The sequence below is a fragment of the Cyprinodon tularosa genome, unplaced genomic scaffold (assembly GCF_016077235.1).
Source record: "Cyprinodon tularosa strain WSP-4 unplaced genomic scaffold, ASM1607723v1 ctg547, whole genome shotgun sequence".
Classification (NCBI taxonomy): Eukaryota; Metazoa; Chordata; class Actinopteri; order Cyprinodontiformes; family Cyprinodontidae; genus Cyprinodon; species Cyprinodon tularosa.
The window spans coordinates 9189-153367 of NW_024039282.1; the positions used below are offsets into that span (position 1 = coordinate 9189).

Sequence of the window (144179 nt, forward strand, 5' to 3'; positions counted from 1 at the left end):
AATAAGAAGCTGTAACTGAGCTTCAGCTGTATTGTGATGAAAATTTTTTTTTTTATTAACTAACTGCATGTTTCTCTGACATTTGTCAGAGAAAGTGCAAACTAAAGGTCCCATGTCAGTTCTGAAAGATCTAGGTTTTGATAAACTCTTATTGGCACTGAAGGCAGAGATTGTACTCTCTTAATTTATTTAAAAGCAGCACAACTCTGAAGGTTATTTTGTTTCATTGCTATTTGTGTACTGTAGGTGTGAATTTGGAGTTGTAGATAGAGTTACATTCCAATTTTTGTATTCGTAGAATAAAAAAATTACAATTACAAGTACAATTTTTTTTTTTTTAACACCTGTTTAAATTCTAAGTACAAGTACACAGCTTCTGTTCTAGAAGTTGCACATCAAAAATCTCTAACATTCTCAGTTTTGCTTCAAGTGGTTCAGAACTATTGTTGCAAAATTATTTGTGCATTGTAACTTTGGTGTTTTGTAACTGTAGATTTTTTTAATCTTTCACAATTACAAAAAAAAGTTACACCTCTTCAAATTCTTGAGTACAAGTACACAAATTGTGTTCTGTGAGTTGAGTGTCTTTCATTCAGTTTTACTACAGCTGATCTAAAACAAATGGTGTAAAACAAATTCAAACTTGTGTATTAAAATCTTTAAAAAAAACTGGAATATTTTCCTTAACACAAATACAAGTCAATGAATACAACTGCACAAATCTGCTTCTGTGAGTCACAAATTGAACTTTACAAGTTATGCCTTCATTTTTACTTTTGTCACGCCGGAAAAAATTATGTGACTTGTGGGTAGTACCCTTGATCGGACAACAGGGGGCACTTTTTTTGGTATTTTTAATTCTACAAATAAAAAAAAATTGAACGTAACTCTCTCTACATCTTCAAATGCACATATATATATACACTATATTGCCAAAAGTATTTGCTCACCCATCCAAATTATTGGAATCAGGTGTTCCAATCACTTCCATGGCCACAGGTGTATAAATTCAAGCACCTAGGCATGCAGACTGTTTTTACAAACATTTGTGAAAGAATGGGTCGCTCTCAGGAGCTCAGTGAATTCCAGCGTGGAACTGTGATAGGATGCCACCTGTGCAACAAATCCAGTCGTGAAATTTCCTCGCTCCTAAATATTCCACAGTCAACTGTCAGCTGTATTATAAGAAAATGGAAGTGTTTGGGAACGACAGCAACTCAGCCACGAAGTGGTAGGCCACGTAAACTGACGGAGCGGGGTCAGCGGATGCTGACGCGCATAGTGCGAAGAGGTCGCCAACTTTCTGCAGAGTCAATCACTACAGACCTCCAAACTTCATGTGGCCTTCAGATTAGCTCAAGAACAGTGCGCAGAGAGCTTCATGGAATGGGTTTCCATGGTCGAGCAGCTGCATCCAAGCCATACATCACCAAGTGCAATGCAAAGCGTCGGATGCGGTGGTGTAAAGCACGCCGCCACTGGACTCTAGAGCAGTGGAGACGCGTTCTCTGGAGTGACGAATCGCGCTTCTCCATCTGGCAATCTGATGGACGGGTCTGGGTTTGGCGGTTGCCAGGAGAACGGTACTTGTCTGACTGCATTGTGCCAAGTGTAAAGTTTGTTGGAGGGGGGATTATGGTGTGGGGTTGTTTTTCAGGAGCTGGGCTTGGCCCCTTAGTTCCAGTGAAAGGAACTCTGAATGCTTCAGCATACCAAGACATTTTGGACAATTCCATGCTCCCAACTTTGTGGGAACAGTTTGGAGCTGGCCCCTTCCTCTTCCAACATGACTGTGCACCAGTGCACAAAGCAAGGTCCATAAAGACATGGATGACAGAGTCTGGTGTGGATGAACTTGACTGGCCTGCACAGAGTCCTGACCTCAACCCGATAGAACACCTTTGGGATGAATTAGAGCGGAGACTGAGAGCCAGGCCTTCTCGTCCAACATCAGTGTGCAACCTCACAAATGCGCTTCTGGAAGAATGGTCAAAAATTCCCATAAACACACTCCTAAACCTTGTGGACAGCCTTCCCAGAAGAGTTGAAGCTGTTCTAGCTGCAAAGGGTGGACCGACGTCATATTGAACCCTATGGATTAGGAACGGGATGTCACTTAAGCTCATATGTGAGTCAAGGCAGGTGAGCAAATACTTTTGGCAATATAGTGTATGTGTATATATATATATATGTGTATATATATATATATATATATATATGTGTATATATATATATAGATATATATATATGTGTATATATATATAGATATATATATATGTGTATATATATATATATATATATATATATATATATATATATATATATATATATATATATATATATATATATATATATATATAATGCACAAGTAGCTATTCTACTCTGACTGTAAGATTAATCACCAGCTATTGCTTGTGAGCATCATGCTACATGGTTTACCCATCATTAATAAGGCATATGAGGCATTCACCAGGAAGGCTTTGGCCAGTTAGACGGGATGTTTCATCACCGTATCGCTCATATTGTTGCTAAGACTTAGCCCATTGTGGTAAACATCATCACTCACATAGCCAATGTGTTGTAAACACTGTAATCATAGCCTTCTACTGAAATATCAAAAAACTGTTATGTCATATAACTGTTATTGAATAAAAAAATATTGCGATATATTGATACCAAATTATTGTCCTGCCCTGATAGGAATGCAGGATGAATATATGGATTCTTACATGTTTCTCTCCTTCGATCCTCTTATCAGCTTGCTGCACAGCCTCCAAGTATTTAAAATACAACTCCATCAGTCGATCAACCTGGAGATAAAATGACGAGTGTGACGGAGGGAAGGTGACAGAAGATTAGAACCACAGATCAGAATAAATAATTAACAGGAAGAAAAAAAATCAAAACTGCATAATATACTTAAAATAATATCACAATAACTACAGTTGTGCTTAGACTGTAAAAAGCTGGATGATTACATAGAGTCAAACTATGTGGGGACAAAACTAAAATTCCTGCTTTTGAATGTTTGGCCTTCTATGTCAAACCTTCTATCAGGAAACTTGGACCAGGTTTAGGCTTTGGTTTTATAGTAGATAAAAAATAGTCTCTTTTACCCTCTTACTTCTCTAGCAAATTTCTAAAGTCATGTGATGAAGGCCTGCTAGTTGAGCCACCCAGAAGGCAGGACCTTCTGCGCAGTGGCCAAGGACTTTTAGAAAGAAACTGAAAATTATGACTAACTTTAATTCACTGCTGAGTTTTACTGATGTTTTATTTGCCTAGTTTTAATCTGTCGTTTGTGATCTATGAAAGTTCAGACATACATGTTTTACCTACAAACTCTGCTGTCTAAGAAAAAAAAATGAAAAGAGAAGGTTCTCCATTTTGCTTTCAAATCTTAGGGCTCAGTGGGGCGCCCACAATGAACAGAAACCATAATGCTACACGTTTGTTCCTTTCAACACTTTAAACAGATGATTCAAGGCTTAAATTAATAGTTAAAAAATAAATATTTTCATAATGTTCCTGCCAAATTTTAACAGAAAAAAACAACACCAACAAATTGGTACACATCTATTAATCCCCATAAGTATAGAGGACCAATCCTCCCATAATTAAAAATAAATACAGAAATGAATAAATGCTCAATAAATAAATAAGCATACAATTAATTGCCTCAAAAAATACAATAAATAAATGTAGGTAGAAATCAGATTATACAGTGAGACATAAATGTATATACGGTATCTCTTTTAATTAGCTTCTTTATTTATTCGCTTTTGTTATAATTACCTTATTTATTTATTGTCCGTTATAATCTTCAACTTTATTTTTTATTATCTGTATTATTCTTCTTATTTTTTTTTTCCTTATTTATTTCTGCCTGTCGTATTTACATTTCTGTATGCATTTCTGCCCCATTATACAAATAAGGAGGGGTGTGTCTTATAGAGTCAACTTCTGCTGATTGGTTGGCGGCTCATCTTCTTAACTCACAGAGTATTAAGTTAAAAGAACTCAAAAATGTATTTAATAAAATTACTGCAAACTGTTTACAGATATTAGAAGGGAATCCTAAAGGAATGTGAAGAATTTCATATAACAATGAATAAATAACTATTTCAGAGAAAAACAATTTAAAAAAATCTAAATTCATCATGCAAATATTATCATTAATGACATGTATGATTGTTCTGTGTATAATTTAGTCCACAGAGTCCATAAAACAGCAACATAACCAGTTCCTTTCTTACCTCCGATTCCACATTAGAAAGTATATTTAAGCTATGTAAAATAAACATCTATAGATTCAAAACAGCATTGGCAGGAAGAGGAGGAAAAACTCACCTTTTCACAGTCGTTTTCTGTGAACTTGTTGAGGAGTCTGGTTCTCTGCTGGGACTTGAGGTTCCTCAGCATGGAAGCGATGACGGAGGAGACGTGTTCTGAGGAGGAGTTCAAATTAAAGCTGTAACTCACAAGCCAGGGTTTCTAGTCCTTGCAGAGAAATGTGGATATATAAATAAATATGTCTATGCACACTGTAAATTAGATAGAAAGGAGCTAAAAACCCAGTAGGACTTAAACTTTTATCCAAACATAAAATTTCTGACCCAAAAGAACAAGTTAAACCACAGTTCATCTCAGCAAAGCCCTCAGAAGCAGCAACCTGATTAACATTTGATCATTTAAAATAACAGCATAAGCCAGCTTGAAGGAAAATGAAAAGAAACCGTAAATTAAATTTTGAAATGGGTTTTTTATTTCAGAGCATGCTGGTGCATGTGTAACAGTTTTGGCCGAGGCTGAATGAAGTTTCCTGCAGTGATAGAAATTTGCTCTTTGCAGCTTTGGGGCCATTTAGTGAGCAGAAGATCAGCAGACATGTTAATTGACTAAATTAGCAACACAAACATAATGAAACCCCTTGTTACTCATGCTTTGTAAGAAGGATCGCATTCACATCCCTTACTCACAGGCTCAGAGAGCAGGTGGAAATCATAACACAATATTTCTCCAAGATATTGGATAAAAATGCAGTGTACACAGGGGTGGGGGGTGTGGAGGGGGCGGGCACATTATGACATTGTTAAAACCTCTAGATATATACAAAGCGAAGGAAGAAAAATGTAATTGGACTTTATCAACAAGAGGTCAATATTCTCTCTCAATGAGGCTTTGCAGTTGCTAAGCAACAGGAGAGCAGGAATCAATCCCATTCCTGCATTTTAAAAAAGGGGTCTTGTTTGCTGTCGGCTTCCTTTGTGCAATCCCCCTATGACCCACGGTGTCTTTACTCACAAGGCATGAGAGCTGAGAAAACTAAAGACTGTAACACCTGCCACCGTCAGTAGTTTCAGAAGGCACGTAAATCCATCAACCGCATGAGCAGAAAGCCCAGAAAGTGCACTAAAACAACATACAACACAGCGATCAGGCAGATTGAAAAGCACAGACCTAAGAAATCAAACAAAAAAAAGACATCAGGAAAAGGTCCTATAATGGACCACTGCAGCTAAAGGCATCAGCAGAAGCCTCCAACTTTATGAAATAAGCCATCTAAAACCTAATGACGTTAAAGAGCCAGAAAAGGCTGATTTATATCCCACAGTAGCAAGCATTAACAAACTGGCATATACTACGCTTGAAAGGCGATGTACCAGTCCTAATCAATAGGAAAGTTTTATCTGAAAGAAGAAAGTTTGCTCTTTCCTCATCAACAGAGCAGGATTTTTTTGCCAGCGTATTTCAATGTAGCGGGCTGCTACATTCAAATTTGTCCTTTCTACACTGTAATACCCTACAGCTCTTTCCAGCGCATTTTAGCACAAACACTGGTTACACTGAAATGAATAAAAATAAACTGAATTTGGCCAACAAACTTACTTCCAATGAGCTTAACTGCCATAGAAACTGTGTTTTTTAAACCAATTTACCTCATTTTTTGCACATATAAATAAGAAAAGGCGAACCCCGGGCCCTTCAGGCTCTGTCATTGACTAAACCTAGTCGTTTGCAGGCAGGTGAACATTTGCACTACTGACATGCACTTTTTTCCTGTCCAGTAAACGTAGTAAACCCTGCATTTTCATTTCATGGCTCCAGACGGAACAGAGCAATGTCTCTGGGTCAATCTGACAGTTTGCATATTAAGGAGACAAATGAACATCGCCTCCAACATGGAGAAAAGATTGAAAGAAAATGTGGAGCAATGAAATCAAATAAGAAAGTTGATATAGGTGTTGCAAAGAACGCGTTTCTAAAATGCCCTTTATGAGGGGGTCAAAAAACAGCATAAGTTTGGTTCCTTTAGCATTTAAACTGCAAACAGCCAAGAGCAAATACTGTGAATTTAACTAACATTTCGATTTCAGCATTAATTGGAGAGATTACATTCATTCCAGCCACTTATCCATGAAAAATTAATCATTAAACAGATGTTTAATGACAGCTTACCAGATGTCAATTTACTGGGACATCTGGTATTTATGCAATGTGTAAATAGGTCACAATTTAGTAATCATTCGAACAAAAATCAAATCACATTACATTGACAGATTTTGCAGCTCGGTCAAACATTTGATTGCTTAAAAAGAAAAATGGAGTTTAAACAGTTTATTACCCCAACCAATAAATGCATCATAGTGCAATATTTTTTTGGCATTCGAGGAAACAAATGGTATTTTAGCCAAATGTCCTCTCATGCTACATAAAGGGTGTCTTAATTCATATCAAGGTAGGTTTGTATCTAAAGTACTGTATACCCCTGAAAGATTTTTTTTTGCTAAAATAAACTTTATAATTGGATGTCTTGTAGTGCTGTCTATGTGGACATTATTCTGGCAAGGTACTGCACATTTGTTTCAATCCAGAATCTGTCTACAACTCTCCATTTGGCGCCCTCCTCAGGTTTAAAAGGGGTTACTGCATCAGATTTTTTACGATTTGTTTATATATATATATATATATATATATATATATATATATATTATATATATTATGATGCAACTCAGAGAACCAAAGGTTAGCAGGTCTGACCTCGGCTGTTGCTTAATGCCGATTTACTCCTACACACAGCGGCTTGATTAAGGATGGGAGATAAATTAAATATTTTTTTTATAACGGAAAATGAAAATATTTTAAAATAACCATTTTCATTATGTCATTTAATAAAAAAAACAAATGAAAATGTATCAGAATAAAAAGCAGTGTGCATCTTTTAAGTCTAAAATAATGATTTAACATTATGTTTGCAAATGGGTCACAAGACAAAAAAATGAATTGTTGTTTTTCGAAAGCATCCGGTTCTGATATTCATGACAGTGCCCATTAAAACCACTGTATGTTGGGAGGAGGAGAAGAAATCTAATATCCAACCTAAAACTAACTAAATCTGGGTTCAGGCATCTCTGAATTCCCGAACCCAGTTCAGTGGAGACAAGCAGCTTAGGTTGCTTGTCTCCATAGAAACTTTCTCTCTTTTCCGAGTTTCCTCTGCCTCTGGTAAAGCTGGAGGAGAGATCTCCCTTGCCTCGTACTCAGTCACAAAACCATCAACACTGTGATCGCCCTGCTTGCCATGGTAGTGTCGCTTTAATTCCAAGAGCGAATGTTCAGTTGACAGCCTCCAGAGGCCAGGACAAACCGTGCTACTTTAAAAATCACACAGGACACCAACATGATCCACAAAGCAAAGCTGTTGTTACAATACCGCTGGTCAGCCTGCTTGATGGAACATGTCAAGCTTCACAAGTTCTTCCTGCTGCAAAATTGCATCGAAAACAGCTTTGAAACTAGCTATGTTGGCCAGATTGCAGGGCAAGCAAAGTTTCCTTTGACCGCCTTTAATCAGTGGTAAACAGATAAAATATTCCACTGTCAGATGTTTTTCCTACTTTTATTCTTTTATTTCTCAAAACTAAAAATCCTTGTTTATTCATTCATGGATGGATTGATGGACAGAGACGGATACATATAAATATATGCTTCAATGCATCTTCTGTTAAAATCAAACCTGCTGTATAAGAGAAACTGAAGCACTTTTTGATATTGTTCTTAGGAAAAAGTCATGGAATCAGTGAAAATCCGGAATTCGGACATAAACCCCAGAAATCGGTCTCAGCTCCACTCTCTTAATATTTAAATTTGTATCCTGCTAACAATGTTTAATCTTGAGGACAAGGACATGTCACACATTATAAGTGTTCTGCTCCCCTGATAAATTAACCAACAAGACAAGGAAAAATGCAATTTGGTTGCAAATCAGGTTCGTCTGGTGAAAGGTTCCCTTGTTTTACTGTAGAACACGTTCTTTCTTGTACAAAGAGACAAGCAGGCTGACTGCCATTTCCAAAAGGACACTACTTTATCAGCTTGATCCAACTGGTAATTGATGTCACCACCTCCGTGCCCTGCTCAGAAGGCTATTGATCGCTGGCTCTGGAACGTTCTCTCCAGACGTTAAAACCCTACAGAAACTGCTCCTTAGAGATTTGTGAAGCCGTGGAAGCATGATTGGGTTGTGGATTCAAAAGAGGGAGGCAAAGCTAAATAAAACATATTCTTCATCTGGTTGAAGCTGACACCTGGTCAATAGTTACTTAAAAATGTTCCTTCACAATGAGATATTTAATAATGATATAAAAGACTGAAGAAAACATTGTTTATCATAGACAATCACCTGTTTCGCAGCAGATAATGCAAAGCCAAAAATCAGGATTTCCAAATCAACTCCAAAAAAAGTGGGGGGGTTGAATCCTTACCAGCAGGACCACATTTTCCAGTTTGAACAGTAAACATAAAACCTGACAAACTCATAAGATTTTTTTAAATGGTTTGGATAAAAGAAATTTAGATTAAAGGTTAATTTACCCATGTTGGTTAGGTACAGCAATAAGACTGATATTAACTCCCCACCTAAAGGGGGTGGTAAAGGCGAACAGATGGATAAAAACGTCTCTCAGAGAGCCACCAATCACGAAGGCTAGATAACACTTACAGCCCTGCAGGAGTGACCTTTTCTTCATTAATCCTAAGGGCGATCACAACTACCAATAAAACAAATTTGTGGCTTGAATTAAAAGATAACATCAAACAAAGGGGTTTTAATGGTCTTTCTCCATCAGATTTAAAGGACCTAATAAAACAACACTCATCCTTAAGAACACTAAGGGGCAAATAACCGATTGGTTTCAGTTTTTCAGAGGTCCAATCTGAGAAGTAGAGGTGATCGTGCCAGAGCTGCTCTGAACTGTTAAGGTCCTTTTAAATGTTAAAAGGACCTTAACAGTTATGTTCTCATTTTTTTGCATTGCAGCACTTTAATGCAACTTATTCCTTTTCAAAGTGTGACATAAAGGAAGTTGACATTTACAAATACATTTAAAGTCGTAGGGAAATGGCTGCTCCTACCGTTGCATTTCCGAATTCTCCCGAGTGGTGCACGACTTTACACGAGTGAATAAAGTGAATTTGATTGGTCGTTTATCAAGGGGGCAGGATTGTTGTGGCGGAAGGTTCGCAAACAAGTTTAGTTAGCAGCTTAGTGCTAGTAGGTTCCCAATGGGAAATTCCATTGGGACCAAGTAGCGCTAATTTGGTGACTTAGAAACAACACTGTCAAGGAACGCTATGGACAGAGGAAACATGAAAGATGAAGAGTTTTGTGTCAGAGGTCATGGATGAGTCTCCTCCGTCATACATTTTTTATTTAGAGGAGGACAACAGGGACGAAATGTTGTGGAAGAGGACGCCATGGCAGCAGAAGCTTGGTTTGGCGTAGAAGGCTTACAGCCGTACATGTTTGGCCAAATTTAGGTATAGAGGCTGACGTATAACTAACAGGCATGAATAAGATAACGGAATAAAAACCCCACAGATTATAAGATAGGACATTTTTTAAATGGAACTTTTCTAACTTTTCCAACAATATGGTCTGATAAAGAGTAAATTTATATACATGTTTAAGCCAGAATGATTTGACATTTAAATAAGTCTTCCCAACAACTTTAAAAAAACTTGGACTGAAATGCTTTTTTTAATGAAAATCTGATTTGAAATGGCCAAACAGTGGAAGGCTATACATTTTTTCATGCAGATGATGAAAATATTAAACTGCTGCAGGCTCTGCTGGTTTGCAACTATAATCTCCCACTAATGTAAACTGTATAACAAGGTGAAGCAAATTATGTTGCATATTTTCAGTCTAAACTGTAAATGTGTTTCTATTAAACACTTAACAACACGAGCAACCATTAACTTTAGTGGAGTTTATTCTAAAAATCTAAAGAGAAAACTTGATTCCTGCAGGAGCTGACAGTTTAGTCCTGATGACAGAGGAGCAAACGTTCCAACCGACTGCTCTCTAGCCTGGGGAAAGCAATCAGCCTCCCACTCTCACAGAACAGTCCTGTATAGAGTCTGCATTCACTGCCTGAAAAAGCTAGTTTAAAAAATGGGCTCTGAGGACCTGGGAGACCGTTTAAACTTAAACTTAAAGTGTTATTCCAGTTTTCAGTAATGCTAACCTTATCCTGCTAATTAAAACTACAGCAATGCATCATATGTTGTTTATTTTGCTCTGGGAATCAAATATTGACAAAAAAACAATTACGGAAACCTTGAAAATGTAAATTATTTGAATTTGATATTTTTGCTAAATAAGGTTTTTGATTAAGCAATAAAGGGGTTAAAAATAATCTAACAAAGAGACATGAAGTCTGCAGGTGAGATATTTATAGTTTATGGCTGCAAAGAAAATGATGCAGACTCCCAATACCATTCAGCCAATGCAGAATTTGATTAGAATAAAAACCAAACTCAGAACCATAAGGAGAAACAAGCCAAGCCAACTATTTTAGACCTGTTTACAGGTGCTGGTCATAAAATTAGAATATCATGAAAAAGTAGATTGATTTCAGTAATTCCATTTAAAAAGTGAAACTTGTATATTATATTCATACATTACATACAAACTCATATATTTCAGATGTTTATTTTGTTTAATTTTGATGATTACAAATGACAACAAATGAAAATCTCAAATTCATCATATCAGAAAATTAGAATATTGTGAAAAGGTTCAAAATTGATGGCCCCTGGTGCCACACTCTAATCAGCTAATTAACTCAAACCACCTGCAAAAGCCTTTAAATGGTCTTTCAGTCTAGTTCTATAGGCTACACAATCATGGGGAAGACTGCTGACTTGACAGTTGTCCAAAAGACGACCATCGACACCTTGCACAAGGAGGGCAAGACACAAAAGGTCATCGCTAAAGAGGCTGGCTGTTCACAGAGCTCAGTGTCCAAGCACATTAATAGAGAGGCGAAGGGAAGGAAAAGATGTGGTCGAAAAAAGTGTACAAGCAAGAGAGATAACCGCACCCTGGAGAGGATTGTGAAACAAAACCCATTCAAAAATGTGGGGGAGATTCACAAAGAGTGGACTGCAGCTGGAGTGAGTGCTTCAAGAACCACCACACACAGACGTATGAAAGACATGGGTTTCTGCTGTCGCATTCCTTGTGTCAAGCCACTCTTGAACCACAGACAGCGTCAGAAGCGTCTTGCCTGGGCTAAAGAGAAACAGGACTGGACTGCTGGTGAGTGGTCCAAAGTCATGTTCTCTGATGAAAGTAAATTTTGCATTTCCTTTGGAAATCAAGGTCCCAGAGTCTGGAGGAAAAGAAGAGAGGCACTTCATCCACGTTGCTTGAAGTCCAGTGTAAAGTTTCCACAGTCAGTGATGGTTTGGGGTGCCATGTCATCTGCTGGTGTTGGTCCATTGTGTTTTCTGAGGTCCAGGGTCAACGCAGCCACATACCAGGAAGTTTTAGAGCACTTCATGCTTCCTGCAGCTGACCAACTTTTTGGAGATGCAGATTTCATTTTCCAACAGGACTTGGCACCTGCACACAGTGCCAAAGCTACCAGTACCTGGTTGAAGGACCATGGTATCCCTGTTCTTAATTGGCCAGCAAACTCTCCTGACCTTAACCCCATAGAAAATCTATGGGGTATTGTGAAGAAGAAGATGCAATACACCAGACCCAACAATTCAGAAGAGCTAAAAGCCACTATTAGAGCAACCTGGGCTATCATAACACCTGAGCAGTGCCACAGACTGATCGACTCCATGCCACGCCGCATTGCTGCAGTAATACAGGCCAAAGGAGGCCCAACTAAATACTGAGTGCTGTACATGCTCATACTTTTCATGTTCATACTTTTCAGTTGGCCAACATTTCTATAAATCCTTTGTTTTTATTGGTCTTCAGTAATATTCTAATTTTCTGATATGATGAATTTGAGATTTTCATTTGTTGTCATTTGTAATCATCAAAATTAAACAAAATAAACATCTGAAATATATGAGTTTGTATGTAATGTATGAATATAATATACAAGTTTCACTTTTTAAATGGAATTACTGAAATCAATCTACTTTTTCATGATATTCTAATTTTATGACCAGCACCTGTAAATGGCAGTGAAAGCTGGGTGTCCAAACACATTTGTTGATATCATATTAAAATTTGGTGAATCTTTAACTTTTATTAGTGGGAAAAACCAAGTGAAGTGTAAGTGCAATTTTGGCTTCTGTGTCCTCTATATGCATTTAGAAGCACAAAATAAAAATACTTGATAATAACAATAGTAAGTGAACTCTATTAATCTCACACTGAAGAAAATTACCTGCATTTAACCCCTACCCTTGGGAAGCAGTGGGCTGCCAGTGTGGGGGTTAAAGGGCAGATTATACTTCTGCAACTGCACACATCAAATGTCGCTTGGGTCTGGTCGCAAATCAGTTTTTCTGGTATGCTTCTGCACCGTTGGTCTGGAATTTCTAGGGACTCACAGCAGTTTCCCGCCAAAGTGCAAGGGGGTGCCTATTCGAGAACTTCGGGGGAAGGTCAGGAGAACTTCGGCAGCGCTGGCGGGAGTGATAATCTTCCAAAACAACAATGGCGTGTCTGCAAGATATCACTGTCACAAAGATGGATCTAGAGTTGCTAAAAATCGAAGAGGAACAGGTTCTGATAATGGACTTGGCAAAAAGACAGCTTAACCTTTTGTCGTAGTTGTCCATTGTAGTTGTTCCTCGGTTTTTAAAAATGGCACGCCCCAGCACCGAATCGAGAAGGATGACCACACAGACAGGCGGAAAGGCATACCAAGGACCAATCACAGCTGCTTTTTGTCTGCGCACTTTCCGCTAGAGGTCTGCGTGGGTTTGCGACCATCTGACGCATTGTCGGGATTTATTTGAGGTTGCAGACGACGGTTGCAGAACCTCTGCGCGGGGGGCATGGTCGGTTAAAGAAGACTGATGATTGCAGAGGCAATGCGTCAAAAGTATAAATTGGCCTTACGGGTTTTGCTCAAGAACCCAGAGTGGAGGCTGTGGGGATCAAACCGGGTACCTGCAACCTTTTTAGAGCACTGCTCTAAACCCTTGGCCAACACTCCCCTAAAACTGATAGTGTTGATTGATAAACTATATGGTGTTACTACTCCCTTCATGATGTGATTCTGAATACAAAAACCGACCCTTAAGTTTTATTACAGCAGGCCTAAGATTCTGGGTTTACCCCCCAGCTACACGTCAGATTCAAAAACCAATAAAGAAATCAGAAATTACTTTCCAACATAAACTGCTGCTTTAACAACTGTGAAACTGTTCATATTTGACAGCTAATATTTTAAGTTTGTAAAGTGTGTCATCATGCTCTCCTTCAGAAACCAACAGGGGAAGGAGGAAACAACAGAGTTTAGGTTGTGTGTTGAGAGATCTGCTTTGTTGTGTCTTTACTGAAACCTGAATCAGCTTTCTGGACCAGACCTGATCTAGCAAAGAAAAAAAGTACTTGGCTCTTTGAAGAGAAAAATAATGCAAACACAATTTGTTTTAAACAGTCTGAGAAAAATAAAAATGCTTCAGTATCTTTAACACAGTTTCCATTCCTCTAATAGTTTTATAACCTTAAACATTTGTTAGAAAGCAAAAGTTTATTGGAAATTTATTCCATCCTGAGTAACGCAACCGTACATTAATAAAACGCTTTGAGCTAATAAACTCTTGCCAGCGACTTACCCACTGAGTAATACATTTCTCCTAAGCGTTCTGCACGTTGCTTCCTTCACTACAGTTTTAACCATTTTAAAATTAAACACATAAATATGCCACAGCATATCCACATCCATGGAGATGAAACCTGATGAAACCTCACAGCAGGAAAGACTAAGCTTGAACAACATGGTAATAAGATGCCTCTTTACACAGAGATCTCACTACAAAGCTTCCCTTTAAAACAAAGTTATAATAGGATTACATGATAGCAGTCTGTCAACAAAGATCACAATCAAATGTGCTTCATGTAGAATGTTATTGATCCCAATCTGTGGTAATAGCAATCAGTGCTGGAAGGGATGATTAAGTGAGAAATGCATTTAATCAGCATTTGATTGAACTCTGTGATTTTTTTTTTGTTATTGTTTAATTCAGGTTACCATGTTTCCCTGTTATACTAATATATCTAACTATGTTTAGAGCAAAAGTACCTGGGGAGCCACATATTTTGTTAATGGAAAAAAAGTGCAATTCAGAAATTAAATTTTACAAAGCATTACATAAAAAAGGGTTTGAAAGTAACTCTGCTGCTTTCTCAGATTTAGTATTTAAATGTATTTTTTTTTATTCATCTTTCATTCTCTACACATCTGGGGCAGGCTTTCCTGTGGAGGGAGGAGTGAAGACGGATTTCCATAGGCCTCTGTGGGTGTTAGCAACAACATTATATTTATTTTATGTTCCTTTACATCTGTTTTGCAGGTGATGAAGCAGACAGAAGATGTTTCATCATCGTCTTCCTGTTACTTCCTTTTTCTTTCATCTTTTCTCCATTTTCCTGTTTTTCCTCTTCTATTCTACTTACATTGCAGTGTCCATATAATCTGTAATACTCCCTGCATGAATTATAATAAAGCTATTTTTATGCATAAATCAAGTGGAACACTATGGCGATAGCTGTACTGCTCCACCTGTGAAAGCAAAATCTGTTTGGCTCTTTTTGGGCATCAATACAATTATTCTTGTTGCCACATTGCCAGACAGGACACTGTTTAAAAAAAAGATTTTTATCACTTTGAGGGTTCGGAAAGCTGTATAAACGAAATGTCGAAACAAAATGACAAAGTTTTTTTTAAGTCTAAGTTAGGTTTACTAAACACTGCACTCATAATAAAAGAAATAGAAATAGAAAATCTACATTTGTGGCAAAAGAATAAATAGTAGTAATCTAACTGCTTGTTTAGACTTCTCTCATAAATGTATAATGAACCTACAACCTCTGTTTTTTCTGCAGGAGCAGCTGCTTTAATAAAGACATTCTGTTTTCATTAGGGGGGCTTTTCCTTTTTCCTTTTAATGCAAATATCCAAAGAACAGCAGAGGCATTAGAATTTGACAGTTTCTCTAATACAGGTCTCTCTCAGCATGCATGCCTTCCTCATTACTTATTTGAGAGCATTCATTAGAAAAATAAGGGTCACAACTCGGGCATCTGCAGCTCTGGGAGCTTGTTTGTGTGGAATTTAAATTACATCAAGTACAAAGGCATATGCGGTGTCTCTCAGCCTCACTCTCTACCAACACAAGGCGCATGCACACGAGCAAACAAACAAACAAACAAACCCCTTTCCGAGTCAGAGTTGGAGATGGAACTATGACTATTGTGCCTCGCCATGTAAATTAGTTGTTTACTTCTGTTCCCTCGAACTCTCGCTCGCATCATTAGCCACCTAAATATTACAAGCGGCTGGTACCAATTTCCATCACACAATCTCATTTCGGTGGTAATGACAAAGTACATACACCAATAAACAGAAAGCCCAGAACAAGTAACTGAAATGTGACGAGAATGCTCATGAGCGACGGGATACGATTTGTCGTTTGGGGTTTTGTTTCCAGCCTTCCAATTTTTATTTATTTATTTATTCCTAAATACAACCTCTTCATTCATTATGCTCCATTTATGCTAACCTGGCCTGGTGATCTCAGGTCATTTAGAGCGACTCCGTTTCAGAAAGGATTTTGCAAGGATCAATCTTCATGCAGGAGTTTGTGATAGAGAGCAATTAAAAGGATTGGAAAGACAGACGGGACTAAAGAGGGAAGGACTTAGAGGTCCCTACCTCCTAATTACTTTTGTTTGAAGCATACAATAGTTAATTAATCTACAGTGTTATTGTGTTATTCAGAAGAACCCCTTGATTAATGACATTTTCAATTAGTAGGCTTATAGAGAGGGATGGTTAACTCAATATGATTTGCATTTTGACAGGCATCTCATTACACCTAAGGCACTTTGACAAACCAGTGGAGACGTGATGGAAAATCCTCTACAGGCAAAATTACTGAGAGTAAAGAACATGAAATAAAAGAAGATGAAATAAAGAAGCATTCAAACTTGGATCGCTCGTGATCATTAGAATAATAACTCACTTCCATACAAGAATCGAACCACATCGATCAAGGAAGTAGATATTTATAATGTGACAAAATTTTCATAAATGAATTCAAAGGTAGAGGCAATCCAAGATTGAAAACAGAATTAAAATAAATTCAATAAAAATGCCTAAAAACGACTGCAAAGAAGATATGAAAAGCTTTTTTTAATCCTATTTTTTAGCATTATTAAAGGGACACTATGCAACATTTTTCAGTTAATTAATGTGTTCCATAACGTTTTGGATGATTAAATGAGTCATTTCAGGTTGAACAAAGGTATTCTCGGCCACCCTGGTGGTCTGTGGGGGAAATACTGCACTTGCAACTGCAGGAGCACCGACCCGCACCCACAGGCTCAGAAGTCTCGTGAGAGTCAGTCTTGCTTTACGGCGAGAACTGCTACACGCCCCCAGTTAAAAGCATTCTCGTTGCTAGCACAGTGGCGATCTTTGTGCAGTTATGCTACGTTCACGCAGCAAAAGCAGCAAAATCGCGTCTGCTGCTTCCTTTTTGCTGCTTGTAACAGTTAGTTCTGACTCGTGGCTGAAGCAGCTTTGCTGCTCCGGCTGTGTCTGAGGCGCGTTGGGCGGAGCTTCACTATCCTTTCTCTGCCTTGCAGCTATATTTGCTGTGATCAGTGGGAATAAAGTAGTTTTAATATGTGTTTAAGTGAGAAAATACACCTGAAAACATAATCAGTGCAGTCAGTTCATTCAGATTATTATCCTGCCTTCAATATTTTTTCTGTCGGAGCCGCTCAGACCCCCACATACCAGTGGGGCGCCAACAGTATAAATCCCTTCATCAGCAGCGGTTCACCGCGGCAGCTGGTAGGTGTTTTTCATCTAAATAATCCAAACTGCATATTCTGCCGGCAGATTTCTACATTTTAAGTTAATTTAGGCGTCAATAAACTGTTTAAGAGGAGTGATCATCAGCGCTGTGTCTCTCTCCCTGCGTTAAACGCACCCGACGCGCTGCTTCAGCTGCTCAGACGTGCTGCGCCTGCTGCTCAAAACGTGCCGCGGGACCTTTTGTTGCGCCTTGACGCGCGTCAACCATTGACTTTGCATGTAAACTCGCTGCTTCTGTCGTGCCAGCTACGTCCACTGTGAACGCAGCGTTAGTCATTCGCTGCTAAGCTCAAAACAACCGCGCCTGGCTTGACGGAGAAACCAGGAGAACAGCTGTGCATATTTACGACAGTGCACTTTTACTTTCGCCCTCTGGAGGGAGCCTCACTGGAAAATCAACACCGGTTGCATAGTGTACCTTTAAAAGACTAAGACCATATCGTGTAGTTCTAATATAAAAGCAGATATTCTTAGCAAATTAATGCACCTCAATTAACAAGTGCTTTAAGTTATCACCAACAGACATGTATAGCACATTTTAAATGCACTGTATGTGAGTGTTCAATGCCCAGAAAGGCTACCTGCGGAGCTCTGGATAGAGCATATTTACAATATGTTCTTGTTTTTTTTTTTTTGTTTCAGTAAACAAATTTCATTCGCATCCTAAATCTCGCGGCCAGTCATAAAAAATAAGCTCGTTCTTCATATTTGGAACAAGCTTTTAATGATTTAATGTCAGTTTTGACCATTTCTTAAACATGCATTTGAATTCCTCTCTTAGAGCATGGGTGCTCTTCCCTGTCGGTAGGTTTGCAAATCTCAGAGCACATGGGTGGGATGCAGGAGGGGAAGTTTATCTTCGATAATTTTCCTTTTGCAGCTCAAACGTTAATTTATTTGAGTCTCTTGTTGATAATAGACACAAAAGCAGGCAATCTGTTTTTCTCTGCACAGCTAGAAAAAAAACAACCGACACGGATGAAACTTTTGAATGTAGCCAAACAATTTAAGCCATTAAGAGATTCTAATATTCCTTTTATTTATATCTTATTTCCCGCAAGTTTAGACCTTCTACCTCTCACTCCAGCAAGGAGGCTTGAGAGCAGACAGGAAAATCAATCAAGATTGGATGGATTTCAAACCGACGGGATGAAGAGGGAGCAAAGTGACGCATGAGCGAGCGACTCTATCGAAAAAGGGTGAGACGTCAAATATCAGTAATAAAGATGCAGACAAATTTACCCCCACAGCTTTTACTATTTTTGTTTCATTTGATTTTAAAGATTGCATTTTAAGCAGTTGATTTTATTTAATGTTTCAAGTCGGAAGGAGGCAGCTGTTCCAACCGTTGCATTTCCCAATTCTCTCGAGTTACACGAGTGAATAAAGTGAATGTGATTGGTCATTTGTCAAGAGGGCGGGATTGTTGTGGTGGAAGATTCGCAAGCAAGTTTGATTGTGGTCGGTATATTGTAAACATCTTGCTAACCAGTTAGCAACCTAGTGCTAGTAGGTTCCCAATGTGAAATGACATTGGGACCAAGTAGCTCTAAATTGGTGACTTAGAAACGACACTGTCAAGGAATGCTACGGACAGCAGAAACATGCAAGAGGAGGAGAGTTCAGTGTCAGAGGTCGTGAAGGACTCTCCTCCGTCATACATTTTTTATTTAGAGGAGGAAAGCGGGGATGAAGATGTTGTGGAAGAGAATGCCAGGGCGGCAGAAGCTTGGTTTGGTGTAGACTTAGAGCTGTACATGTTTGAGCCCTTGCCTTGCAACAATGCCAGTTTTGTTAGCTCTACGTCTCCCGAAGACCCCGTGAACACTGGGATACTATTTCTTATTTCAACCATTGCGTACATATTAGCTGCGACATATGAATCAAGATGATATGACCAAAAAAATTTGATTGAGAGATGACCGTTGATATATGATTGGCCGAATTTAGGTGTTCAGGCTGATTTAAAACTAACGGGCCTACATAAGATAACGGGGAAAAAAACAACATTTTTTTTTATAGTAATTTTCTAACTTTTGTGACAATATCATCTGATTAAGAGTACATTTATATACATGTTTAGGCCAGAATGATTTGACATTTAAATATGACTTTGCTACGACTTTAAGGTCTGTGCCTTGAACAACACAAACCAAACACTTATAGGTAACGTTGACAGCCTCACACGGTTGCTGTAGATTTGTTAGCTTAACATCCATATTTGAAATATCCTGTTTCTGTTAATCTCCTATGGGAGGGAGGGGGGTATCGTGAGTTGTATTTCTGTTATTGGCGCAATTTCCTTGCTAGCTGAGAGTGAGGTGAAAGGGAGAATAAAAAGTAACCTAGAAAAAGACAAGAGAAAATCCAGCAGAATATGTAGTTATTTAAAATTTGTAACATATTAAATGGAAAAGAATAAAGCATTTAAACTTCAAGGTGACCCACTGCTGAAATATAAAATTCAATAACAGAAATCAAAGTATGACTTCATTAAAGGTTCATGCACGATTAATTTGAAAGGCAGATAAAACTTTTATGTGTAATAAAAGGTGATAAAACAAGACAGAGTAGACAAAGTAGTGCAATGGTGGAGATTTGCATAGTGGAGAAGTGCAGAAAGCTTTCATGTTTAATTGAAAATAAAAAAAGGCAGCCAAACTTCCTCTAATATTAAACATCTTTCATCTTTTTGACTGAATAGGACATAGTTTACTAAATGATGTGATGAGAGATGTTAAGATGTTTAATTTTTAGAAAACATGCCCCTTTTTGCAGGTAACACAAGGTTCTGCATAACCAAAGTCTAGAAATCTAAACTTAAGTTCCTGGTTTTTACTATTTAAAGAGGTCAGAACAGAGCTGAATATTTGCAACAGATTCCTGTCCTTAGAAAAAATAAGTCCGAGCTGCTTCGGATTATAATTAGAGACTGACCTTCGTGCTCTTTCTCTGAAGTACCAGTTTTCTTCATCTTCTTTGGGGTTTTCATAAAAAGTGGGAAGATGGTCCGTAAGCCCAGAACATCCACAAACTTATGGCAGTTATCTGCTCCCTCTGGACCAATCATAGCATGGTCCAGGACCTTCAGAGCACTGGTTCGAGACAACTTCTTTTCTCTGCAGAGGAGACATCAAAAACAAGTCAGTAAAAGTTTTAAAACAAGCTTTGAACTAATATAAAGTCTTATTTCCAGCAGGCAGCCAGACAGTATATTCTTGATCATATCTTAACAATAATAAAATGTGTATATTGCTTATCAAATTAAAACTGGAAACAAAAAAAGAAAGTCAACACTTTGCACACCAGTGACTGCCTTTATGTGTCACGACCCTAAATATACACTTAAAATGCATCAAAAGTACTAAATCATCCAGATAATTAATATCAGTTCATTGATTCCAAAGGAAATGTAACAAAATGAGACAAAAAAAAATCCTAGTGAAAGAAAATTAAACTCTGCCATTAGTAGTTTTTCCGGAGAACAAAATTCAACTGAAGCTTCCAGCTCTTCTTCTCCAGATTTCCTGTAGTGTTGGTAATGTTTCAGCATGGCTTCAGTTTTAAACACATGACGCCTATAGGATCTGCTTCATGATGGAATCCAACCTCCACTACTGTGCTTCTAGGTTGATGATAAGCAGAGCATGTGAGTGGAGCGGAGCAGAAGAAATATGGCGGAGGGCAGAGCTGTTTTCAATTCAAAGGCCAGAGCAAGTATTTTGCTCCACCTTGTTTGGCTTAAACCCTAGGCCAATGCCTATGCTGTAGTCTGTGCATATGATCTTTTATAGTCTACGTTTCAACTTTACCACGGAATCCCCGGGACGAGGATTGCATATTGTGTGATAAAATGTGGAATAAAATATCATAAAAACATACACTAACTACACTTAACAATACAGAGTGGGTTTACATAAAGTGATTGTTTCGGTAAGAGCCTGTTTTTGAAAATGGATCGCATACATGCATTATACGTTATCTCATTTGCAATGCAATGCAATGTGACCTTTTTTAATGTAGTCTAGTAAAATAAATTAATACTTAAATAGGAAACGCGGCAACATGAATGGAGTGAGGCGTTACGTTCACAGCTGGGAAACAGTGCGATAATTTAACAGCCAGTTAAATAAGACAATACACATGTATCGGTCACATCATAAGATCCAACGCTGTGTATCCCAGGGTCCTGGCATGATTACAAACTGAAAGTTTGAGCGAGCGTGGAGCGAATTTGCCGGAGCGGCAGGAAAATTAAGGCGGAGCGAATAAAGGAACCTCCTCTGATGTAAGTAAAGGTTTTTTAGGCTTTTTACAATGGTGACATCATGGCAACAGATCTCTACTTTTGTCCCATCTGCATTAATGACTGTTCCAGATATTTGTTCCAGATATCATTCCTTCAGGATATTTTAGGCTTATTCACTATTATATAAACTCTATAGGACTCAGATTAAATCCTGGACTATCTCCTAAATCAAAGACTACCTGACAAACTTAAGAGGTGATCAGCAGCAGAGAAGAACCACAGGGAACTGTACTCTCGACAATCATTTTCCATCCCTGCACATCGGAGTTCCAGTGCAAGTCAGTCCTGTCATTTTTAGTCAGTAGTAGAGAACAGGATCTGGTCTTCCATCATATGCAGGTGTAGCAGCATCAGAGTCAGTGACTACAGGAGATCCTTCCTGCCCACAGACCTGACAGATCTCTAACCTGACTCCACCAGCTGGATTTGCTCCGCATATCCAGCTGGAAACCTTCCGTTGAAGTAATTTTGGGAAGGGGCGAAAATACTGGTTAGCTGATTGGCCTATGTTGGTGATAGACGGACCAAATAAACCAATCAGATCAATGAAGCATATGACGTACTAACAGAGCGACGACGAAAACACAACCACAAGCCAGCCACAAGCCAATTGATAGATCAAACTCTTGCTGAAACCAGTCGGGAGAAGAGCAAAAACATCTTTTCCTCTGAGAAAAGCCTCCAGAGCAGTGTTTTGCTCATCTTTCAGTGAAGAAATACTCTGTAATTCCGATAAAACTTGCTCGATAGCCACGCTAATGCTAGTTTCATCAGCTGAAGCCGCCAGGTTCTTTAGACTGAACTGTCGCGCTTCTCGTTGTGTCACACCTCAAGCCGCCTCAAAGCCAACGCTGATTGGACGTTCGTTTGGTGAACTGCTCCAAATTTTCTTTAACGGAAAGTAGCCAGACTGATCTGCGAGTGAAACCTTGAAAGCTTGCGAGATCAGGATGGTCTCACGAGGCTAACAGATCTCCACACCTCTACATAAACCTGCCCAGTTTGAGTTCCTAAAAGTTTTCTTATCTTGTGCAACGGTCAAAACTGGGCCACTCTAATCTTTAAAGTCTTTTTCTATTTTAAAATGTAGACATTTTTGTTTAAAATCCCAAGATTCTATTTAACACTAAATATTTAAGAAGTAAAACATTTAACCTGTTGGATTATATTAGCTGTATGCACCATAAAACAAGTAACAGCAAAGTGACTGAAATGTTTCTTTAAATCAGGCACTTTGGTTAATGGATATTTTACCCCTGCTTTGGGATCCGGTGTAATTTAGAACAGCTGATAGTGAAAATCTATAACTATAATATAATAAAATCAAAACTATAATAAAATCTCTTATTCTACCCTACATGTCCTCTTAGGAAATGTAGCTGTCTGTCTGAGTGTCATTTCCTCCCCATTTCCACCAATGACAGATGACAGAGTTTATCTCAGAGGAGGGACACATATTTCAGGCAGTTGTGTCTGGTTCTGCAGACAGACACGCTGGAGATGATGGACGGCTGAGGTGGGACCGTGGGAGTGATGTGCAGTAGACTTTCCGAATGGAAGCCAAAGCAATCCGGCCTGCAGATGGAAAACATAACTCGACAATTTGGAAGCAATATTTTACTGAAACTCTGAAGGAGTGTGTGAGCCACGCCGAGTGATAGAAGGCGACGCCTTTTTTTCTTTTAATGCAATAGCTTGTAAAGACTTAGTTTAGGAGTTTTCTGATCTGTGCAGAGCAGTAACCATTATATGAAATATTTAAATGGTGTCTCAAAGAACTGAGTAATGGAAAGTGAGTCAAACCCTTAATATCAACGTTGATTTAAACTCTTAATTAAACAAGCTGTTGATTGGCTCCATGATTCAACCTCAATGCCCCAGGCTGTGTATTTCTAACTGATTTTTCCCCCCACAAAACAAACAATGCCCTCAGCTAAGAGGATGTAAATAAAGAGAGAAGGTTGTGAGTCAGAGTCTGTGTTTATAAGTGTTATATTGCTTTGTTGCGATGGTGGGGATTGGAAATGCAATAAGCCTCTGCTTCCTCCATCCCATTTTATAAACTATGGAGTTGAGTTTGTTGGAATTTTGCTGTATGTGTAAAATGTGATCAGGTTTAATAAATCCACTAAAACAATCTGTATCATTAGGTTAGAATAAACAGGTTTTCTTAACTTAAAACTGTAATAAATTCTAACCCCAATGCTGTTCTGCATTCATCTGTAGTAAAAGAGACTAAACCCACTCTTAAAAGAAATAACTTATAATTTGAATCTATTTATGATTTAAAGAATAAAATAAAAATGAAGCATAAGAAAAGATGAGCTGCGACTGTGTGCGGTTTATGTTCTCCAGAGATCCATCTCTCATCTTTATTGAATATCTTTGACTGTTAAAAAACATCCTCTGACGTTAAATAGATTATAATACAGTTTCGCAGCATAAAGGCAGTGAGTCAGAATTAGATTTTAATCCTGACCACAGACGTCTCGTCTCTGCTCTCACCTCAGAAGCATCATCACACATAAGAATGAGTCAGCGGATCACTTTATTATTGGTCACAGCTTCATCTCCTCCACAGAATCTGAAGCAACTCTATACTAGATATATGGTGCTGCCATGGGGTCAGAAAGGCGGTTAGCGGTTTTACATCTGAAATTAAAGCTTCTAATTCCATGAATGAAGTCTTTCAGCATCAATGTGCCCATTCTCACCCATAGAAACACGGACAAAAAAACAAGAGCCAATGTGAATGGAAATCTGTTCTTGTAGCTGCACCTCTGCTCTGGAATCTGCCTCTTAAAGCTCCATGACCTATAACTGAACTGGTCCCGCCTAAATCAAAGTTCTAGACTTTTTTATTCTGATCAAGTTGTAACAGTCCGTTCACATAAAACACAAAATCTGCAAAAAATAAAATAAATAAATGAAAATCAAACACACAGGTTTCGTGTGCTTTTTTTCGCCGGACATTTTACCAGAAAATCCCCTGCCGGCCGACAGCAATTACAGTAGCAGTCAATCAAAATGACCCTTCCCAGTCAAAAGTCCGCCGAAGGGCGGGAAAGTCCCCCCTAACTTCCCGCCACTCGCCTTCTGATGGGCGTGCATATTTTTTTACTCTGACTCCACCATTTCACTGAATTACAGGGTCTGAACAAACAATAACGCTTCTCATTAGATCTTAATGTCCACGAATCATGATAGAAAGAATATTTTAGATGTTGGAATTGTACAGGGACCAGCCAAGGGCTCATTACTGAAAGTGGGAAAAGTTTGAATGGCTACTACTGTCACTGAATATGCTGGTTGTCATTCTGATCCAAAAATGACAACTAGTCATTCTTGGGCTAAATTAAAATGTTTTTTTCTTTTCAAAGCAACCAACCAACCTTTTTAATAGCTTGGTCTACTTCATCCTTTGTCAACATTAGTTTCTCTATTTCTTATTTTTATTGAAAAAAGCTTGTTTACGCTGAGCTCCTTCACACAACATCACAGCCACATCTAATTCTTGATTGGTTTTCATGAGGCAAATATACACAAACGATTTTTCACTCCTTTGCAGCTGCGGTGGTGCACACGCTTTGCTGTATTCTCCAAAAAAGTGTCTTTCCTAAGGCTGGAATCACGATTTTAACCTCGCTCCCAGGCTGCGCTCTACATAGGAATAACATGTTCACCGTTCTCTCAAGAAAGCACCTTAATAGTTAAGAATGTGTCGAATACTCTGATTTCATCTACCTTGATTTAAACCTGTGTTCTATGTTTTTTTATTTCTGTATTTTTGTTATAAACAGATTTTGTTAAACACTTTAGTCACCCTTATTATAGATGTGGACAGGAAGCGTTTCCATCAGTATTTTTATGCTCATTTTTATGGGTGTAAATAATAATTGTTTTGTATCGATGCATCGATCGAACAGACGATCTGATGCATCGATACGTCCGCAAGAGAATCGATTCATGTTTTTTTTTTCCTCCGGTCTATTTTTATCCAGTTGCTCCTGGGCGTAATTCTCCCTCCCGTGCTGCGGTGGCGCTAAACCTATTTTGCCCTCCTACCTCGCTTCCTGGTTATACTCTTACAGCAGTGTGTTGCAGTGAGCTTGACACAGACATTTTTAAATTATGCTCAATATTGAAGCGTTGTCTGAGCTACACACTGTGGGTCTAGATACGGCCGAGGCGGCGAGGAAGTGGGGACGAGTTTAGTCCAACGACGGAGGGACATGAGGGCCAAAAAGAGCAGAGATCCAGGTGGAAAAAGGGTCCCAGCGTTCTTGCGCACCTCGCTCTTCTAGCGGGTCAAACTTCATGAGTTGTTTTCCGCAATTTCATTCATGAAAACAAGACAAGCCGGCCTCCTGTCTGCGGCACTGTCTACCGTGAACTACAATTTGGGAGAGGTGCAGCGGAACGTCTGTGGGGGTGGGGGGTACGTCTGGAGCCGAGGTATTGCATTGCACTCATTGCATTGATTATGTGCAGCATTTTTGCAGTATTTTTTGATGCAACTTTTCTACTTCTTTTATTTGCTGTTTCTAAAAAAAAATAAAAAAAAATGCATGATGATATTACAGCTTTCATTGATTTATTTCAAACTTGAAACTTTGTTTAGCCTGTAAGGCATAAAAAAAAATAAAAAAATAAAAAATTTACCGATTAATCGAATCGAATCGTATCGTGTTATAGTTTTGAGTATCGAAAATAATCGAATCATTGGGTCAGGAAATCGATACTGAATCAAATCGCCATGATTGGTGTGATTTACACCCCTAGTCATTTCAAAGTATCGCATTAGAAGGCCTAGATGAAAACAGACATGATTATTTAAGTGCAACTTGACTAATTGCAACACATGCATTTAAACTTCATTCTATTACTTATCTGTGGTTTTGTACTCATTTGTCATCTTTACTTCCTGTTTCTTTACAGCGAAACCCATAATCCAAACTTTGCACTGCCTGGTTAATTTGCTCCACGGGACAAAAATATCTCTAATTTGTGTTTCTCTTTTCCAACATTTGAAAACTTCAGTCAAAATTACCAACATTTGCATTATAATTGGATGGAAACACAGCTATAGTCAAAACATGGGGGTGCTGGTACAGGCAAAGTGACAACATTAATGGTTTATAACTTACCGTACCAAGTTTGAGAAGAAATTATTGATGGCAATGTTTCATTCTGTTACACGAGAAAATAAAGGGTTAAACTTTAAATACTTATATTTTAAAGGTGATAGTTTTGTTATTTATAGGTGATTTAGTTTATTTTATTGAAAGATAGTTGAAACGTTCCTTTTTAATCAAACCGCGGCCCAGTGAAAGAAGTTGGGGAACCGCCAACTCAGGCTGAACTAAATGGAACTCTCGTCTATAGGTTTGTCCTTGAAGGTCTACCCCCATTAGCTGGCTGCTGAGAGTCCTTTGAAAAATGGGGACCATTCACTATTCTCTCACTACATCTCTACAAAACGACCATTAAGTCATAAAACTACGAAGTGGAAAACCACAAATAGTCTTCCTCCTGGCGCCTGAGATTAATTGGATCCTTGATGAGTTTTAGGGCTTTAAACCAATTTGTGTAGAAAAAGCTCCTGTTCCATTTTAACTCAGTCCCAACAGAATGGGCAGTTTACAATTACTCTGCCAGCATGTCTGTTAGTTTGTTTCAAATGTTTAAGGCTTTTACTTGCTTTTAAAAACAAGTAGATTTATTGAATATTAGTTTATATATCTAAAAACTTAAATCTTTATAGAATTTAGGATACTTAATCCCTAAAATCTTTAGTACCATATTAGATTAATGATAACTTTTGTTTTAGTAGGTTGGTTTCTTCCAGCACTGAGCCTTTTTGGTTTTTAAATCTTATGTTAATACCATAACGCTGTAACACTTGGACATTTTTGCAATAAGTTCCACAATATTTGGCTAAATTTGATCAAGCTGCCATAAATGATTATTTGCTTCTTTTTAAACAGATAGTTTTGATTCTGCCCTAATGAGATATCGATCCCAGTCTTAAACCCGTGTGTCCAATGATGTGATTATCGTTGTACAGGAGCAGAAGCTGTGAAGGCTTCATAAATGCATGTGATGGGTCTGCATGAGTGTTTAAGGTCAGCTCTCAGCCGGGCTGCACTCTGCTGCCTTGTAAGTCTGCCACTCTCCTCCAATCAATCAACAGTTAGAGAGAGAACTGGGAGAGAAAGAAAAAACCTGTGAAATGAGCTTTTAAGGACCAGAAGGTTTCTGCACTGACCTCTAGATGGAAGGGTTTTTTTTTTTCTCTCTTTTTAACTGAAGAATTTCAGCTAATTTATATAACAGCTTTTCAAAACATGCAATTTCAGTCAGAATATCACACATTTAAGAGCTTTTTATGATTACTTCAGCCTCGACCTTTTGAACAAGGGTCTATTTGAACAGATCACTTTAACTTGCAAAGATTGTTAAAAAGTATAGAAACCCTATTTTAGTGCCTTATTTTACATTTATATAAAAAGACAAAAAATACATCTTAAAAGTACTTCTTTTTATTTTTATGACTTTAATGAACATAATGTTAATAGAAAACTGCACAACACTAATATTTTTGATTTGTTTCCACAAAAAAGAAGATTAATGTCTACCCATTTTCTCCATGTTTTATTCTAAGAATTATATTTTTCTCTCCGTTATGTTTGCCACAAATAAACGTTGCTTCTGTAAATACCCTAAGCAGTTTCTGAAGACTGAGCCATCATGTGGAGGCTTCAGAGGTAGCTGAACAGTAATCCCTTTACAAGCAAATATGGGACTGATTTACCTGCATGTGTCAAGATGAACATAGGTTGTTTTTTTTTCTATTAAACTGAACTTAATAACTTGCCAGATGGTGTTTGGAGTTGTAACAACTCTGGAAAAACGCCTGAAACAACAGTAACTACACGTGAACCAGGAGACTGAACTACAGCTGCTGGAAGAGTAAATCAAACTGTAATAGCTTCACATCTGCTACACAAAAAAAAAAAAAACACACATATTGCAAATTAAATTAAACTAATCAGTCTTTGATTTATTCAGAAATATATTTGGTGCTTTTATCATCTGCTAAACAAGGAGCAGTTCATGCGCTGCTGGACGTTTCATGGCAGAGATATGAAATGGAGCGACTGATTCCCAGCTGAGCTACTGGTGGCGTGTTTCCAACAAGCTGCAGCCCATACCTGAGCATGAGGTTCATTAGCTGCAGTCCTTCACCTTTTAGGAAGCGGTCCCGATTGGAGGACAGCATGAGGCAGGAGCACAGAGCGTCAAAAAGGTTTTCCATCATCTCCTGCTCCTCAGCTGTGTTCGGGTTGTGGCGTTTAAACACCTGTGAGGAGAGAGGAAAAAAACGTATGGATGTTTTGGGTTAATTTTGGGTTAAAGTTTGATTTCGATTTTCTGAGAATAATTAAAGGCACAGTTAGCAACTCTTGGGTGGAACAAGAAAAGCCATGAATCGACACAGGAAGTGGGTATAGTGATAAAAATGGCTACCTGGTGCACCATCAGATATGCTGATTTATTTAGAAATGTATTTGCTCAGAATTAAATGCAGGCCAAGAGCAAAGATTGAAGGTCCAGCAGCATAAACATAGATAGAGCTACTGTATATCGAAGCCGTTTTACGTGTTATGATTATTCTAACCAAAGACTTGAGACCAACTTCATAAAGCAAACACTCTCCATTCAGTCACACTAATCTTGCAAGATTTGAAAAGAAAAATGTTCACAAATTGCAGGTTCTAGACGTGTTACGGTGAAAGTGACAGACAGAAACCAGAACTGGGGCAAAAGATTGGTGTCTCTGTGTCCAGCAGATCCTCCAGAGATGCTCCCTGTTCAGGGAGTCCAGAAGTTACAGCTGATTCACAGCCACTTTCTGTAGAGCTTAAGATAAGCGAGACTGCATTTTGGATCTCAGACAGAAGCAGGGAAATAACGGCCAGAACGCCGGCAGAGTGATGACCAAAAAGGGTAGAGGCTGTGGTGGCTATCTTTGCTGGAGCTAGGGGAACAATCCTTCAAGAGCAGGGGCTGAAATTCACTGCGGGATAGCGGGAATAGTGCAATATCGGATCCATCGCTGCAAATCCATTTTTTAAAATGCGGGATATTCCCTCTTTAAAAATATCATGGCAAAGTGTAGCTACTAATGTGGATATTTTAAGCTTTAGGTGCTCAGTCTTGCGAGCTCTTCTTTTCATTTTTATTATTCTTCTCTTAGAGCACAGTTTAGTATTTAGCTAGCAAACCAGTGGTTATCATATTTAATATATTTAACCTTTAAAATATTCCTAATATGGATCGCTGGTTTCTAAAAAAAAAAAAACAATCAAAAAAGGTCAGATTTTCCAACTCCTGTGAATTTTGCCTTTCATAAATCACACGTGCTGCGGCACTTTGGCTTCGCTGTAGTTGGCATAAACGTGCCTTTTGCTTCACTCCACCGCCAGAGTCGCCCTCGACGTAAGAATAACTTTTAAATCATTTGCTTTTGTGAACTACTTTATATATAATTTTGTTTTAAAAGTCAGTTTCCATTTCACTTCAGCAATGATGGCCTATTTTGTGTTGATTAAATGACATAAAAACCCAGTCAAAACATTGAAGTCTTTGCTCATGTCATAGTAAATTGCAACATCGGAGTTTTATGAACACTAATCCACATTCATCTCATTGATTCTGACTTTTTCTTTTATAGATTTCTAAAGGAAAAAGGAATCCTGAGACTAAAGAGAGAATTTTGGAGAATCTTTTTTTTCCCACTGGTCCTAATTTCCTTCAATAGTGTAAACTTGACAAGCAAAGCAATACCCCAATAAAAAGCTCAACCAGAGGATATGTTTTGACTGAAAGTTAGAGGGCAGAGAAAAAAAATTATATCTTACAGAGAGCTGCTGCAGCAAGACATCAATACCGTCCATTTCCCCCAGTAGTTCCCTGGTAGCTGTGGGGGGAAAAACACGACAGTCCTAAAAACTCAAATTGAGCCATTACAACAAAAGAGCAGGTAAAGATAAAAAAAAAAAAAAGAGGTTCAAGGTAGACACAACATATTTTATTTGTTACACAACACAAAAGTAAAAGTCAAATTGAAAGAAAAACGAGAAGTAAGCATGATTTAAAAGTTCATGACCAACTTAAATATGAGGTCAGTGGAAAAACAGGTGAAAGTAACCTGTGGAGATGAACCAAAGGTGTTGCAGCATTAAGAGAAGTTTAGGATGTCAGGAAGCAATAAAGTGTAACAGTAAATAGAAAAAGAGGGTGATTTGCCTTGTTCTTGCCTCAAATATTGACAGAAATTAAACATTATCTGGGACTGCTTGTCTTTATTTCGTTTTTTTAGAAATTGATTTTCTCTGAGGATGTTAAAATGCAAAGAAGGCGGCAGGTAATTGAGACAGCAAGGGTAAAGAAAAGGAGAACTGGTGTAAAATGAGACCTGAGTCCTGCTGCATAACAATATGGATTGTATCATTAATGAGAATCTGTCCAAGGACCTGATCATTCCTCTGGCCATCAATGACTTTTTTATTCTAAAGGATGAGAAACTAAGAAGAGGAGAGCAAACATACCCAGAGAGATGGTGGAGAACATGAAAGGTAACATGAAATAGAAAGGTAATGCAGGAAAATGAGCTTGACAAAGGAGGGGAAGGAGGAGGGAGGAAGAAATTCAAAGGAATATAAATAGGAGGTGTAGTACTAGAGACGTGTAATGAGGAAAAAAAGGAGAAAGAAAATGACACAATAAGGGGATCCTGACATAGAACACATCACGGTGGGGGGAAGGAGAAAAGAAGAAATGAACAAAATAATTTTGAGTGCTTCAAAAACAGAGCAGAGCATTTACCCTGAAAAACTTACTGTCATTATTCTGCAGCAAGATGGCCAGAATCTCACTGCAGTAAAGCTTGTTAGCATCAAACGGCATCTTCGCCTGAGAGGGAGAGATTGAGAGAGCAAGTTCTAATTATCGCTCATCTTGAGAGGCTCTGTTCTCCAGAGAGCTGCAAAAATCACCAAGTATTCTACATGAAAACCTGCAGTTTGTAGCCTGGAGCGCAGACCTGCCTAATGCTCGCTATGAAGCAGAGCTGCACAGCATTTCTAAACACATTTATAACATCATTTATTTCAATCACTACAACCAACAGACTGAAAACAGAAAAAAAAGATAACCTTTGGAGCAACACAACTTCAGAATAACCCAATTAGAAGTGGTTTTAGATAAATGCAGAGCTACAACCGACACTTTCATTACACTTTAACATAGTTATAAAAACTTACTTTATGAAATCGATGAATCAAAATTTCCAAGTCTATGTAGTATAATGTTCTCACAAAAACAAAGTTATTCAACAGATAAAACCTCTTTGGACTCATTTGAACCATTTTACTAAATGTATCTTATTTATTTCCATCTTAATGACACAAATCTGACTCTAAAATGTAATATAAAGAGATTGTATTGAAACAAAAAAAAAACTGCATTAAAGTTGATGGAATGCAAGAAAGAATTATTTCTGTACGGCAAACTGACATGACTTTAGTTTTAAATGTGCACTTCTAAAATAACCCATAAAAAAAAAACATAATGAAGTGTTTAACCCACATTTTGTTATTCTGTTAGCCTTTTCATCATTCCTGCTTATGCATCAATAACCTTTCTTCAGGATTCATACAGGGATGAGTAACTCTAATTTAATGCTTTTTAATGCTCTTTTAATAGAAATAATTTGTATATATATATATATATATATATATATATATATATATATATATATATATATATATATATATATATATATATATATATATATATATATATATATATACAGGGATTGATGTTAACCATTGCCCTATCGCCCGGGGCAAGTAGTTTTTATTGTTGGGAGAGTACGAATTTCATTGCATTTGCCCGCCGGGCAAACCAACACACCACCATCACCAACATTTGCTGAAAACGACCACAAGCGTTGCCGGCGCCATCTTTGTTGTTTTGTACACATTCTCGTGTGATTTGAAAAAGCCGCGTGACTTTCTGCTAGATGGCGTGATTCAGCCCTTGGGGAGAGAATTCTGCAGAGCAGCAGCTGGATGATGAATTTAATCTATACTATAATACACGCTAGAAAAAAAAATTCATTATCATGCATATACACACCAGGAACAACTGGAAACTTAGTGAATTACAAAAAAACATTTAAAAAAACAAACATGTTTCATTGATACATATATACAAAAATGAATATTAGGAACTATATTTATCAAACATTATACTGGGCAAGTAAAATTGTTTCTGGGCTTTCACATTTCATCAAAACCTGGCTGGAAAACAAGGAATATATAAATATATATATATATATTCCTTGTTTTCCAGTCACTTTTGTTGAAATTTTTTCTCTGTTTTGAGCTTCTTTTCCGAACATACAGCTTTACGGTCAACCAGAAGCAGTTCCGCACAAACAACCAAATATATCTGACGAAATTGTTTTTATAAATGTATTCTTTTTAATAAAGCATTTTAATTGCCACGATAATCATATTTATTGAATTTTAATCCTAATTAAGGCCTTAATTTAAAAAAAAATGATAATTTAATGACTTGTAATGACCTGTGGTAACCCTGTTCTTGTAATTGTTGTGATCCAAACAGTGATGTCATCTCCTATACCTAGCATGGGTGTGACATCTGTGCCCCGCAGCTACTTTCTAGGTGACCAAGTTCTTACCTTGATTCTTTTGAGCAGCCACTGCATGAGTCCCTGTTGAGCTGCTTCAGTGCACAGGCCGGGTCTGAATTCTGCCATATTTTCAACAATAGCTGCAGGGGATGAAAATTAATTAATTAATAGCCCAAATAAAAGTTAAAAACTAATTCCACCTATAAAACGGACCCATCAAGATTCTTTCCAAAATGTTAGATCAAATGTAGAAGTAAGAAAACCTCAGAGCCTGAAGGTTTTGGGGTAACCGTATCCAGCAGACCATCGGTTCCTGCCAGCTTTTTCCCTCCAGTATTATCATCATTAACAAGACAGTCACATTTTGATAAAAAAATCACTTTACATCTAACCCCAATTAAGGTTTTTGTGGTCTCCCTGTAGCTGTATCTAACACCGTTATAGAATGGGTATTGGATAGAAAATTGCACTATAAGAAGGTGTCATTAAAAATAAAAAATAAAAAACAATGTGGCAGCTCAAGAATCTTGCAACTGAAATATTAAGGCTTTAAAATTCTAGTTTTAAAGTACAATTTTTTTCCTTTGTGGCTATTCTACGGTTTCCAGTCTTCTGCATTAGATGCCAAAGAAGAACGTCACCAATCACCTTTGCATATTCCTACTCCACTTTTGGACCAGTACATTTCCATGTAATCCTGTCCAAATTCCACATCATACCTGTACGCACTTAACTGTTGTGTACCGAGTTGTTCAGCTTTTTATGTTAGTAGGTTCATAAGTTATTATTGTTCAGGATAATTGCCATTTAATGTCATTAAATTATACTTTTTTCGTAAAACCTTGCTGACTTATTTGCATTTATATTTGGTTCTGGTCTCTATGGGGATGGACTGACTAATAAACTATGACAGATTTAGACATTTGATAAAACAAAACCTACTCTATACAACTCTAAAAAAGAAAATTTAAAATAATCCAGTGGACTTTGTTTCCAAGTTTGAAGACGTTTCGCTTCCCATCCAGGAAGCTTTTTCAATTCAAAATGTCCGGAATAGCGTCGAGTTGACCTGGATGACTGAGAACCTTCACTCTATGCAACATCCTGTCAGTTTATGGGAGTCAGTTAGCTAAGCTTTCTCACAGCATAGCAGAATATAGAATTAGACTATACCTAAACAAAGTGGATATAATTGTTACTTTTCTTCTTTTTTTTATCAGTTCAAGCCTATTTTCCTTACTGCCTACAGAAAGATATTAACTTAACCATATAATTTGATGCTGAAACATTAAGGCTTTCCTCATGCTTTAGGACATGGTAAACAGTCTCCACTTAGTAAAGTTCTCCACTGTGAGATCAATAAGGTAAATGAATCAATTCATTCAACAGGTGTTCTACAGATCTGAGGTCAGGACGATTTTTAGGCAACTCAAGTTCCTACGATTCGAATTTTACCATCCATGTCCTTATGGACCTTCTTTTTTCTACTGTTGATCAGTCTTGAGGTGTTCAAAATCACCATCATACTTGTCTGTATGCTTGGATCCTCTGTCATAGAAATGTATACCAGAAAGGCATTTATGAACTAATCTGAAGACCATAAGTAGTTTGGAGATCTGTAACAAGTAGATCTACACATCATTGGTGACCTCTGTACACCAAAACTATCCCCGGCTCCCCTCAGAAGCATTCTGTGGCTTTCCCCTTTGTCCAATCGGGTATGCCCGATATTTTCTGTAATACTTGGAGACAAGAACATTTCATGACTGGAGTTATTGCTCAGCTTTTTTTCCTTTTATAATCTGGAGGGATGAGTGAATACATCTGGAAATGTAGCTTATATATTTTTAATCATAGTGTTAATGTTGTGAAAGAGTCATATTGGAGTATTGTTGGCATATTGTATCAATGTAAAAAGGAACGGAGGATGGATTGGGTTTAAATGTAACAGTAAATGGTTTTGCAAGAAAGTTGTGCAAGATGTTTTTGCTCAAGATCCTCAGTGTAGGGTGCAGCCTGTTTACAGTGGAAAAGGCTCAGAGAGAAAAGATGGAAGGATGGAAACTGCAATCTGAAATTCCAGATCAAAACTGATCTTATTAAGTGTATCAAGTATCAGTTGAGTGTGACTAATCTATATCAAATCTGATTTTTCTCTCTGTGCTTTTTCCCCCAACTTATGTGGTAATTCTTTGCTTCCAAAGGTCCGTCTCTGCAATTCATGCATCCATCAGTCTAAATGGATGCAGCGGAAAGCTGGGAGATAGCGATGGAACGAAGGAGAAAACAGAGAAAGAAATAACCAGAGAGGAAAAGAAAAAGGGAGGGAAAAAGTGGTGTTGGAAAAGTCAAAAAGGAGGGATGAGCAACTGAGGGAATGAGGGGACAGCAGGAATGAGCGAGAGGAGAGACGACAGGAAGGGAGAAAAAAGCCAGAAAGCAACATTTGGTGAGATGGGCTACAGATGATAGAGATATGAGGGAGAAACAACAACAGGGGAGGAGATGAGGAGGGGGGGGGGGGGGGGGGGGGGGGGGGGGGACAAGGCCCTTTATCAAGGATTCAAACAGAGCAGACAGCATCATGGAAGAGAGCAGGCCCAGAACAGAAAACAGCCAAGGCAGACAAAAGGCTTATTCAAGCTTGGAGAGCTCCCTTGATAACTCTCTCACACACACATCCACGCACACAGAACTTCAGAGGATTCACAAGTGTTGCTCCCACGATGAAAGCCACATACCCAGAGCCAAATACACACACCTAAACAGCCCTCCTGACACGCAGCCTCATTCTGGCAACAAAGAGAGAGAAATCATCTCAGTGGACTCATTCAACACAAAAAGAGCTGAGGGGCAGAAAACACTGATTGATGTGAGGCTAAATACAGCAGCCAGTACTTTTCAGACCTTCTATTGGCCCATGCCCTTTTCTAGACCTTGTGTTTATATTTACTTTTTTTTTTCTTTTTAAAGGTTGGACCTTTTTAACCCAAAATACAAATCTTAGCCCTCCAAGTTTTTAGCTAAGCCCCATCTAACAGGGAATACAGACAAAGTACTTCTCTATCCATATTATGGTCATACTGAGCATTATTAAAATTGACATTAATTCTGAACGACATCAGCATTTCAGATGATATGAAAAGAAGATCTGTTAATATGACTATGTGGTCCTACGCTGCCCCTGCTGGCAATCTCCACTCTGTTCCATTTTAGAAAATGAAAACTTGTCTGCATCACTATAAAAATTCACTAGACTCTGGGATCAGGACCATCTTTCTATACTATTCTTTCCATCAAAATGCTAATAAATAAAAGCTACTTGCCTACATATTTTGCACGCTAAGGCCATAGTCTTAAAATAGTGCAAATAAAATTCACCAAATTGTGTGAGGGATTAAATATCTACATGAAGTGGGCTGTAAAGACTATGTAAAGCACAAGATGTGCAAACAGGTTCAGCAAATCATCTATTGACGGTTTAAACGTAGCAATAAAAGACAGATTTTAACCACAGAGCTTGAGGTAATAATGGACATAATTATTTAAAGAAAATTGACGATGATGCTTTATCTCAAGGTGTTGCACAAAAAAAGTAAAAAAGTGAAAGATGGAAGTAACAAAAGTAACATTTAAAAGATTAAATATCAGTCATAACACGTGAAAAAGTAGGCTTTGTCACCTCTGACAGAAAGAGCCACATCAGATTTACAGCTCTAGAACTTAAAGTCGTAGGTGAGTCAAATTAAAATGTCAAATCATTCTGGCTTAAACATGTATATAAATGTACTTTTTATCAGACCATATTGTCCCAATAGTGAGAAAAATTCTATTTAAAAAAAAAATCCTGTCTTAAAATCTGTGGGGGGGTTTTCATTTTGTTACGCAGGCCAGTTAGTTAAACGTCATCTTGTACACCTAAATTCGGCCAATCATATATGAACGGTCATCTGTCAATCAAATTGTTTCGGTCATAGCATCTTGATTCACAGCTAATATACGCAACGGTTGAAATAAGAAATAGTATCCAAGTGTTTACAGGGATGGATGTCTGTGTCTTCAGCAGGCGTAGAGCTAACAGAACTGGCAGCGTTGTGAGGCAAGGGCTCAAACATGTACGGCTTTAAAGTAATTTCTCTCTGGGATTATTAAAGTATGTCTGATTCTGATTCTACACCAAACCAAGCATCTGCCGCCCTGGCAGCCTCTTCCACAACAACTTCGTCCCCACTTTCCTTCTCTAAATAAAAAATGTATGATGGAGGAGACTCATCCACGACCTCTGACATAAAACTCTCCTCCTCTTGCATGTTTCCACTGTCCATAGCGTTCCTTGACAGTGTCGTTTCTAAGTCACCAATTTAGTGCTACTTGGTCCTAATGTAATTTCCCATTGGGAACCTACTAGCACTAAATTGCTAACTGGTTAGCAAGATGCTTCCAAGACACTGGCCACAATCAAACTTGCTTGCAAACCTTCCACCACAACAATCCCGCCCCCTTGATAAACGACCAATCACATTCACTTAACTCACTCGTGTAAAGTCGGGCACCACTCGGGATAATTCGAAACTGCAACGGTTGGAATGGCCGCATCCCTACGACTTTAAAGCTGGATCTACCTCCACTGACTCTTCACAACAACTTCTAGAACCAAAATATGCTTGCAGGTAGCAAGCTCCACTCCTGCTGCTTCATTATAAGGAGCTTCTATCTGCTGCTTGCCGGTTTCCACTAAGTATAGCGTATTCTACAGAGTGAGACATGGTGCTTTATTCGTTATGGAAAGTAGAACAGTGGATCCTCCAGATACTCCCAGTTAGGGGAGGAAAAGAATCAAGGTGCAGCTGAAATGCAGTCGCTTTCATCTGACCAGGACCTATAACCATCCTGCTAGGATAACATGTAAATCTGTTGCTCTGGTTGCCAAAAACGAAAACGTGCAACACACCTTAACTGTGCTTCATGACGAACCCCTAAAAAGCATTAAAATACCTCTTGCCACAGGTAACATAGACTTTGCTCTAAAGAGGGTTATCTTTTTAGGTAGTTGGCCACAGCCTAAGTGAGGATAGAGATTTCAGGATTGAGGAAATGTGTCAGCTTTGTGTGTTATATTATATATATTTCAAAAGAAAACAAAATAATTATGTTTTCTCTTTAAAGCATATTTTTAGTAAGAATGTTCAGGACCCTTATAGCAGCTCATAAACCTAGAAGGCTACTAAAGAGGCTTTTCTAACTCTGCTGTATGACAGGAAAAAGGAAATCAGGAAGGGCTTCCTGTCAGTGCCGTCTCCAACCCTCAGACAGTTGTTCATGTTCTGCTTAAAGGCAATTTTTTCTGTAACAAACAAGGGCAGACCCATCAATTGTTCAGAATATTCAAGCAAGCTATTTTTATTCATTATGCAGTAAAGAACTGGAGTCACTGCAGGAACCTGCTGTGTGCAGCGACTGCCCCAGATAGCTTAGAGATACTCGAGTTTAACATTTAAATCACAACATCTACATATGAGCTCATTTAGCTTTCATTCTGCTCATATTCCTGTCATGCACATATGCATTACTGGTAAAACAGATTTTTCACAGATTCAAAAGAAGAGAAAACACTTCAGTGATTTCAGCAGAGAATAGTAATAATGGAATACTTAAAGTAAGACAGCAATAATCTCAATAAATATGATAGCAGTGCAGGAGAATGTATTTCAGCAAGGTTCTATCAAGTTTTTTTTTTAAAGGAAATCCATATTACTCTGAGAGTTTTTGCAACGACTGCAGGGTGGAGCACCGAGGTAAAACCCAAAAAGGCAAACAGAGAATCTCCATGGAAACAAAAGCCCAGCTAACACTCACAACCCTTTGTGGAGAGAGATTTCACCACTGCAGTGCTGTGCAAAATATATTCTGAGCTCAAATATTGGATGTACAGCATAGGTTGAACAAAAGGAAACTGTCTAGAATGTCAATAAAATATGAAATAATGAATAAAACAGAATGACTGCAGCAACTGGACACGCTCTGTCAAAACACATTACATTTTTCATCTCTGGAATTTAGTTCAAAACATGAATGTTGGTTATACAGTCTGTTGGAGAGCATTTATGTCACCAGTTTGGTTTGTTTCAATGCAGAAAGATGAAGAAAATCTGTCATTAGACATAACCCACAAATACATTTCATTAAATCTTATGCTACTAAACAACATTTTGCACAAAGATGGTTTTGGAAATCAGTTCCACACTGACATGAACCTGGTTACAAAATTAAAGGCCGCAGGACTTGATTGTATTCTACGCTTATTATCAAACTGATAAAATTCCAAAATGTGTGGGAAAATGGCCCTGAAATCCATATGCAATCATTTTTTTTTTTTTTTTTTTTTTTGCCATACTCACATTAGCAAAATTAGGTCCAATGTAAATATTGGAAATATATAAATATCTTTCTGCAAAGACAAGATGCCAAAGGATCAGAAGGCTTTGCTTTAAAGAAAAAAAGGGTTTTATTTTCATAACTGTACAATTATAAAGACCAAGAATAAAGCTGACAAGAATAAAGACAGTAAGAATAAAGTTGCAGGACCAGAAGTGGCACCACAGAAAAAAATCTTTATTTCATATGCAGGGTTCCCCTAAGTTCTATTTTGGGCTCCTCAAATTTAATTCCAAACTTGGGATGAAATTATAACAAATAACAAGTAAAATTATTAAAAATATGCAGACTACACATATATTACAATGTCATTGGGTGAATATAAATTTGGGTGATAAATCTGATCATGATATTTTGTGGTACTATTGGGATGAGGATAAAAGTTATGACAAAATAAGCCTCATTACTTCTTTGCAGACTTTCTTATAGAACTGTGTGGCCAGGACTGATTGGCACAGCAAACATGGCCTCATAATCACTACTACTACTCAAGACAATTTGTTTTTAAAACATAATTTATTCCAATTTACCTTTTAGAAGATAAATAAAAAATCTTCTCATGCCTAGAAATGTATCTGCACAATGATAAACAGATAAATAGCCACCCCAACTATGAACCACCTCATATTAATTCTGGACCATTTTGGACCAAAGAGAAAGCAATAATAAGTTATCAAAATGCGTTATCTAAAAACTCCTGATCAGATACAAAATAAGAGAGTAGTGATGGATTCAGAACTAAACCCTCACAAAAAGACATTAACTAAGTCATCGGCCTTTTATTACCTAAAGAATGTCTCCAGCAATAAATAACTAAGGTCTCAACAGGACCTTTCATGCCTTCATCTTAAGTAAAATCGATCACTGCAATGGTTTCTTCAGGAGTTTGCCTAAAAAGTGGATCAGACAGCTGCAGCTGATCCAGAACGCCACTGCCCACATCTTCACTAAAACTAAGAAAATGAAGCACATCACCCCAGTTCGAAAGTCCTTCCACCGGCTCCACATATCTCAGAGAAATGACTTGTTTGTCTACAAATCACAGAACGACTTTACACCAAAATACATCAGACTTGTTGTCAGTGCATTAACCACCCCGAACTCTTATGTCTTATAGTTCAAGTCTACTCTGCATACCCAGAACCCAAAACAGAGAAACAACTTCTAGTTTTTCTCTGGAACAAACTCCTGGATGACTGTAAAAGTGTGGAAACCCTAGTGTGATGGTCGCATATGCAGCCACACAACAAATGGTTGGCAATTCTTTCCTTTAAATAAATCTCTTATATTTTACTGTACTGTATTTCACTTTTTTTTACTTTGATTTGGCATTGGTTAACTATTTGGGTTAGGGGTGGGTATTGCCAAAGAAGTCACGATTCGATTCGAATCACGGTTCACAGGCCACAGTGCGATTCTATCACGATGTATCACAATACTTGAATTATTGCGATGCATTGAAATATTTTTACTAAACACTGTTACAAAAAAATACAGCCATTACCAGTGGCTGACTGAGTATGATCTGGGTAGTGTCTTCCAATTGATAAATAACTGAAAGCAACTGCATTCATACATAGCTGTATTTATTGAAATGACTTTTGGAGGTATTGCCATGAAAAAAAATATTACTGTAACAATATATCAACTTCATTTTAACCTTTGTTTTTAAAACCAAAATGCTTCCAAACATCGGATTTGATATGTGATGGAGCCGGACAAAGTTTCTCAATCTCCTCCATGTTTTGTTTTTGAATGACTCAGCGCAGTATCCGCGGCCGGAAATGCTTGTGACACAAGGCAGCGTACGTCAACACATCCGCAGCGACATCTACTGGACTGGAAGTTGTATTACACTTGTTTTTGGCTGATGTTCGCCAACCATTCATGCAATTTTATTTATAAATGTTTTAAAATTAATAATCGATACTTGGCGTCAAGAATCGATGCAGTAGATCACGAAAATTAGAATCATGATGCATCATCATGACGATTATTTTTGCACACCCCTTATTTGGGTGCACACATTTAGTTGACTCATTTAGTCATTTCTTGCTTGTTTGGTTTTCTGTAGATTAATATATTTGTAATTTGAGTTGCTACTTCCTGGGAGGCTGTCATGTGGGTGAGGCCAGTAAAGGAAAGGAAGCTCCAGCTGCGAAGAATCTCCTCAATGATATGGAGGCCTAGTTGGACTCTTCCACTTACTTCTAGAGGGGGTGTAGGAAGGGTTTAGGTTTCTGTATTTGGTTTTGTTTTCTATGATTACATTTGGGAAGTGTAAATATTTAAGTCCTCTTATCATAAGTTACGAACTTAGTATGGTGCTGATTAGTTTGGTCTATTGGGGCGTCGATAGCACAAGCCCCAAGCTTATAACACCAGACTACAGGAAGAAGTGGAAAACATCTTTTATTAAAGCCTCTTTGTGTGATTTAATAGTGAGAGTAATTTATTTCCAAGAGACTTTTAGAATCGGTTGGTCGTCATGATATCCATTGACTTAATTCTAAGCTGTCTCTACAAGTTTACATTTGTGAATCCTCGCCAGCAGCAGCTGTTGCTTATCCGCCATGTTCCTCCCAGTCAAGCTAAAATGGAATAACTTGGCCGCCTGGACCTCGCAGACAAGTCAAACAGGAATTAAGCCTCATACAGACAAATATTGGGGAAGGCTTAACCCATCAGTGTTGCCGTTATTGGGGAGATCTTTATAAACTATGCTGTGCTGGTTTCCAACAGACCCCAGAAGAAATAAGTTGCGACATCCCTGTGGCATTTCTAACAGCTTTTAAATAACTGCTTACCTTCTGAGGATTTTCTATATATTTTTTCACTTTCATTTACTTTTCTTAATAAACATATGGACAATGTAATGCAGAAGATTCCAAACGCAACATGTGCAAAATGTCTTTAAAGCGTTTGTCCTTGTCCATTCCTGATGTCCTGCAGTTAAACTAATTGCTCTCTGAGGAAAATAACTTACAGAATTGCAGAGATATGTAAATTTGTTTCGACATCATAAATCAAGTGAAAGATGATGTGAGGCAGCTTGTTTACTGTGGAACATTTGATAACATTTCCTTACCAAGCGTGTTGTAGATGCCATCAGCCTCTTCTTTCACTTGTTCATCAAGCCGCTCCATGTTCTGCACGAGCAAAGCCACCACCTGACCCTCATGCTGCACACAAAGATAGAGATACAGAAAAACGACAACATGAACATTCTGATGTGATCAAATATCAAATAATGAAAATAGTAAATACTGTTAGGAAATATGAACCCCAACAGAGTTGTGGTTCTCTAACAATTTGCCTCACTCTGATCCCGCAATGCAGACGAAGCTCAAATGTAACTTTTTTCTAGTTGTTTTTTGTTTTTGAAGGCATAGTGGTTAGGACATAGGGCTTAAAATCCTGAGGTTGTGAGTTCAAAACCCACTCCTACAGACTGCCACCCTGGGTTTCTGAACAAAACCCTTGCCCTCCCCCCCATTGCTCCCCGAGTGTAGTACAATGGCAGCCCACTGCTCCCCAAATGGGATGGGTTAAATACAGAAAGCGAATTTCTACTTGTGGAAGAGGCAGCCAAGTGGTTAGGGCATAGGGCTTGGAATCCTGGGGTTGTGAGTTTGAAACCCACTCCCACAACTGCCATTCTGGCTCTCTGAGCAAGAAATATAGCCTTTTTTGCATGTTTATTTTAATACGGTGTGCAGGAGGTCAAACAAACATTGATTATGTTTTCAAATGCTCTAAAAATTTGTATAATAAATAAATTTAAACAATATATGTAAACATTAGAGGTCAGTGGTCAAAGCCTGCAACACGTCTCAGCATGGCGCGGTGCAAGGCAAAGAAAACGGTGGGTGTGTCTCTGGCCATTAGATGCCTGATGAGACCAGGGGATTCAAAGAAGAATGGACCGAATCATTTGCTTTCATTATCAATGCAGAAGGACTGCCTGCATTTTTGCTTTGGCACGAGAATTTTTCAAATAATAAAGAGTAATTTGGAAAGGCTTTTCCATTGAAGGCTAAATATGCAGCAATCACAAAGTTGGGAGTGAGAGAAAGAATGCGACTGCAGAACATCTGAATAATAGAGGAGAGCAAAGGTAAATTTAAGAAGTGGATTGCATCTACAAACTCCACTACTGCTGCTAGTTTGGTTTCAAGCATGAAAAAACCGTCTACAGATCAAACGGATAGCGCTCTGATGCAGGCATGTGAATTTGCTCGACGATAAACATTTAATCATCAATGCTTACTATATACTTAAACCCATGTAGTCCTTTTCTATAGTGGGATAATACATACGAGGCTTATAGAAGACTTTTACATTTTAGAGCCTACAGACAGATTTGTTTTTTTGTTTCTTCGGTCCAATATGGCTCTTTGAGCAGTTTGGGTTGCCGACCACTGACCTACACCATCGCATATCTTTTAGGTCCAAAAATCCTTCCCACACTACTATTAAGATCTTATGTTTTGTCCTACCATGGAGCATTTTCTGTACTTCAGAGAGGAGAATAGTGTAGGAGCAACATATATATTGATTATTTAATTAATTACACAGCCTCCTTTACTAAATATTTCCTCCATGGATAGATTTATACATCATTTTTGAATGGCACCTATTTTTATAATCCTTGCATCAAAAAAGATCTTTGTACCCAAACAAACAAAAAAACAAAGAGGAACAGAAAATATATGACAAAAAAACAGTGAACTTTCTATTTTAGGGTCGAGCTGCAGTCAGAGGACATTTGGACGTACTGCGACAGGAAGCATATGTTATCAGTCAAGTCGAGATTTGAGACTTACGACCAAACAAAGATTGTGGGTTGCCGGCAGGTTATATAAAAGTACTATTACAGATGAAAGAAGATGGACAGCCAGAGCAGATTTATACGCCGCAGAGACTGCCCTGAATCACTTTGATTTATCTTATCAAGGATAACACCTGGCCTTCTGGCAGCAAGGACACCGGAGCTGCAGGAGTTTACAGCAACACAGAGGAGACAAATGGAATCAACCAACCGAGCTTGCTGCCCTAAAACGGCATCCCTTTCAAGAAGCTGTGAGGAACAGTGTGGTTATAGAGCGCCCCATTGGACGGTAAATGGACTGAGTTTATATTATGCCTCCACCTGGAGAAGATGGCAGAGCTAGCTGAGCTGATGTCTCTGCTATTGTCCTAAGGAACCGCCTTAGTCGCAGAGAGAATGTAATATCTGTATAAGAACCTGTTTACCTTTTTGATCTACTGTCTGATTATTCCTGCTGGATGATTGGGAAGTAATAAATCAACAGAAGGCCGCTTTCTTAAGATGAACATTCTGCGGATGATACTGTATTTGGACACTTCCAATTGATGAATGGGAGAAATTACCAAGATATGTATTTTAAGAAAACAACCAAGAACAAAATATCAAATTCTGCAGTTAAAAGCAAAAGGGGCAACTTTTACATTATATAGCTGCCAATATATAGTGTATTATATAGCTGCCCAATTAAGAATTCGGATTTGAGGCTGTAGATCTGCCATACTGATCCGAACACAGGACGACCCTGATTTTAAGACGAACACCTCTTTCCAGGAGCAGTTTATAGGAACAAAACAAAAAGAAAAATAAATAAAAAAAAGACTATTTTAAGACACTATTTTATATTGGATATATATGGTGGCAGAAGAGTTGTCAGTTCGAGCCCAGGCTCTAGTTTCTTCAGTGTCGTTGGGGCCTTGGTCAAGATACCTCACCAGTATTGCCTACTTTTGGTCAGAGGGCCAGGTGCCGCCAATGTACGGCAGCCTCGGCCCCAGGGCAGCTGTGGCTATAATGTAGCTTGCCACCCTTATTGTGAGAGTGTGGGTGCGAATGAAGTGTAAAGCACTTTGGTCAAGTCTTGTAACTTGAAAAAGTGCTTTATAAGTACAGGTTATTTACCATTTGAAGTGCTAACAATTTCATTGACATTAATATTGTGTAATTAAACTATCATAAAAAAACAGTAATGACTCATTTAATTGAAATCTTGCAACACTTCTCCTCAAATGCAATCTGAACTTTGCTCACGAAACGTCTCAAAAACGTCCTCTGCCTCCCTGCGCTCGCCGTCACTCCTACTCTCACCCTGCAGCTGTGCAATCTTTTGATAAGCTTTTTCTTCGCTGTTGAAGTTTTTTTTTTTTAAAGTGCCATCTTCTGACATTGCACTTTGTAACTCCCTACTTCTTTGTTGCCAGACAGTTGTTTGCTGCCTCAGCTTCGTTGGCCACCATTATTTTAAACTTGGCGTCATAACTCCGCCTCAAAATCTGCAAACTTGTCTGACTTTTGATCCACTAAGTTCTGGGCAGTGAATCTCCATTTGTAGCATCCTTATCACTTCTTCTATTTTGTGATAGAAAGATGACCCCAGCCACAGCGAGGTCAATGGCTTTACAAAAACTTGGCACCCTTAGCTGTAGCGTTCGTGCAGCGACCCTGGTCAACTGTCAACCTGTATAATTGGTTAGACTCCAAATACAAAACCACCCCACATTTTCATATAGTTTTAACAAAACAAACCTTGTCTTATATTCTAGCCAATACGGTAGATTAGGGTTGCAACTAATGACTATTTTACAAATCGATAAATCTGTCTATAATTTTTACGATTAATCGAATAATAATGGGATAGCCAAAGCTTCCTTGGAAGACTTTTTGCAAAATCAAACAAGGGGGAAACTACAACTTTTCCACTTGAGGAGTTCTGGATAGAGCAGATGGACAGACGAAAAAGTTTTTTTTTTCTTATATATTATTTCTTTATATATTTTTTATATAATTTAGGCTATGACACTTTTTCAGGCCATAACAAGAGAGATTTAAAGGCTGATTTAAAATAAAAACAAAATAACTGTCCACACAAGATACTTTCTGGATCAGTGAGTTTAGGACAGACAATTTTAAAAGTTACATATAACAGACATCAGTTGTAATTGTTAGCTCAACTTAAAGATGGCATTGGTACTGGTGTTACCGCTATAGTCTGAAAACAACAAAAGGCTATGTTTGGCTATACCAAACACAGTCATTCAGAGCTGACTGAAAAAGAGTAAAAATATTCAGCTTCAAAGCTCAAAGACCCGTGAGACATTGGAGAAACGGGGTCAGTCTGAGCAGGGAGAGACAAACCAAAGCATCTCTGATGAAAAGCCTCGGTGACACCAATGAAGAAGGCGCCGCTCAGTTCCTTCCTCCATTAAAAGGTATAACCGCACATTATTGCAGTTTGACCTTTGTGTGTGTCACTGTAAATGTCAGAAAGCATAATGGGATATCAAAAATATTGATGTCCCTTTGAGTGGGTGTCTCCCTGGTTCACAGACAGTATAACAGACGGAAGATAAAGAACAAGAGGATGAAAGAGAGCTTAAAAATGGGTATGAAACGTATTAGAAATAATAAAAGCTAGAGAGGGATGAAGGAAACTACGAAGATTAATGAGGAAAGAGAATGTTTTTATGGCGCTCTATAAATTGAGCAAGAGCTGCAGCGTCACACGTTTCAGCCACAGATCTTAGGTGCATGTAATGCAGGATGAACATAGAACAAATTTATATTAACCGATCCTTACAAGACTTCAATCAATAATATAAACTCCTAAAAAGAGTAAATGTTTGAGTGTTGGTGAGAGCCTGAAGAATTTCTGTTTCTTCATTCATTAACAACGACCGAATAATCAATTGTTCTCTGCCTGCTTTGGATCCAGAAGCCCAGAAACTTAAGTATTGATCCAACAGGAGTCCTGTGATCAATAACAAAGACGGACGTAAATTTTAAACTCACCAGAGCCTCAATGAGGACCTCAGCTCCTTCCTCGCTCTCATTGAGCGTGTCGATATCGGTCAGCTCCTGCAGCAGGTCCACCACAGCTATGGCAACATGTGGTTAAAATTCAGAAAAATAAGATTCATAAACTTCTTTAATTACATTCCCAGGATGGCTACAAATTATTACACCTAAATTAACATTTAATTATTTTCTCACAAAATTTAAAAGCAAAATTAAGAAGTGCTTGACATGTTAAGTTGCTTTAGGAAACAGAGGATTCAGTTGAAGAAAAACATCAGGACTCAAATAGTAAATCGATAAATGGAGCATTAATAAGCAAGACTAACAAAGATTTTTTTTTTTTTACAGCACTAGTGGCTTTTTTTTTTGACAGCAGTCTGACAGGAAAGTGGGTATGAGAGAGGGGGAGAGACATGCGGCAGAGGACTACGGGCTGGATTTGAACCCGGGTCAGCCGCGTCGAGGACTAAGGCCTCCGTACATGGGTCGTGCATGCTAACCACTGCCCAACCCGCACGCCCGAAACTGCAAGAGCTTTGGAAGAAGAGGGAAATACTCAAAGGACCAGCCGGTTCAAAGGCCAGAAAACTGGCTCAGATAAACTGATCAGATATCTTTCTCTTAAATTGGGTCTTGCATTGTCTGCTCTACAGAAACAAGATGGGATTCTGGAGCTGCTCCACTGAACATCCTGTTTCTCATCTCAATGAACGGAGGAACCTGGAATATGGTTGACCTGTTCTCAGTGTTCTTTCTCCAAGCTGCTTTTAGCAACCAGATGGGGGACTAGAGTCTTCGTCTCTTTAAAGAGTTAAGAACCAAATAACAGCAGAAAAAAAAACTTTTCTGAAATTAGATTGAACAAAAACAAGACTAAAAGTTATGGAGAATAAATATAAAGAATAGACAGATTCAGACCTGATAAATCTGACCTGGCTTCTTCTTCTATAGTTGTGGTTCTGTAGCTTTTAGCCCTTTATTAAAGCCCAGCATTTGCTACATCTCATTATAGGATAATCAGAAAGTTAAACAATAAAACTAATATCAGAAGCAGGATTTGGCAAACGTTTTAGACGCATGATTGTTTTGTCAATAAACCAATAACTTATAGTGACCCAATTCTTTGGTCTCATTTAACACTGGTGCTCCAGCTCACTGATCTTCAATCTCGAAGGAAAGGTTTGAAAACATCTCAAACCCAACACAGCTGTATCAGAGGACTGAATCCTCCCCTCATCCACTGAGGTCCTAATGATGATGAGATTCAGGTGTATTGACATAGACCCATCAGAAAGCAGCAGGACATCGGCCCTTGAGGGCCAGAGTTTGACACCTGTGCTTTAAAGGGCTTTCAGGCAGCAATTTAATCATCCTCAGGTTTGGATTCAAACTGGGCCACAGCAGCACACTCACTCTTTCCCTTTTCAGACACTCACTTCTGCTTATTATTCTGTTTCTAGACCATCCACCAACCAGGCATCAAGTGTCGATTAGATGGTCGCACATTTACCTCCGGGGTAACCTGGCATAAGTATGACTCTGGGTTCAACAGCATGGTGCTTAGGTCAGGTGACTCCATCACAAACCTTAATCATCACACTTGGTATGAGGAGTTGAGCAAAAACCAGTCTGCCACTGGAGAAGGTCAAATACAAAACTCCAGAGATGCTTTTATTTAACTCTTTTTAAAAACTACAAGAAGATAAAAAATCTAATTGAAAGATTTTTTCTCAAGTCTTGTTACTATCAGAAGACATCAGTTGCTCCATTGTGAGCAGACATCACTCCAATTTAGCTTAGCAGATAGCATTGTAAGGGTCACGAATGATCCAAAAACAAAAGTTGTTTATGTGTATTTTCTTGATTTCTTCAGGATTCAAAAAAAGGCAGCTACTAATCTCAAATCCAGGTTAATACCAGTTTAAAAGACTAAACCAGAACATCTCTGCAGTCATTAGATGTCTCTATCTCTCTTAATACTCAGCAACCAGGGTGCGTGTGTCGCAGTGAACGCAAATGTGCCTCCGCCCCTGCAAGCTGGTGCACCTCTCCAAAATTGTAGGTGAGCGCAAACAGTGCCGCAGACACGAGGACTCTAATCGGTCAAATCTACATCCGCTCTACAATTCAATTCAATTCAGTTCAGTTTATTTCTATAGCGCCAATTCACAACACATGTCATCTCAAGGCACTTTACAGTTTAACCAGATTATCTATTCAAAGTTTTCTATCTTAAGAAAACTAGTCGATTGCATTGACTTATTGACTCGAATGCAATCCCTCACACTAAGCATGCTTATAGCAACAGTGGAGAGGGAAAAACTCCCTTTTAACAGGAAGAAACCTCCAGCAGAACCATGCTCAGAGCAGATCTGCTGAGGGGGTTCTACTAGGGTTTAAGGAGATACAAAAAGCAGCTGTAAAAGGCGGCCCCATCCAGGAAACACACAGCCAGGCAGACGAGCTCCGAGCCAGCTCAGAGGATGAAGAGAGCACATCCCCCAGTCATAGTCAGAGAAACAGGACTACACTGGAAAAACAGGCCAATCTCGAACATCCATAACAAAGGTGTTGATGGCAGCAGCACAGCTCATATTTCTCTCCAGGATGGCGTCAGAGCCAAACAGGAATAGAAAACACTATACATATTTCCTGTTTGGTACTAGGGGTGTAAATAATAATCGTTTTGTATCGATGCATTGATCCAACAACCGACGATCCGATGCATCGATACGTCCACAAGATAATCGACTCATGTTATTTTTTTCTCCCTCCGGTCTATTTCTCCCTCCCATGAAGCGGTGGCGCTAAATCTATTTTGCCCTCCTACCTCGCTTCCTGGTTATACTCTTACAGCAGTGTGTTGCAGCAAGCTTGACACAGACATTTTTAAATTATGCTCAGTATTGAAGCGTGGTCTGTGCTACACGCTGTGGGTCTAGATACGGCCGAGGCGGAGAGGAAGTGGGGGTGAGTTTAGTCCGACGACGGAGGGACATGAGGGCCAAAAAGGGTGGAGATCCAGGTGGAAAAAGGGACCCAGCGTTCTTGTGCACCTCACTCTTCTAACGGGTCAAACTTCACGAGTTGTTTTCCGCAATTTCGGTCATAAAAACTAAACAAGACGGCCTACTGTCTGCTGCACTGTTTGCAGTCAGCTACAATTTGGGAGAGGTGCAGCGGAGCGTCTGTGGAGGGGGCGGGGACGTCTGGAGCCGAGGTATTGAATTGAACTCATTGCACTGATTATGTGCAGTATTTTTGCAGTATTTTTTGATGCAACTTTTCTACTTCTGTTATTTGTTGTTGTTTCTAAAAAAAAAAAAAATGCATAACGATATTACAGCTTTTATTGATTTATTTCAAACTTGAAACTTTGTTTAGGTGTAAAAAAAAAAAAAATTAACTGATTAATCGAATCGAATCGTGGTGCATTCTTGAGTATCGAAAAATAATCTAATCGTTGGGTCAGGAAATCGATACTGAATCGAATCGCCATAATGGATGTGATTTATACCCCTATTTGGTACCTTACCGGCTTGTTTTGTTTGGATGACCAACGTTGTGGAAAATGACTCATGCTGTTGGACCAGCTAGAAGAGCGAGGTGCGCCAAAATGCTGGGACCATTTTTCCACCTGGATCCCCGCTCTTTTTCACCCTCATGTTGTCACACAAACTTGCCCCCATTTCCTCACCGCCTCGCCCGTATCTAGATTCTAGACCCACAGCTAGTTCATGATTGTCCCTCTTGCGTTGTGGCGTGGAATAACATGCTTTAATATTGGGCATAAATTGAAAAATATCTGCGACAAGCTCACTGCGACACACTGCTGTGGGAGTATAACCAGCCCTTTAGGGTTAACATATAGTATTATATTAAATAGCTTCTTCCATCTCTAAGCTTCCTCATATGTCATTTCTGAAACACATTATTGGTACTGAAAATATCCAACTTAATCAGGGTGTCAAAACTCGCGTTGGTGGCATATGGTTCTAATCCAGCTGAAATTAAAGACACCTCTGTCTCCAGATCACTTTTCTGTGCATGTCCAAAAGATAGCATAAGCATTCCAATATACACGATCTGTTACAGAGCACCTATGCTTAAATTTCCTGAGATCCTATTTCCTTTTATTTACGTGTATTTTCATTTTAATTACTAAAACAGGAAGAGATAACAGCCAAGACTTTTTCCTGAACAGTTGTTTCAATTTCTTCCAACATTAATAGAGCTGAATGAAGTCAATAAAAATGTGTTATTTAATAATGTTTCAAAAGGATATCAGTGTTTTCATGACTGAGAAGGCCCAGCAGAGAGTGGACGGCATTAAGCTCCACCAGCAGGTGGTAGAGATCTGGCATGGTGGCGATTACGTGCATTTCTTGAATGATGTCATTCAGGTCCAGCTCCGACTCCATAAACCTGATCAGAAACAAACAGTTGGAGAGAAATGTTACCTCTGTTTTAAAAGATTACATCACATAAGTGAGGCATTCTACAAAAATGGGAGGGGTATATGACAGCAACCTTAAATAAAAAGGCATCACTAATGATGGTCTTACTTCTCTGGGTTGTCTGGAAACTTTATCCTCAGTTCCTGGTTTTTGTACGACCTTTTCTCAAAGGTCAGGATCATTTTCTTCACTGAGCTCTCGTCAACCGGCTCGGCCTGTTTGATTAGAGCAGAAGTAGAGAAGCAAGAAAGAAAAGTTGGAAAAAGACGATGGGGAAGAAAAAAAAAAAAGGCTTTCAGTGAAGCTTTCAGCTGTTGCAACAGCAAAGAAGCCATCGGGGTGACCTTAATTATATGAGAGGAGCACATACGCTTTGTTTTTTTTTCCAATCCGGGGGATATTTCACTGAAAAGGGAGTCCATTTAACCTCCTGATGGCTTAAAAGCCATAAATTGCTAGGCAGATAATGACCAGTTAGGACATTTCAACTGCCTGACATTATGGAAGAATGCAGCTCTTCGCTCAGGGAACCTCTTGACAGAGAGAAACTTTGAAAACGAGTGCAGAGTGGGATTATAGGAACCTAATTATAGAGGTGCAGCTTTCAAATGTCTGACACATGATGGCATCAATGACCCAGGAGATTCTCTTAAAAAACAAGCAGCATTGAAGCATCGAACTTTTAAAGTTGGTTTGCATTATAAATAAACAGAAGGCTTTATTATTCAGCGCATCATTCAGCCAAGTAAATCTTTAAAAAAGGATAAATTAAACATCAGGTGTACCTCCAAACCCCAGGCTTCCTATGCATTTTTCATGAGCAAATCGCATAACTTTCCAGCCTGAAACTAGCGAAGCTCTCAGCCTATTTATAAACCACCCAAATATAAAAAAATAAAGTTTACTATGAATTTACAGCAAATATTCCTTAAGGGGTTTTGATATCATATCCAAAAAACACACTAAAGGGACGGTTAAATGGACAAACACAAATATTTTCTTTATTACACATGTTTATCTGCCATCAAATATGAAAATTTGCTTGTAAGAGAGTCTGACATTTTGACATAATGAGCCGCATGTTGGAATCAGTTTAATAAATGAAAGAAAAAAACTATTTAAACCATATTCCTGAGAACTGCCAGAAAATCAGACCAAATTTTGGACATATTTTCTAAATCTGATTGGATGACATTATCAATAAACAACAGTTGTTGTTTATTGATAATTTGTTTTATTTTGTAAAGTTTCTGTGTTTATGAATAGTTAAAGAAGTTCTAATAGTCAGTATTGACCTAAATTGAGGTAAATTCAATGATCATATTAAGCACGTGTTTAAGCTGCTCTTCCCAAAAACTCCCAACTGTAAATTGAGGGGGTTGGATCCATCACTGAATGAGTCATGTGACCCAGAGCGCCACTTTACAGCAGTCTGAGCTCCGCTTAAACACGAGAGCAAACTAAGCTAAAAGTTAAAACAGATCAGATTAGAGCTGAAACTATTAATCGGATTAATCGTGATTAATAGATTATTGAAACAATCGTCAACTAATTTAGTAATCGATTAATCGTTAACTGGAGTATAGAGACTATAAAACATGCTTTTAGCTGACAGAGTAATCCACTTAGAGCAGCAATTTTTATTGAGATTGTAGAAAAATATATCAACATTTGCATTCAAGATAAAAAAAAAAAATGTGTCTGTCAGTATCCTCTATCCAGAACTCCTCAAGTGGAAAAGTTTGAGTTTAATTTCTAAGAAAGTCTCCTTTAAAGAATCTTTGGCCATTTGATTAATAATCGATTAAACGAAAAAAATAATTGACAGATTAACTTATTTGCAAAATAATCTTTAGTTTCAGCCCTAGATCTGATATTAGCTGATCAGACATATTTTGCTTTCCTGATTTGGATTGAATTTACAAGGAGCCACCATGTTTTCTCAGTCTGTTGCTACAAAGTGGTTTGATATCAGAGTCTAAAACCCTGAAGAGATTATTCTATTTTGCCACGGTGCAGTGGTACCCGCTGCTTTTAGTGACTTTAAACATGTAAGTAACAAGTCTAGTGCCGCTAGTGGCTAAAATGATGCAGTGTTTTAATGAACATATCACATGATAACTAATCTTTTATTTACTTCCTGTTACCTGAATGCTTCTAAAATGCTCTAGTCTATAAAACACATCAATAAAAAGCACATTTTAAATGTAATTCGAGTTAGAATAAGTCAATCCACTGTTATCCCTTCTTTTACCAGCTATTATAGTCTATTCGTCCGCTGCTGCAGGGAGAGTTAGTTCCTTTATCCAGCTTTCTATTGCCAAAAAGGTCGGGCGCATCCTGGAAAGGTCACCTATACATCGCAGCCCAACACATAGAGAAACAATCAGGAACAGACACTAACACCTAAGTAGGAAAGGGAGAGCGTACCCAGAAAACCAATTCATGCACAGGGAAACATGAGACTCCAAGCTAGGCTAGGACCTTCCTGCTGCAAGACAACAGAGCTGCAAAGTGTGCTACAGAGCAGCCTTAAAGTTAAAACTGAGCCTCATGATGAGGTGTCGATTATTTATTGTAAGCTGGATCTGTGAATCCATCTTTGAGAAGATCTAAGGGATACAGAAAGGACACAGACACAGAAAGGGCCGGCCCTCCTTAAATCATACCGGCCCCAACACTTACTCTCCGGCCAAAGCTCCTACCTGTGACAGTAAATAAATCAAGGAGCTCAAGAAGTAATACAATGTTAACTACGTAAATGATGCATGCAGTATATATAGCCCGTCCTTTCTTTAAACCAAACTACGATGTTCCTCTTATATTTGGCGAATTTATGTTGGAATATTTTGCAAAAATATGTTGTGGTGCATGATGGGGTTTTGCATCTAAAGGCTAACGTCTCCCGTCTTACGTGCATTGTTGCCAGGTTGGGATGTTTCCCACTCTGGCAGCTTAGGATGGCCGTCTATGGGTAAAAAAAAAAATTTCTTTAGATTTATGGCCCAAGAGATCAATAGACTTTGGTTCAAATTGGATGAGATTTCATATATCCAGGCAGTTTATGAAAATTTTTTGGGCTGGAAATCATGAGTCAGTGACTTCCACAATGTGTTACTGTCCTGCTGCAGCAGTCACTGTCGCGTTCGTGTTAATAACCAAAACCAGTAAAACCCCATTATTGAAGTCTTGGTGATGGTTGTCGTGTGATGCTTGAAGATAGATCGGTTAATCCACAATGTGTAATCTAGTATAATCTAATATATGTCTAAAACTTTTCTTCGTATTTTACATGCTTTTTTTTTTATAGTTTTAACATCTACAAATATTATATTGTTAAATTTGATCGCACAGAGGCCTTTCAACAAATGGAGTTGGGTTGTACTGTTAAGACTAGACTACAAGCAGGCTTAAATTGGAAGGAAGAAGAAATGAGGGAAAGTTCAGTTGCCTTCCAATTTAAGCCCGTTTGTGGTTGCAATGACCCAAATAACTGAGAATTTACACAGGCACGTCAAGACCAGGAAAATCCAATTAGTATGAAGCTAAATAGCATCAAGTCTAATTAGTGAATGTCTACTTTCAACAAAAGTCACTTTCAAACGCTTAAAGGTAGGTCTACTGAGAAACCTGAGTTAGCTAAAAAGAGGGATAGCAAATGACTATCAAGATTGTTTTAAAACAGAATCCCTCACATAAACCGTCCTTATTAAGAGATGAAACTGTGCACAAAGTTGAAAAATGAGGAATTAAATCAAACACACAGATTAGGCTGGTTAGTTAGAAAATAACACACAGGTTTGTAACCAGCCTGATGCAGGGAAGAATGCAGGGGAGGCTGTGTTGAGGAATTAGCTCGTCTTCATACAGATCTGGTGTAAAACAAACTTTACACTTACAGCTTTGATTACTGAAAACATTGAACAGCTGCAGTCTTATGTCGGATAGATATTTCTGTAAAATCATATTGATGTATTTTCCTGCCACTGTGAATTTAAATGAGGGTTCCTTGGATGTAGTAAAGCTGTTGTTTATGGTCATTTTATGGTAAGACTTGGGTTGTGTTCACACTGCAGGCAGAGTCAACCTACATCCTACCTTTCTGCTCATGAGCAACTCGTATAGAACTTTTTCCACAGCAGTCTGAAATAAAGGGGGCGGGTTGTTTGTTTAAAGGCCCGTCGATCTGTTATGGGTTTTATTCTAACACAAAAAATACTAAATTAAACAACAAAAAAATTTTAAAGGAAAAGTCTGTAATCCAGTGAAGCTGTCAACTTTCCATCAAAAAGAAAAAAAAAATCTCCACCCGTTTTCACATGGTTTATCCAGGAATGAGTAACTCTAATTTAATGGTTTTTACGCTCTTTTAATGCTCTTAGAAAAACGTTTAATGCCTTCAACAAGTACCCATGACTGACTGATTATATATACATATAAACACAGCAAGATCCTTCGTCACCTTTACCGTCGACAGGCTGCTGTCATGTCCTGAATTCCTCATTTTCCAGCCACTTCTGTCAAAATTTGCATTTTCCAGTTCTCTAGCTTTCTCTCCGCCTCGATCTTTTTTTCCGAATAATAGGCTTTTCAATCAACTGGAAGCAGTTCCGCCCAGATATATTGCGATATAATATATCTGACGAAATTGTTTTTATAAACCTTTTTTTTATTTTTTGTTTTTAATAAAGAATTTTAAATGCCACAAAAATCACATTTAATGAATTCTGATGCTAATTAAAGTCTTAATTAAAAAAAGAATTATGTAATAGCTTTAAATTATTTTTAAGGACTCACAGAAACCCTGTTTCAGTCATTTCGATTTTATGCATTTAGATAAACAACTGAATAATGATCAAAACTACACTGCCTGGCCAAAAAAAAAAGTTGCCATTTGGACTCAACTAAGCAAATAAGTACGAGCCTCCTATTGGATAATTACTGCATGGGCGATTATCTTTCAGCTGGCAACAAGTCATTTAACCCCAACTGGTGCAATGACTTGCTTCTCATTTCCTAAACAACCATGTTGAAAGACACATCCTGTGGTCGTGGAAAAGATGTTAGTTTGTTTGAGAAGGGTCAAATCATGATGCAGCACCTGAAAAGGAAACATGATGGAGCCTTTGAAGGCAGTGAAGAGCGCTGATCAGCAGGGTGAGCGACCATGTTTGTTTGGTTTTAAAGTGGGGAAACGTAGCGTTAGTTTCTCAGGTAGCTCATCTGATGCTTTCCTTACCTTGTTAGTAGGTTACAGACAGTGATAAGGTTGGCTACTTATTTTACTTTTAATGTCATTTGAATTAGCTTAAGCAGCATTTATATTTTCTTTATGAATAATTTAACTTGCAAATTATGAGGGCAAGGCTTTTAAAGTTTAAATCTTCTGGCAAAGATAAAGTAAAGAAGATCCTGCAATTTATGGAAGTAAAGCAGAATAAAATCCAGCAAGATCAGTAATATGTCAATTAATTATATGCCACATTTCCATGTAAATATCTGTCTTTGGAGGATGCGTTTTTTAGCACCCCTAGTTCTCTCATTTTTATTCCAAATACAAATTATAATTTGAATCACAGGGCTATTTTTATCTCTATGGTTAAGTATTTTCTCAAGTAGAAACTTTAACTGCTATACTTTCCTGTCTTAAAAGGCAGAACTCTTCTAGTCTAAAAAAAACCTCATTGGTTGAAATGGGGGGACCTATTGTTTGAACCCCTTAGGGGCTTTTAAAAACAAAAATGTCTTTTTTTGTGCTTTATGAAACAAAGTACCCTATATTTTGTGGATGTACAGCTACATTTCTCATGTAAGTTTGCGTAGTTTTAATACAAACATTTATTTTTCATATTGCACCAGGACAGTTAATGAGTAACCAGTACTTGTGTGCTTGTTTGTTCTGTCTAAAATTTTTAATTTGGAATAAAGAGGTTAATATAAAAAATATTTTTTGTCCAATTCATCGATTAATCGAAAAAATAATGGGCCGATTCATCGATTTTTAAAATAATCGTTAGTTGCAGCCCTAGTGGGGACCCATCATTCTCAAGGAAAAAATGTGGCAGGAAAGAAATCCTGAATGATTGTGATCGGCGATCACTTAAACGTGTGGTGAGATCAAACCGAAGAAAAACAACAGTAGAACTCAGGGCTGTGTTTAATACTGAAAGTAAGAGCATTTCCACACGCACAATGCGAAGGGAACTCAAGGGATTGGGACTGAACAGCTGTGTAGCCGTAAGAAAACCACTAATCAGTGAGGCTAACCGGAAAAAAAGGCTTCAATTTGCTAGGGAGCATAAAGATTGGACTGTGGAGCAATGGAAGAAGGTCATGTGGTCTGATGAGTCCAGATTGACCCTGTTCCAGAGTGATGGGCCAATCAGGGTAAGAAGAGAGGCAGGTGAAGTGATGCACCCACCATGCCTAGTGCCTACTGTACAAGCCTGTGGGGGCGGTGTTATGATCCGGGGTTGCTGCAGTTGGTCAGGTCTAGGTTCAGCAACAGTATGTGCTCAAAGAATGAGGTCAGCTGACTCCCTGAATATACTGAATGACCAGGTTATTCCATCAATGGACTTTTTCTTTCCTGATGGCACGGGCATATTCCAAGATGACAATGCCAGGATTCATCGGGCTCAAATTGTTAGAGACTGGTTCAGGGAGCATGACACATCATTTTTTTTAATTAGTGCAACACTGGATGGAAATAAATCTTTGGACATTGCAGAAGCTTATCGAAACAATGCCACAGCGAATGTGTGCCGTAATCAAAGCTAAAGACGGTCCAATAAAGTATTAGAGTGAGTGACCCCTTTTTTTGGTGGCGACTTTTTTTTGGCCAGGCAGTGTATAATGTCAGAACAACTGGATAGGAGGAAACTATTCCCACTTGACAAGTAAACAAGCATATATAAGCTAACCTTATTCGGTTTTAGTAGTGTGCGCAGCTAGTTAACCATATTACCAGCGGTGCAGCAAACATGCTCTGAAGAGGTGCTTGTTTTTGCCACAGTCATCTACACCAAAATATCCCCATTTGTTGGACTGACAAATATCAGTTGGAAAATTCTTACATACCATTAAACCTTTGAACATACCAATTCCGATCTATGAAGCCTCCCAAGAAAATCTGACTTGAGCCATTAATGGTTGTGGTCCTAAATCTGAACATGTATCGCTTCGTTTTCAAATAGTCTGCATACTGAGCAGTCATGCCAAATTTTATCCAACTTATCCATAATTTTTAGGACATTGATTGTTTTGAAAAAGCTTCAATTAAACATGCTGTTGTTTTCTTACCTTCCTTCTTAGTTAATGATGTGGTCAGGATGCTATCAGCTCCCATCACTTAACGGTTTAATAACAACAACCCAGACAATGAAATTTGCTATTACTGTCTATACCTGTTGTGTAAACACAGGATTACTTAACAATCATCAAGTTTTAATCCATCCATCCATCCATCCATCCATCCATCTTCCTCCGCTTATCCGGGGTCGGGTCGCGGGGGTAGCAGCTTAAGAAGGGAGGCCCAGACTTCCCTCTCCCCAGCCACTTCTTCTAGCTCTTCAGGAGGAACCCCAAGGCGTTCCCAGGCCAGCCGAGAAACATAGTCTCTCCAGCGTGTCCTGGGTCTTCCCCGGGGCCTCCCCCCGGTGGGACGTGCCCGGAACACCTCACCAGGGAGGCGTCCAGGAGGCATCCTAAACAGATGCCCAAGCCACCTCAACTGGCTCCTCTCGACGTGGAGGAGCAGCGGCTCTACTCCGAGTCTCTCCCGGATGACCGAGCTTCTCACCCTATCTCTAAGAGAGAGCCCAGCCACCCTACGGAGGAAACCCATTTCGGCTGCTTGTATCCGCGATCTCGTTCTTTCGGTCATGACCCAGAGTTCATGACCATAGATGAGGGAAGGAACGTAGATCGACCGGTAAATCGAGAGCTTCGCTTTTTGACTCAGCTCTCTCTTCACCACGACGAAGTTTTAATAACATTCATAAAATTCTTACATTCAGGGAAGGCAACTAATAATTCCAAAAATAAAAAAGTGTGAACTCCATATCAATTTTTAAGTTAAAGGTATAGTAGAGGATTTTCTTGAATTTTTGAAAAGACCCATCATCTCCACTTAAAAAAAAAAAAAAAAAAAAAAACAACAACCCTGTAACCGCTCCTGGAAGGGATTGCCTATTAAAGCTCGTTACAGGGTTGTTTAAAAGTTGCTGTTTGCATCACAAATACAAGCTTACTTTCCTAAAGAAGATTTGGAATTTTTCCGTTATGTCAGATAAGTGAAAATGGGGACGAGTACATAGCCTTATGTAAACATATCAGCATAATGATTCACAATTAGGAACCACTTATTTTGATGCTCCACCCAGAAAAAGAACACCCTGCACTATACCTTTACGTAAAAGCTCTAATAATTGCATAATAATTTTCCTCACCTCAGGTTCTTCCCCATCCTGGTCCATCAGTTTTTCTAAAATCGTGTTTTTGTCTCCGGCTGGCTCTTCCGTTTCCTTCACTTCAACACCTCCGTCCATTTCTCTGTATCTGCTGGCCTCCCTGGCTCCCAAACCTCTCTGCTGCTTCCCTCCTCTGGAGTTTTCTTCTCCTCCTGCAGCTCCTCCATCATCTGCCCTCAGACGCTTGGCTCCTCTGTCAGGCTAAAGGTGAAGAAAAAATTAAATTAGAGACTTGGACTTAGAAACTTAGAAAACTTTTATAGTCATTTAAAATAAATTTCATTATGCGCAGCTCTCATGACATTTTCATTTCTTAAAGTGCAGCAGTGATCAAAAGTAAACATTAAGAGAGAGAAAAGAAACATAGTGCAAAAAACGCATTGATATGGTCAGTGAGAGTCTGTGACATGATTTAGAGTTTTTTCAACATTCAGCTGTCTGATGGCAGTGAGGAAGAACCTGTTGGAATCTGCTGGACCTGCATCGGATGCTGCGAAGCCCATTCCCAGAAGGCAGCAGGGAGAACAGTCCATGGTGGGGGTGTGAGAGGTCATTGATAAAGTTACGGGCTCAGGACACGCGGCACTGGGATGATATGTCTATTATGGAGGGAAGAAGAGCCCTGATAAACCTTTCTGCAGTTCTCACTACTTGTTACCCCAACCCACACTTAAATAATCCTACTTCTTTAAACCAACTTTACTTCACATCAGACTACAAAATGGTGAACAATCATAGGAAAACATGACATTCAAATGTATAACTAGCGTTGTGCTGATGCCATTTTTTGGCCCCTACAGGTGCTGGTCATAAAATTAGAATATCATGAAAAAGTAGATTGATTTCAGTAATTCCATTTAAAAAGTGAAACTTGTATATTATATTCATACATTACATACAAACTCATATATTTCAGATGTTTATTTTGTTTAATTTTGATGATTACAAATGACAACAAATGAAAATCTCAAATTCATCATATCAGAAAATTAGAATATTGTGAAAAGGTTCAAAATTGATGGCCCCTGGTGCCACACTCTAATCAGCTAATTAACTCAAACCACCTGCAAAAGCCTTTAAATGGTCTTTCAGTCTAGTTCTATAGGCTACACAATCATGGGGAAGACTGCTGACTTGACAGTTGTCCAAAAGACGACCATCGACACCTTGCACAAGGAGGGCAAGACACAAAAGGTCATCGCTAAAGAGGCTGGCTGTTCACAGAGCTCAGTGTCCAAGCACATTAATAGAGAGGCGAAGGGAAGGAAAAGATGTGGTCGAAAAAAGTGTACAAGCAAGAGAGATAACCGCACCCTGGAGAGGATTGTGAAACAAAACCCATTCAAAAATGTGGGGGAGATTCACAAAGAGTGGACTGCAGCTGGAGTGAGTGCTTCAAGAACCACCACACACAGACGTATGAAAGACATGGGTTTCTGCTGTCGCATTCCTTGTGTCAAGCCACTCTTGAACCACAGACAGCGTCAGAAGCGTCTTGCCTGGGCTAAAGAGAAACAGGACTGGACTGCTGGTGAGTGGTCCAAAGTCATGTTCTCTGATGAAAGTAAATTTTGCATTTCCTTTGGAAATCAAGGTCCCAGAGTCTGGAGGAAAAGAAGAGAGGCACTTCATCCACGTTGCTTGAAGTCCAGTGTAAAGTTTCCACAGTCAGTGATGGTTTGGGGTGCCATGTCATCTGCTGGTGTTGGTCCATTGTGTTTTCTGAGGTCCAGGGTCAACGCAGCCACATACCAGGAAGTTTTAGAGCACTTCATGCTTCCTGCAGCTGACCAACTTTTTGGAGATGCAGATTTCATTTTCCAACAGGACTTGGCACCTGCACACAGTGCCAAAGCTACCAGTACCTGGTTGAAGGACCATGGTATCCCTGTTCTTAATTGGCCAGCAAACTCTCCTGACCTTAACCCCATAGAAAATCTATGGGGTATTGTGAAGAAGAAGATGCAATACACCAGACCCAACAATTCAGAAGAGCTAAAAGCCACTATTAGAGCAACCTGGGCTATCATAACACCTGAGCAGTGCCATAGACTGATCGACTCCATGCCACGCCGCATTGCTGCAGTAATACAGGCCAAAGGAGGCCCAACTAAATACTGAGTGCTGTACATGCTCATACTTTTCATGTTCATACTTTTCAGTTGGCCAACATTTCTATAAATCCTTTGTTTTTATTGGTCTTCAGTAATATTCTAATTTTCTGATATGATGAATTTGAGATTTTCATTTGTTGTCATTTGTAATCATCAAAATTAAACAAAATAAACATCTGAAATATATGAGTTTGTATGTAATGTATGAATATAATATACAAGTTTCACTTTTTAAATGGAATTACTGAAATCAATCTACTTTTTCATGATATTCTAATTTTATGACCAGCACCTGTATACCAATACCTGGCTGTGCAGTATCGGCTGATACCATGTGTTTGAAACTGATATGTGTGTATATATATATATATATAAAACTGTTTTCTCACCCCTCGTGGGGTGGTATGTGTCATCCTCAAGCTCGGGTCCTCTACCAGAGGCCTGGGAGTTTGAGGGTTCTGCGCAGTATCTTAGCTGTTCCTAGGACTGCGCTCTTCTGGACAGAGACCTCTGATGTTTTACCTGGAATCTGCTGTAGCCACTCTGCCAGTTTGGGGGTCACAGCCCCCAGTGCTCCAGTTACCACTGGCACCACTGCTGCTCTTACTTTCCACATCTTTTCTAGCTCCTCCTTCAGTCCTTGGTATTTCTCAAGCTTCTCGTGTTCTTTCTTCTTGATGTTGCTGTCGCTTGGGATTGCCACATCTATCACTACTGCCTTCTTCTGCTGTTTGTCGATCAACACGATGTCTGGTTGGTTAGCCATTACCTGTTTGTCAGTCTGGATCTTGAAGTCCCATAAGATCTTAGCTCGGTCATTCTCAACTACCTTAGGAGGTGTCTTCCATTTTGACCTTGGGACTTCCAGCCCATACTCATGGCAGATGTTCCTGTACACTATGACAGCTACCTGGTTGTGGCGTTCCATGTATGCACTTCCTGCCTGCATTTTACACCCTGCTGTTATGTGCTGTACTGTTTCAGAGGCATCTTTGCACAGTCTGCATCGGGGGTCCTGCCTGGTGTGGTAGACCCTGGCCTCTATTGATCTTGTACTGAGTGCCTGTTCTTGTGCTGCCATGATTAGTGCCTCTGTGCTGTCCTTCAGTCCAGCCTTTTCCAGCCACTGGTAGGATTTTTTGATATCAGCCACTTCTTCTATTTGTCTGTGGTATACGCCGTGCAGCGGCTTGTCCCTCCATGATGGTTCTCCCTCCTCTTTCTTGTCCTCACTTTCGGTTTTCTCCTGCCTGAGGTATTCACCAAGCCATTTGTCTTTGGGGACCATCTTTCTGATGTACTCCTGGATCTTAGTTGTTTCATCCTGGACAGTGGTCTTGACACTCACTAGCCCTCGGCCTCCCTCGCTACGCTTGGTGTACAACTGGATAGCTCGGTAGGTAACACCGACGACTCCGGCGGGGTTCGATTCCCGGCATGGACATCCAGGTGGACCCTTAGGCAAGGTCCTTTGTGCTTAGTGGCCTACCTCAGGCATGAGTGAAACCGCAAATACAAGAGCCATACCGGCTCAGACGTCGCCCGGGTTAACAAGGTCCGCGTCAGTTGCTAGGGAACCAGGGCAACTTGATGACAAATTGGCTACTGGAACAAGACATAGATGGACTAGAGCATATATATATATAATATTATATATTAGGGATGGGACGATTTATGAAAACTGTCCGAACCTTTCGGTTCGCGTGTGTTTCGTTTGGTTCATGCGCTGCTCCTTTTTCTCATAGGCAAAGTGTTTACACTCCAGAGCAGAAGGTGGCGGTAATGCGACCAAAGCCAACCACCAGTAGTAAACAAGAAGAAGAAGAAGCGAAGCAGCGTAGCAGGGAAAAAAGTTGTTGTGGAGAATTGTGTGGGTAAGGCGAGTGGGAAAGAACAGGAGTTCGAAGACGCGCCAGCAGCACTTTATAGGTCTGCTGTATGGGAGCGCTTTGAATTTAGAGTGACCTACGATGACGGCGGAAAGAAAGTTGTGGATAAAAGTGCAACAGTGTGCAAGCATTGTGCAACACATTTTGTTTATGCTAACAGCAACATGACCAACATGTCATGCTAACCCCGAAATCCCTCATACTCCGTCAGCAACCCCCGCTCCACCCCGCTGCGCTCCAGACCAGCTGCTCAAAGCAAAGCCTACAGCCTCCCCTGTGGCTCCCGTCCGCTCCCCTCTGAGTCCCTTGGAGATGGTAGAGAGCATGCACGAGATGATTAAATTCAAAGCAGCAAAACATACGGAAATGATCCAGGGTTTCTGCGGATCATTTAAAATATTTTTGGGGGATTTTTTCATTAATTTCATAATTTTTTATGGGATTTCGGTGTAACAATCAACATATACCGAATCGAACCGAAAACCGTGACCACGAAACCGTGAACCGAACCTAACCGGGGATTTTGTGAACCGTTCCACCCCTAATATATATATATATATATATATATATATATATATATATATATATATATATATATATATATATATATATATATATATATATGAAGAACTGCATAATACTTGGATGTAAAATAATTGCCATCATGGCTTTGTCAAGCTGCTGCCTACCTTTGTGAAGCAGTAAAAAGACTAGGGTTGTCACGATACTAAACTTTTCAACTCGATACCGATACTAAGGAAAATATTCGATACTCGATACCATTTTCGATACCACAAGGATAAAAACAGACTCCAAAAGTCTACAGAAATATTTTCATTAATAAATAAAATATAATAAATAAACACAATAAAGGTTGTATGCTGTGCATAATATTAAGCAAGCTTGATAAAAAACGTATAAAATTAAAATTGAGTGTTCCTTCCTTGGCTATGCTTTGCACACATAACAGTGACACTAACCAAACCGGTTAAGAAACAAAAATAATTCTCAGCAGCTGCACTTCTTACAAAAAAAAGTCTGAAACTGAAAAGAGCACAGAATTATTCAATCACACAGTGTTCTGAAAGTGCATTTTCCTCTATTCTGCACTTTAGATGAATGACTGCTTAGGTGCCACTGGTGACGGCACTGTATCGATACTTTTAAAAACGAGTATTGTATCCGGATACAACACTTCAGTATCGTTGCTTTTTTGAGTTTCGATACTTTTGACAACCCTAAAAAAGACTAAAACAAAGTTAATCCAGTAGAACCTTTTATTGCCTACCTGGAATGGGTGACAATAGTTAAATAAACTTGTGTCTCTCAAAATGGTATCGGTGCCCTATTTGTCAGTACTCGGCGATTCCTATACCACCATTTTAATGCTGGATCGATACTGATACTGGTATCGGTGCAACACTATGTATAATACCTCAAAACATTGATTAAAGACTCAATTTAATTCATTGGGGATCAGACAGAAACTTCTGTATTATTACACACAGAGTACAACATTGTAGTGATCAATGTTTATTTCAACAGATTCTCAAACTTTGGTTTCTCTACTCATTTACATTTGCACAGAAGGCATTTCTTCATTTGTTTAGCCAACAGATTCTAACCTATGAATCAGTAACAATTAGACTACCAAAGCAAAGAGGCTCAGCTGCACATAGAGGCTGCTTCTTTAAAGTGACTACAACACTATTAAAGAGGCAAATCAAGGCTGTAGTAGAAAAGATAATACTGGTGGTTTGTCACTTTATACAATGCTGTACATTTGCCGACGCTATAATTAAAACAAAGCAGGTAAATGGAACAAGTAGTGAATGTATTCATAGTTTACGCCGTTTTATCCCTGAATAGTACCCTAACGCGCACTTGACGAGTCAACTTGATTAACGGTCGCGTGGGTTTTAAGATGACACATTTCTATAATGATATATAAAGCAGAAAGATGTAACCAGTGATTCAAAATAAGAGTCTTCTCTATGATTTGGAACTTGGAGCAGACTGTTATCTGCAAGGAAGGGATACGTGAACAAAGCAAACCTACATTAACTGTGAAATAAGAACAAGTACCTGATAGTTTAAGAGTTCTCCGACATCCATTTCCGCTGGTTAAACGCGTGTATCGCAGTTCTGTTGTGGCTAAGAGCGAATTTTGGCACGACTAGCTTCCTTTCAGCTAACAACAAGCATGCCTGCCGTAAAGCGCCGCAAAGCGTTATATTTGTCGTAAAACGCAGGGAAAGACGTTTACGTTTCCTGTGTGGTTGTTTTGAGGAAAATAATGACCTTATAAATATATTGTTTTATTTATTTATTGTTCGTTTAGCTGGACATGAAAGTATAGTTTGTCTGACATTGAGTTACAGGGATCATAAGCAGTTAATTCAGATTTAAACTCGATTATTTTTAATTTCAAAACTTCAATTAGCTCTAGTTCAGAATATTATTTAACGAAAATACATTTGTTCCCCTAAATACAGACCGATTAAAAGCACAGTTTGTATTATGTGAAACATCAGTTCCCTTTTATCAGAGATTTTTTTTTATTATATTATTTATTTACATTTTTAACATTCATTAAAAATTTGCTGCATTTCTAAAGGTGCTGCATGTACACTGGTCCAACCTAGACTAGATATATCTATATATATTGATGTATAACGATGGCTGTCCTCTCTGCTTTACTGTGTAAAGTATTTGCTATAGTGTTCCCATGGGTCAACAATCTCTCTTAAAAGGTTTAATATTATTTATGTGTGGTCTTTGAGCTTCAAAAATGTGTTTCAATTATAAAAATGTATATCCATGATTATTTCAAGGTCATCATGACAAGTGTGAGAGTTCACTTAGTTTTAATTAGACTAATAATAATTTGTACTTTTGTGTCTATTTTGCATTATCTTTGTGTTATATTATCATTTCTATAGATGCTACCTTGGTAAGGTCTTGTTGGTATAACAGATTTTAATCTCAGTTGGACTTTCTGCTCAGAGATAAAATACATTAAGCAGTCTTTAAATTTGAAAACTTTATTTTCTTTGTGAAGAATGAAATAAATCATTTTCTGAAGGATCGCAATTGTTCATCTAGAAAGGCATTGCTTCAAATGTAGATTGTGACCATTTTTAATAAGAAATGTAGATCTAAAATGATTGTTATCAAGAATCTAACAGTGTGATGTGCCTGTTTTAGAACCAAATAATCTCTGATCCTTCAAGCTAAAGACCCTCCTATCCTATAAGTGTTGTTGTCATTTCTGGGACCAAGTTTCAGCAGTTTTCTACTAAGGTGAAATGTGGGGGTGTCTATCAGCCTCCCTCAAACCGTCTTTTTGTCATTTTAAAGATATTTGATTTGACTGAGATGTGAGGAATTTGAGGTCAAATGAAAAGCGATTGTGTCTTGGTCAAACCATTTCAGAACCATTTTACTTGATGGCAGACTGCATTATTCAGATAAAAGTCAACACAGCAATCAGGGCATACAATTTCCTGTAAAGCGTCTGCTTGCTTTTGACAATTTCTATATACCGTACCTACAAGATATGTATCAAAGTAATATCCTGGATCAAAGGTTCCTCGGCAGATCATCACCTAAAGGTTTACACTGCCTTTACCAGCTTTCGTTCTTTCTAAAAGCATGGTGGTGCCATTTGTTTGCAATGTTGTTTTTGTTTAAGAAATGGAGTATCATCAGATAAGCTACTTTCCTATATTGTTTTACGACCCACCTCTGATACGCCATGTTTTGGGCTTTGATAGAGTCAGAGGAACAAATTTTTTATATGTCATCAGCCATGCAGCACCATAATAAACTATAAGGTCCTTGACAATATTGCATTTGTTGAATTTAGCCTTTTTTCCCGCCATTCATTAATGACCAATTTACCAGTTCACTATTGTTCCTTAACAATACTATGAAGTGAATTTGGTTCCATTGTTTTCTTTTATTTGTGCAGGCAAGATGACACATTTTGTAAGTTAAAATTAGAAAAAGAAAAAAATACTAAACACAAGTTAAACTTTTAAAAACCTTTTCCATATAAAAAAGCTTTTTAAAGGAACTTTTTTCCAGATTTTAGTTTTGTAATTTGGTATCCCAATTTTATTTTTACAGATAAGCATATATTTATATATGTCTGTTTTCTTTTTGTGTTTCATATATCTATTACGAATTACATTTGTTTCAAACTGAGTTTCACAGATCACAACCTTTTCCATTTTTGTGCATGCTTTCCTCAGTAGTGAGCAGTGAAGACATTTTGCTATTATCCCATGAATTACATTGTGGAATCAATGAAAATCCTTGTCTCTGGCTTTCCACGTGAGTATTCCATGATTTTTGCCGGGTTTTTTTGTTTCAAGGTATTTTTTGTTTTTTGGATATTTGCCTCAGTTTGGATTAAACCAACAAACACTCATCTCTGCATTTAGGTTCTCAAGCAACCTCACCCCCCTTGTTGACATCTGTTTCTATTATAAAGGTTTCTCAAAGTTTCATATCTGGATTACTTTTTTTATACAGCATTAAACTTATATTGTATTGTTTGCAACAGTAATTGAACACAATTCAATCCATACTAGATGATCTTTTATTAAACTGCAGAACAGAGCATGTCAAAATGGAATAAAAATCCACAAGTCCAAAAGCTTAAACTTTTTTCAAATAATTTACTATAATTGCCTAAAGTCATGTCAAATGGTATTGTTTGTGTGTACATGGATTATTAGCTTTGTCAATAATCAATTGATATTTGAAGAAGGTTAATAGTCTTTTTATTAATTTGTAAGCATTTATATAAGTTAGTGCTAACAATGGCTTTCAGCCCACAAGCATTAAATCCTGGTCCGGTGGGTTCAATTTCACTCCATTCATAACAGTAGAAATTTATATACCCTGATGTCTCACTGTTCTAGACAAGCAGAAAATCCCCCTTTCAATGAGCATCATCAGGAAATCTAGGAGAGGAGACGCCTCTGTTGCCACTCTAGTCTCTGGCCATTGATCTGTGACGCAGCAATAGCAACAACATTCAAAAGAAAGGTACCGAAGCCTGACGCCAGACCACACAAGGGAAAAAGCACTCTATTATGGGAAAGAGAGAGTGTGCAAGCAAAAATAGATGTGAAATTAACTAGAATATGCATTTTAAAGCAGCAAAAGTGTTATAATGTCTATGATTTACTAAAAAAAGTTCTAATATTTCTATTCTTGTTACAAAAACGTTTAGTTATGTAAATTAAATTTAGATGCTTGCAAATCAGGTATAGTTTTAGAATTATTTCTGTTTTTTTTTCTTTGTCTGGACATAATAACCCTGAATAAAAGTGGAACTTCTCCGAAAACAGTTGAACAATTATAAAGTAATTACGATTTTGACTTGATTAAGGGCTATTTCTCTTTATTTCTATTGAAAAACTTCAATAAGCTCCGGTTCAGAAAATGATTTAACACAATATTTGTTAAACTGAATACAGACACATTAAAAGTACAGTTTGTGCTCTGTTAAACCATTTTTATTTCAAGTCAAGCTCTGAAATAAAATACATAAATGGGTTTGTTTGTGTGCATCACTCAGAGTCAGAGACGAACTCCCGGAAACTGACTTGATATATTTAATTGGCACATCCTGGTCATAGGTGACACCAAGAGTCTTTGCTTTTTTGCAGGACACCAATGTAACAAGGAGCTCCATGCCCAGAATAAGCAAATATAAAACAAGTGGATGTGTGTTATGCACTGTTATTGTTTCTTCTGTGGTGAAGGTGAGTAAAGATGACATCCATCCTAAGAGACCACTTGTCAACCTCTGCCTATTACATCTACAATATGACACCACGTTTCCATCTTTCGGTGAACAATGGTTGAAGCAATGATTTCCTGATACTGTGTTAGATATTTTTTTTTCATTCCCTTTGTGTTTTAAAAGCCATTTGTTGTGCCTTCATAACTGTCAATAGTGGCCTACTTGAACACAGGAGAAGTCCCTCTCTCCTTTTAAGCTTTCTCTTTATACTGTTATTCCATCAGTGGTATTTTGAGAATTATTTCTCTGTGTTCATCTGTGTTTATGAAAAAAAAAAAAACTGGAAGATAAGCAATATAACCACAAAATGACAGCTTTAGTCAACTGTTTTAGTGGAAGGACGTGTTCAAAGAAATCAAAGACATGATCTTTTCCTCAAAGATTATTCCATCATATCACATCTTATGAACACAAATATTTTTTGTTGCAAAGTAATTTCATCCAGCAGGCCTTGTGGAAACCCAAAGTTACTAAACTTTATTAAGTGCAAGTAATGTCAAAGCAAAGCTTGTTTTTTTACATTTAAATATAGTTTTAAATATTACTCAGTCCCCTTTTAACCTGTTTCAAACTGAACAGTTGATAGAGCTGGAGTCCACATCTGTGTGCAGTTCACCACATAATGTTTTTTTTTAAAGATGCAGACTTAAATCCATTTATAATGAGTACCAGTGCAGTGTTGCAGAGGAGGATTCCCTCTCCGTTTTGGTCCATTTGTGCTGCCATGAGTAAACATCCCAATTTTATAAAACCAGATGATGGACACAGTCGGTCTTGATCAAAATCCACCAAATTCTGACGACGTATCCTGGGTGAGAGATATGAATTGGAACAAGAAATGAAAAACTACTAAACAGTCTTGACATGTTGTTCCTCTTTAAAAACTTGACTAGTATATATTTTTTTTAAAGCTTTAGCACTGGAGCAGAGTTGGGCTTATCAATGATTGACATATGGGAACTAAAAGGAAAAAAAGGAAACTTAGGTGGAGCCTTAAAAAATTTAAACAACATTAGAAGAACTCATAGAGCCCATAGAGAAAAAGCTGGAAGAGGAAAGTTAGAGCCGTTGTAGCATGTGGAGTTAACACAAAGTACAACTTGTGTCAAAGCTTTCAATGAAATGAGCTTGTAGAATATTTATTTATTGACTATGTTAGGTGTGTCTGTAAATGTGTGTTTGTGTCTGAATGCAGTAGAATGATTGACTTCACGACATTTTAGGTCCATTTGTTTTATATAAAACTTTCCTGTATCATCTTTCAGATGAAGGCTGACAGTGCATTGGGATCTGCTGCAATTGATTCAGCCTTGTTCTGGACTCCTGGAGAATAATGGGAGTCCAGATCTGGTGTCATCAATAACTTTTTTTAAAGTTTTTATTATTGATTTTTTTTTTTTTATTATCCCTACACTATCACAAGTACGAAATGAACCAGTCCCCTTGGGGAACAGTGGGCTGCCATCGTGGGGACCAAGGGAGCAGCGTAGGGTTAAGGGTCTTTTGCTCAGGGGCCCAGAGTGGTAGTCTGTGGTAGTGGGGCTCAAACTCAGAACCTCAGGATTCCAAGCTATATGCCCTAACCACTAGGCTGCTACTCTCCTGATATAATTTGAACTTTATTGATCTCACATGGGAAAAATTTACTTCTGCTTTTAACCCATCCCCTTGGGGAGCAGTGGGCTGCCATTGTGTGGTGCCCGGGGAGCAGTTTGGGGTTAAGGGTCTTGCTGAAGGACCCAGAGTGGCAGTTTGTGGGGATGGAACTGGGTACGTGCAACCTTTTAAGGGCACTAGCTCACTGCTCTAACCCACTAGGCCAACACTCTCCTCCCAAACCAAAAAAAAAAAAAAAAACACACCTGGAGTGATTCCATCACAACTTGGGTATATGCTTACAACTCTTGTCCAATGGATAATCACCAAGAAAACACAACTCTCTGCATTTAAACCATCCCCTTTGGGAGCGGTAGGCTGCCATTGTGCGGCACCTGGTGAGCAGGGTGGGGTTAAGGGTCTTTGCTCAGGGAGCCAGAGTGGCAGTCTGTGGAAGAGGGGCTCGAACTTTGGATCTCTGGATTCCAAGCTTTATGCCTTAACCACTAGGCCGCCACTCCCCCGTTAATATTTCTGACAGGGGATGTTTTGTCTTTTAATTAAGAACTTTAGGCAGGAAGAGACGATAGAGATGTCCATAAAACCGCTGCATGTTGATCAACGGATGATTTCAGGCTCCTACTTGGTGCCATGTGTGGACCTACAAGTTCCTCAAAAACAGATGAGCCACTAAGCTTATCATTCATACCTTTAGAGACAAACAGTCTCCATCCCTACTAGTTCTACATGTTTACCTTACATGTATATGTTTTTTTTATCACATCAACAATATCATAGTTATCTTTTATGTATTTTATATTTTATATATGATAGATAGCTGTAGATAATAATCAATAAGCTCTGCAGTTCTATAACACACCCCTTCTTGTAGAACGTCTCTAAAATAAGATAAATCTGTCAACAAACCAGGAGGAGAACTTTGGATCTTCACATATCTGTTTTACTTACAACAATTATATAGCTAAATGTCACAGGTTTGTCTTTTAAAACAATAAAATGTGACTGAGAACACCATGGTGATGTTATGGCATCATGCTGTTCAGGAAGGAGGGCTCTGCGTCTCAGAGATGAACGTCTTGTGTTGCAAAACGTGTTAATCAACCCAGAACAAAAGCAAAAGATCTTGAAAAGATGTTGGCTGAAGTTGGTAAGAGTGTCATTATCCACAGTGGGAAAAAAAGTCCTGCAGCCACGTAAAGTCAAAGGAAAGAGGAGGAGAAAACCTCAAATTCCAGATTGTTAAAGACAAAAACTTTAACGTTTCCTGTGGGCTCATGAACTATGAAGCACAGGGGTGGCAGCGTTATGCTCAGGGTTTGCCCATCATGTAATAGATGACTTTTTAACAAATAATATGTAGAAAATATAAAATGCCATTAGGAAAAGTGTTGGTGAGAGGAAAGTCTACAAACCCTTCCGTGTTACACCAGTTCTGTATGCAGGATTGGTTTATATTCCACATAACATTTTATACTTGACTAAAATGACTTAACCTGGTTAGTTTTGATAAATGGGCTTACTTGTAGCCAGAGGCAAAGAAACAGATTAAAGCAAAGAAATTTCAAATATGACTATTTCTGGGGTCAATTTCTGTAATACTTTACAGAGTCTGCCTTCAGGTGAGATATAAGGCCAGCGAGGCCTTAAAAAGGTTCTCAGTGATTCAGTTTTTTAGAGCTTCTTTAAGCCCCATAGAAATTACATATAGTGTTTCCATTTGTTCAGGTTTGATGTTTAAAACAACATTTGATAGGTTGCTGAGTTAATTTAGAAAGAAAACAAGAAAAGCTAAAAGATGTGGATATTGTGGGTGCAGTGCAGAGGTAGAGATGGAGAGAAAAGAAGAAAACTGGAAGAGCAGGAGGTGTGAAGTAGCAGGTAGAGATAGTCACAGAATTTGATCTGTTCTACAAATATGATGGCTGTGGGCGCTGTGGTGGTGGCCTATGCCTTTGGGTGATAGCAGACCAGTGGGAGGCTAATCAGAGCAACTTGTGTGTTGATTTAACCACAGTCACAAACCCGCCCACACTAAGTGTGTGCTTTACTGCTGTGAAGGCCTCTGAAAGAGAATTTAGAACAAGATGTGACACAAAAACTAATCCAAAAGGCTGATAGTGATGAAAGCATTTAGTTGGATTAGCAGCTCCTCGGAGGCATGAAAATTCATTCAATTCATTAATCTGAACTCCCTTGTGTATTGGAAGCAGTAGCTTAGTTTAAAGCCACAGCAGCATAAATCAGGAAAAGCTTCTATGGTTAAGAAATATTTGCAAGGTAACCTTCAGACTGTTTATATGAACACATCTCACTGTTCGTCTACTCTGGACATAGAAGTAGAGTAATTTATGCATAAATTGTGGATGAGACATAAATGGGACAAGATGGTTAAAAAACTCCTGACATTTAATTAATCAAACAGCTATTTACAGTCCTGTAAAAAAAACAACCCTAAAATAACTTATTATTCTGTATTTTGCGCCAAATAAACCGTTTATTTTTCCTTCTTTTGAGATCTATTCAAATACAAGTAGTCTTACAATATATCCATCTATTTAAAACTAAAGAACAACAAGGATGCACAAAGTTTGCATATTCTCCCTGAGCATGTGTGGGTTCTCTCTGGGTACTCCGGCTTCCTCCCACAGTCCAAAAACATGAATGTTAGGTTAATTGGCATCTCTAAATTCTCCTTAGTTGTGAATGGTTGTTTGTCCTGTTTGTCTCTGTGTTGTCCTACGATGGACTTGCGACCTGTCTAGGCTGTTGACAGCTGTAGATAGGCACCAGCACCCCTTGTGACCCTGCTTGGGATAAAGCGTGTCAGAAAATCGATGGATGGATGATACTTAGAATACGTAAGAAAACTCTAGGTGTGGAACATTCAACTAAACTATGTAAAAAAAACTGAAAATACAAGGAAAATTTATAAACTAAGAGAGAAAAAAAGAGTTTTCGTACTATTCTCGCAGAGTCGATTTCCAACCCTTTGTGCAGGCATAGACATATGTGGCCTGCTGGAGGTCATTTTGCAGGGCTCTGGCAGTGCTGCTTTTGTTCCCCCTTGCTCAAAGATGGAACAGAAAGGTGGAACTGCAGGGTTTTTTGAACAGACACAACCTAGCAGTACTTCAGCTGGGTTGTTGCCTTCCTACAGCCTCCTCCAAAGTGATATCATAAAACCAAACCACTTTTTGTCCCATTATATCATGAATTTATTCTTATACGTTATGACTTTATTCTCCTAATTTATAAAAAAAAAAGTAGGAATAATGCTAAATTAGTTTTAAAAGTTAATGAAGAACAACAGTTGACATGAATTAAAACAAACATTTGTCAGCACTTTAAAGTTCAGTCTGTGTCCAGAGGAAGAGGTGGCTAAAAGCACGACGCACTGCACCACCCAGCCAATGCTACCCACAGGTCATAGGCGATTAAGACTGCAGAACTGGCAGGAGATCAGATCCAGTTAGATGAAGGAAGGCAAGACAATCCAAAGGACGAAGCCAGAGCCGGTGTTGAAGAGGTTCACAGGAGTCCGAGCCAGAATATCAGAGATCCGAAGAGGTACCAAAGGGATATCCAGGTCTGTGTAAGGAAAGAGATCCAGGTTTAGTCAACAGGCAAAATCCATCAGAAGTCCAAAGAGGTCAGGCAAACAGATCAGAATGGGAACAAGCAGACTCAGAGGTCCAAAAGCAGAACGGGTCAGGATAAGGCAATCAGAACACAATTAGGTACGCTAGAGATACTCTCATCACAGGCTCAAGTAATCTGGCACTAATGAATGGAAGCAGGCAGGTTAAATAGAGACTGGAGCAGGTGACACAGATGAACAGTGAGGAGAACCAGGGCAGAGCTAGACAGGTGAATGTATGAACATTGAATGAACAATCAAGCGAGTCATCAGTACCAAGATAATGACCACATTAAACAATGCAACTCAGAAGGAAAGACAGTTTCAAAAGAATATTATTTTAAGAGAAAATCAAAACTCGGCATGTTAGAAATTAACATATTGGACAACACATTCATTATTATGTGATCGCATTAAAAAAAATGCAACTTTTCTTTAGGGCTAATAGCTTTTAGTCATGATACTTACACATAGTCCATTGTTTTATACTAGCTTTATTCAGATTTATACAATAATTGCATTCATAACTCCACCCATAAACTATTAAACTAATTCTTCATTCACTCTTTTCTAGCCTGTCTTCACCTGTCAAGTCCTTACATTTTGTGTTTAAAGTAGCATGAGTGATTAACAGTATTGCCTGTGCCAGCTCTCCCTGAGAGATTCTCTTTATCTTTCCCTAACAGACGTTTCCGACACATAATTATATTTGCACAAATCAGAAATCTGATAGAGGGATTAGCTCTTCAGAAGGTTTTTCTGGCACAAACTCAGTGCTCTGCAACCTTAAATCTGTAAATTTTCTCTAAGCATTTAGGAAAATCCCACTGATAAGGAGGGAGTAGAGTAAGCAACAGAAAGCAAAGTAAATTGAACAGTGTGAGACCTGCTTTCTTCTTGGTTAAAATGTTTGAACCGCCTGGTCAATTAAAAAATAAATGAAATACAACTTGACCAACAAGAATTCAGGTTTAAACCTTTTGGTCTATATTGAGTATTTAATATGTATGTATGCCCCAACTAAAGCCAAATTATGGTCATGGTAAAACACTGATTAAAACAAAATGATATCAAGGTGTTTGCACAAAAAATCTAAACAAAAGCAAGCAAAAAAAAAAATCTATAGTTGTTTAAATATCACAGCACACTAATTATTATGTCATAATAAAGTCAAATAATAAAATTTCTATTAGTAGGCTGCAGAGGCGTGCACAGACATTTTGGGGGGCAGGTGCTCAGGAGGGGGGGAGGGCACTTTTTAGCGCACGTGTAACACTTAATTATAAAAAAAAATAAACGCATGTTGAATGAAATTTGACTTATTTGTAATATTCTCTAAACATAAGTTTTCAATGGAAAAAAGTCACATCACCAACAGAACGGACTAAAGCATACTTCTTTCATCTGGCTCATCTCCCTGTTTTCCCTCACCCATCTGTTCTCCCTCATCCTGGTCTTTTTCTGTCTCTGTGTCTTCCCTGAACTCTTCCTCATCTCCTGTCCTGTTATATGTTGATGGTATAGAGCTTCCCTGCTGTGACTGGCTACAATATATTAATAATAACCATCATGACAATAATAATAATAATAATGATAATAATAATAATAATAATAATAATAGCTTTAACAAATATGCCACATTAGTTTAAATAATGGGCTATTAGGGCAACATGACTGGAAGTCTTGTCACGTGGATATGACTTATGGTAGCCTACAAAATAATAGCTATTTTAATACCTGCTGCACAAACCACTTAAAAATAAAATGTGAACAGCTTTTAAGATTTTTCAATATGATTAACCCTCCTTTCTTGGCATTGTGCTGCAATTACTAAATCAATATACAATTAAGACAATAAAGAGACCAAAATGTGTTAATTTATGTTGCCTAACAAAACCTATACAACAGAAAACGTTTGTCTTAACACATAGATTTGTACAGAAGAGGATTAGGGCCACTGAAAAAAAAAAAGTTAACTGATTTTTAAATTTTATTTCAGTTTAACATGGGAAAAAAGTCAGAATTCTGACTTTTTTATTGTCAGAATTCTGAGATTAAAGTCAGAATACTGAGCAAAAAGTCAGAATTCTCAGCAAAAAGTCAGAATTCTGACTTTTTTATTGTCAGAATTCTGTGATTAAAGTCAGAATACTGAGCAAAAAGTCTGAATTCTCAGCAAAAAGTCAGAATTATGAGAAAAAAGTTAGAATTATGAGATTAAAGTCAGCATTCTGACTTTTTCCCATACTAAACTGAAATAAAATTAAAAAATCTGTTAACTTATTTTTTTTTTTTCAGTGGCCCTAATCCTCTTCCGTAGATTTGCAATTGCAAACTCTACCAAAATTATTTGTAGCCTATGTGGCCGTCCTCACGTTATCTGTCATTGACTTGGGCTACAGTGTAAAACTTTCAGAATCAGAATCAGGTTTATTGCCATTGTTAGTGAAGGAGTTCACAAACTAGGAATTTTTTATGGTACAATCATGCAACATGAAACATATAATATGGAATAGGTAAATACAATTATAAAAAATATCTAAAAACTGTGGGTATACGTCAAGCAATAAAATAGACTAATGTATACACTTAAGATAAAAAATATGGATACAAAATATAAAAAGTAAAATAGCATCTTACAAGGAGACAACTAGTTTATCTGGTGACCAGTCGGCAAAATGCGTGTTTGGTGCTGCTGAATGAGACATTTTAATGCACAACAAAATGATTCTGCTTGATCTGTATATTACCTGGCTAATGGGGCATGGGAGAAGCAGCCTGTCAGCGACCGTTCCTGCTATCTGAAAACTGCTATGATGCTGCGCATCTGGCATGCCCTGCGGGCGACCGAGCGAGTTCACGTGACAAAGGAAGAGAGAGAGGCTGGTCGTTTGTGCGCAAGTAGGTCGGTCATTTCGGGGCATTGTTTCAGTCGTTTTTTAATGGCTCAGGTTTTCAAAAGATCATTTCAAAACCGACCTCAGTAAAATCTTAATAATATTAATAATAAAAAAAAAAAAAAAACGAGTTTCAAAAGGGCATTTTCTTTGATAGAGGGCAAACTTCCTAGTGCTTTAGCACCACCTAGTGTGTATGTGTGCACGCCCCTGAGTAGGCTACATGTTGACTCAAATCGGATAGAAACACTGTCATATTTAGTCAATAAGGTACAGCTTGGGCTGAAAAATTTGTTTTTTCTTCTTTATACAGTATAGTGTTAAACCACTATAAAAAGGTGATATTCATGAACTAATTAGTTAAGCCATCTGCTCTTGTCACCTGTCTTTTATTTGCTTCTTTCATTTCCGCAACATAAATTTCCACTGCGTTTGCTGGGCTTGGAAATATTTTAATTTGGTTAGATTTGCCTCTCTTCAAAGAATGGAAAAAAGGTGTGGACACAACTTTCCAGGTCCCTTTTTTTATTTATAGAACTATCAGTTGAAAGGAAGGTATAAGCCCAGTTTACAATAAAAACAAGCCTGTAAGTAACCAATCATCCGCTACACAAAACAGATTTATGACAAGGGGTTAGCGGGCTGGAACAGTTTCTGGGTAATTAGATCAGACTTAGCTTTGTACTCATGACAAAAGTTAAAAAATCAGATGTAAGAAATATCTACTGACATCTGTGCAATAAATGTCTAAAATGCTTTTCCATATAGTCTGATATATCATGACCACACTTTATAGGTGTTTTAAATTGACACTTAGGCCTATGAATTTCAGGTTAAGCACCCATACAGGCCACTGCCAGCACTGCACCGTTACAAAGTGTTACAGTCTCCATCTGTGTTTTGGAGTCTAATATTACACCACTTTTAACCAGCAGAGTGAGAAGACATTGAGTTGAAGAAAGGAAACATTAAATCCTTCAGCAGAGAACCAAAAATACTTCTCATCCTGTGTTATGTTTGTTTTGTTGCCTCTCTTATTAGGGCTAGCTCTCGTGTGTAACGAGATGCTCAGATAGCTAAAGGGGCGCTATAGCTAATATGACCCATTGAGCGACAAATCTGACCCTCTCAGGGCACATAGGCGAGAATTTGAGAAGAGCAGCCCAAGTGCTGTATATTGACCTGAAAAATCTCAACTTGAGCTAATACTTGGATCAAAACTTATAAAAATTTTGCTTTAATCAAGTTGATTGGCTTGATGCTTTTGCTGTAAATGTGCACATCAAATTCAGTTGATTTTATCTTCGGCTGTTTTCTTGTTTGAATTAAATTATAGAGGTTTTTGTAATATTATTATTAAGAGTGTGGAATACAATAAATTAAAGAAACTTTTCCACAATCATTAAATTCCAAATCAAAAAACCTGAATGTCCCTCTCATTTCATTAATTCTCACTTGTTATACCCTGTTGCAGTCTGAACTTTGCTATTACCGTATTTTCACGACCATAAGGCGCACCGGACTAAAAGGCGCACTCTCAGTTATGTGTCCCATTTCTGTATTTAACACACACATAAGGCGCACCGGACTATAGGGCGCGTTTTTTATATACAGGTACATGTCCTCTACTACCTTTAAATAGCTCTACTGCGTATTTAAAAATACAGCGGGGGCAAAACTGAGTATGACTGTGCTTTATTCATGTATTTATTACAAAGTATTAATCAAACCTGGCAGCTGGCCGTGAGACAGAGACATCGCAGATGACACAGCGCTGTGGTCACTCCTAAATTAACTTAAAATCCTGAAACCTGCTGACGGAATATGTTCGCTTTTATTGCCGGTATCCTGGTGCCTGCAGCTAAAATTATTTAGATGAAAAACACCTGCCAGCCGCCGCGGTGAGGCTGCTGATGAAGGGATTTCTGCTGTCAGCGCACCGCTGGTATGTGGGGGTCTGAGCGCCTCCGACAGAAATAGATAATCTGGATGAACTGACTGCAATTATTAAGTTTTCAGGTGGCCTTTCTCACTTAAAAACATATTAAAACTACTTTATTCCCACTGATCACAGCAAATATAGCTGCAAGATTTAGATTATTTAGATGAAAAAACACCTGCCAGCCACCGCGATGAAGAGGAGGAGACGCGCCGGGGATGCTGTTGAATTAAGTTTTCAGGGAGAAAAATACAGCGGGAGCAAAACTGAGTATGATTGTGCTTTATTCATGTATTTATTACAAAGTATTAATCAAACCCATCAAAGTCATCATCCTCTGTTTCTGAATAAAACAGCTGCGCTAAATCAGACATGCCAGTTTCCCCTTCTGCGCTGTCAGTCACTTTCCGTGCAGCGCAGCTCCTCAGAAATAATGCCTGCTTTTGCGAAAGCTTGAACAACAGAGCCAGCAGACACTTTAGTCCAAGCATCTACAATCCATCCGCAAACTGTGGCGTAATCTGCCCGGCGCTGCCTTCTTATCCTGAAACTGTGGTCTCCGTCGGTCATCCATCGCTCCCACGCCGCTCGCAGCCTTACTTCGAACGGCCGCTTCACACCGATGTCGAGCGGTTGAAGCTCCTTTGTCAGACCCCCGGGATAACGGCGAGCACAGCGTTCATTTGATTCACCTTTTTTTCACATCGGCTGTGAGATGGGCACGCAGCGATGGTGATGCGTGGAAAAAACCACCTAGTCTTCTCACATACACCTGCCTCAGCCACGCATCCATCCAGCCTTTTCCATTTGCTTTAATATCATATGTCATCAGAGCGCTGTCTGTCTCGCTGGCAGCTCCCAGATCAGCTTCTCTGATTGGTTGATGCGGCGCGTCCAGCAGCAAAACTTCAATTTTTCCATCTCGAGCAGCAGAAGCGCGGCGCTTCAGATGCTTAAACGCTCCCGACGTGCTGCACCAAAACGCGCTGCGGGACCTTTTGCTGCACCTATATGCGCGTCAACCATTGACTTTGCATGTAAACTCGCTGCTTCTGCTGCACCTGCTGGGTCCGGTTCACACCGATGTCGAGCAGCGTTAATTTGTTTCCCCATGTTTTTCACATCAGCTGTGAGATGGGCACGCATGGAGTTACATATTAACAGCGATGGTGAGGGGTGGAAAAAAACACCTGGTCTCCTTACATTCAGCCACTCTTTCATCATCTCCTCAATGAGGTGGTCTCAAAAGTCGCAGTTACAACACACATAAGGCGCACCGCACCATAGGGCGCACCGCACATTTTGAGGGGAAAAAAAGACGTTTAAGTGCGCCTTATAGTCGTGAAAATACGGTATGCTTCGGTTCTCTTTCATGTTTCCTTCTGTGTTGCTTAGTCACATTAATATAATGTTAACAGTGTTACTGTGACAAAGCTACAATTAATGGTACGTACCCCTGGACACCAGCTACCAACCCATGCATATCATAGACACAGTGAGCAGTTTCTAACATGAAGTGAGGTGTGTGCATCAGTCTTATTGTGGTGGTATGATACAGTGTCTTATTAGAAGCTCATACTTTCTAATTCCTATTTTAAAGGCACAAGAAAATGTGAAAAACTACAGAAATGTTGGATGTCAAGATTTAGAATGTAGGGCCCAGAATTCAGGCAGACAGACTGAAGCGATTTATAAACAGCTTTTAATTGCTTAGAGCTCTGCATCTCGACATTTAGGACTAGATGGCTGGAATCTCTGCAGAGGGAGAGACACAGGTTAGTGTCCACATAACTATGACCAGTGTTGGGCACGTTACTTTGAAAAAGTAATTAGTTATAGTTACTAGTTACTTCTCCCAAAAAGTAACTGAGTTACTAACTGAGTTACTCCACAATAAAAGTAACTAGTTACTAGTAAAAGTAACTATTGCGTTACTTTTGCTTTTCTCGCCCCCGTACCCTCACCACCCAGCCCCCACTTTCTTGCGGTGTGTTTCCAAAGCCAGCTGAATAGAGCGGACAACAAAGACAAGAACCTGCAGAGAGTTTTGCATTTATTGCAACTCAACGTAAATGACATCAGGGGGGAACGTCATGTGAAGTTTTTTAACAGGGCATTCAGATCTGGTGAAATTAATAACTAGGGATGTCTAATTCTGAAATCCTGTGTGTTTGGGTTGTTATAGATACTGCAACATCTATCATCTATCTATCTATCTATCTATCTAGATGTATACTCTGTGTGTGACATAAAATATGGATCTCCATCCCTGCCACAAAGGCCATCAAATAATGTTTAAAATAAAAAATACAGTAGGTTGAGAAGGCAGAGTATCCATCCATCCATCCATCCATCCATCCATCCATCCATCCATCCATCCATCCATCCATCCATCCATCCATCCATCCATCCATCCATCCATCCATCCATCCATCCAGATTTCTCCCTTTCTCCATATAGGCTATCATTTCTGGCTGTTGTCAGGTTAATCATTTGATCGTTCACGCTCTCCATAGTTCTCCTGTGGCGCGAGCACAGAGCGACTGTTGCGCGCCTTTAGCGAGCATGCGCGTTTCCTGTCGCTTGTGCGGTGACTCGTGCCGCCTGCGCTGTGCAGAGATGCAGAGGAAACCGTATGTGATGGGGAAACGCAGCTCGACGTGACACTGGTATTTCCATCTGGAAAACGCTGTTTTGCTGCTGGAGTCATCATCACTCTCCATCTCTCTGTGTGTGCTGTACGTTAACACCCACCAGCAGAAACACCCACCTACCCAACTGACAGACGGAATCTCACTATACATCAGCCATTCTCATCCTCCCCTCTCTCATGACAAGGCGCGCACCTCTGGATGACCTAAAAAAAATAATGTTTAATATCTCTTAAACAAAAGTAGCACAAACAATATTTTTTTCTGTACAAATCTGCACTAACGTTACACTAACCATTCAGTCTATTTGCAGAGTTTTTTGACGTGGGTGGGGTGTCAGCTTCACGCAGCTGCGCACGAGTCCTATCATGAAAAAAGGTTCATTGTGCGACCTGAGTAACGCGCAGTAACAGGGTGTCTGCAATGGTAACTGCGTTATAGTTACAGTCAAAGTAATTAGTTAGATTACTCGTTTCTAAAACAAGGTTTTCAACGCCGTTAGTCCCATCACTGACTATGACAGAGAACGATAGCAAGCATGTGAGTCACTAACCTGGTTATTTAGTTCAGTCCAAGCCCAGAGGAAGGAGTGGAATCCAGCCGGATGATTTTCCACAGCATGCGGTGGGAGCCGCCCAGAGAGCTCCAGGAGTTGAAGCCAAAGTTGCTGCAGAGCAGACTGATGAGCTGAAGCCAGCAGGCAAGGAAGAGCAGAAGTATCCGGAAGGAGAATCCAAAGCCGCTGTCGATGAGGAATCAGAAGTCCAGGCCAGAGGGCAAAGATCAGAAGAAGTACCGAAGGGAAATCCAAGCCGGGGTCGGGAGACAGATCCAAAGTCGTTAGCAGGCAAAATCCAATGGGAGTCCGACGACAGGTCAGGCAAACAGATCAGAAAAGGGGCAGGCAAACTCCAGGAGCAGAAACTAGTCAGGATCAGGTAAACAGAATAAACACAGTGGGGTACGTAGAGAACTCTCACTTATGGCTCAAATAATCTGGCACTGATCGCTGGGACCAAGCACTTTAAATGGGAACAGGAACAGGTGAAACTGATGAGGGATAAAGAAAACGGGGCTAGGCAGGTGGATTAAATAAACCAATAATCCAGTCATCAATGCTTAGATCATTGGAGGGAAATGTATTTTCATATTATCTAAAATAAGCCTGGCATTATGCCTCTGAGGTGTACTTCTCTTTATGTTTTCTTTTGTCATGTTCTGTTCATGTGAATCCAGGAGTTTAAGCCAAAGGTAGGCTGCTGCCTACCTTTGTGAAGCAAGAAAATACTAATACAAAGTGAATTCAGTAGAACTTTTTACTGCCTACCTGGAATGGGTGACAATAGTTGAATAAACTCCAGTGCCTCCAGTGTTTTCTTGGTCATCCTCTGGGCCTCCTTTATTAATATTACATTCACACTAAATGCAATTCCAGCAACACAAGCAGCCAGTTAAATGCAAAATCTATGGTTGACTTGCACCAAGGCGCTTCAAAAGGTGATACAGAGCATAACGAGCGGCTGTTCATCTTGAAGTATCTTAGCAGCTGCATCAATGCCTCATGAGCATATGAGCTAGAGTTGGAAAATTTAAACTTTTGCTGCTTGATCTAAAAGGCAAGGAGAATATTTTTGCTCCATGTACAAAGAAAAGTGAATGCTACAATCACTCCCCTGAAACAGTTTATGCCTATTTTACCTTAAAATGGCAAAACCTGACCAGAAAATATGTTCACTTTTTATTATTCTGGTGCTTGCAGTTTTCATTACATACATAAAAAAGCTAACTTTTTTCATGTATATATCTACTTCAAGCCGTCTTCAGGCCAAAATCATGAAGAGGTTGGCTGGCCTGAGGCAGCTGCTGCTGGGAATTCCCAATGACAGCTCAGTGGTGGCTCTGACAGCAAAATAATATTTTATGGCAGGATGGTAATCTTAATGAACTGACTGACGGTGATGTTTTGAGGTGGACTTTCTTGCTTTAAAACATTTTAAAACTACTTTCTACCAACTTATCACAGCAAATATAGCAGACATAGCAAATGTAGGCAAGATGGAGCCCTGTCGAAGTCTAACATGCACCAGGAACTGAAAAACAGAAGATTAAGACAGCTTTAAGCTGCTGCTTTTTTAGTCTTACCCATAGGTGAGCTGCAAGACAAGATGTCAAAGTGGGTGGAAAGCTGCACAAAACATAAACAGTAAGAATTTCAAGCATTTTCAAGGGTTTTAACTGTTGCTGAGTCCCTTCTAAGACCAAAAATATCTTTTACATGTAATCTGTTTTTGTAAGGATTTAAAGCACCTAAAAGAACCCCGTTGTAAGGGTAAAACACATAAAGCACTGAATTATTGAATGATTGTACACTGTATGATTGTTTCTACATGAGGATCTTTATGAGACGTTTACTGTAGATTCTGAAGGTCACAAAGGACAGAATCTGCATTTAAGGTGAGGGGAAGAGAAATCCAATTTCACTGTGTATTCTGCTGTTGCGTTTTAATGTCAGCTGTAAATGTGCTCCTGCTGAATCATATCCAGAAGCAAACTGAATGTGAGATGAATGCTAAATAGTTCATAGGAGCAATTATTAAAAACCCTCTACAACACAAAGTGGTTGGGTTACATTTTTAGTGCTGAGAAAAGGACCCATCTATTAATATAATTCCCAAGCCTAATAGTCTGTTCTGTGACAATCTCAACTTCTTTTTAAGTCCACTGTCGTCATGGGCAACAAGAGGTTGAGCAGTGTATCCTGTGCAGCAGTTTTACCGGAATCCTTTTTGCAGTTTGAAGCTGATCACCCACATCAAATAAGGTTAAATGCTCCTGCACCTAATGTGTAATGGGAATCAGTCCGTGTGTCACTCTGTCAGTCGGACTCTGATCGTAATCTCTTCCTACAGTCCTCCGCAGCAGTGAGCCACAGGCGGTTGGCCTCTCTCTGTAAAAGTCTGGTCCCCGCTGCCTGTGAAGTCAAATGTTGATGGAGAATCATGCACCACATCTGAATACTAAAGAGGCCAATGAATGCTTTATAAAAAAAAAGAAGAGGCTCTGTGCACAATAATGTAAACAGTTAAGGGTTGGTTTAATGCCTCACACTTTACAATATTATATTTTTAAAACTGCCAAGGGCTTGTGTTTTATGGAGAGTATTATCAGACTTATTCCAGGGTATTCTTTAAAAGCTCCACTGTAGACCACTCTCTCTAATCCTGCATGTTTGCGCTTCAAATGAACTCCTTAAGCAAATACTCATAAACCCCCCCAAACACAGAGACATTAAAACAACTGTCTCCTGTTGTGCATCAAAACCCCCCAAACTAATATCTATGAGCCTGTGTTAAAGAGAAATGATTATTTTTTAGACTTTAATACAGTTAATCTTATGGCATGTGTAAACACTCTCACTTGAACATATTTCTTAATTTTGAACAACGCTGTGTTAATGATTTAAAACTACTAATGGGTAAGTATTTAGACCACCAGGCCATAGAATGAGTATCTCCTGGGGGGTGAATAACAGTTAAGCCTGCAGGAGAGATTTGTGCTTGGTTTACAGAAGGTCAAAAGTCTTCCAGAATAAACAACCAGGGATGGTGAGGCCCCCCGCATTCCACAAGCTGTCTGTGAGAGCTTATCTTGTGTTTTATGACTTTAAGAATTCTAGATGCCAGGACAAGCTTTCCGCCTTTTCTTGTTAAAACAAAGAAGCAAATGACCCCAGATGTTTGCAGTAAATAAGGGGAAGCCCTAGCAGTGTCAGAGATGGCTTTTGGTTGGAGGACCGAGGGCCAGCCCTTTTTGAATGGATTAGATACAAGAGGATAAAGCTTTCTAAATAGAAGTTACAGATCAGATTTTGCTCTTGCAAACTCTCCAAAGATGTCTTGTACGTCTTTGCTTTCTTTCCTCCTATGTCAGGTAATGGAATGTATGTCTCTGTTGTTCTGAAGTTTCTGGTGTAGGTTTGTGCATTGTCTTATTTCTAAGTTTATGCATTGTCTTATATTGGATTAAACTCTGTAATTCTGTGATGTCAACACGCCTTGCTGATTTTCATATTACCAAACGCAGCTCGCCGGGTGGACCTGGAGAGGGAAGAAAATGAAAAGCCAACCTTTTTCCAAAGTTAACTATGTTAGAATATTTTCTTCCTTTACAGCCTGGAAATAAGCTTTAAAAAAAGATTTTTATTTCTTTGAAAACCAATGCTGAAGATTTCTATTATTCTTTTATGTTTTTTAGATCCATGAGAGAGAAAATAGAGATGAAAGTAGATGGGTTCAGAGATTAAAGGCCAGCTTTGAGCACTGCTGCTGGTTTGCATGGTTCTTTGCTTTCTGAAAGGTGTCTGGGCCTTTCATGCAAATTAGCTTGCATCTTATCAGCATTCAGTGACACAAAAGTCCAAATAATGAATACTTGGCTGTAGAGGTCTGGTGCACTTGATCTGGTCTGTCAGGCTCCAACTCTTAGTTGCAGTGAGTTGGACCTAATGAGGTGAGTGTAACTTCAGAATAGTGCTTAAGGATTCTGTTTATAACAGAAACAGCTTTTTATCGCAGAGTTTCAGCTCAAAGAAATAAGAGCAAGAGGTGATACATGATTATAGGAGTAACTTCTAAGTAAGAAAGAAGTTAGATCTCTTATATAATCTCGTAGAAGCACCTCAGACATGTTTATTTATTATTAATGGGTTGGAGAAAGATTTAGAAAAAGCTGCTTAGAAGCATTTAATGACAGAATTTTTGCTTTTTGATTGTCTGTTCTCTTATTTACATTTAAGTAATTGTATTGTGAGGAGCTTAGTTTTCATTACAGGAAGCAACATTATGGCTGCAGTCCAGACGTACAATGCCAGACCAGGATTCTGTATGAAAAAAGCTAACAATACCATAAATAATTATGTAATCTTAGAAGAACCTAAAAATTTGCAAGATTATTTGAAGATAAAAGTATCTGCCTGTCTTGCTGGAGTGCTTCCATCCTTTCTTATTAATAATAATTAAAAAAAAATAATCAAAAGGATGGAGTCAAAATAAAACCCAGGAAGTAAAATATGAGTGAATCAACACTGCAATGAGTTTGGCAGGAATATTAAATCAATGATGCAGTCTTATACTTTAATTTGCAAAAAGAAAATGGTGACTAACATGTTAAATCAGTTAGGTTTTCAACCATGACTGTATATTTTATATTGAAGTAAACTTAATGAAACAATATGGATTAATCTAAATTTGACAATATGGATTAATCTACATTTGACATTAAAATAATATAATTATCTTTTCTAAAGTCTATTGTGAAGCTCTTTTGAAAAGTTATTTTTCTCCCAATTAGTTTCTGCTGGCAGATCTGCATCATAACAAATCATTGCAAGTTTCTTCATTTCGTTTAACACACAACATTGTAGGGAGACGGTAAATATATGCTGTTCAATATGACCCTACATTAGCACATTTCCAAGAATGTAAGAACAGAAACCTAAGAATGACATAATGGCGATAACATTCAATTTTATTTAGGAAAACAGTCATAGATCAACACAGACATCACCTTGTTACAGAGCAACAGTTATTGCTAATATTCCAACAATTATCTGTTAAATAATTATCAAATAAATTGAACTTTATTGATCTCATAATGGAGAAATTAACTCTCTGCATTTAACCTATCCTCTTTGGGGAGCAGTGGGGAGCAATAGGGGGTTAAGGGATTTGCTCAGAGAACCAGAGTGGAAGTCTGTGGAAGTGGGTTTCAAACTCATAACCTCAGGATTCCAAGCCCTATGCCCTAAACACTAGGCCGCCAGAAAAAAAGCAGATAAGGCAGTTTATAGTACATAGTTTTAAAGGAAAAGTCGGGTCACATTCAGAATACAAACTTCTGAAAGTACTTTAAGTATGAAATAGGCTCTATGCACAGCTCCACTACTTCCTGAATTTAAGGCAGCTCCTTTGTTTCCTGTCTTTCATGATTGGATGCACTGATTAATCCAGGTGTGTATGACCTAAGTATCTGGCCAGACACACCTGGATTAATCAGTTCGTCCAGTAATGAAAGACAGGAAACAAAGGAGCTGCCTTAAATTCAGGAAGTAGTGGAGCTGTGCATAGAGCCCATTATTACACTCTGTTCAATTAATGATGAGTGTTTTTAATTAAGAGTAATTTTCATGGAGACATCCATGTTTGTCAAAGAACACTTCTGCCCCTTACCGGTTTGTGACCTCACGGTGCGCTACCGGCTGTTGAGCAAGTCCCAGTGCTGTATCTGGTGTTTGTCACAATGCACTATTATCCATGATGGTGACGACCAGTGCACTATGTGAAGCAGATTAATGACATATTTTTTCTATCACCAGAAATTTGATGGCAAATCCTCCATCTTCCAGTTGGTAATCCAACAAAGAACCCATGGTGGATCAGGAATCAGGAAGGTCAAATTCTTTTTTCACTTTTACCCGATGTATTACAACATCCAACTATCCATAGTTCTTGCGAATTTCAATGGTGAAATCTTAAATATTGTTGTTGATTGCAGATGTGTTGAGTAGTTCCCATTGTTTTAGCTTGTAAAGCGGAGAGAATGGCGCTAGTCTTACCACACCGTGAACACACTGCCGGAAGATGTCAGGAGTGAGGTGTAATTATATTTGGGCAAAAATGGCAGCTCCCAGACTCACTGATCGCAAAGAACAATATTGATTTTATTATTTTGCTGATTAACACTAAGTCACGTATTAGTTTTAGGTATAAATAATGACCCATTGGTTATTCCTTGCTGAACAGACTTTTCCTTTAATTTCCGAAGTCTGGAAGTGTCTCCATGGCCTTGAGAGATCTCTACAATATTTAAATTGTTTTTTTGTAAGAAGGTTGGGGGCCTTACCGCCATCTTTATCAATAACCACTTAAACAGGGGACAGCGTCCACAGTACCATCCCAGAAACAGTCATAAGCAGGATGCAAAGAAGCCAGCAGTAAAAAGGTGGTTCTACTAATCAACACTGATTAGACGTTGGCATTTATTCGTTAGAATTCAACCACATAATAAAATTGATTCAGTTCCATCTTTTTAACTTTGGTTAGTTGACTAGAGTAGGATGATTGTTTAATCAATTGTCCACCTTAACCTAAAATTAACCCCTTTGAACATAATTCAATATTCATTAACACTGTTATCTATATGGTATCTATCTGCTATTACTATCTGGGATTGCAGATAAAAACAAACAAACTTTTCACTGCATCTCAAATATCTACAGTTTCTTAAAAATCTTTTCATCTTCACAGGTTTTCTCTCTTTTTTACATTAACATGCACCCATGTGACACACAGCTTAAAAAGGGAAGTTTACCCTATCAATTATTTGAATCCCATTAAAATGACTCAGGAATAGTGATATTAGTGAAGGTTTGTATTTCCCCCTTAGTCTTTTCCTTCTGTTGTTGCTTTATTGTCACACCTTAATGTCTCAGACAGTTCAACAAGTTAGACAAAGATAACTTGAGTTGATGCAAAAAGTAGTTCTCAAGTGTTAAACAAATTTTTTGGGCTATAAAAGCTATCTAAACAGTCAAGTTTGTTTGAAAAATGACCAGACCCCCTTTTTAAATCATGAGTTAGCTGTGGTTTGAAAGCATGAAGTAGGCTGAACAGATTCAGAAAGGAACTGATAACGTTCTGATCTAAGCAAATTCGAGAACACATGAGAAATAAAGTAATTGAACTCCATTAGTCTGCAATCTAGAAAAACAGTGTGAGTTATTAGAACAGTAGAAAACTGTCCCATGAGGGGGCCAATGCACCAACAGTTTTTATCTGTTGGTTTTTGAGATTATTAGTTATTTTTCTGCATTTTGTTCTTTGGATATAGGTTTAGTTTATTCTCTCCTAATATTTAACTTTTATTTTAAATGAGATCTGTTTGCATTCGTTTTGCCCACATGCAGAAGCACTCACAGAGATTTGAAAAGAGTTAAACAGTTTGTTAGAAAAAACAGTTGAACAAGAGACTGAAACAAATTTTCCAGCTTGGGGAGGTTCCAGTGATCTGGTGAACCTGAAGCGGAAGCTCTAGGAAGAGATCAAAATGGTGAGTTCAAGGTCTGTGAAAAAACTGGCCAATGTCTGAATTAATTGCTTGACTTGGACTCACTGTAGTGGTTTAGGGAGGATCCAGAGTTCCTGTTTGTGGAGGCTTGAACAGTTGATGGTGATGTTTGCTGGAGGGTGGACAGGCAGACTTTGGTGGTCCTGTGGAGCAGTGGAGCAGACTGTCACAAGTTTTCCTGGAGTTGGAGGCGTTCAGATATGGTGAGTTGAGTCTTTCTCAGAGTAACGAGTGGTTTCCTTCCAGGGCTTGAAGGACTGGACTTTCCCAGTGGATCTGTAGATATCCTGCCGAAGATTCACAAGAAAGAATCAAGGTTAGGACTAGAGGTCTCAGAAAAAAATCTCAAAGTTTGACTCAGCAAAACTCAGAGGGGCTAGAGTACCAAATACTGGCAAACACTCTGGCGAGAAGGTGAAGACAGTCTGCTGCTTAAATACTCCTCAGGAAGTGATGACCAAATAGCCTGCAGGTGTGAGAGGTAGAGAGGAACACGAAGCCCTCCAGACCAGCAGAGAAATAATGGCACCATCTGTTGGATGCACGGAGGAACTGAAAAAGAGCAAAACAACCCCCACAAACTAGAACCCTAATACTTAGTTAAGGTCTTCTCTTAGCTACAATACATTTCATAATTCACATTTATCTGGTTCCAATATCTCTAAGCATTTCTTACATAGGTTTATGCAGTATCCTTTATTCTTCATTAGTTCATCCCATTACCTTAAATGCTTGTTTTCCGGAGTGTCATGATGGGTTTACTGAGAGGCCCAAGATGCAGAACACAACGGACTCAGGGAAAAGGTTAACAAGTTTATTGTAACACAAGCACGTAGTAAATGTACAGTTTGCTGGTTCAGGCCTGGGGACTGGTTCACTGGAGTCTGTGAGGGAGACAGTTCAGTTAGCGTTGGCTTGGTTGGAATTGATCTTGAGAGTTTCTGGTTTGTACCTTGAGATGCGTAGAAGAGACCTTGGGAGAGGAACTGTTGGGTCCGGAGATGGTTTGGTTCAGCAGAGTCCGATAACTGTTTCAGCGTCTTACTTCTAGTGAGGGTGTTGACCTTGGTTTGAGTTTCCAGCTCTAAATCCAGAGCTGCTTGGAAATCCAGAAGAGAGTCTTCAGGTTTGGCTCAGAGGGCAAGCTCGGCAGGTTAAGCTCTTCCAGAGCTTCACAGGAGAAAAACAGGTAACCTGGAAGCAGAGACAAAAGGTTAGAATCCAAACTGGACTCAGAGATAGCAAAGTTCTCAGGAGGTTCTAGGCTTAGGTGCTAACCAAACTGATTAAACACTGCGGCGTCGAGGCAAGGTCTGAAGACAGCTTAAATACGGTGGTCCTCCTGATGAGATGATCAGTCACAGGTGTGCAGGCAGCTCAGCTCAGGAGGATCCACGGCGGACTCTGCTGGAGGAAGGTGGAACTTCTCCAGCTCCCAACACGGAGCTCCTTTGATAAATCATAAATCATCATGGTTATATGCGATGTGCGCCATTCTCCTGTCAGACCCTGGGTTTGATTCCACCACAACACAGGGCTGTTATAAAAGAACCCAGAACCACATTTCAAGCACTGGAAGCCTCACAGCCTTATGTACAGTCATTGTTTATGATTCATGATTAGAAAGGTCCTGGATGAAGATGACATCCATGGGAAAGCTTTTAGCCAAAACTATTGCAAACACAATAGTAAACAAAGTATCATCTCAAATAAAATAAAAAAATCTGTGATCCTTTAGTAAATCTTCTGTCGACTGACAAAGTTAATAATTAACCTTTTTAGAATTGTGCGTCCAATTATATCTGCTGTAAACTGACACAGGACATTTGGACAGAATGTCAAATATAACCATAAAAAAGTAAAACATATAAAAGCTTCATTTCACTTATTGCTGCTAAAGTTTTTACAACCATTTTAGGTTTTGTACGTTTCAATATATTTTACCTTCAAAAATTAAATATTTGAGAACTGAAGTCAGTTAGATAAATGCAAATCAAATAAATACAGGAAGCCTGGGTTCGCATCCAAACTCTAAGGGGAATGAGCTGCCAGTGGTGCATCATGGGACAGCATGAGTCTGATGAACAGTCTGCTGTACACACCTTCACTGTTGCTGAGTTAAAATACAGCAGCTACGTCCTCCGAAGACCAGCTGTGTCATAGCATGGCTATGAGACCTGTTCGTTTTGAAGGTAAAAGGTCTGGTGTATCCTACGCAGCTTTGGGTATCTTGTGATTCATTGCGATTCCAAGCAAGCCGGCTCCTCTGTGCATAGAGAAAAAAGGAGAGAGATAGGTGAAAATGCCCACATAAATAAAATACTGGATGGATTATTACGAAAGCTAATTTTATTATATGAGACACATAACTGGATATTTTTTGTGGTTACGGACAAAATTAGCCAATTTGTGACATAGTAGAATGTGTTTTGGAATACCATAAGACAAAAACAAGGTAGGAAGTGAAAATTAAGAGTTCTAATTTGATGGCTGATTATTAGTTATTAGTGTTTGTGGATTATGGTTGGCTTACAATTGAGTTGATGGCCGTTTTCTTTGGGATCGGCTGATTTTAATGCAGAACAAAATGTCGCCTGCCTCGGCCGGGGCGATGGAGGCTAAGGGGTTAAGAGGAAAATACTTTTCTTTTTCTTTTTTTTCCACACTATATACCTTCAGTGCAGTTATTTGTACCAACCTAAATTATGCAAAGTCTTTGTTGTTCATTCCTTATTGTTGCTGCAGTCATCCCTCAGGGTTGCAAGCATTATGTTAAGATCAAAGCGATTTCATTACCAGTTAGAGCCTTTAAAACAACAATTGGAAACGTAATGTGCATTTTTCTTCCATATGGTCTATTTCCCAAGACATTATCCAAAATCTGACTTTGTTTACTGACAGAAAGAAAGAGCTGGGGGGTGCAGAGGGGGATGCTGTACCCTGCGGATGTAGTAAGCGGATTGGAAATAGGAAGGTTAATGAGATTTTCACAAAGTGTCCGTCTAGTGGTTTGAAGTCAGATTAAATTGACACACTCTGATTAAAATTAATTGACCTGTGAAATGAGTGTGTCCCACAACGGGTAACGATTGATGGAAATCACAGCAGGGTCGGGAACGAATAAGACAGAGGTTTTTATTAAACTAAAATTTACATAGTTTTCCTGGAGTTAAAGGACAAATATGGTAAAAGGTTTGCTTTTAAATAGTCCTGCCCAGAGGTCATCATCAGTGCAACTTCCATCCATCCATCCATCCATCCATCCATCCATCCATCCATCCATCCATCCATCCATCCATCCATCCATCTTCTTCTGCTTATTCAGTCAGGGTTGCATCCCTGGCAGGTGGAGTACACCCTGGACAGGTCGCCAGTCTGTTGCAGTCTTTGCAACTTTTCATTCATGTTCAGGTTTGTAGTTATGCAGAAATATGCATACAGGTACATAAAGGTTACCATGGTACAAATGGATTTGGTGACCTGATGTGGCGCTTTATAAATGCAAACAGAATTTGTAAGTTGTCTGTGCAGGGCATATAGTTACAACGGGGTGATGTTTTGTTTGTCTGTCTGGGTCTGCTGCTGCCTTTCCGAGCCAAGTCTGCCAGTCCCTTGCTAGTCTTGGGTTCTGTATGCTGTAGCCTTACTGCTATTGTCACCTGTATAACAACTGTGCACCTCTAGATGACAAACTTGCTCACAAACCCACTTATTTCTACATATACACATAAACACACATCCTCTTGCACCAATACACAAATGATCCAAGTGGTTTCATGTCAAACCAAAACATATTACTGTTACAGTACTGCATCCTGCCTTCATTGAACCTTGGTACAGTCTCAATTTAATAAAGCAAATCACACAAAAAAAATTATTTTTTTTTTAGTGATTTTGTGATAGCTATTTTTTCTTAAAGCAAGACTAAAGGCACAAACTATCTCAATGTGGCATGCCTCTAATGCTTTGAACACTACCTAATGGGATACTAAAAGTTTTTTCTTTTTTTTTTTTGTCCAAACTGGATTATAACTCACATGATATTTAAAGACTATTATATGTGTGCAAACTCAGAAAATATGTGTGAATTAATTACTTATTTGACCAGCTATAGCCGTAATGATCTACATGAAACAATGGTCAATTTAACATTTGTTAAATCTTTTTGTAACTAAAGTTTCTGAAGGACCATTTGTATAAGCCGATCTTCACAATAGGAAATACAAGTTAACCTGGTATTTATTTAAGAGAGATATAGGAGACCAAGCAAAGTAACCTATCTGTATAAGTAGCCATGTGCTCAAGCACCATCTACAAAAAATGTGCTCATATAAAACAGAGCAAAAAAATTAGCTGGTTCCGTCCTTCCAGATATGCAGATGCAGTCACAAAAATGTACAATGAAATCAGATACTTGGAATATATATATGTCTCTATATATGTAGCATATTTTGCAAAAGTCCAAAATAATTTTTTTTTCTGAGAAATTTGTGTTTTTTTCCTATTTTCTCCCATTTATGCCCTGTTGACTTCTTATTCCTACTTTACATTTGTTTATTTTCACATAATGGCAACAAAGTATGACTCCTTGCCTCATTCTAGCATAAATATGCAGTCAGAGCAATAATTACAAAGCTGACAAGTAACAGTATGACGAAATTATTGATTTATTACAGAATTTTGTCACAATGCACAGTGAGAAATAAGGTAAAGGAGGTGAAAAGAAATCTGCAAAGATCCCTGTCAGAATAGCACAGCAGAGGGGCATCTCGGGGCCACAATGTCTCCATAATAACTTATACGAAGGCTTTTGAAAACATCTCCACAACAGGATAGCACACTATTTTTTTTATATTATCAGGTCAATACAGATGACATCAGGACATGATGTAGCAAACAAATGGAACATAGATAAAGAGCAGAACTGGCGAACTGCGGATGTGAGCTGCAGCAAGTATTTTTATAGAGACTAATGTCAGATCGTCTCACAGAAGTTTTCTCAGCTGAAGCATTAGCTATAAAGAGGTAGAACATTCTCACTAGAATATTGCTTATCCAAATACTGTATGCCAATAAATCAGTTCTTTAAAGAAAAGAAGTAAATCTGAACAATGAGTACCGAGCTTTAGAATCTTTTTTTGTTATTTTGTTAATGTTAAAGCTTTTTTGAGACAGCCACAATGTTGCTCTCTCTGAGTTTAATGTTTTAAAGCATTTTGCTGGTAAACCTCATTATTCTTGAAGTCTGAAGCCGTGAAGATGAAACTGTCTGGTTTCTCTGTATTGTTAAAGCCCCTTTGTATGCATGCCTGAAGCAAAACCAATTTTCCTGGCACAAATGGGCTCTTTGTACAAATAGTGGACTGCACTCCGTAGTCAATAGTGTTGGGCTAATTCACATTCAGTTCAAAGTGATGGAAATTATAATTGAACACCCATTAAGGCAGTAATAACAGAACCATTTCAGAAATTTAGTGAACAGAAACTTGGTGTGGTATTTATCTAGAGAGGGAGAAACGGTTTGTTGCAGCAATGATGAAATCTATCAGCAGAAGTCTTAACTGCTTAATTACTCTGATCACAAAAAAATATCACCCTCTGCAAAGATGAATAGCCAGATACTGAGCCTAACGATGCTACAAACCTTCCTGGGAGCAGGGATATAAAAATCAATGTTCCCTGCATTCAGCAAGGCCATGCCTCACAAACATAACTAGAATGCTGATGGCATTAGCACAGTCCAGTGGGTTGGCATTATAGCTGCGAGGCCATGATCACGGTGTGGTAGACGGATTGTAGCGCTGAAAGAACATCATGCTTGGAAAGGTTTTAGAAGCTGTTTCACTGAGGGATGTGCAGCATGACAGGCAAAGGATTAGGGGACTGGTGCAGAACAGGTGGGACTGAAACAGCTAAGATTTATTTTTGACCTTTCATCCTTCTAAATAAACTCTTTCTGTCTTTGACAGAGCATTCTTAGTGTTTTACGGCAAACATTCTTCTATATGAATTACTCGCTCTCAGCTCAACAAGCAAGGTACACATCTTTTTTTTTTTTATCTTATGTTATGATCTTTAGATTTTAGCCTATTTTTTCCCCAAACACCCCGTTTAGTATCTAGATGTTTTTGTCCAAGCTAAAACCATAAATTGAAAAGTGTTTTGTATGTGAAAAAGTAGTAGATATTTATGAAGTGAAAGTCAAAGGCTACAGCCCAGTGCTAAACGGATAGATGGATTTATCAGCAGCAATTTCAGACTCTCTTCAGAAATACTTACCTATATTGAAGTGTCCTAGGCTTTAGCTGCAGCATCATAATACATGAACATGCTTTGATCTAAAGCACTGCATTGTAGCTTTGCCTTTATAGTAAGGGTTGTTGTTCTAGGGGGTTAAGTGACTTCTGGGTCCAAAGCGTTTTTTTTTTTTTTAAGTATTTGTTCATTTAGCTCCATCCATCTTTCAGTCAGCCGGATTGTTTTCACTTTGACTGCAGAGGAGAGCATCCCCACAGCATGATGCTGCCACACCCATTTGTATTTGTTGAGTCGGTGTGCAGAGTCCTTCAGTCTTTTGCATGTAGGTCAGAAAGCTAAAAGTTATTTTTATCTAAGTATCTAATTCCACATGCTTGCTGTCTCACTTAATCAATTTTTTTATCCCATAGAGCAGGGGTCTTCAACGTTTTCCAGGCTAAGGACCCCCAAACTGATGGTGAGATGGAGCGGGGACCCCCTAATTATATATATTATATGAAATTGTGTTATATCAAACTGGTCCTATAGTCACTCTTTTACAGATGGAGTAATGTAATGAAAGAAATTTCGCCCTGGGATTATTAAGTTATTTCTGATTCCTGGTTGATGGGACAGGTGTTGTGACTGAAACGGTGCCCAGAATGAAAGAGCTCCTGTGTGTCGCTGAATGTGTGCATTGATGGCCGGAAGACATCTTCTGCCTCCATTTATCTGTTTATCACAGTGTGTTGAATTTGTGTTAATGTGTATTTAAAGACATTTCAATTATTGGGAAAAAACTGCAGGAGGGAATATAAAAAAAAGGTCTAATAAACCAAAACTTTCGTGACCCCAATGCAGTACCTCTGTGGACCCCCTAGGGGTCACAGACCCCCTGTTAAAGACGTATGCCCTAAAGGGGTAACTTTCTTTGCCACCAACCATCTTTACATACTGAAAGTCATAAAAAGACACATATAAGCAAGATAAAGATAATTTATATAAGAAAAACAAACTAAAAGTGGTCAATAAAAAATCGGACATCTTTCAAGAATGAAAGATTTACTGAAAGGTTCAGCAGAACACTGAGACGTGAGAATATTAAAACATCTTGTCTTTGTCCTGTTTTTATTTCTCCTTAAATTCCTGGTTTCCTTTTTCTGTTTGACCACAGACAAATCAATTCAATTCAGTTATGTTACACCAATTCACAACACATCATCTCAGGGCATTTTAAAGAGACAATTCAATCGGATTATACAGTTGGATTGGTCTAAAGTTAAGGGAACCCAGATGATCGCATCCAGCCAGTGACTTTGCAGGATACGTTCCTCCTAGATGAGCCTTAAGCAACAGTTTGCTGAGTAGAGGGAGACTGTGGATCACTTTGTAGAATCTGATCTTGAATGTGAATAAAACAAGGAAGATGATTGTAGGTTTTAGGAGATGCAGGTAAAAGTAAAACACTATTAGCCTCATTAGAGAAGAAGTGAGAGGGATAGGAAGGTATAAATACCTGTGTTTACATGGATAACAGACTGGACTGCAGATGCTTCATTGTTTCCTGAAAGATCTTACATATCTTCTAAAAGTCTGTTTTGAAGATAGATTGTTGACTCTGCTATCAACTGTTGGAATAGCAGCAAACGATTTAAAGAAGCTTGAGAAGCTCATATTGAAGACCCGCGCTGTTCTGGATGCTTCTTTAGAACCACTGGAGATTAAATTATAGGCAACCCTGAACATCCTCTTTGGAAGACTGTTATAAAACAAATGTTTTTCTAGTCGTAGTAGCTTCATCTGGCCTGTTTCTCTATTCGCTGTGACAGTGAACTGCAGGGAGGCAGCAGCATCAGTTAAAGATGATAGAGTTGGGTCTGTTTTCCAGTGCTTATTCCTGTTTCTTTCCTAGACATAGCTATGGGCACCGCCTTTACTTTGACTAATTGTATGTGGTTGTTTTTATCCCATGATAGCTGGCTCAGAGCTCCTCTGTTTAACAATTTCTTTCCCAGACAGGGCTATCTGTCAAGCACGTTTATCTTTACTTTTTCTGACAGAATATATTTATGGATCAGTGCTTTTATGTTCCTCTTATATATCTGTTTCTGTCTCCTTGAACCCCAGTCATCCTGGACAGATGGTCACTCACACTGAGCCTGGTTCTGCTGGAGGTTTCTTGCAGTTAAAAGGTTTTTGTAAGTATATCTGCTACTGCCATATGCTCATCCATGGGGAGCGAATACTGCAAAGTCAATGGCTTGATGCAATCAGCTGGGTTTCCTTAGACAGAAAACATTTAACCTACCTTGCAGGATTACCTGATTGAAGTGTAAAGTGCCTTCAGATGGCATTTGTTTTGTATGGTATCATATAAATAAAATAAAATGTATTTAATGGAATCAATACAATTTTCTGCCAAAAAAAAAGAGAAGAACATTGAAGTTTATACATATTCTTAACCTATTTAACAGAATTAACTTAAGTTCATGATATATTTAATAACTTTTAACCATGTAACATGTAACCTCTCAAAATTCAGGTGTACTTACTTTCCAATTAATTTGATAAAGAAAAATGAAGGATTAGTGTACAGTTAGAAAAGCAAATGAGTCATGTTAATGATGCAGCTGCAAGGAGCGATATTTCTCATCATGCTTCAATGTCAGATTTCCATTTAGGAGCATCAGGGATTCAATTAATTATCAATTTACACTCTTTTGCAACAAGTAATTGTCTCTTCCCAAACTGTTTCCAGAACAGAACTTTGCTGTAGTTCTTATATTTTCTGACATCTAATTCACCTTCTATTTTGACTTCTTACCCTCTATTTTGTCCCCTCTTTCATTTCTACCTTTTCTCGTCTTGCATCTTGACACGCCCCTTTATTACTTTAGGCCCTTGTTGCTTTTCCTTCTCCATCTATCTGCCTCTCCGAGCCTTGACGGATGGTGTGTTTAGGCGAGGCAGACAGATGCTGGGTGAGAGATTGCCCTTGCCAGCCTCTGACACTGGGCCCCATTCAGGCCAGGGAAATGATCGATGTTAAATCTAATTTTAAACACCCCCAGTTTAACTCTGGCAGACAGACGGAGAGAGGAGGCTAACGTCTGGCAGCACAGCTGGAGCAACCTGATAAGGCTTATGGTTAAGACTACCTGCATATGTGTTGGTGCATGCCTGTCCTCCTACTTCAAAGTGGCTGTGTCGACACAGGATTCATCTGTACCAACTTAAAGGTTGGAGGACACTGCTTCAGAGACAGGGATGGGATAGAAATATTATCGGGTCAAATAACACAAAAAAATTAAAGAAAGATTCTCCAGTCATTTAGGGTTTAGTTTATCAATGACTTCTTCATAAACATGTATTAATTTTAGGTGAAAAAAATGGAAACTCAATAAAATAATTACCTTTTTCTAAATAAATCTGTGAATATCTATGTATAGTGTTATTTATCTAAAAAACAATAGCAATTAAATTAAAGACACAGACAAAAATGTGTATTAATGTAAAAGTTAAGGCACACTATCCCATCATAGAGAGAGTCCACCAGTCTCTGATTTCACCCTGGAGAAAACTTACCTTCTGCTTCTTATCTTCAGCTGTGATTTCTTTTTAGGGGTTCTTTTATAAATGTTTTACTCTTCGTTATCTAAGTTTTAAAGATATCTTGTCATGACCTTATCTGAAGTTATCAAACAAAGCCGTATTTGGAGAGGGGAAAAGAGGGAACTCGTCTCAATATCCGATTGATTCATCCAGAACATTTTAGATAAAACGGGAGCAAATAAGGCTCACTTTTCTAAACCATCACTAGCTACGTTTACATGGACACAACTAATCGGATTGAAGGCCTCATCAGATCAAAAATGTTTCATGTAAACATGTCAGACTAAAGATTCTAATCCGATTCGGTCCGATCGGATCTAAATTTAATTCCGAAAGAGAGAGGTGGTTTTTGCCGATCGCCATTCTGATTGGCGTCCATGTAAACACCCATTCGGATCTTAAGAGTAAAATAATCTTCACTGCGCATGTGTGCGACTTCAGCGTGACGTTTTTCCGCCTTGTCAACAACAGGAAACCACCGGTCGCTCTCGCTGTGAACAACATGGCGGGGGGAGTCTAGGAACGCCGACTAATACACTCAAGTTCATTTAAAGCTGCAGGAAGCAGGAATTTATCCTCCTCCTCTTCCTCTTTTCTCTCTCCACAGCCCACTCGCTCTCCCACGCCGGTTCAATCACTCATTCTCTACATTTTCTCTCGGACATTTCGCTGCCAAGCGCTTTTTTCCTCCTCTCTCCTTTTTTCTTTCCGCTCGCTCCGAGCGCATTGTTTGTCAGGCCTCCCAAAAACCAGACGCAGACAGAACTGCCAAGTTTGGCAGGAAGTTCTGCGCATGCTTAAAAGATTTAATCTGATCCAACGCTTGGTACATGTATACACACGTCATGATCGGATCATTTCATTTAGTGTGCATGTAAACGGAGATTTTGAATTTCCGATCAACCAAGGTTTGGATCGGATCGGGGAAATTTTGCGCATGTAAACGTAGCTACTGAGACCTTCTCTTCATTCTGAACTAGAAGGGCAATCAGATTCCAGTTAGGCAAGACCCTTCACGCTAATGCCTGACAGACTGCCACTCTGGGTTCCTGAGCAAGACCATTAAGCCCCACACTGCTCCCTGCGCGCCCCACAATGGCAGCCCGCTGCTCCCCATGAGGATGAACAATAAAAAATAAAAATAAAAAGGTTCGTGCTTCATCAGTGCTTCTGTCTTCCTGATAATTCTCCTCAAATACAAAGGATGCTGGCCTTCGCTGGTCTGCGCTTTTTGAATTTTCTTACACTTGGTTTAACTTGAATAAAGGTAACCTAGGGAATAACTATTGTTTATAAAAACTCCATACAAAAATGGGAGACATAAATGAATGCAAAGGGCATAAATCTAGTGCTACAAAATGTGGGAATATGATCGACTTGGCTGTGACTAAGTTGGGCAGATTTGTTGGGATTTGGAGAAGTTCCACCTTTCTCCAGCAGAGTTCGCCGTGGATCCTCCTGAGCTGAGCCTTCGACACACCTGAGGCGCATCTCATCATCAGGAGGATCCTCCAGTATATAATCGGCCTTCAGACCTTGCCTCAATGCCGCAGTGTTTATCCACTTTGGTTAGCACCTGAGCCTAGCATCTCCTGAGTACCTTCGTTGCTTCTGTTCCCTGATTGGATTCTAATCCCTCTTTGTCTCTGCTTACAGGAATCCAGTTTCCCTTGTAAGCTCTGGATGAGCTTAACCTGCCGAGCCTGCCCTCTGAGCCAAACCTGAAGACTCTTCTCTGGATTCTCATGCTGCTCTGGACTAAGAGCTGGAAACCCAAAGTCAAGGTCTGCCCTCACGCTAGAAGCAAGACGCTGAAGCGGTTACTGAACTCTGCTGAACTAAACAATCCCTGGACCCAACAGTTCCTCTCTCAAAGCCAAACCCGGACTCCTCAAGGTATCAATCAGAAATTCTCAAACTCAAACTCATTTGCTCCCAAGCTAACTGAACTGTCATCCTCACAGACTCCAGTGAACCTGCCCCCAGGCCTGAACCAGTTCCTGTGTTAAATCCATGTGCTTGTGCTTAAATAAACTTGTTAAACTTTTCATCTGTCTCCGTGGTGTTCTGCATACTGGGCTTTTCTGAAGCCCATCATGACAAGATTCCTGTTATTGTCCTTCAAAGTCTCTGCTCGGCTTTCATCTGCCTCACAAATTGGACTTCGTAGGAAGAAGTCCTCAGGAAGCACTGATCAGTCAATCAGATTTCTGCTGCATTCGTTTGGTCATGCGGTTAACTGGCAGAGCCGCTGTGCCATAAGCTTAAACTTCAGTTGACACAGTTGTTGGAGGTTTGACTCTCAGCTCTGGGCCATTCATTTCATATATTTCCCATTTTTTCTCTCCTCTTCTTTCTGCCCAGTTGCTAATCATTAAAGGTCACTAGTGTGACAAAGCTTTAGAAAGATACTTTAACACAATGATCACTTTTTAAGTTATTAATCATGGATGGTTTGAAAGGCTTTACTTTATAATTGATCAGAATATATCTTTTTATACACTATTCAGAGACGCCTCCTTTCAAACATAATATTAGAGGGACACAGAAACATTCCTGTGTTTGAAGATTAAGAAACAGGTTTTATAAGAGGTGGTTTTGACATATCAAAGAGGTTTTTCAATGATTTAACAAAGGGCCCTGAAGGAGAACAATTGCAGTAACGGTGTTTTGATCACTGCACAGCATAAAAAGCTGCTTAAACGTTTTGCTTGATTCCTTTTATTCTTGGATCAAAATAGAGCATTATTTTGTCAGACTTTAAAAGATTTTTTTGGCTCATTTTTGGTGCTAATATTGCAGTTTTTCTCAGTTGCTTTGGGTCATATCTTTGTGACATTCTAAACATAACATGGATAAACCTCTATGTTGGACAGAGTTGGACAGGTGAATGGAATAAATAATTAAAAAAACTTAAAAAATTGTAATTCTATTTACTTAGAAAAAAGCATGTACCTTTTTCCACATAGAAAATCTTTGCAAATCTAAGCTGATTTTAGTTAGAAGTGTTAGGTTTATTCTTTATTTTAGATGGAGTGGACGGCCTTCCTTTACATTTGGATCACAGCGTGTGTACAGAGGCCATCTAATTAGGACAGTTTTCGTCTGTAGAACAAACACAGGATAAGAATACATCCTGGAGCCAGATTGATAAAGGAGAGATATCTGTAATCCTGAGGCATAGAGGCAAGAGGCGCAAAAGGTCAGGGCATGGATGGCGTGTCAGTTTCTGACACAAACAGCTAAGCATCCACCTGATGCAACACATAGAGTCAGGTATAAAGAGGTATAGGAAGCAGGAGATGACCTTGTTCGGGGATCATTTTCCGGATGCTCATGCATGCTGAAGATTTGAGCCCACAGGGTACCGACTCCAAGCAATTTATCTGTCCTGTAACGATCTGAACTGAAATACTCCTGTTTTTATAGTGAATTTTATATAGTTTTACCCAGTTTTGAGTTAAGAGTAATTATAGTAGCTTGCTCCCAGAAAAAGAACTGGAAGGAAAGTTCCAAGGTGTAATTGCCTTCAGGGGGACATAACTGTCTATTGATTTAACAAACAAACTCAAGTAAAATGCTACCTAGTTTCTCTTATCAACAAAACTTCTACTTTTGTTTTGCTAGTAAATTTTAGATAGGCACAGAGACAATGCAGACAAGGAGAATGATACCCAGCTATATCTGTCTATAAATCCAGATGAAGCTAACCCATTACATAGATTACAGGCATGTCTTGAAGACATAAAAACCTGGATGACTCTTAACTTTCTGCTTCTGCAGACAAAACAGAAGTTATAGTCTTTGGACCAGAGTCTCTGAAAAAGAAACTGATTAGCCAGTCACTTCATTTGGATGGGATTAAACTGATTTCAGATAATAAAGTAAAAAATCTTGGTGTTATTTTTGATCAGGACCTGTCATTTAAATCCCATATCAAAGAGGTTTCTAGAATTTCCTTCTTTCATCTGAGGAACATTGCAAAAATTAGAAATATCCTGTCCAGGGGTGATGCTGAGAAACTAGTCCATGCATTTGTTACTTCAAGGCTGGACTATTGTAATTCTTTACTATCAGGAAGTCCACAAGCTGTAGTTAAAAGCCTTCAGCTGATCCAAAATGCTGCAGCTAGAGTTCTAATGAAAATTAAAAAGAGAGATCATATCTCGCCTATCCTGGCTTCTCTTCATTGGCTTCCTGTTAAATCAAGAATAGAATTTAAAATCCTCCTTCTCACATATAAAGCCTTAAATGGCCAAGCTCCATCTTATATCAGAGATCTGATTGTTCCTCATGTTCCTAACAGAGCACTTCGCTCTCAATCTGCAGGTTTACTAGTGGTTCCTAGAATTTCTAAAAGTAGAATGGGAGGCAGATCTTTTAGTTATCAGGCTCCTCTCCTGTGGAACCAACTACCAGTTTTAGTCCGTGAGGCAGACACCCTGTCTACTTTTAAGGCTAGGCTTAAAACTTTCCTTTTTGATAAAGCTTATAGTTAGGGTGGCTCAGGTTATCCTGAGCTATCTCTATAGTTATGCTGCTATAGGCTTAGACTTTTGGAGGACATAGGGATCCCCATTTCATCATTCTGCTTCATTCTCTCTCTGTTCTCCTATTCTGCAGAATCTGTTAGTTCAATCTCTAACGTTCTGCTCTCTCTGCTTTTCCTCAGAGTAGCTTTGCCTCGTCTGTTCCTGTTTGGCTGTGACGTCATCCTGGAAAGAAACATCAGCTGTGCTGCTTCTATCAACACCCTTGTTTATAGATGTTGGAGATCGGCCTGTTTTCCAGTGTGGTCCTGTTTCTCTGACCGTGACTGAGTGGATGTGCTCTCTTCGTCCTCTGGCATGGGAGCTGCCTTGGAGCTCGTCTGCCTGGCTGTGTGTTTCCTGGACGGGGCCGCCTTTTACAGCTGCTTTTTGTATCTCTGCTTCTGTCTCCTTGAACCCCAGTCGGCCTCGGCAGATGGCCGCTCACACTGAGCCTGGTTCTGCTGGAGGTTTCTTCCTGTTAAAAGGGAGTTTTTCCCTCTCCACTGTCGCTACAAGCATGCTTAGTGTGGGGGATTGTATTTGAGTCAATGAGTCGATGCAATCAACTGGTTTTCCTTAGATAGAAAACTTTGTATCAATTTGACTGTATGATCTGGTTGAACTGTAAAGTGCCTTGAGATGACATGTGTTGTGAATTTGGCGCTATATAAATAAACTGAATTGAATTGAATTGAGAATATGGAGACATCAAGTAATCTAATAGTCATGTTTTTGAAATGAGGGAGGAAGCCAGACAACCGATGGGGCAGAACATGCCGACTCCATGCAGAAAGGCCTTGGATGGGGGGGGGGGGGGGACCCAGACACTTCTTGCTGCAAGGCAACAGTGCTGCAAACTGTCCCACCAAGCAACAACCTAAACATTGTCAGGTAAAGAAAAAAGAGGCAAGTTCACTCCTACTGTAATATCAAGTACATTTCAATTACATTTGTCAAGTTAAGTATTTGGTAACATGAATTAAATTTACTTATCTTTAGTTGGATGTAGATTTACAAATTAATTCTAAGTGAAACATTAAATAAAGGGTGTCATTTTGAAGTTGATTTGACTTAAAAACCATTGTATTTTTTCCGGGCCCGAAAGGTCTCTTTTTTTAGTGCAGAAGCCTAAAGCCTAATTTTTCCCGCTCAGAGTGACTGGTGGGTTGGATCTTTAATTACAGATTACAGCTCTTCTCATGTTATTTCCCTCTAATATTTTAGCAAATCCTTCGCACAAATCAACAAAGCCTGAATCCTCTGATGCACCGCAGAAGCATTTCCAAGACAGCAGGGGGCTGATGGTGAACTATAGAAGGTAACATGAGACAATAATGTGGATTTAGAGACTCCCTGACTGTTCAGATGCTGCCAGCTACATTGTTAATTAAAGTTATTTTTTTTATATGAAATGTAAATTAGGAAGCATTATTACCATCTTAGTACTTGGTATGTAATAATAATAAGCTGTGTTCCCAGTATTAATTCCCATATTAAACGCATGCAAGAGCCCATTTCTCTTCATGCACGCTCTGTTTAAAAGTTGCTGTTCTCATAGCTCATACAAGCTTAATGTTTCCGAACGTCCACCCTAACCCCTAAATCCCTCAATCACTATAAAGAGCGGGGACTATATCGTGGATTTTATAGCAAACTCAATTAACTTACCGTTCAGACAGATGATCACTGCTTTTTGCTCCCCGTTGGTCACGTAACTCCTCCTCCACTGCACGTTGCCTGCGCCATCTTTGTTATTAGTCACTGCTGTCGTGTAGCGACAGCCTATGGTGACAGCGTGCCATTGTGACAGCAAATCTTATAATGCTTTGCTACAAGAACTCTCTGCACAAAGCATTCTGGGATATATCTGCCTCTTCTGAGGCTTTTTTTCTCTTACACTTCGTAGACACTTTTTCTCTTAAGCCCCTCGGCCATTTTCAAAAAAAGCGCAGTGAAGAAGGTGAGGTTCAATGACTGTCTGAAACTGTAGCTCACCACAGATTTACACCTGAAAGTGCGCATGTGCTGAAAAAGATAGCTAACTGGGGACAAGCTCATAGGACGGCCTTACGTTAACATATGACAAGAATGATTGACGATTAGGAGGACCACTTATTTAGATGATCCACTCGGAAATAAAGGACTGTCCTCTATACATTTAAGTGTTTAGTTGTCCAAGAATTTAAATCTAATTCAGAAGATTCTTTGTATTTTGGTACATCCTTTAATTACCTATGATTTGTTTAGTGATTTTTTTTCCCCCATTGTGTCTAAATTTTTGCTTTTTTTGGCCTTTATCTTTTGACTCAATCAGACTCAGCTGTTTTTCTTTTACCAGTTACCCACCTGTCACGGTCTTGGTTCTGTTTAGTTTTCTTTTGAGTATTCAGTTTTCCTTTGATCCATGTTTTCCAGTTTTATTGGTTTAATCCTATTTTGTTGTGTTTTCTGGATATATTTGAGTTCTTAGGTTTTTCTTTGTAGCCCTATGTTGCCCTCTTGTGTTGGTCTCCTTTTCCTTCTAGAATCCTCTGTTCACAGCTGCTCCCAATCAGCTCATTAGTCCTGTCTTTGTTCAGTCTCCCATATATACTCTCCCTGTGCAGTTCCTCAGTGCTGGTTCCTTGTCTTCCGCTGGCTCCTCGTGAATTTTTTTTTTCCTAATATCTCCATGGTTCTGATTTCTTCTGCACTTTTATTTTGGATTTTTGGATTCCTGCCTCAGTTGCCTGGGAGTAATTCCATTAAATCTACAAAAACTCACCTCTGCATTTGAGTGCTCAACACCTCAACCAAACCCTGACACCACCCTAATATTACTTCCCCCTGGTTCCCTGTTTTTCAATGTTGGACTCCAGTTATCAAACTCATTAGTTAGTTATCTATTCATTAATTCTGAGTACATTTCTTCATTCAAGAAAGGGATTGCTGCCACCTCCAAACCAAATTGCCAGCAATAGTCTGCTGCCACAAATGCTCATCCAGGAGCAGCAGGACAATGACTTGATGCTGGGTTTGCTTAAAACGATTTGATTGAACTATGTTTCTAAAATAAATAAAATAAGTTTAAATGTTATGAATTTAAACTTAATAAATCAAATTGTTTGATTTCCCTACATGGCAAGCAGCAAATATTTTCTATGGACTTGTATCAGTTACATCAATGTATTCATCTGTTGTGCTAATCTGTTCATACTACCGGTACAATGAAACTAACTTCACTGGCTAATAGTAATCTAATAAAATAAAAATTTTGCAAACTCTGCTGTTAGCATGTTGTGCTTACTAATTGCATATTCTCTTGCCTCAGCCTGCGGTAAAATATGATCATTGTAAACCAATGTGCTGAAAAATTAATCGGAATAATCATGATTAATCGATTATCAAGTGGGAATGCTTTGTTTTTCTCTTTTTATTTTTCTGACTCTAACTAGTTTTTAACCGATTTCAATAATTTTTGTATCAAAACGTTCAGCTTGTTCAGGAGAATTCTGCTATGTCTTTTGGTACAGATATTTTTGTTTTCACGATATTCAGCTTTTTTTGTCCCATTGAAATGCATGTAGAATTCTTAGATTTCAGCAAAATGCAGCTAAAACTTCATCATCTTTGACATTTGACAACTTCAGCATACTTTCAGCTAGAAACACCATTCAACTTTTAAAATGTTTCCGTATATTTCTGCTATTACTGATTAACTCAGCTTTTTGCCAACTTTTACAGTTTTGCTTCAGTGAAGCTTCAAACTTTAAAAGAAAATTTTAAGATTTTCAGATTTATAATGGAAGTCTATGGACGGAATTCTTCTAGAGTGTGTGCTCTAGCTTTTGAGCTGTTCTGGTTTTTCCGAGCAAATTGTTCTCACTTCCTCATTTTTCACTCAATTGAAATAAATTATACATCAAAACGTAGGGATTTTTCAGGATTAAGGAAATGTAACCCTCATTTGTGTGTGATTTACGGTTTTCCTGCAGTTTGGCCCAGACCACGAAGAAGTCCACACTTCCCCAATAGAAATCCAATGAGAGACTTCCCAAAAATCACATCCGAAAATCCAAAATGACAGATACTGTATTTTCGTATCGCTGTCATTTCTAAACTGTTTGATGTACAAACATGAAACTTGGTATAGAACATCTTCAGACCCGTCTAGCACTCACATTGAAGGAATTTTTTTCAATATCATTTATGGTTTAGCTGTTTAGCTGACTTGTTCGAGCATAGAAAAACATTGATTCTAAGAAAAATCCTCATACTCAGAAAAAACACATTTTTACATCGTCACCGTGTCCAAATAGTTTTTAGTAGAAACATGAAAGTTGGCACAGTCGAAGCCGAAGGATGGCTGACACTAACAGTGAAATAATTTTTTGAATACCTTTTACGGTTTTGGCTCACTACTTTTTTGTTTGGAGGGGAAGTTTTGCTTTTGAGAGCTCAGCTCTACCATGGAGCTGCATGTTATTTAATGAGACCAGCAGGAGTGACAAACCTTTTTTATTTCTCCTTCCAATTAACGTTGTGAATGACCTACAGCCAAGAAAGTTACCCCAATCTGAGACAAAGGATAGCTGTCGCTTAGACTGAAAGAATTTTTTAGATATTATTTATGGTTTGCGGGGCTGTTTTTCCCATTCAAAAAAGCCTGAGAACAAAGGAGCTGTGCCGTGTTTCTTTCTGCGCTTTTCTCTCTGTCACTGACAGGCTCGTTAAGCGTTGTCAAGGTAACAAAGCTTCAAAGGGGTTTTACCTCTGCCACTTTATACAGCACATTTTAATCTAATGGAGGGAGACAACACTGATTTAACATTGGGAAATGGATACTATATGACTACTGGCCATGACCCTTCCCTTCACACGCAACCCGGATAGACTTTCAAAATAAGACTCCGGGGACCCTACAAAATAAAAGCCCCTACATTGAACTCATTTTTTTTCCAGCATATGGCTCAATATTATGACCCAAACTCAACCACTTTTTTTAAAATTACACTCAAGGGGGCTTTTCAAAACACACCCCACAGCAAATTTCAAAATAAAAGCCTCCCATTGCCACTTCATCTACTGCCCTAATAACAGGGGAAAATAATTTAATGAATATAAAGTCATCAAGTATCACTGCTGGGTCTGACTCTTTTCTCAACACACAACCCTCCTAGAATTTCAAAATAAGGCCCCAGTGACCCTACACAATAAAAGCCTCTATATTATACTTGTGTATTAATTGATGCAAATGGCTCAGCATTATGACCCAAACTCTACCAGCTTGTTTCTATTAGAGTCTAGGGACCTTTTCAAAACATACCCCAGAGCGACTTTTCACAATAAAAGTCTCCCATTTATGCTCTAATACAGCATCTAGTCACCCAATAACATGGAAAACCAGTGATTTCACATTTAGAAATTCTATATCACTGCTGGGCACGACCAGCCTTGACACACATCCATGATGGACTGTCGAAATAAGACTAAAGGGACTCTACAAAATAAAAGCCTCTTCCTTACACACACTCATTCATTGTGCCGTATGGCTCGTAGTTATGACCCAACCTCAACCAATTTCTTCAAATTACACTACCAAGGCCTGTTGACCACACATCTCAGTGCATATTTCTTAATAAGGTTCTAAGATTTACACTGTAATAAAGCATCTGGTAACCTCGTAACATGCAGCCTAAGCCTGCCAACGGTGCTTTCATCACCACAGCGGCTCGTAACATGCAGGTTAGTTTGTTTTGATAAATTCAGCTCTTTAAGTGGTATTAGCTCTCTTTCTATAAGCTTCTCTCTCTGTCCTTCCTCTGCTTCTCATGGTCAGTCTTGCACATAGGTTTGTAGATTTTCAATCCTCTAAGGATGACACTGTTTTCTTTATGCTGATCAACCGACACATTTTAAATCATTTCAAATAGTTTTGCCAAGTCTTGACATTTCCACATATGATTTCAAAATTCTGATACTTATTCAATACCACCTTCCTCAACATTTTATTTCCCATCCTTAAACTTTTCCTTTTTTGTTCAACCAGAGAAGATTCAAGTTTTTCTTTGTAATTTCTTTTCTGATTCAGCTAATTTAATACTACTCAGTCTATGCTGTGAACTTTGGCTGCATTCTGCTCTCTTTCTGGACAGGAATTAAGCTTTTCTGTTTGCTGCTAATTCATAACACGCCTGACATATTTCTGAGCAGTAGGTGACCCCCCCCCCCCCCCCCCCCCCTTCAAAATTTCTTTTGAAATTTTCTAGAAACTTGGGAGACATTATGTTAAGACCCTTCTAGTGCCCACTTTCAAGACATTTGTTGATATCATGTATGGTTTGGCTGTGCAGCTTTTAAGATGAGTCTGTTTCTGCCATTTTACTGCCAAATGATTCTACCCTACAAAATCTTCAGATGATTCAATTGTTTTCTGCAGTTTGAAGTTTCTGTAGTTCTCTAGTTTTAATTGTATGACTAATTTGACCATTAAAAAAAACACATCTCTATGTTTAGATGTACACAAATTTTCACTCAAGCACTCAACAATATTTCTCATTTTGAAGCGTGAAAGTCCACTGTGTGAATCAGTGTTCTTCTCTCCTCTCAGTCTTTACGCAGGTAAATAAACCCAATATTTTCAGGCCGCCTCTAAACTTTAGACATTGGTTGCATTTGAAAAGAAGAAAAGAAGATTATTATGAAAAGATAAAATACTGGTGGCATGTTGGCACTTTTGGGGGAGTGTTGGTCTTGTGGTTAGGGCAGTGTGCTTGTGCTCTGAGAACGTTGCAAGTATCCGGTTCGGTCCAAACAGCCTCCACTCTGGGTTCCTGAATATCGACCCTTAACTCCACACTGCTCCCTGGGCACCGCACTATGGAAGCCCACTGATCCCCAAGGGGATAGGTTAAATAAGTAAAATTTCTCCAATATGAGATCAATAAATCCATTAGTAATTATTATCTAGGCTGCAGTGTGAAATTTGAAATTCCTGGGTTTTTTCATTGGGTGCACAATCAATGTTTCAGTTTTGTTGCAATTTTGCCATAAGCCCTTTACGTATTTCTTGGTTTTGTGTTGTGAAATTTCTCGCTCTCCATTCAACCCTCCTCTTTTATCCGGGCTTGGGACCGGCAAAGTAACCTTAAAAGATACTCAGGCAGAGTTACTTTTTAATTTTTTTTTTTTTCAAACTTTAAAAGAAGATTTTACAACAAAGTGAGCTTCCCTTAAATGGTAGAGCTAACTAACTTGTTGGTCAACAAAACAGATATGACACTGTTATGCTTGATGGTATTGGTGATCATCCCTGATCTCTAGTTTCCTGAGAAGGGTCTGGCTTTTCTCCACAGCCTTCAGCCTTTCTGCCTCATTTCTCTCCAAAGAGACTCGTACCCTTATGACTTCTTGATTAAGTTCTTGACACAAAGCTCTGACACTTTCTACATGATTAGAGATTTCAGTTTCTGCTTGGAGCCATAATCTTTTCTCTTCTTGGAGCAACGTTTCCAGCTGCTGGATGTCATGTTGAAGTTTTTTCTGGTCGACCTCCTTGGATGTGCTCTGAGTTTCTTTCAGTTTCCGTTTTTCTGCCTGGAGCCCTACTTTCCTCGTTTCTTGAAGCTGTTCTTCCAGTTGCTGAATGTCCAGATTAAACTATTGGATGTAATCTTGATGGTATTAGTGATCATCCCTGATCTCTAGTTTCCTGAGAAGGGTCTGGCTTTTCTCCACAGCTTTCAGCCTTTCTGCCTCACTTCTGTCCAAAGAGACTCGTACCCTTATGACTTCTTGATTAAGTTCTTGACACAAAGTGCCGACACTTTCTAAATGATTAGAGATTTCGGTTTCTGCTTGGAGCCTCAATCTTTTCTCTTCTTGGAGCAACGTTTCCAGCTGCTGGATGTCATGTTGAAATTTTTTCTGGTCGACCTCCTTGGATGTGCTCTGTGTTTCTTTTAGTTTCCGTTTTTCTGCCTGGAGCCCTACTTTCCTTGTTTCTTAAAGCTGTTCTTCCAGTTGTTAAATGTCCAGGTTAAACTATTGGATGTAATCTTGATGGTATTAGTGATCATCCCTAATCTCTAGTTTCCTGAGAAGGGTCTGGCTTTTCTCCACAGCCTTCAGCCTTTCTGCCTCACTTCTGTCCAAAGAGACTCATACCCTTATGACTTCTTGATTAAAGCTACAGTGTGTAATTTTCAGCGACATCTAACGTTCAGACTGCAGACCGCAGCAACATGAACATCTCCCCCCCACCGCTTCTCCCCCCCAACAGTACGGCGAGCGTTATGGGACAAAATGTCTTCCACGACGTCCCCATCACCTACCTTCTCAAGTGGTGAGGTTTGTTTACATAGATAATTTTAATACTGCCATCTATTGTTCAGTACCGTCTCAGTTCATCTCTCTCAACTTGCCGTAGTTACTTTCGAGCGTAATGGGCGATCTCGCAATCACTAGTTTGTTGGTTCTGCGCTGCCGTAGCGCAAAGATGTCTGCCTCCATGGCTGCGAGACCCGCTCCTATGTAATTATAAATAACGAATTCTAAGGCAACGCAAATATTAAGGTTAAGAGGCTGAGCTCGTAGATGATGATAAATAACATAGTTATGTATAATCAGAGATGGCAAAAGTACTCACTTTCCATACTTGAGTAAAAGTACAGATACCTGTGTTAAAAAATACTCTGGTAAAAGTGGAAGTACTGATTGAACTTCTTTACTCAAGTAAAAGTAACAAAGTACAGGCTTGTAAATTTACTTAAAGTATAAAAGTAAAAGTAGAAACCACTTTTTTCATGCCGTTGCCTACATTTTAAATGGATGTCTGCCAATAGGACTAGATCTCCGTTGTGTTCATTTTCAATCATCTCGTCGTCCATACTACTATGCAAACACCACCGCCACCAAACTGCAATGATTTGCCGCCAATGAATAGCGCCAAAACTGTCGATTCATCTTGTAGTGGTGCGTCAAATGCAACGTAGATTCCCATCCAATTAGATTGAATTTGGTATTGATGACGTGAAAAATAATAACGGTAACTCCATTGAAATGATTCAAAACTAAAGTAACGAGCCAATTTTTTAAAATGTAAGGAGTAGAAGTAAAAAGTCGGCATAAAAATAAGTAGTAAAGTAAAGTAAAAATATCAGAAAAATCTACTTGAGTACAGTAACGAAGTATTTCTACTTCGTTACTTCCCATCTCTGTGTATAATATATTACATTTCTGACTGTATACCCCTGTAATTATTACACACTGTAGCTTTAAGTTCTTGACACAAAGCTCTGACGCCTTCTACATGATTAGAGATTTCAATTTCTGCTTGGAGCCTCAATCTTTTCTCTTCTTGGAGCAACGTTTCCAGCTGCTGGATGTCATGTTGAAGTTTTTTCTTTTAGTTTCCGTTTTTCTGCCTGGAGCCCTACTTTCCTCGTTTCTTGAAGCTGTTCTTCCAGTTGTTGAATGTCCAGGTTCAACTATTGGATGTAATCTTGATGGTATTAGTGATCATCCCTGATCTCTAGTTTCCTGAGAAGGGTCTGGCTTTTCTCCACAGCCTTCAGCCTTTCTGCCTCACTTCTGTCCAAAGAGACTCGTACCCCTATGACTTCTTGATTAAGTTCTTGACACAAAGCGCTGATGCTTTCTACATGATTAGAGATTTCAGTTTCTGCTTGGAGCCTCAATCTTTTCTCTTCTTGGAGCAACGTTTCCGGCTGCTGGATGTCATGTTGAAATTTTTTCTGGTCGACCTCCTTGGATGTGCTCTGTGTTTCTTTTAGTTTCCGTTTTTCTGCCTGGAGCCCTACTTTCCTCGTTTCTTGAAGCTGTTCTTCCAGTTGTTGAATGTCCAGGTTAAACTATTGGATGTAATCTTGATGGTATTAGTGATCATCCCTGATCTCTAGTTTCCTGAGAAGGGTCTGGCTTTTCTCCACTGCCTTCAGCCTTTCTGCCTCACTTCTGTCCAAAGAGACTCGTACCCTTATGACTTCTTGATTAAGTTCTTGACACAAAGCGCTGATGCTTTCTACATGATTAGAGATTTCAGTTTCTGCTTGGAGCCTCAATCTTTTCTCTTCTTGGAGCAACGTTTCCGGCTGCTGGATGTCATGTTGAAATTTTTTCTGGTCGACCTCCTTGGATGTGCTCTGTGTTTCTTTTAGTTTCCGTTTTTCTGCCTGGAGCCCTACTTTCCTCGTTTCTTGAAGCTGTTCTTCCAGTTGTTGAATGTCCAGGTTCAACTATTGGATGTAATCTTGATGGTATTAGTGATCATCCCTGATCTCTAGTTTCCTGAGAAGGGTCAGGCTTTTCTCCACTGCCTTCAGCCTTTCTGCCTCACTTCTCTCCAAAGACGCTCGTACCCTTATGACTTCTTGATTAAGTTCTTGACACAAAGCGCTGACGCTTTCTACATGATTAGAGATTTCAGTTTCTGCTTGGAGCCTCAATGTTTTCTCTTCTTGGAGCAACGTTTCCAGCTGCTGGATGTCATGTTGAAGTTTTTTCTGTTCGACCTCCTTGGATGTGCTCTGAGTTTCTTTTACTTTCCATTTTTCTGCCTGGAGCCCTACTTTGCTCTTTTCTTGAAGTTCTTTTTCCAGTTGTTGAATGTCCAGGTTCATTATGTCCAGGTCACCCAGTTTCACAGAAGCTGAACCCTCCTGAAATCTTTTCTCTATATCTTTTAGTTTGTTGAAGAGTATCTGTATGATCTCTGTAGCCTTCTGTTTTTCTGCCTCTACTTGGATTCGAAGATCTTGCTCTCTCTTAATATCTTTGTCCGTTTCTTCGAACAAAGCCTCTAACTGTTCAAAGGTTGTAGTCTCTGCGTTCAACCTCAGCTCTCTTTCTTTTTCTAGCTTTTCTTGCAGCTCTCTGATGGTATTATGCATCTCACGTCTCTCTGAAAACCCTTTGGACATCTCCAATTTTTGGAGTTTGTCGGAAAGTGCCTGTGTGATCTCCAGAGCTTCCAGTTTTTTATATTCACTTTCAAATCTGAGGTGCTTTTCTTTTTGAAGCTCTGTCTCAGCTTTCTCCAACTTCAGTTCAGCCAAACGCATTTCAAACTCGTATTTAATGTTGAGGTGGAAAATTTGGTCTTCATATTTCATTTGTAAGTTAATAAGTTCCTTCTGGTGTTTCTCTTTTGTGTGACAGCAGGTGGACCTCATCTGCGCTTGGATTTTGTCTTCAGCTTGCTGAAGTTTGTCCTTCAGCTCCATAATTTCCTGCTGCAAAGCCTCATTTTCTTGGCTCAGGACCTTGTTATACCTTTGGAAGATGTTAGAAGGTTGATTGGCTCCAATATTCTCCATTGTCTTATTTTTAACAAGGTGCTGCTAAGTGAAACTGTTCTCTCAAGAATGCGTCTGGACTGTGCACTAGACTAGGCTTCTAGAATTATTTATAGAATTTTAGACTGATGATGTCATATCTATCACCATGGAAACAGTCACTGATCCCAGATCAGCCTTTCCACTGAATGGAACTTTGGTCACATGACTGCAAGAGAGCTAAAGATACAGGTGGATAAGACTGAGCAAATGGCATAGAACAACGGTTCCACTTTTATATGGGACTAAGGACAACTTTAGCAGAGCTATTGGTTTTGATTGAACATAATAAAAAAACTAATCCACTTCTATTATAAAGCAAAGTGACTGATGATGAAATAGAAAAAAATATTCAAACATGAGAAGCATTTTAAATTGATAAAAACAAATTATAGCAACACAATATTTTAATATCCACAAAAGAATAAATAATCAAGTGGGAATGCATAAGTTTTCAACCATTTTCCACAATTTTTATATCAAAATGCTCAGCTTGTTTAGGAAAATTCTGCTATGTCTTTTGGTAAAGATATTTTTTGTTTTTTTTTCTCGATATTCAGCTTTTTCTGTGTTTTTTTTTTGTCCCATTGAAATGCATATAGAATTCTTAGATTTTAGCTAAATTCAGATAAAACTTCACCATCTTTGACCTTTAACTACTTCAGCATACTTTCAGCTAGAAACACTATTCAACTTTTAAAATGTTTCCGTATCTTTCTGCTATTACTGTTTAACTCAGCGTTTTGCTAACTTTTACAGGTTTGCTTCAGTGAAGCTTCAAACGATTAAAGAATTTTTACAGATTTTCAGATTTATAATGGAAGTCTATGGACGGAATGTTCAGCTGCTAGAGTGTGGTCACTCTAGGGTTTTCAAACATTTCACTCATGCCAAACAGCTTCAACTCACTCACTCATTTCTCACTCTATGTAGAAGAATTATACATCAAAACATAAGTATTTTTGTCAGGATTCAGGAAATGTAATCCTCATTTGTGTAGGATTTACAGTTTTCCTACAGTTTGGCCTAGACCACGAAGAAGTCCACACTTCCCCAATAGAAATACAATGAGAGACTTTCCAAAAATCACAGACAAAAATCCAAAACGACAGATATTTTCGTATCGCTGCCATTGCTAAACTATTTGATGTACAAACATGAAACTTGGTATAGAACATCTTCAGACCCTATTAGCACTCACATTGAAGGAATTTTTTCAATATCATTTATAGTTTAGCTGTTTAGCTGACTTGTTCGGGTATATGAAAATGTTGATTGTGAGAAAAATCCTCAGACTAGGAAAAAACAAATTTTTACATCGTCACCATGGCCAAATAGTCTTTAGTAGGAACATGACATTTGGCACAATTGAAGCCGAGGGATAGCTGACCCCCATAGTAAAAAAAGTTTTTGAATACCCTATACAGCTTTGGCTCACCACTTGTTTGTGGGGTTTTTCAGCACCTGGAAGCTCAGTGAACCTGAGGTGCGCATGTACTCCAATCAGACAAGAAGGTGGGATAAACCATTTTGTTTCTCTTCCCATTAGGGTTGTAAAAGAGCTAAAGACATGAATATTACCCCAATTGGACACAAGGGATAGCTGTCACTTAGACGGAGATAATTTTTTGGATACCATTTACGGTTTTGGCTCACCACTGCTTTGTTTGGAGGGTTGGTTTGGCTTTTGAGAGCTCAGCTCTAAGAAGAAGCTACATGTTATTTAATGAGAGGAGCAGGTGTGACACACCTTTTTATTTCTCCTTCCCATTAAAGTTGTGAATGAGCGAGAGCAATGAAAGTTACCCCAATCGGAGACAAGGGATAGCTGTCGCTTAGATTGAAATAATGTTTTAGATACCATTTATGGTTTGCCTTCAGCTCTCATTTGTTCAGAGCTGTTTTTCCCATTCAAAAAAGCCTGAGAGCGAAGGAACGATAGTGCTGCGCTTTTCTCTCTGTCACTGACAGGCTCGTTAAGCGTCGTCAAGGTAACCGAGCTTCAAAGGAAATGCCTACCTCTGCCACTTTATACAGCACATATTAATTTAATGGAGGGAGACAACACTGATTTAACATTTGGAAAAGGATGTTATATGACTACTGGCCATGACCCTTCCCTTGACACTCAACCCTGATAGACTTTCAAAATAAGACTCCAGGGACCCTACAAAATAAAAGCCTCTACATTACACTCATATATTTGTTGCAGCATATGGCTCAACATTATGCCACAAACTCAACCCCTTTTTAGAAATTAGACCTTAGGGGGCTTTTCAAAACACACCCCACAGAAAATGTCAAAATAAAAGCCTCCCATTGCCAGGGAGGCAATGGGGAAAAGAGTGATTTAATGACTGGAAAGTCATCAAGTATCATTGCTGGGTCTGACCTTTCTCTCAACACACAACCCTGCTAGACTCTCAAAATAAGACTGCAGGGACCCTACAAAATAAAAGCCTCTATATTATACTGGTGTAATAATTGATGCAAATTGCTCAGCATTGTGACTCGAACTCCACCAACTTGTTTCTATTAGACTCTAGGGACCTTTTTAAAGCACACCCCAGAGCAAATTTCATGATAAAAGTCTCCCATTTACGCTCTAATACAGCATCTATTTACCCAATTACATGGAAAACCAGTGATTTCACATTTAGAAATGGATTCAATATCACTGCTGGGCATGACCCTTCCCTTGACACAAAGCCATGGTAGACTTTCAAAATAAGACTATGGGGACTGATAAAATAAAAGCCTCTTCCTTACGCACACTCATTTATTGTGCCATATGGTTCATAGCTATGACCCGAACTCAACCAATTTCTTCAAAATACACTACCAAGGCCTGTTGACAACACACAAGTGCACATTTCTTAATGAAGCTTTAACGTTTCCACTGTAATAAAGCATCTGCTAACATCGTAAGCAGATGATTTACTTCTGTCAACTTCCAGGTAAACAGATACTTTTGGACTTTTTCTTCTGGTTAATCAACTTTAAATGTTTTGCTTTTAAGATGAGTGTGTTTCTGCCATTATTTTGCCAAATGATTCTACTCTACAAAATCTTCAGATGATTCTAATGGTTTCTGCTGTTTGAAGTTTCTGATTACTTCCTATCACATTTTGATATGTTCTTCATCTAATTTGTGCCTCTTTTACGTTATACAGTTTCTTTAGCTAATTTTTCTTTTTTCATTCAGCATAAAAAAGCATTCCCACTTTGCTGTTTCTCCGAAACAGCTTTTTCTAGTTTAAATAACTGTCAACTAATTTAGTAATCGATTAATCGTTAACTAGAGTATAGAGACTTTAAAGCATGCCTTTAGCTGACAGAACAATTTACTTAGAGCAGCAATTGTACCAAAATTGTAAAAAAATATATAAACATTTTGTATTTAAGATGTAAAAACTTTTTTGTTTGCCAATATGCTCCATCCAAAACTCCTCAAGCAGAAAAATGTTAGTTTCACCTGGTTTAATTTTGTAATAAATCTTCTGTAGGGAACGTTTGGCTATCCGATTATTAATCGATTTATCAGAAAAAATATCAACAGATTAATCGATTTGCAAAATAATCATCAGTTGCAGCCGTAGTGTGGTCTACATTCCAGGATTCCTTTTTTTAATATATATATATATATATATATATATATATATATATATTAGTGCTGTCAAAATTATCGCGTTATTATCGCGTTAACGCGAGGCCATTTTAACGGCGATAATTTTTTTAACGTGAGATTAACGCTATGTGGTTTTATGGTATAATTTTCCAAGTACATCCCGCTGCAGCCTGCGGGAAGGCGGGGCTATTTTCCCCCAGTCTATGCATTTTCCATAGGCTTCAAGAGCGGACCTCCTCAAGGGAAAAAGACGCTCATACACTGGGAGACGCTAGTGCCTTTTCTTTAAGCCCCACCACCAACAAACAAGTTGAGTGTCTGGTAACTAGTAGCAACCTGAAATACGCTGAGAAAACAGATTACTGAGGTGAAATGGAATCTGCTACGGCACTCTTGCTGTCTGTGTACGCCACAGGTCGGTATCGTGTGTGTGTGTGTGGGTGGGTGTGTCTGTGTGTGGGTGGGTGGGTGTGTGTGTGTTCTCATTTTTGTTAAGAGGCTGAAAAGTAACTTTCATAGACTACCTCCATCTAGTGATGTCGGTCTATTGATTTTGATGTATTGATTGAAAATTGTTCATTATTACCTTGGTTAATTAACATCTAATGTTAACTCTACTAAATTTTATAGCAGTAGGGTAAAATGCTTATCTTTGTTCAAAAGACTGTATTAACTGTAAAGACTGTCTTTTACATCAGCCTGTTTTCAGGGCCTTTTTTTTGGCTACATATTTGTTATTTTTGGCATAAATCAGTATCTGTGACCTGTTTTCATTTTAAAAAAAGAACATTGGCACAAACCTAGGCTGTATGTATTTTTTTGTATGTCATCGAGAGTATTTAAATGATTTTCAATCAGGAAAAAAATGTGCGATTAAAATGCGATTAATCGCGAGTTAACTCAGGCATTGATGCGATTAATCGCGATTAAAAAAATTTAATCGATTGACAGCACTAATATACACTATATTGCCAAAAGTATTTGCTCACCTGCCTTGACTCACATATGAGCTTAAGTGACATCCCGTTCCTAATCCATAGGGTTCAATATGACGTCGGTCCACCCTTTGCAGCTAGAACAGCTTCAACTCTTCTGGGAAGGCTGTCCACAAGGTTTAGGAGTGTGTTTATGGGAATTTTTGACCATTCTTCCAGAAGCGCATTTGTGAGGTCGCACACTGATGTTGGACGAGAAGGCCTGGCTCTCAGTCTCCGCTCTAATTCATCCCAAAGGTGTTCTATCGGGTTGAGGTCAGGACTCTGTGCAGGCCAGTCAAGTTCATCCACACCAGACTCTGTCATCCATGTCTTTATGGACCTTGCTTTGTGCACTGGTGCACAGTCATGTTGGAAGAGGAAGGGGCCAGCTCCAAACTGTTCCCACAAAGTTGGGAGCATGGAATTGTCCAAAATGTCTTGGTATGCTGAAGCATTCAGAGTTCCTTTCACTGGAACTAAGGGGCCAAGCCCAGCTCCTGAAAAACAACCCCACACCATAATCCCCCCTCCACCAAACTTTACACTTGGCACAATGCAGTCAGACAAGTACCGTTCTCCTGGCAACCGCCAAACCCAGACCCGTCCATCAGATTGCCAGATGGAGAAGCGCGATTCGTCACTCCAGAGAACGCGTCTCCACTGCTCTAGAGTCCAGTGGCGGCGTGCTTTACACCACCGCATCCGACGCTTTGCATTGCACTTGGTGATGTATGGCTTGGATGCAGCTGCTCGACCATGGAAACCCATTCCATGAAGCTCTCTGCGCACTGTTCTTGAGCTAATCTGAAGGCCACATGAAGTTTGGAGGTCTGTAGTGATTGACTCTGCAGAAAGTTGGCGACCTCTTCGCACTATGCGCGTCAGCATCCGCTGACCCCGCTCCGTCAGTTTACGTGGCCTACCACTTCGTGGCTGAGTTGCTGTCGTTCCCAAACACTTCCATTTTCTTATAATACAGCTGACAGTTGACTGTGGAATATTTAGGAGCGAGGAAATTTCACGACTGGATTTGTTGCACAGGTGGCATCCTATCAAAGTTCCACGCTGGAATTCACTGAGCTCCTGAGAGCGACCCATTCTTTCACAAATGTTTGTAAAAACAGTCTGCATGCCTAGGTGCTTGAATTTATACACCTGTGGCCATGGAAGTGATTGGAACACCTGATTCCAATAATTTGGATGGGTGAGCAAATACTTTTGGCAATATAGTGTATATATATATATATATATATATATATATATATATATATATATATATATAAAACTGAATACTTTTCCAATCATAACTTTGATTCTTTTTAAATGCTATAAAACAAACACTTTCTCATAAGTTATGACTTCCTGTGTCTCTTTTTTTGATCCCCTTGTGTCAGGAACCATAAATCGATAAAATTTTGTGCTAATCTCTGCATATTACTTGAAAAACTCATATCTTTAATAAATGTTTATTTATTTAGCAATCAGTCCAGCATTTATCAATTGTGTAAATGGCCACATATGACCAGGCGCTTTATGTAACTTTACTTTACTTACACTTGGAAAAAAAATTGGATTCTGCTAAACTCCTGAATATTTGAGTGAACACCATTACATTGCATGGTCCCTCTGAATAATTGTTTTTAAACTTAAACTTACTGTAATCTAAATTCCTTTTTGGTTGATCCAAGTCAGCTATTACTAAAAAAAATACTTTTAAAAAATATTAAAATAATCTCCTGGGCTGTAAACCTGTGTACAAAGGGTTATCTAAGCATAAAAAAACAAACAAAAAACATTCAACTGAGAAGAAGAAACGAAAAAAACTTTACTGGAAGTTTATTGCTAATTTATTTTTTTCTAGGCTCTCTACTCTCAGATTTGTATGTCAGGATAATGGTGATTTATGGCTGCCTGGGTTGGCTGATTAAATCACCAGACATATTACCCTGTAGCATTACCTGTCTCACTTTATATGGCTGTTGCATGGCAACCAAAGCACCGCCGCTCTGCATCTGTCTATCATTTGACCTGTTGAGTTTTCTTTGCAGTCATGTTTGCATTGCTTTACATGCAAGGACTGTAGAGAGAGACAGAGAGCTGAACTGGATCAATGTGTGCAGCTTCTTCCATGTTGTGCAGAATAGGTTGAACTTTAAAATGTGTGCTAGTTTTAAAGGTTTCCAATAACCTTGCATTTAGTTATGGTGCTAATATTTCATCTACTTAATATTTTCTGAATAAATATTAGTCAGGGTTTCAAATAACATAATAATAAAATATAATAATATTGTAATATATATATATATATATATATATATATATATATATATATATATATATATATATATATATATATATATATATATATAATGTGTGTGTGTGTGGGTGTGTGTGTACGCACTGTATATACTGTATATAGCACCATGCACCTTTTCTTCTTTTTGGCTATTTGAGCAGATGTGGCAAGTACATTTCTCCACTGTGAGATCAATAAATCCATCAATTAATCAATCAATGATTTGCAACCAAATTAATTTACCAACCAGATTGGGTTATGATGTTTGACTTCATTTATCCAGGCTCAATTTGCTACAACAGAATAGTTTCCACCGTCTCCAGCACTCTGACTACAATCTTCTAAGGTCCCAACAGGGATCATGTCATCAAACAAAAGCAGAGCTTAAGCTTAAACAACACTAGTGTGGATCATATAAAAACACAGGGAATGCAAACATGAAAATTATTTTCAAGTTTTTCCCTTTTTGTGTTGAAGGCCTGCCTTTACCAGCTTTAAAAGGCTCTCTCTTGTCAGAGACATAATATACCAGTTAAACAGGCTCCCAGCAGCCCCGGCAGTTGATGGCCTGTAAATTGTTGATCAGTGGCTTGGCACAGGCAGGGTAAATTGATTCCAGGAGAATCCTCCAGGACTGGGGCTGTCTCTACAAAGGCCAAATATACAGCCATGCATTAGAATGAGATCGGAGAGGTTGGCGGAGAGCAGCCGGGTGAAGGTGGAGAAGGAGGGCCAGAGGAAGATAGAAGGAGAATGACGAGGGAAGGCATCAGTAATTCAGTAAATCACAAAAGGCGTATACAGAGAAGGCGCAATGAAGGAGCAAGGAGGGGAAAGAGAAGCTGAAGAATGAAGGACGAGGGATTTTGGTTTGCATGGAAAAGCTGTGGATCCAAAAGGTGATGGAAGCAGCTGACATTTATAAGGAAAGCAAATGTAAAGCACTGCAACACAGAATATGAATTTTTTATATGAAAATGAAAAAGCTTTAGTTCTTTAAAGAATATACAGAAAATTAAGAAATGACTTCAGAACCCTTTCTAAATCCTAGGATTTCACCATTAGTTGTGGTTATATTCCCCTGTATAACACACTTACCTGTTAAGGTCTGCACTGATACCAAAAATGCCATAATCTTTGTTTCAGCAGATGGGAAGTTCCTCTAAGTCTTTCTTTCTCAATCCACAAGGGGGCGCTGCAGACTCTCTAGCACCAATGCTAACACTTGCTATAATTATTCAAATAGATGTATTTTGCAGATGCCTCTAATGCTGTTTTTATAAGATATGTAACTATCAATAAAAAAAGAAATCTGTTCTAGGAGACCATCAGTGCAGAAACATCATTAAAAGCTGCAGCTGGTCAATACATTCAACACAGATCATCTAAGGAAATCTGCATCACTGATCAGAGGACCTGTCACACTCAGATCAGATAGATAGATAGATAGATAGATAGATAGATAGATAGATAGATAGATAGATAGATAGATAGATAGATAGATAGATAGATAGATAGATAGATAGATAGATAGATAGATAGATAGATAGATAGATAGATAGATAGATAGATAGATAGATAGATAGATAGATAGATAGATAGATAGATAGATAGATAGATGGCATAAAAAGTCAATGTTTGCTCAAAACTTTTTCAGTTTATAGTTTGGTTGCCTCCAGGTGCTCCAGTTCTCCATTTAAGTTCTGCATCTTAAAAAAAATAAATAAATTTAAAGAAACACATATACGTTTTTCCTTTTAAGTTGGTTAAAATATTATGTCAGTTCTATATTTGTTTATTAATTTATTCTTAGGTGGTTTATCTTTGTTTGCACCTCTATACCAAGACCATCTGAGAGTTAGTTTTCCCTTCTTCACTAATAAATCTTAAAATAAATGTCAGACTAATAAAATCTTTGAAGGTATGAGGACTTTGGTCATTACCTTACTTTGTTATCAAACCAAACAGAGACTAGATTCATCAAACAAAAGTTTAGAATGTTTTTTTCTGCTCCCCCAATGTAATTTATCACATTTAGGGAAGCTGTCAGCGGTTAAGTGGATTGCCAGTAATTGTGGCTGTGACATTACTAAGCAGAAGCGACCAAACCAGCTCATCAGGGAAGGGGTTGAAATAGAGGGTAGCAATCTCTTTATCCATCAGCAGGGAATTAAAGCTGACATTCTCTGTTTCTCGGTTTGGCTTGGCTCTATTTTCTGCAGGAGTTTTTCTTTCTTTGCTGGTTCCAATCTTCAGTACCTTTCATGCAGTTGAAATCAGATACTTATGTACACTGTGCAGAAAGACATATTTTCCTTTGAAGTGTTTGTCAGTAAACCTTTCCTGCTTTAAGTCAGTCAGGACTACCTGAAGGATTTTAGTTCTTTATAGGATCCATTTTCACACAAACTGGAATTTTATGGCTGATGTCTGGAGATGTTGCTTCAGCGTATAATGTATTTCTCATAATGCCTTTTTATTTGTAAAAGCACGAAAGCACCCATGCAGCAAGATGCCACCAACCCAGTACTTCACAGGTAGCATCATGTTCTCAACTTCCTTCTTTTTCCTGTAAATTTACAATTTTGGAAAATGCTTAAAGCTACAGCGTGTAACTTTTAGCAACATCTAACAGCAGAACTGCAGCAACATGAAACGCTCCCCCTGCCACTTCTTGCCCTCCAACAATACATAGGTCTTTATGATACAAAATGGCTTCCACAGTGTCCTGTGTTTACATAGATAATTTAATAAATTGTAGTTATTCGTCTGTGTCGGATATAGATTCATATAGGCCTAACTTGTCACATTGGAGCATAATGGAGATCTTTACAGTGACTAGTTTGTCAGCTCTGGGCTGCCGTAGTGCAAAGATGTCTGCCTCCATAAAGGCAACACCCACTCCTATATGATTATAACTACCAATTTCTAACACAACACAATAACAGATTGAGACTTTTAGTTCTTATATGATCATAAATAACATACTTATGTATAATATGCTACCTTGCCTTCAGTAAATCCCTGAAATATTTACACACTGTAGCTTTAAACTTCTGTTCATCAGATTATAATGACTCCATCAAGAAATGTCTGCCCTTTTGGATTAGTAATCTGAAATTCAGCTTTTATGCTGTTCTTGGAGTATTTTATTCTTTATCTCTAGTGCTATATCAGTCTATAGGCACTCTTTTTAGTATGATAATGATCTCTTACCAGCTTTAGACAGCAGCTTCACGTCTTTTGCTTTTGTTCAGAGTTTGATTCCCAGATTTCTCATCAAACATATATCATCATTTGAAAATAAGACTAATCTCCTCCCTAACTGATTACTGGAAATTCAAAGCAGTTTTTATTTGCATTTATATCTGTTGAGTAATGAATGTGTTGCCTTCATAGAGCTAGAAATTGCTTAGGATGAACTATAAAAGTGAATGACAATATTTCTTCTGGTTTCCCATAATGTCACACAAGGAAGGAAAGGAAACATTCATTTAAAGGTACTGAAGCATTACATTTTCAGCTCAAATATTGTGAATTTATCTGAAAGTTTAAGTTTAGAAAGTCATTGTAATGTGGTCTGGGCTTTCCAAAACTTTTAATATGAGGATATCATGCAAACTTCTGATTTTGCAAAGAGATATTCAAACATAATTTTTCACATTATTTAGGCATTTAGTAAATAAAAACGAAACATGATTGTTCAACAATGTAAATATTTTAGTCTGATTTAATCTCAGACAGTGAGGTAAAATGAGTTTCTTACATACAGTGAGGGTAAATGTTTACTTTCAGCTTTATGTTTCTTTCTAAAAAGATGTTTAATATGAAATACCTTTAGATTTTTTTCACTTTTTTGTAATTTCACCTTGCTGGATTTTAATGAAGTATCATGAACAGATTGTCACATTTGTTCAACTAAATTAAATATATTAGCGGCTCACCAACATTTAGAATCAGCCACAAAGAAATGGCTTCATTGAGATGTGAACCACAAACTGCATTTCTAAAAATCCAGGCCCAATTACCGGGCTTAAACTGAGCCTGCAGGGACAAATTGCTTGCTACTCGTAATACTTAAAACAGCTGTCAGGACATCAATACCGTGCCAAGTGGAAAGGAGAGGAAAAAAAACAGAGAGAGAGTGTTTTGGGTTTGTGCCATTGATTGGAATTACAGATTGTTTGTGTGTGTGTACGGGTGTATTATTGAGTTTTTCAAGTTACCTGGCTGCAGCTCTCTAAACTGATTTAACTCCCAGATGTCATTATGTTGTCATCGAGAGTTGATTTTCTCTGTGCCACTTTGTTCTCCTTTCTCCCTGTTGTGTATGTGTGCGTTCCTTGTGCAAGGTGTATGTTGTTGCAAACAAACTTGTGCTGGTGCCACATCTCCGAAAACTTTGAAGAAGGGAAGGAAAATGAGTATCGCTGTGGGCAAACTTGATTTCTTTCCTCACATCCATCATTCATTAAAACTTTATATTGCATCCGTGTCCACGGCTTATATTTGGAAAAGGCAATGCGACTGCTCCAAAATCAATAGAAGGGAAGCCTGGAAAATGACTGCCATTTAGGCTTCACACAGAAAATCCCATGGCTCCTACACCATTATAAAAAGTGCTCTCCAATTTAAAAAGGAGAGGCACGCAATGGCACATATGGCCCAATCTAGATCACACCGATAAAGAGACAGGGGCCAGCTTTCAGTGGACCCAATAAGGTTCGATTTACCTGCAGCCGTTTTAAAGAAAGGGGGCACAATATTCCTCCTGATGTCAATTGAAAAGCACTAGAGGAGAAAATCATTTCATCACTCCATCTATGATGGTGTCACGGTGAGAGAGAGGATTGACTACTGCGGGTGTGTGTGTGTGTGTGTGTGTGTGTGTGTGTCAGTCAGTCGTTTCGGTGAATTCACAGAGGATAAATGATTACCTTTGTTAGGATGGAGCTTTGAGCTAAACTGACTGTGAGATATTGAGGCTTGGTGTGAACCCCGACAACCACAGGGCATTGCTGCTCTTTCAGTCTGCATTCATTTGGACTTGGTGGCGGTGCATCAAATGGCATCACTGTGTTGTTTTCATAGGGATCTGTAATGGATTTTACAAAAAAAAAGTGTTGTTTTTTTCTACATCACAAAGATTCTGTGATAAAGATTTAGTTTCTAAAATCACAGACTAGAGCCTCTCACCATCACATGGTCTCGTCCTCAGGACCCCACTGTCCAAAATGTTTAATCTGGGCTAACACAGTACAATTTTTTTCAATCGTTGCACGCAGCTTTAGTTCACACTGTATGACGAAAAAGCGGGGTTTAAAAGTTCACAGCTTATTATGTATGTTCTCACACTGTACCCAACGCTCTAATGCGATCTACCTGCTCACTCTGTGCGTATAAAAACCACATCGAAATCAGCTTAGCAGTGAGATGGCCAAATACAGTAGTAGAAGAGGAATATGAAGCTCACTAGAGTGAAACGCGCTGCCTTGGCAATTTGTTCAATTGTGTGCTGTAAGCCCTAAAAGGAAAAGGCGACAATGTATTTGGACAAAGACATGTCTGAGAAAACGTGGCTACTATGTCTGTGAATTTTACAGAAAGAACTCCATGTCACTCGCACCCTCCTTTTACGTTCCCACTGAGCGATTTGCCCACGATGGCTGACTGAATTTCAAACACCTTTGATCTTCTCCCGACCTCATGATTCCTGATTGGGAGGTGATCATGAGAGGCTAATCGCCTCTAGTTAGCCCCATGTGCACTACATGATGCACAACGCACTATCAGGCTGAAATTTGGCCCAATCCAAAAAATTCTTGCACGACCGGAAAATCGGCCCAAAAAGGGGAAAAAATCATACAGTATAAGCATGTTTTTAGGTGACCCCTTCCTTCACACACCTGACTTAAATAAGTGTTTGATTAAGAGGAAAAGCGATCATCTGATTCAGCTGAAGAAGAGCAACATATAAAACATGCATATTCAAGGAAATATCAGGGTAATTTTAGGAAACATTTGTGGTAACAATAGTTACCTAAAATAAATATCTTAAATGCCACAATGTTCATTATCTTTTTACATTCTCTGAATATAAAAACTATAACTGTGTGGAGCTTAAATATTATTTTCTGGTGCATGTCAGCAACATACAAGTTTCTCCTGCTATAATAATCTTATATATATTTAGTTTCACTTTTCCAAAATCTTTTTTTTCTTGAACTTATTTTTATTTACCAGTCATTGGTTTCTACTTACAATAAGAGCAACCCACACAGCTTCATCTCCTTTGGCATAAACTTTATTACTTCTTGTATGTACTGATCAAATTTGTTCTAATTGTTTTATTAATTCTTTTCAACAACTGCAGGAAGGAAACCTCATAATTACATTTTGAAAAGAATCTGTAATCAAATTTGAGGCAGTCGGGATTACAGAAGTATAATTTAAATACTTGAAAAAACATCCCAGAGACCAGTTTAAATGACCTGAAAACCAGCTAACGTTTTTATAGAATTACTGTTAATATCTATAGAGTCAGAGTTTTTTTTGGGTGGCAGAGATGATTACGATATTCATGACATTACTGGTTCACAGGCTACAAACAAAGCTGAAGAACGAATAACACTGCAATGCTGTTTGCTAGGAAAAAACAAAAGAAGAAGCTATTTTAGAGTACAGAGGAATTATGGAGGACTTTTTTGGTGTAAGTTAATAAGCCATACTACACTTAGGTGTGGATCAAGCTAAAAACCGCGAATCTGATAAGCATGAGGATTATAATGGCGACACTCCCAACGGCCAAGTTGGGATCCATTGGTAAAAAACACAGGTGTCAAGTAATGAAGTACAAATACTCCATTACTGTACTTAAGTACACTTGTTAGGTATCTATACTTTACTCCATTACTTATTTTTCTTCCTACTTCTGACTTCTACTCATTACATTTTCACACAAGTATCTGTACTTTCTATTCCTTACATTTTTAAAACAAACGTTACTCGTTACTCTTGGCTTCGGTTTAATGTTTATAAATATTTATTTCACGTCATGTTCCCCATCCAATGCAGATCATTGGCGCCATCCACATCTAGTGAAAACTAGTGTAATTGGATGAGTCATATAAAGCAAACACTCATTGGTTAGCTAAAGGAAATTATCAGAAGCAAGCAGGTCTTCTTCAAACTGCTAACATGATTTGTCTATGCCATGCTACAATGTCGGATTCAGAAAAAGATGTTGAAATGTCTGAAAGGTCGGTCACAGGAGAGAACATATCGGGAGATGGAGACCAACAAGACCTATCTCATCCTTGGCCCTATCTCAAAGAATTTTTCGAAATAGTCGAAAAATTGAGCTTTAAAATTCATATAGTGGCATCCGGCTGTTTTATTTAAAGGTAACCTTATACTTTTATACTTTATGTAGTTTTTGGAGCACATACTTTTTCACTTTTACTTGAGTAAAGAGGTCAAGCTGATACTTCAACTTTTACCACAGTGGTTTTAAACTGCAGTATCTATACTTCTATTTAAGTAACACATGTGTGTACTTTTGACACCACTGGTGAAAAAAATGATTATCCCCTGATCATTCTACCATCTGTATATTTAGTGCATAAACATGAATTTTTATGCTGGTAATTTGAAGATGAATGCTGGTATTTTCTACAAACTAGCATATTTTCTTTTTGCATAGCATGGTTAACAGCTATGTTTATGTTTTCATATGTTACTTTCATTGCACACAACTCAAATATAAGTGTAAGGGCTGGTTAGTCATCTAGTTTTGCAAAGCTGAAGCTCTCAAGGATTTGAAGGATCTTTAATTTGCACTAGTTTAAAACAAAAACTTGGACTAGAATGCAGTGACGTGCGGTGAGGTTCATAGCTGGTGAGGCACTGACGTCATCAGAATCAGATTTGCAAATAGATGCATAGATTGACAGCAGTTTACAGGTTATGTTTCACTTCTGCATCCTTACACATACGTACAAACTGTAGCTCACAAAACACACATTTCCTTAAAAAACAAAACAAAATAAATGTTATTACTGTCTTACCTTTACTTATAAATGAATAGAAGTCCTCCTTATCTTCCTTCAGTTTTAAAAGTCTCTCTGTCTCAATGGAGATCACTGCCAGGGAAGAAAGCCTTCCTTGATCCGTCCTGTTCCTGCCTTATGTTTTCAGTCTCTTGAGCACCCCCTGCCATGAGGCAAGAGAACTGCCTGCCTCACCTCGAACTTGTTCTCTGCCGTTTATAATCGCTCATTACACGAAACACGTTACACAAACACAGTTGGTGACAAAAAGCTCTGTACATTATATACATAAGCCAAATTATTAGAAATAAGTTCACATATTACATTTGTTTAAACCATTTTATTGACGCCGTACAGCAACATGCTCTCTCCGCTTTGCAGCCAGCGCAGAGCCAGGGGTTGCGCAATCCAAGGTGAGGCAGAGCTCGCTGCTGCCTCACCGGCATCGCTTCCAAGCATTTGAATGGGAAAATAAGAAAATTCAGCGATTTTGAACAAATAAAAATCGAAATTGGTGAAGCTACATGAAAAATGAATATTTTTTAGTACAAACCACCGGATGAATATAACAATTTAAATTACTTTATGATTATATATTTTCTTTCTTTCCATGATGGCTGGTGAGGCACTGCCTCACCTGCCTCCCCTGACCGCACGTCACTGCTAGAATGAGACTTTATAAAACCTACTTTCAAATGCTCAAGCTATGAAAAATGGAGATGGAATTGCCATCTAGCTGTTTTACGGATAACTGAAGTTTGCTTTAGGTTTGATATATTTTGCTGATTTTCTTGACTGTTTTCTCTCAATAATAATGCCCTACTAAATATGTTTGCAATCCTTTAGCTTATCTCCACTGCGCCTGTGCATTCAGACACAATGGAAGAGCATCCGCATCAAAAACTGTCACCATCTCAAATGGCCTCTTGTTTCATTTGTTTTTCCTCTAAGCAGATCTTATAATTTTCCAGTAGTAAAAGACTGGATTAAAGGACTAATGTCTCAGCACGATCTGGAAAAACTAATCCATGCGTTTATTTTTAGTCAAACTGATTACGGCAACGGTGTTTTCACAGGTCTGCCTAAAACGTGGATCAGACAGCTGCAGCTGATCCAGAACGCTGCTGCCCGTGTCCTCACTAAGACTAAGAAAGTAGAGCACATCACCCCAGTTCTAAGGTCCTTACACTGGCTCCCTGTATCTCAGAGAATAGACTTTAAAATACTTCTGTTAGTCTATAAATCTCTGAATGGCTTAGCACCTAAATACATCACAGACTTGCTGTCAGTGTATCAACCCTCCAGACCACTCAGGTCTTCTGGCTCCAGCCTGCTCTGCAAACCTAGAACCAGAACTTAACATGGAGAAGCAGCATTTAGTTCCTATGCTCCACTTATCTGGAACAAACTTCCAAAAAACTGTAAAAGTGCGGAAAATCTGAGCCTGAGGGGAGTGGAGGCCTAGTGGTTAGGGCTTTGACTCCTGAGATTGTGAGTTTGATCCCCCAATCTGAGTCCCTGAGCAAGACCCTTAACCCCAGATTGCTCCCCGGGTGCCGCACAATGGCAGTCCACTGCTCCCCAAGGGGATGGGTTTAATGCAGATAATTCATTTCGTCGCTCTGTACTTGTGACAGTGTAATGACAATAAATTTGAATTTTTATTTTTGTTTATTTTCCCTTTAAATCAAGACTAAAAACATATTTGTTTAGCATGGCCTTCGACTGTTCTAGTTAAACAGCTCAATTGAAACATCATTATTTCAACTTTTTTATTTTCTTTAGTCCAACTGTTGTTGGGATCTGGAGCTGTACCACCTTCCTCCAGCAGAGTGCGCCGTGGGTCCTCCTGAGCTGAGCCTTCAACACACCTGTGGCCCATCTCATCATCAGAGGTTCCACCACTATATAACCTGCCTTCAGACCTTGCCTCAACGCCGCAGTGTTGATCTAGTTTGGTTAGCACCCTGAGCCTAGTAAACCTGAGAATCTTTGCTATCTCTTGTAGAGATAAGATTCTAACTCGTCCTTGTTTTTCCCTCTCAGGAATCCTGTCTCTCCTTGAAGCTCTGGATGAGCTTAACCTGCCGAGCCTGCCCTCGTGAGCCAAACCTGAAGACTCTTCTCTGGATTCCCCTGCAGCTCTTGGTTAAGAGCTGGAAACCCAAATCAAGGTCTGCCCTCATAGTCAGAAGTAAGACGCTGAAGCAGTTATTGGACTCTGCTGAACAAACAGTCTCTGGATCCAACAGTAACCTCTCTCAAAGAGAAACCCGGACTCCTTCAAGGTATTCTTCAGCTAACTCTAAGTCTCATAACTCATCAGTCCCTGTGTTAACTGAACTGTCATCCCTGCAGACTCCAGTGAACCTGCCCCCAGGCCTGAACCAGTTCCTGTTGCAATATTCATGTTCTTGTGTTACAATAAACCTTGTTAAACTTTTCATCTGCCTCCGTTTGTGTTCTGTATATTGGGTTTACTCAGTAACCAATCATGACAACTGTTTTTAATATTCTTTTTTGTTTCTGCATTTTTTATTTTATTTTCTTTCCTACTTGCTTTGATTCTGTTTTATTTTCCTATATTTTAATCATGTAAAGCACTTTGAATTGTCTTTGTACTAAATTGTGCTATACAAATAAATTTGCCTTGCCTTGTCTTATCTATAAGGATCCAAATAATAACAGTAGTACGCATCACTGCTACTAATCCTTTAGACACATGGATTTTCTGTTTTTTTTTTTACTTATTTTTACACCAGTCTACTCATTTCCCCCATAGTCAAACCTGTATGACACAAGCAGGTTCTCATTTGTAGTATGTCCCTCAGTGTTACTTGTGGGTAACGTTTTCCTATCCATCTCAATTTTCTTTAACAAAAAAATAAGGAGAGAAACTCAGGTGATATTTTTTGCACTGTTAAAAGCATTAATTGTAACGCACTGAACAGTGTTTCAGCTTTAATCATCTCCCAGTTGTTAAAGCACTGTTTTATGAGCAGTACACTAATTATTCTTAAAACCACTAATGTCACTGAAAGTCCACAGTAAACTTAAAGAGCTTTTTTTTATATTTTATATACAGTATATACATTTTTTATACATAAACAAATAACTTAGGAGGCAAGTTTATATTTTGTTTTGTGTTTACCAAATTTATGGTCTGGCCAATCAGGACGCAGGGCGGGTGTTTCCTGCATGTGACGTAGTGGAGAAGCGAGTTCTGTAAGTCGTCCGTCTATACTTTTTTGGTTGGCTTCTTTTTTAAAAATAAGTCTGCTGTGCACAATGTTGCCTTTTATCCGCACATTTTCATGGCACAAACGACATTGATCATTTACCGACATTGCGCTGATTCCACTGTTGCTATATCCAAGATGTCGGCTGTTCTGTTTTGTTTTTTCCTGCGTAGCTCTCACAGCCGTCACGGGTTAGCTTCGGTGTGAGTGGTTGAAATAGCACGTCGATAAAAATGACAGACAAGTGGCTTATCCAATCATATGCAAGGAGTTTTGATAAGGCCCAGCCTTCAGTAAAGGCAATTCCTATGGCGGTGTCCCAGATGCAAGGGTGTAGGAATATGTTTACTATTGGGGGGGACACATGTCGGAAATCTGAGATTCGTATTCAACAGAAACATATCTTAAGTATGCTACTTAAAAAAAAGGCTATTTAATCTTTTACTTTATTCCTTTATAAATGTGTCTTGCAAAAATAATGCATTTAAAATTTACATAATGCATTTGTTCATAAGATGTGAGCATATCACCAAACAAAATGACTGGAGTCTTTTATTAAGCAAAGGGAGGTGTCTTTCAAGGGCTTCAACCCTTAGCATATTTAGTGTCTGCATCACACTAGAAAATCAAATATTTCAGTTTGATTAAAAACAATTCACTAAGCCACACATGTGCAAAGTTTGATATGTTTTATTTTGTCAAACTTGCAATAATGGTCAAAAATGAATTTATATAGGTTGACTGACAGAGGGAGCTGACAGTGTGTTGAAGAATTATGGACAGGGCGCTTTGAAGCATCTGGTTCAAAAACGCATTCTAAACCTTTGGTAGAAATCCATCTATCCTTCCATTTTCTGTACACCCTGTCCCTTAGTGGGGTCGGGAGGTGCTGGTGCGGGATACACCCTAGACAGGTCGCCAGTCTGTCAAGACCTTTGGTAGAAATGGCGCCTTTAATTCCAGTTTGCAGTACAGAACAGAGAAAACTACAGAGTTGTCAATTTTGTGTTAATCTGTTTATCGTCTAAAAAGAGGAGCCAGCAGTTTATTTGAGGAAATAAAGGTGCAGAAGTTAATTAGTTGGTTAATTAGTGGTTGTGCAGTGGACTGCTGCACAACCAATGCGACCGCCGCTGCTAAGAATTAAAATTAATTCTCCCTGTGGTTTTAACTAACGATCAGGAGCGCGGCAGGTATAACATCTGTCAATTTCGGCGAATCAAAACCACGCAAAAAATAAAAAAATCCTTGTTAAACACACGCCCAGATCGGGCTAATTTCAACACAAGTTGTGTTAGGTGACTGTAACTCACACTGACGTTTCTCTTTTTAAAAAAATCTGAGTAAGTCCTACTGCTGTTTCAGCCTTTTAGTTGGTGGTGGCATTGTACTGAAATGAGATATATAAAAAAAAATAACATTTTGGCTAGCGTAGCAAACGTCTAGAGAAAGTTAGCAGTTAAATATTGGATGAGTGATCAGCCCAAGACTACGGAAGAGGATTAGGGCCACTGAAAAAAAAAAAAAAAAGTTAAGTGATTTTTAAATTTCATTTCAGTTTAATACGGGAAAAAGGTCAGAATTCTGACTTTTTTTTCTCAGAATTCTGACTTTAATCTCAGAATTTTGGATCTTAATGTAGATGGTCACTATGAAGGAAGAGATGTGGAGCACTCAGCTTCACTGACAAAGATGTGAGTTGTTTGAGGTGGCCAGTGACACATTGGTGGAAAATGACGGAATTAGGCAACTTTTTACGTGCCCGAGGGGTCCCCTCATTAATGGAGGAGCAGAAGAGAGCTAGTCTCTAAAACAGACATGGCTATGGCTGGATGCTAACATGTTTGTTTTTAAACATACTTTTGTTATATTACATTTGTGTTGTGTTTTCCAAATAATGTAGAAAATGGATGGCGGGTTTACCTTTTATGAGCAGGACAGGAAGCAGAGAAGTGTAGCATTACCTCCAACTAGTTAAACTCATAATTATGAAGTTATTCAACAAATTCCTCAAGTAAAAAAGTGCAACTTTTATTTTTTATTTCTTTTTGTTGTTTTTTTTTTTACCAGATTTGTTGATTAATTTCAAAATTATGTATTCCTTCCAAATTTCCAAATCTGAAGAATTTTTTAAACCAATATCTACATTATTTAACATTTAGTTTATGTTTTAGCAGTACTTCCTGTTATATTTCTTTATACGTATATTTTACATTTTCTTGCACAGCAAGCTCAGCAGATTTGAAATTGTGTGCTTGTGTAAACACTAGTCAATCTTTACTCTAAACATATATTCTGGTTATTTTTTAGTTAGACCTACTTGTTTTTATGTATCTGTATAAGTACCCCCCGAAAAAAAATAAAAACACTGTAAATTGATTAGAAATATTAATCATCTGTCAGATTTCTGAGAAAAAAGTCAGAATTCTGAGAAAAAAGTCAGAAGAAAAAAGTCAGAATTCTGAGATTAAAGTCAGAATTCTGAGAAAAAAGTCAGAAGAAAAAAGTCAGAATTCTGAGAAAAGTCAGAATTCTGACTTTTTTCCCCATGTTAAACTAAAAAAAAAATGTAAAAATCAGTTAACTTTTTTTTTCCAGTGGCCCTAATCCTCTTCCGTACAAGACTAAGATGACTAAACCAAAAAGATTCAGTTTCTATATATGAAAGTGAACTAAAAACAAAACGTTATAAATGGGCAATATTCATAGCAGCATCCCGACAGACTATTTTACCTCTTTCACAAGTTTCTGATTTCTGTGAGAGGGGAGGGGGAGTACAGTGACGTAACGCTATGCTGCGCCTTCAAAATAAAAGCACGCTAGTTAAAAAAATGTCAAAATCTAATATTTTGCGGTACAATTTTTGGGAGGGACATATCCACCTGGCTTTTATATTGGGGGGGACATGTCCCCCCCGTCCCCCCCGCTTCCTACGCCGCTGCCCAGATGTATGTGAGTGGAGCTAGGCGGAGCGAGACATACATCTGGCTGTTGTCAGGTTAGTAATCTTGGGGATGTTGCCTTATTTGGTCCTAGCCTGTACATTTGTCAAGACCCGAAATTGGCTGCTGGGCCGCTGACTGGACCGGAACAGGCATTCTAGCTGAACTCAGCTCCGAGGCTGGTCCGAACCCGACCCGGTGACCGTACGCTTTCCCCCACCTGCCCTACCTGCCAGTGTCAGGTCGGGTTCGGTCTCTCAGTTTCCGGATCAGCCCCGTAGCTGACAGCTCTGTTATGCTGCACTGCAAATCCCGGATGCTCTTGATCAAAAAACAAAGTTAATATTAGATATTTTTTAGAACCTGCTTTAGTGTTTAATTCTGGTGTAGCCAGTTTTGTACCATTTGAGAAAAGTGAAAGAATAATTAAAGAAACGGAATAGAGGATGAAGAGGACAGAGACAATTCTGGATAAAAAAAAAAACATCTCTCCTCTAATTGCTTTCATGACTAACACCGTGTGGAACATGAGCTTTCATGATACACTTGCTTTATAAAGTAATCCGTCATTGTCAGTGTGTCATTTCAAAGTTTGAAGCATAAAGTGCATTTTAATTATAACATGCAAAAATAATAGATTCACTTTACCTCAAAATGTCAGGAGCTTAAAGCAAAATTTGCAGCTTCTTGGCTTTTTATGCAAACAATAGCAGCAATCACTTTTTACTGACCAAGATTTAATCTTTGAAGAACATTCTCCCAGATGTTTCTGAACAAGCAGCACAGCAGAACTCTGGCCCTTCATCAGCAAATAATACTCAGAGAAAGTATTGTGTCACCGCAGTTAAGTAATGTTGAAATTTATACCTGTGGTTTCCACAAATGCTTAAGGTCTTCTGATGTAATTCCCATACCATGGGAAAGGTTTTTTGTTTTTATTGCACATAACATGTGCCTTCTAAGCTTGGACACACTAATTCTGTTATCATAATTCCTGGTTTTGTTGGCCAGAAGGTACAGAGTGCTTAATTATTAACAGGGGGAAAAAAGGTTATGTCTTTCAGCAGCTGGCTTTATTATTACATGAATACCTTGGTGTCCTGTTTACATCTTCTGTTTACATCTGTACCAGAGTTCAAGGAGTCCTGTGCACACTTTCAGCAGATATTTCAAAACCGATTTATTTTAAAGTATTCATAAACCTTAGCTGTGACTTGTAAACTTGATTCGTTTTAAGGATGTCAGATAGTTTTCTTACTCTAAATGCAGTGTTTCATTCCCATTAACAGCAAATTTCTCAGAGATAACTGTCATAAATCCTGTCTGATTGGTATTTCCTTGGGGGGGCTGGCTGCTTGTCTCTCAATGCTCTGCTATTTAGAGTGAGCAGATGCACCTGCTACTCTCCCAATTACCTTCATTCATCCTAGCTTTTACATTGCCTTTCCATAGCTATCTTGCTCAGTAATTCCCTTTCAGAAAATCTCCATCTTTTCTTTTTAGTCTGTATTTTATACAGATTTTGCCCGTCACATTTCGGTTTTTCAGTCTGCTCAAAGCCTGCCTCCATTTTGTTGAGTCGTCTGTCTTCTCAGAGGGGCAATCAGCCAGTTCAGAGGATTCTGAATTCATTCTTCCTCCTCAAGCTTGCTACCGGTCTCTTCTGCCTGTAACCAACTGGTTAAGTTGTTTCCTGCCTGCTAAAGCTTGCTATCATTTCTAAGAGCATTCAGTACAATAAAATAAAACTTTTAAACACAAAGTGTATCGCTAAATCCTGGGCTCCGACAGGGCTTCTTGTTACATTATCTGATTATAATCTTATGGCAAGGTTTTAAACATACGATTAATGATAAATAACTCTCCAATGTAACTCATTTTTTTTTAAATCTGCTAATAAATATGGGTGGAAATGCCTCCCTGTGTGAAAGACTAATTGTGAATAAGTAATGCACGTTGTTGCTGCTAAGGGTGACACAACCAGGAGTTATTTTTATGCAGGTTTAGAAAGTAACAGCTTTTCAAAAAAACAAAAATAAATATGTATAGTTTTTCACAGCACAGTGTTATGCCAGCTTTGATGTGCTCTCCTCTCAGAAGCTGTCATTAAATGAATTTTCCACAGAGCATCGTCCTCTGAGCAAACAATAAGACAGCGCAGGCTTGCATCAGTCCTTATAAAACCTTAGAAACGTTAAGTTTGAACATGTTTAATATTTACTGTAACATACATCATCCTGGATTTAAAAAAGTCACAGTCTAAACAAACAAAGCTATAACTTATCTGTCGTTCAAATGTGGACTTAAATAAACTAACTCCTTGTGTGAAAGACATTTTAAACATTGTGATTTACTCCATGTTTCTAACTCTTTTTTAATGGGGTTTGTTTCTTGGATGCAATGTTGGAGACAGCTGCATTTCTTTAATCCTCTCTGTCTGAACTCTTTACAGACATGGAGTAAAATCACATTTTCCCAAACAGCCTTGTTTTCATTTTTCTATTGTATTTGAAAAGCCTTGGCATTAGAAAATGTCTAACTATTTCTGCTCATTTATCTTAATCTTCTTCAGACAAGTTGTACACGTTTGTTTCAGGTGACAACAGAGGGTGAGCCGAGGTGGGAAATTATGACATTACATATCAGCCACCTACTGTTGGAATGACCCACTAGAGAAGCAACTACTTTATGTCAAAAGGAAACGCAACTTCAAAAATCCATCATAATTATACACCTATAAAAGTATCATATACTAGGTCAGGGATTTAGTAATTTTTTTACAGTTATTAGTTACTGTAATAAAATAATACAACTTTGAAACCTTAAAACTTTTGCAACAGCTGAAATGCTGCTGCAATTACAGCTTTATGTCTTTTAGGGAAGTTTATTTCTACTCTTGCACCTCAAGATATTCATTTTCATTAATTCTTCTGTGAAAAAATACTTAAATTCAATTTGCAGTTTTAATCATCACATTGGCTGGACCATTTTAACACATTGTAAGACACGTTTCAGTCAAGGTTTTTTTTTTTGCACATTTTGAAGTATTGCAGTACAGTAAAAGAGATTATGAAAATAGCTAAATTTAATCAACTTACAAAATTTCTCTAAAAAGTTGTAACGCTTGCATGAGGTGGTTTTTAACTTTAAGAAAAATACATTTTCATAAGATATGAAAACAGATTCGTCCAATAAGTAATAATCTGAGGTAGCCAATATTTAGCTCACACAATTGATTAGCTGCCCCTGCAACCAGTGTCTTCTAAAATATAATTTCTCTCTCAACCTCTTCAGATGTGAACAACCATCACAGATATGAGCTGCAATAATAAGATGTGCACAATTTGCCTGATTGCTACACATTCAGTAAAACCTCTGGTTATTGCTAGTTTGCTAACTCTATTTTCTGTTTAGTACTGCAAAAAGAAACACACACATATGAGTCTCAGATACTTTGCATCCTCCATGCATCTTCAGCTCTGCTCACCACTAGCTTCCTTACCTCTGCTGAATGTTAGATTTCATTTACACATAAGATTTAAGCTAAAAACTACAATTCAGGTCTCATCTGACCAGAACTTTCTTTTACATGTTTGTTTTGCCCTGAAGATGGCTTGCAAAAAGCTGCAAAGATGATTACCTATGGATTTTTTTCTTCTAACAGTGTTTTTGTTATTGTTGCCATTCTTTCATAAAAAGCCACATCTGTGGAGTGCATGACTAGTTGTCATGTCAACAGATTCTCCAACCTGAGCTGTGTATTTCAAGAATTCCCGCAGATTTACTGTGTGGCTCTCATGTTAATCCTCTCTGCTTGTTCACAAATCGACTTTAGCAAACCCTCTGAGGCCGTAAGAGAACAGTTCGATTCAAACCAGAAGCAGATTACATCTTGAAGAACTTTGTTTTTTAAATAAATTGTTGACCTCAGAAGCAATTGGTTTGAATTGATTTTAGACTTAAACAGAATTCTGCTGCATGTGTTTCAGATGTTTCCTTTGTAAAATAAAACAAAAATAAAATAAAAAGAAATCATGTCCATTATTTACTTATTTCCATATAATTTACATTCATCCATAATACTGCAAAAACATTTAAGTTTATGGTTCTAACAATACAGAATGTGACAAAGTTTCCATGTATCAAATAATTTAGCATCATTTTGTATGGAGTCATAGCATTTTAGGTCATGTGATATAAAATACAGTTTTTAGAAGATTATGAAAACGGTACTCCAGGTGAGCAAGAGAAGCTAATTGACATACATGGAGCTGAAACAAAACAAAATTTTCTCAGAAGAACAGACGTCTAAATGCATAAACCAGAAGATACAGAAAACAGCAAACAGGAATAAAGAAGTTAAACACAGAAGCATGAACTAATAAGGCGAACCTAAAATGAAAATGGGGAAAAAAAAGCACAAAAATAATAAACAAAAAAACAAACATTTAAAGATTGTGACAGTTGGACAGACATCCATTGTCCTCACAGTTCACATGTGATGCGTATCGTTAGTAGCAGAGAATCTGTCACAAAGTGTCAGGGCTCAGAATCTAGTACCCAGAATTCAGGCAGACAGATAGGAAGGGGTTTCTATAAAGAGTTTTATTAACTGCTCAGGGATCTATGGTTCGTCAGCTTGAACAAGATGATTGGAATCTTTTTAGAGGTAGAAACTTATGTTAGTGACCACAAAACTCTGACAGGAAACGCTAGCGAGCATGTAAGTCACTAAACTGGTTTTTAAGTTCAGTTTGAACCCAGAGGAGTGGAATCCAGCTACATGATTTCTCCTCAACTGCCCAGAGAGTTCCAGGAATGAAGCAGAGTAGCAAAAGCCAGCAGACGAGTAAGAGCAGGATGTCCGGAGGGAAAATCCAAAGTTGGTGTCGATGCAGAAGCAGATGTCCAGCCCAGAAGATCAGAGATCCGAAGAGGTACCAAAGGGAAATCCAACCCAAGGTCAGGAGACAGATCCAAGGTTGTTAGCCGGCAGAATTATCACACAAGGCTCTAATATTCTGGCATTGATGGCTGGGAACAAGCAGTTTAAATAGGAACTGGAACAGTTGGATCTGATGGGTTAGAATGAAAAAAAGAAATTAACCAATTATCCAGTCATCACAGCACAAAAACTGGTGGGAACACTGCTTTAAAGAAAAAAAAAACCAACATAAAATTATTTTTAATCTTTATTATGGTCACAATATTCAGCTTTAATTTCACAATCCCTCATATGCAGCCCTAGCTTTCAGTCTGATTATATTTTCTCTCTAGTGATTAGCTCCACCAAATGATAATCCCCAAATTGCAGGGATGCTGGGCCTGTATAGAAATATCCTTGGTTAGAATGGATCCTATAGGCATTTCAAAGCAGAGCAGCAGTCATGCAGATTACTGAGCTCAAAAAGCATTTTTTATAAACCAAAGGAATTTGTTATTAAAAAGAAACTCCAATCATCTTCCATGAGTTTGTAGAATGCAAAATCAACCAATTCACAGGCGTTTTCTTCTCCCCTCTTTGTACGTGTAATAACTGTAAATTCTCTTTGGTGTGGTGACTACTGGCAGAAAATTAAGCAAAATATTTTCTCTCTTCATTTAGTCTCGCTTACGCTTCCAGTCCCTCTATTTCCCCACTTTTCTTTTGCTTGTATCGAAATGCGTGCAGCGTGAAATTAAAGTCAATGCATTTCTGACTCTGAAATAAATTTGCCCTTCTGATGAGGTTGGATTTTCTCCAAAGCTTTGCAATGTAACACCCTTTACACTTATTTTCCTTCATGGTAGAATTGTGAGTGCTTATTATTGCCTGGAATACATGACTCTGACTTATGGGTATGTTTGCAACAATGTCTGAAAGAGCTAGCTGAGATCTTTTTTAGGCTCAGAGAATGTTTCTGTTAATGTATGAAGCCAGTAGGATCCCTGCAACATACAATATAACTGCTTTTGTACAGGCATTTAAAAGCACCAAAGATGTGAACTGCTGTAACTTTAGGTAAGGATAATCTAAAGTAGGGTCAGTGTCCTTCAG

At 38.6% G+C, this 144179-nt stretch overlaps 1 protein-coding gene across 1 annotated transcript; it reads right to left on the reverse strand.

The window, feature by feature from the left end:
* Positions 1-2615: 2615 nt before the first annotated feature.
* ctnnbl1 (catenin, beta like 1) lies at positions 2616-66847 on the reverse strand. Its single transcript, XM_038304906.1, has 13 exons — positions 66698-66847; positions 60589-60810; positions 52247-52353; positions 51967-52106; positions 47676-47773; positions 42927-43020; positions 33452-33543; positions 31584-31656; positions 30603-30661; positions 28893-29041; positions 20307-20488; positions 4351-4448; positions 2616-2810 (listed from the first exon to the last, which is right to left on the reverse strand). The coding sequence occupies exons 1-13, from the start codon at positions 66725-66727 to the stop codon at positions 2631-2633; spliced, it is 1524 nt and encodes a 507-aa protein (XP_038160834.1). The 5' UTR covers positions 66728-66847; the 3' UTR covers positions 2616-2630.
* Between the last annotated feature and the right edge of the window lie 77332 nt (positions 66848-144179).

Coding starts and splice junctions, on each gene's coding strand:
- ctnnbl1 (XM_038304906.1), bottom strand. CDS start 66,727: ATGGATGTCGGAGAACTCTTAAACTATCAG. Junction 52,354..60,588: donor AGGATGGGGAAGAACCTGAG/GTGAGGAAAATT, acceptor CTAATCAAACAG/GCCGAGCCGGTTGACGAGAG. Junction 47,774..51,966: donor TCTCAGTCATGAAAACACTG/ATATCCTTTTGA, acceptor AATTTTAACCAC/ATGTTGCCATAGCTGTGGTG.